The sequence below is a fragment of the Equus caballus genome, chromosome 28, assembly GCF_041296265.1.
Source record: "Equus caballus isolate H_3958 breed thoroughbred chromosome 28, TB-T2T, whole genome shotgun sequence".
NCBI classification, from domain to species: Eukaryota; Metazoa; Chordata; class Mammalia; order Perissodactyla; family Equidae; genus Equus; species Equus caballus.
Window position 1 is genome coordinate 21,443,566 of NC_091711.1, and position 144,179 is coordinate 21,587,744.

At 38.7% G+C, this 144,179-nt stretch overlaps 1 long non-coding RNA gene across 2 annotated transcripts; it reads right to left on the reverse strand.

The window, feature by feature from the left end:
- Positions 1–27,539: 27,539 nt before the first annotated feature.
- On the reverse strand, positions 27,540–98,044 carry LOC111771087 (uncharacterized). Of its 2 annotated transcripts, none has more exons than XR_002804716.2 (6): positions 97,823–98,044; positions 85,283–85,383; positions 34,259–34,367; positions 30,287–30,396; positions 29,531–29,701; positions 27,540–28,769 (listed from the first exon to the last, which is right to left on the reverse strand). It is a non-coding gene; the product is annotated as an uncharacterized lncRNA (long non-coding RNA). The 2 variants fall into 2 exon arrangements; XR_011433485.1 differs by lacking the exon at positions 27,540–28,769 and adding an exon at positions 50,269–50,339 and having other exon boundaries at positions 29,576–29,701.
- Positions 98,045–144,179: the final 46,135 nt, after the last annotated feature.

The following is a 144,179-nucleotide window of genomic DNA, read 5'->3' on the forward strand; positions in this document are numbered from 1 at the left end:
TTTTACATATTTTGACTTAATTCTTTCAACTACCTTATGAGGTAAGTGCTATTACTACCTCCATTTTATGGGTCAGGAAACAGAGGCACAGACAGTTTAAATAACCCGCCCAGGGTCACACAGAGGAACATGGCAGACCTAGAATTTGAATTTTAGGCAGTCTGGTTTTACAGTGTGTGCTTTTCACCATTATGCAACGCTATGAATTGATTTCATCTTTATTTTGCAGGCAATCAGGAGCCATTTGGCTCTTGGGCTTAGTTTTACTAAGTTGGTTCCCTCACCTATAAAGTAAGGATAGTAATAAAAATACCTACCTCAGAAGGTTGTAGTGAGGATTAAATAAGATAATATATGGGAAAGTATTTGAAAAGTTATAATGTGTCCCATGGCACTATTGATGTTATAGTCTAGTAGTAAATATAAAGCAAGTATTCAAATAAACAAAAGCTTAAAGTAGTCACTATTTACCAATGGGCACACCCTTGCTGACTTTATCAGCCAAGCATCAGCCTTGATTAAATGGATGAAAAAAAATTAGAGAAGGAAGAGCAGATTTGAGTGAAAGGGGTTAATAACGATCATGATGGTGATGCTGCTGAGGAAACTATGATTCATGTAACAAATATTGTTGAGTGACTATTCTGATATCAGGCACTTTAGATTCTAAAGTCTTTGCCCTTATGTGCTTGCAGTCTATGATCATTAAGATTTGTTGCATACTTCATGTTTCATTAAAGGCTCTCAAAATCTTTATTCCTTAGGTCTTATCATCCCTTTAAAAATCTGGATGGGAGGTGAAATTATTCCTCTTTTCTAGATGAGGAGTTTGAGGCTTAGAGAGCTTGAATGACTTCTCCAATGTCACACAAGTGGAACGTAGAAGAGTCAGGACTCAAACCCGGATCTCGTGCTGTCCAGAACAGCATTCTTTCTGCAAGAACAGGCTGCCTCATGTCATAATAATAATAATTGAGCACTTAGTGTAAGCCTGACAGTGTTCTAGGGTTTCACATAAATTAGCTCATTCAATCCTTACAACACTCCCTTGCAGAATATATCCTACGTTGCTTCTGTGAAATCACAGGCTGTGTGTTAAGGTAAAGTGATGTCTTTTGACACACATTGGTAGACTTTTCTTTGCCTGATAATGCCTCTAAGGACATTCAATTCTATGATTAATGAATCTGCACATTTGAGATGAGGAAGCTGGTTTGATAGTAACAGTGGGAGAAAATAGTCCTTCATTCCAAGGGAGAAGAAAGGTTAGCACTGTCTACGGGTTGAAATCCTCTTCTGAAAACTGTAGCTCTGTGTTCCTTGTGTAGCCGTAGTAGTCTGTCCGGATTCCTGCAGAGTGAATCTCATGGCTAAGTCTGCCTCTTTACTCTGCTGCTTTCACAATCGAGATGTGAGAAAGCTGAGATGGCTCCCTACCCTGATATACTACCCTGGGTCAAGGCTAGAACATAAATAGCAGAAAATGGAACGAGTGACTGATAACGCCCAGCTGGAAACCTGAAACCTGGTACCCTTTGACCTTGTTATTGGTAAATGTTCTTTTTTAGAAACAGAAAGATTGTTCAAAGGGAACAGTGAGAACTGATAATTGATAACAATTAAACAGTAATAAAGAGAATGCAAATTAAAAAATAAACTCTGGGACATTTATATGAGGTCTTCCTGGGGGCGAAGGTCACAGCTTGTATTTAATAGCAATGATTTTCCAAAAGTACTTAATAGAAAAGAGAAACTATTGAGATATTTGATCTCTTTCTCATTCTAACTCCCCAACCCCATAACCTTAGGACCTCAGCCATGGAATGCACACCTCGAATCAGGTGGCTCAGACTGGCACCTCTTCTTCTGCCAAGAAAGAATTGAGAAGTGCATACTCATACACCCAGCAAAATGCTGTGCTTTGAGTTTGGGGAATCAATACCTTGTTTCTTTTGAATGGAACATTCTATCCTCATTTCTCGAGGCTTTGTGTGTGTGTGTGTGTGTGTGCGTGTTTTCACATGTGTGCTTTTTTGGTGGTGGAGAACGTAAGGGAGGAATATGGATCGGGGTAGGGAAGAGGCTAGTTGTCCAAGTCAGGGGTAAATTTTTATCTTCTTGATTCTATTATTCAATTTATTTAATATCTCCAAGGGCAGAATTTTCCTTCTCTCTAGCAGTGTTCCTGAGAAATCAAAGCAAGCAATTAATCACATTTAAAAAATGTTCAAATTTATTAACATTGGAGGAGAGAGGATGGAAAATAAAGAGAACACTTTCCTCATTAAACAGGAAACCTTTCCTTTGAAGTTTTTGAAAAAGTGCTTCCCATGAATAAGCTATCCCAGCTGGGTTGGACATTGAGATATTTATTTAAAAAATTAAGATGGCTAATTCAGACATTTGACATCATTATTAAAGTGATAACTCTGGAGCCAAAATGATGTTGAATACTCAAAGTAGATTTTAGTTAAAAAGAAAAAAACTTCAAATACCCTGAAAATATATTTTATCGGAAGGAAGAAACCCTAAGCAAATTAATCAAGTGAAAGAACTTATAAATGCACTTCTGTTTATTCTGTAGTAAATAATCAGTAATAAGCTATTAAAACATAGTAGTTTTCCCTGGGCCTCTGTATATGCTAAAGATTTACCATCATTTTCTCTTCTCTTCTCTCCTGACTTAATTATAAAGAATAGTAATGTGGTTGTTACCTTTGGCTTCCTGACATCTTCTCCACCCTCCCACATTATGTGGCGTTAGTGCAATTTGAATTCAGCTCCAAGGTGGACTCTGGTTTGCTGATCCAATCATAGAATCTTCCTCCCTTTGCTAGTCACTGCTCTAAGAACCCAGGGCTAAGCCAATCATCTCATGACTTTCCTCTGGAGCCAGGTATTGGTTCAGTGTTGAACTTGTGAGCTCCTTTGACCCAATCAGATTAAGGAAGGAATTTTGTTCCATGATTGAGAAAGTGGCACACTTTGTTTCTCCCTACAAGTGAAAAAGAGAGCATGTAGCCTTATTTTTCATTGGAAATTATCTGTCAGTCAGGAAGTTGGAGAGAAGGAAAGAGTCTAGGTCCTTGATCACACCATTGACTTCTTTAATTAACCTCCTGTGATGTCTGCTCTACACTGGACATCCACTTATTTGAACCAACAAGTTTCCTTACCAGCTTTCAGCTTACTTGTTTCTAAAAATGCTCCGACATATATAAATAATGCAAATCTTCCTCTCTTGATGATGGACATAGTGAATCTAAAGAGGAACTTAAAATTCATGCAACATTTACAATACTTACTGCGACAAACAAGCAAATAAATACAAACTAAAATTTTATTTTAATTTAAAATTTATTTCTTTGCACATATATGATGTCACTCTCAACATCAGAGGGTAGGGACAACATTTAGGTTATCTTTGTGTTCTAATGCCTAACGTGGAAATAGAATAAAGTGGATGGTGCCATCTAAATGGTGTCTCTATCAAAGGTAATTTAACTTATCAATATGATATTTCTCTTTAATTATTTTTATAGCCTGTATCAGCTCAGCAGTTTACAATTTCTTTGGAATTAATGACATTCTATTGCTTGATTTTGAGTACATGAAACTCTCCATGAGCTCACAGCCTAGTGGAGGAGACAGATATAAATAACCATTTATGACATAAAGTAATTGCCATAGAAATAAAATGCTTCCAAGGCCTGGAGGAAGAAGTACCTGGCTTTGACTGCAATGTGGTCTTATCGAGGAATTCTTAAGAGTTGTGTAATAGTTTGCCTGGCACACATGAAGGCCAGGGGAATGAAGAGAGGGCATTCTAGGCAAAAGGAACAGCATGTGCAAATACACAGTTATGTGGAAAATAAATCATGGCATGTTTAGAGGAAGAGATAGGAACCAGTATTTGTTAACCAACTAAATTAAGTTAGGGGCTGAGCAAGGTTAACATATATGATCTTATTTATTTCTCACCACAAACATTTCATATATCAGATTCGAAAGGGCTGAGTGACTTGGCTGTTTTCTACATAGCTAGTAAACAGGGGAGCTAGGATTTGAATCTGGGTTAGTCTTGTGCTAGTATTCAGGCCTTTCTTGCTAAAATGTGATAGCTATTTGAATCTTAGGGCACACATAGGCTGCAGCAGGAGATAGGTTTCAAATTTAGGGAATGTCAGATAGGAGGAAACTTGTTTTCCTTATGAAAGAGTTTGGATCTTATACAGTATGGCGGCATCTAATAGGCAGTTGGAGACACAAGGCTGAAATGATTTAGGTGGTGATAAAAAATTTGGTCATCATCATCTTATTGACTGTATTCATCACATATGCATAGTCAAATCATCCAATGATAACTTTAAGATGTGAAGAGAGAAGGCCAAGACAAAGCTTTGAGGAACACCAATACTTAAGGGGTATTTTTTGGAAAAGAAGCTGGAGAAAGAGATGAGAGGGGGTGCCCAGAGAGCCAGGAGGAAACGAGGAAAGGGTGGTGAGGTGGAAGCCAAAAGAGTTCAGAATTTCAGCCTAGAGGTGGTAGTTAAGAGTATTAAATGCTTCAGGAGAAGATAGCAGTTAATTAAGCTTCAATAATATAGGTTCCGCCATCCCTATCCCTGTTGTAATCTATTAAGTGGTGGGTGGGTGTATTTAAAAGGCAGCTTCTCACTCAAATTTATAAAAACATCCTTACAAGAGTGATCACCCAATAGGAACAAGATATTTCAGGAGGCTTTGATATTTGGAATCCTATTGGGATCTCAAAGTTGGAAACGAGCTCTGAAGTCACCTAGTCTCTACCCTGTATAATGGATGAACTAGTTGTACTTTTATGCTAACACCTGCCCATCCAAGTGTATAGTGAATCCTGATATCACAGAGTTAGAGACCTATAAGACACCTAACTTTTCTTGTTTACATTAATCATTTCCTCTTCCTAACATACCACTGAAAACAACAACAGTGATAAATCACATATTTGTATCACCTTTATGATATTTTGCAGGTTTCAAAGTACTTTCATGAATATTTGTAATTTGACTATCCCTAAAAGCCTGTGAATTAGGCAGAGAAATTAAATGCTCTACTTTATAGATGAGTAAACAAAGGCTTAGTAAGGTTAAGGCAAATTAACCTGAGGTCCTTTAGAGATAGATTAATGAGATCAGAAGAAAAACTCAGCTCTTGTTCCCAGTCTTCGCTCTCTCTCTCATTTTTTTTTTTTTTTTGGTGAAGAAGATTGTCTCTGAGGTAACATCTGTTGCCAATCTTCCTCTTTTTGCTTTAGGAAGATTGTTGCTGAGCTAACATCCGTACCAGTCTTCTTCCGTTTTGTATGTGGGATGCCACCACAGCATGGCTTGGTGAGAAGTGTGTAGGTCCACACCTGGGATCCGAGCTGGCAAATCCTGGGCTGCCGAAGCAGAGCTGGTGAACTCAACCACTATGCCACCAGCCTGGCCCCTCAAGCCCTCTCTTAATCACAGTACCATTAGTGGGTGATTACATAATCTTGAGTACTGATCTCTCTTTTCTTCACTTTTTTTCAGGTAAAGTTTGTTTCTTCAACTCTGTAGTAGTCCTCAAAGACTACATTACAGGTTTGCATTTCTTCTGGCTGAATTTAACAATTAGATGGCCTGTGAGCAATGGTTCTTCCCATGTTGGTTACCCAGCATTTGAACCACATTCCCAGACTTGCAGTGAAGATTAAGAAATAAGTGTTGCTTATTTAAGTGAGTGAGCTCTCCTTTATAGCTGGATGAAATGGTGACATGGTTCTATTTTCATAGCATTTAGATGAGAGATTAAAAAGTCATCTGGGTAATTTAACGACTATAGAAAGTCAGTCTGAATATTTCAGGCCTGTTGGGCAGGTTTTCCTTTTGCTTGAATTCTCCATATAGTTTTCTGTCCAGTCAATTGATGAGAAAGCTGCTGAGCTTGCCCTTTACCATGTGTTGAAAAGAAGGTGCTGCAGAACAGGAAGATCCTATGCCCTACAAATCAAACAACTCGTAAAGAAAAAAAACTCATCCCCAAAGATAGACATGACTTTTATTTTTCTGACTCCGATTTCTTCTATAAGGGCAGTGTTGGAGTTAGATTTCAAGTTTTGACATTTAGGTGCCTAGAGATACATAGAATTCATAATTTAAAAAAGAAAAGCATGCAGAAATGTAACTTCTATGGATAGAAGCCTTCTAATGAACCCATCCCAGTGGAAGTACTTGTAGTTTGCAGGTTGTTTCTGACACTGTGGGTCCTCTGCCCCTGCCCTGTCTATTCTTTTTCTCTTTAGAGGCAATGTTCAAAGGAAAAAGGAATACATCTATGACCAGTTTGTGATGTATCCATCTTATACATAAAGAGATTTGATTTCTCTCCCGAGGTCATGCTATCATGCCCTTATCCCACCGGTCCATCACACACACACAGAGGGAGAGGGGGAGGGAGAGAGAGAGAGATTGAATGAGATTCCCCTGTATACTATGAATAAAAGGAAGGAATTGCTAAAGCTTCTTTTCATTCTCATTGCCTTTACCTTACCCTTTTATGGGTGTGCATGATGAAAGTCACAGCCTTTATTTAGAGAGGAACAAAATGCTTTCCTCCAATTCTGTTTTATCTTAGATTAACTCATAGTCCTTTCCTTGACTCCCGCTTCCCTTTTCTTGTAAACTCAACACCAACAAACATGATCTGCCTGTCATTTTGTTCAAGTTCACCTTTTTTGGTGCCTACCCACAATTTGGTTTCACTGCAGTTAATCTGGATGAGGAAATATCTACAAGCCCACTTGGCAAGACATAAGATTTTCCATTCTTTTAGAAAACTAATGAAAAGGCAATTATTACCTCACACTTTTCTGAGTATTACACAAAGAACTGCTCTGTACTTCCTGAGCAGAATCCTCGGCTACTGCCTTTCATCCTCAGCTGCTCCTCGGCTTCTTGGCCTGATGTCATCTGACCAACTCCAAGACAAGCATGTCTTTGGGTCTTGGGAACTGGCTGCATTTCTAGTTGGGAACAGCCATTGTACAATCAGAAAACATTTGTTGAGTGCTTACTATGTATCAGGAACAGAAGGGTATAGAGATAGATGAGACAATCCTGCTCTTTGCAAAGAGCTCCCTGTCTAGTAGGTGAGACTACCATGTAAATGAATTTGGTAATTTCAATTCGTAAGCCTCTAAAATCCAAAAAAGCTCATGCTAAGTATCGAGATAGAGGAGAAGAATCTGTAACTAGCTTTCGTGGTGGTGGATAGGGAAGACTTTCTGGAGGAATTGAGCTCTGAGCTAGATTTTGGAAGATGGATAGAGATTGTCAGACATAGGAGGAAGACATGGAAGGAAACGAGATTTATAATAAAGGCAAGGGTCAGTTCATTATGGGCCTTTGGGGAACAGGACCATATCTGCAGTTAGAAACATCCTTTTGATGCTGCCTAGATGATGGATTTAAATGCAAGCGCTGGGAACAATTAGATATCTATTTAAATTAGGGGTTGACAAACTACTGCCAGGGCCAAATCTGGTTCATTAAGTATCTGTTTTTGTAAATAAAGTTATATTGGAACAGAACCACACCCATTTGTTTATGTATTCTGTATGGCTGCTTTCATACTACCATGGCAGAGTTGAATAGTAGCAACATAGACTGTATCGCCCACAAAGCCAAAAATCTCTACCATCTGGCCCTTTACAGTAAAAGTATGCTGATTTAAGCAGTGCAAGAGTTAAGGTAATAGGAGATGATGGCTTGAACTAAAGCTGGGGCAGTGAGAATAAAGAGGAGTGGTGGTACAAGAGCTATTTAGGAGGAAGCAAGGACAAGATTTGGTGAGTGACTGGGATGGAGGCAAGGTCAGAGATGTAAGAGACATAGGAGTCTGGGAAGGTTCCTAGTTTCTGGATCTCCACTTAGCACAATTTTAGCACTGTGTCTTCATAAAGATGCAAAAGAGGCTTTGTCTTCAAGGAGCTTCAAGTCCAGTAGAAGAGATAATATGCATAAGGTTGAATGTAATGAGGTCAATATATTTCAGGGGAGAGAATGATGATGTTTAGATGAAAATTTAGTGAAAGCTTAAAGTAAGAGTAGCAGTTTTGAAGAATAGGGAGAATTTAGACCAGAGACAGATAAAAGAAAGGGCCTCCTGGAGAAAGAAGATGCAGGAGAACAGGTAGGGATCTGGACACCACGTGGGGAAAAGACAGGAACACCAGCTTCAGGAGCTTGGCCTTTATTGGACAGGCAGTGAAAATCTGAGAATTTTGAGCTGGAGAAGGATAATATCAGAGCTGTACTTTGGTTACTTTGACAATGAAATTAGAATCATTGAATATGGAAGAGACCCAAAAAAGAAAAGGAAACTAACATTTGTCTTTCAAATCTTAGCTTTGCTGACCCTTTCAGCAAATGTTTATCCTTTCTTTATGTTCCCATTAGACCCCAAGACTCCTGGAATTGAGCACTTATTACTCTGTGTTGTGATTATTTACTTGTCTGTGGAATGTGAGGGGCCAGGGATGTGACACTCTAGGAGGAAGCATATGCAGTGATGGATACCTGTCTGGGTTTGACTTTTATTTGATCTTACCTTCTCTATGCTTTGGTATCTTCATCTGGACATAATAATTGTAACTCCTTCTACAATTAGTAATAGGCGTAACTATTTGTTGTGCTTATTGAATGAGTTAATGGGTGAAAAACACTTAGAACAGTGTCTAGCTAGTAGTGACCATGTCTGGCTGGAAGTGATGGTGAATAAATCAATAAATATTATTGATTATTATTGCTAGTGCTTAGCTCAATGTTTGGAAACTAATAAGAATTTTGTTGAATGAGTACATTTAAAGTGCCTACAATGAGCCAGATACTTTGTATTGGTTATTTTGGACTATCCTCACCACATCCCTGTAAGGAAGATATTCTTTCTAATTTTAGGGAAGATGAAAAAGTTCTGATGGTAAATGGCAGAGCTAGGATGCAGATAGAGACTTACGAAGTCCTGTTTAATAAGGAACTGGTAGGAGAGAGAGAATTTAAAGAGATAAGAGTAATGGATGGACTCAAGCACTGCAGGAGATGGGAGAAGGACTGGATCAAAAGCATGGGTGAAGGTCTTTACTGCTTTCTTGAGACAACACAGAGATGCTATGGAGGGTAAGTATAAGGTGAAAGGGAGGGAAGCAAAACCATTAATTTAGCAGGAGATGGGCAGGGCTGGGATGCCTCCTAAGGGGGCATCAAAGAACATCCCACGTTCCTGAGCTTAGGTGACTAGAGAAATGTGGCTGCCATTTGTAGAAATAGAAATGCACAGATTTGTTTTCTAGGATATGAACTTGAGGGTTTAGTTTTAGATATAAAGAATCTGATGCTCCCAAAACATTGAGCAATAAGTTGAAAATGTGGTCCTGGAACTTGGATGAGAGGCAGGGACTGAGAGAAACCTGTGGAAGTCATCTGTCTGGAGGTGAGGGTCAAAGTCAGGGGCACGATGTCTATGAACAAAGCACAGGGAAAGTCAGTCCCACAGGCTGGTTCTTGACTCAGCCTGGGGAAGGGCTGGCCAACCAGGACCTCATGCCTATTCCCAATACTTATTTGTCGGCTGATTTGTGACATTGGATTTCCTCAATGGTCAATGAAGACATGGCAAGTCACCAGTGTGCATATAGTTCTGTCTCAGGATCTTTCTGTAGGCGTGAAGAGCCGTGGCTGGAAATAGGTAAAGCTCTCTAACACAGGGAAAGAGGAGGCGAGGAGTGAAGGTGGGCCTCACCATGTCAACTTCTTCTTAACCTTTGGTGCTCCCTACAGAGCGCAACCTCTCCTGCTTTTACCAGGCACAGTGCTTTAGAAATGAATTGAATCTGCTTAAAACTACCCCCTAGAGAATCCAATGCAAGTGAACTTATTTGGTCAGAGGGGATCATAAACACATCGTAAAATCTGACGTTTCCAAGAGGGGATTATCCAATAAATAACTGTGGTTATCCCCCGGGGTGCTGGGCATAAGCCTGGTGGAGAGGCAGAGAGGAGAGCTATTTCCTCAGTGAGCTTGGCGTCACTCTGAGAGGGGGAACAGCAGAAGGGCTTTGCAGAGGCTCAAGTAGAACGCCCTGCACTTGTACCTCCACTGCCCTCTGGAAGGGCCATTGCCACTTCGACAGGGCTCCCTCTGCATTGCTGAGCAATGGAATCTGGCTACCAGGAAAAGAATATTAAGATTTCTGTTTCTAAATATGTCACTGGTGAAGCTCCTTTTAAAATATTAATTGTGGCAACGTTGGAAACATATAAAAGGACTGACAATCCTGCTTGTTCAGACCACAGAAGTTTAATTTCAAAATGTGGTTGTGAATTGCTTTTTCCCCCCTTCTGCCTGTAAGCAATAGATTCATCAAAATTCTTTCTTCTGAATAAATGAAGAGCCCCTAATGGTGCCCATTCAGTGTCATTAACGTGGAGGAGGTGAGTGATACAAGAGGGGTCTATATTATTTATGATGAACCATCCATGAGTCAAATGAATTTCAATAAGGCCTTCTAGCTAAGAGGGAGGATCTAAGGGATTCAGAGAGAGGAGGCAATGGAAACCCACTGGAGTGATTGCTAACAGATCCATTCCCTTAGATTTCCAAGATAGGAGGACATCTAGCCTGTTTTCTAAGACTTGGCACATAGTGATCACCACATGGTTGCTCGGTAACTCATGCTGATAAAACCTTTTCTTGCTTACTAAGTCAGTAGTTTATTTCCTCTTTGTAATTTCTGTCTAGTAATCTTAAATATATCAAGAATTGGAAGCATGGGATCTGGTAGTATGAGGAGATTGTAATTTCTTTCAGAGTAGGGACCCTGCCTCATACTTCTTCTTTTTAAGGCCAATATTCATAGTGCCTGGAAAAGCTTGGTGTCTATGAAGATGTGAAGAAAATGATATAGAGCATGCATTCTCAACTAGGGGGATATCACACTCAACTCGGTGAAAATTGGTTTGTAGGGGAAGGGTGAAAATATCTTAGATCTTACCATCTAAGCTTTCCAGGACTCAAACCAAAGCATCTAGTATTTATTCCATGGGGGTGGGGAAACCATTAGGAGAAAACATCTAGAAAGGCTCTGCAGGGGGAGGGAGGCTTTCATTATTATAAAAAGAAAAATTGAGAAGCACTGGTGGCTGTAGAGGGGAGTGCCATGTTTTTTAGAGTGAGAAGGACCTTTCTCGAAGTTTCCACCTACTGACTACCAGCACAGCTCCTCTCCCTAATCCTAAAGTATCTTCATCTGTGAACCTGTGATCATGACATGACAAGGGGAGTAACTTTGTTCAGTTCACTATCTTATACCCTCCACCTAACATAATGACTAGCACAAAGTAAGCTCTTAATAAGAATTTATTGAATGAATACATACAGGAATGAATGATTAATTGAGATGATGACCCTCAAGCTCCTAACTTAGTACTTGGCACATTTTAGGTGCCCAGTAACTGACGGTTGTCTGTCTTCATCCTCTCCTCTCCCACTGCCTTGCACATGCAGACTTCACAGGTGAGGACACGAGTCCTAGACAGGGCAAATAACTTTCCTACTTTCATAGAACAAGTCTGTAACCCTGCTGAGAATTGAAACTCAGCTCCAATTGAGCCTAATTTGATTAATTATTATTATAATTATTTTCCTAGAATACCCACTGAGTTCTCTGGAAAGAACGTTCTTGCATCACTGCAGTATAATCAAGCCATATCTAAACTGATTCTGATTGAGCACCATCTGGATGCACTGAGCACACATTCACATGCCTGGAGCAATAACACAAGTGTTCTGCCCTGCCAATAAGAGGGTGTTGAAATGGCTTTTGGGAGGCATTCTGAGGGGCAGGGGCAAACTGACACATGGCATTCTCTCTAGTGTAACATGCAGACAATTCAGCTAGAAGGGCTGGTGGGCACAACATGATGGTTTGGAAAAGCCAGACATTCAGATGGCAAGGGACTGGGTAATGGGAGGATGCACCACCAGTATTCCACTAAGGGTCTTCCCAGGTTGAGTTTATAAAGCCTGCATTGTTCACCAACATATTCATCCAAGTGTCACAAACCTCTAAGAATTTTCAAGCCATCAACTTCAGCAACAATTCAAGTAGTAAGGTGCAAGTGCTCCTTTTCCCTGCTGAAGGTCCTGCTTCCTTCTCATTGCATCTTAGTATTTAGTTATGCTTTATGCTTTTACATTGTTGAGCTAGTCAATTTTGAGGGCAGAGACTATGTTTTAGACACTTTACATACTCACCCTGTCTTCTTACCTTGCACATGTTACATCCTCAAAAATGCACATTGAAAAAATGAATATATTTTACAACTAAAAGAGGGCAATTCTAACATTTATTGATCACCTTTTATATTCTAGGCACTGTATGGTGCACATTACAGGTATTATTTCATTTAACCTTGACAATCGACTCATAAGTAATTTGCCCAATGCCAAAAAATTATTAAGTGGTTGAGACTGGAGTCAACCAAGGTTATTTCTGACTCCAAAGACTATGCTTATTCAGAAAAAAAATCTTTCAGCAGCCATGAGAATGCACCTCAAAGACTTTCCACTACAGGAAGTGTAATTGACCAAAGAGCCTAGCAGCGCTTACTTAATACCGAGCTGCTGTTGTCAGTTGTACTCTGACAACTATCTCCACTTTTACACCGAGGCCATGCCTCCCACGGGCTGCTTCCAGCCAGTAACTGAGGGCGGCAGGGATAATAATGCAAACTGACTTTGGCTTAAGGACAAAACTTCCTTAGACTGCATGGCAAACCAAGATATTTCCATCCAACCTCCTGCCCAGTGCGTCTCTCTTTCACTGGCGTCAGACTTGCATCATGATCTGATGGCTCTTCCAGCCTCCTCCCACTCCTTCCGGGTTTTTTGTTCACGGCATTTCCCCTATTAAATGCTTGCACATTTAATCCGTTCTTGGCGACTGACTTTTAGAGGATCTGATTAACACAGTTCTAAATACTTTTTCCAGTCCAAGCTCTCGAGATTCATAGCTTAAGTTAGTTTTCACCAAACAGTTTCCCCAAACACTCCAATGCTAGAAGAGAACAAATGTGTGCTTTCTACCCCGATGGTCTGGGATCCACTACCAGTAAGAGATGTATTGGCAGCTCATGCTTCATTCTATAATTGCTTGTCCAATGTCTGTCTTGACTATAACATAACAAGTCCTGTGAAGTCAGGGTCTGTGGCTACCTTTTTCACTGCTGCATGTCCATTGCTAGGATAGCGGCTGGTGCATAGTAGATACTTAATAAATAAAGGCAGAATCAATGGCAAAAAATCCTAACAACTATTTTTCTACTCAATAATGTAGTCATATTTGTTAGATTTCTTTTTAAAGAAAAACTTTCTATCCTCAACAAAATTGAAGCTTAAATGCCATTTTAAATGTAATGTTTAACCTTTAGCACATCGGCACATATCCTGGGAGTAAAAATTTCCCTGTTTGTAAATTATGAATTAACTAATTTGCCCAAAGGTCAACATTAGGAAGAGAAGCTCGACTTTTCAACTCCTAGTTCAAGGTGTTTTCCATTCTATGCACAATGTTCTTTTGTTTTTATCTTTTTCTATTATACTTCATTCTGAGAACTTTTTCTCCCACTTTGCCATTGTAGGCATTTCTATTGTAATTAAATTTACCCAATTTGTTACTTTTCTTTGTATATATTCTGTTCCCTGCTAATTTTATGTAATCCATGACTACTCCAATTCTTACTTTTTATTTTGGAATCATTTGGAAATGTGGGGAGGTAGGACTGTGTCCCATCCCTGACATCATTGGGCATTTTCTCTTGTTTGTCTCTGAATCACTGAACATAGATCTTTACTTGGTCTTTCCTCTGCTGAGGATGGAGTTTTGTTCTTATTAAATTATGGAGAAATGCCTCTTTGTGGTGCAAGTGGGTCATGCTGAGCAGTGGTGTTCAATTACCCTCCCTCCTCCATGCAGATCCGAACACATAGAGATGCTCAAAATGTTCTCACCCTCTCTTAATGGCAGTGAGCTCTATAGTGACAACTCCACTCTTCTAGCTCTGGCTAAAATCCTCCTCAAAGACATACTCGACTGCCTTCATCTCATAACACTCATCCAATCTATCAATAACTCCAGCTGGTTTTACCTTCAAAATGTATCCAGAAACTGATCAATTCTCACTACTTTCATTGCCACCCTCCTGGAGCAAGACCCATCTCCAGCCCGCGTTATTGCAGTAGCCTCCTGATGGGGGTCTCCCTACTCACCCTTGCTCCCTTACAGTCTGTTTTCAGTACTTTCAGAATGGAAGGCAGACCATATCACTCTCCTCCAACCCTCCACGGGCTTCTAAAGGAATCCGGAGTAAAAGTCTGAGTCCTTACAGTAACCTCTGAGGTGCTGTTGAACCTTCAGATCTCATTTCACTTTGCTCCAGCCACTCTGGCTTCCTTGCTGTTTCTCAAAAATGGCAGCCATATCCCAGCCTCAGGGACTTTGCACATACTGCTCTCTTGGCTGAGATGGCTCCTTCTCTAGATATCCGTGTGGCTTGTCTCCTCACTTCCTTCAAGATTCTGCTCAGATAACATTATCTCAGACAAAGCTTCTTTGGCCACCTCTTTAAAATTTTAACCCCCCCCCCCACTCCTGACAATCTTAATCCTTACCTTTGCTTTTGTTTGCCTTCATAAGTGTAAACCTTATGATCACCTGAAAACCCAGGTAGTTTATGTATTTAGTTTTTACAAACTTTTAAATCACTCTCCTCTCACTATAATAAAAGCCCCATGAGGGAAAGAATTTTTTGTTTGATGACTGCTGTAACCTCAGCACCTGGCATGCAGTAGGCCCTCAATAAATACTTATTGAATGAAAGAATGAATGTTCTACGTCCTCATTCATCTTTCCAGTTTTACCTCGAACATGAAACTGTTACCTGCTCTGTGAAACCTTCCCAACAACCATAACCACCCATTTGTCCCCTCCTTTTAAATGAAGCATTTTGGATACACATGTTTTCTAACATTGATCTATGCTATAAGTTTTCCTGGCATTTCTTGTTCTAAACTATGAGCAATTCAAGGCAAGGGATGGTAATTTGTTAATCTCTGTACCCCTAGCATTTAGAGCAATACCTAGCATGTAAGAGTCATTCAATAAATACTTTTTTGTTGAATGAATCAATGAATGAGTGGCCCAAAAGAAACACAGCTATCAGCAAATATATTTGCTACTTCAGGGTGGTAGCTGGGGCACAATTATCATCGCTGTCAGTGATAACAGCAATGATGATAACAGAGTTACTCCTGAGACTGGAATGGAGCATCTCTAAAATTTTCTTGAAAGAAAATATGGTTGAGTTTTAGGTTCTTGGTTTCCATCTCATTGTGGCAAAGGATTAAAGGACTGAAAATTGGGTTTTGTACCACTGGCTAAGATGATTTTCCAGTTAACTGTAAGGCAAAACTGGAAACCTTGATAAAATAGTCAAGATAAGTCAATCATTATCAAGGTTGGTCAAACATAAAGTCATTAACCGTATTCCTGGCTTACCCAGGTCTGATCAGGAAGGCAGTGGATTAGTATGATTAGATTACTCTGGGAAGATTTTTCTTATTTTATTTTCAAAGAGAGGCATTTTGCTAAAGAAACAAAGCTTCGGAGAACTTTTTCTGGTATTTCTCTATTTATAAAACAAGTCCATAGGCCTAGAAAACATATGCAGTGACATATATATTAAATGACTCTTCAAAGCTGCTATTGCATAATAAAGGCCAGGGAGATGAAGTGTTGAGTGTTATGATACCACCCAGAACCTTAGATGATTTGGCTGAGTTGCTACTGTCTACATGGCCATGGAAATGTCACATGTCTATCTGCCAAAGGTTGGCATAAGGCTGGTGCAGTATTTCTGTATAAGTCAGCTTTTGAGGAGAGGGTAAAAAGTGCCATTTTGATTTTTGGGTTTCAACGGGAACACATACTTATTTGATTTTTGCAACTCTGGTACTTGCTAAGTTTCCCCCAAGAGAAACCCAAATCTTTTCCTTTGTGAAAGAGAATCCCCACGGTGGCGTAAGGAAACACCAGAAACCAGTCAGGAAAGGAATTCTGTACTTTAATGGTGACCGACTTTTCCATTCTCTCTTTATTAAAATGTCAGCTTCTGTTGAGCACAGAAAGTGGAAACATGCCACCTCCCTGATGTATGTAACAAAGTGGCCCTGAAAACAAAAGGATGCATTGTGATCTGAAAATATTCCACCAACTTATGAAAGCAAATGATTCCTTGCCAAGGGAATCAGCCATAAATTCAAGAAAACTCTTTGCAGAGTTCAGTGGAGGCATTAAATCTGTGTTTTGCAATAGTAAAATTTGTTGGGGGGGGGGCGTGTTTGTGTATCTATATCTAGACCCTATATAATTATTTGCTTCTTATATCTAAAACAGCAAAAGAGCCAAAGCAATGTAGCAACAAGAAAAATGCCTCCCCAGATGGTGTGTCCATCCATGTGGATAAGTGTCACTGAGAAGACTGAAGCACACCCTGTGCTCTGTGTCCCTCCTGCTGGGCACCCAGCTCTCCAGTGACCCTCGGCTGTCCCTGGTTGGACCTCCTGCTTGTGATGCTGCCTGTTCACCTTGCCGTCTGCAGGCTTCATTTGCTTCAAAGACATGGTTCCTTTTCTGCTTGTTGCAAACCAGTTTGGATGGCCCGGCTGTCGCTTCTCAGCAGTTACCATGCTGTACCTCTGGGCAGCTGCCCACCCGTGTCACAGTTACTCTGCCCCTTCTGTTGGCCATTTGGTCACCCTTTGACACTGGAGTGGAAGTTAGTTCCCTGATTAATGAGAAGTATGGCATGCAGGGTTGCTCGTAAAGTGACTCAGTAAGTTGCGTGTGAATTTTGCATGATATTCTGGCATCACAGTCACAAACTGCATTTATGGGTTAGCTTCTCTAGGGACATAAAAAAGAAAAAGATTCTTTAAAAGCCTCTTTTATAATCTCTCAGCCTTCATACCCATTGTCTATTCCCATCATTCCTATCTTTCTGCCTCCTATTGCTAATCTTGTTAAAAACTCGGTCAAAAGAATACAATCCTCTCCTAAAAATGAACAAAACCAAGAAAAAACCTATCCGTTATTGATTGGACACAGTCTACCCCCCAAGCCTGGCATTCAAGGCTCTGTCCTAGTGTGAGTTATGCAAGGAGCTCCAGTAAGTTTCTATATCTGTGTCAATAAATGATGACAATAACAGCAGTACTAATGTGTGGTTTTAGTGGGCCTTATTAATTGTAAAGAACTTTCACTTTGATGATCATAACAAGCTCATTATTCCCATCCCTCTTATGAGGAAACCAAGCTTTCAGAAACGCTCGCACATATTTGTAAGCCTCGAGCAGCCCTCAGAGCACTTTGTGTGAACATTTGGGAATTCTGGAGAGCACCATTTTGATGTTCATTTGTAATGTTTAAGAACTTTGAACAATAACCCAGAGACTTGAATTATATTATACTAGGCCAAGTTTCTCTATTCTTTTCTCACTCTTGCTAAGTAGATCGAATACTCTGAACTGATGACTTGGGCTTGTCTCACTCACTTGGCAATGGAGACAGACTCAAGGGTGTTCTCTGAGCTTTTCCCTATTTAGACATCTTAAGATGATCATATTATTGCATGTTGAGGATGCTGGAAGCTGTGCCATGGCTCTTGTGCTTTGGTATTTGTAGCCAAAAGCAATTGTTTCAAAATAATCCCAACCAGGAGGTGCTGTTATTATTTTATCATTGTCTTGCTAGAGCCATAAGGGGGTAGGGAGGTGTTTTGGAAATGGATGCAGATGCTGTTGTCACCTTTTCTCGAGAAGAAAGCAAGAAGTGGTTCTATTCTTAAAATTATAGCATAAGGCTGAGCATATCATAAACACTCAATAATTATCTGTGGAATGCTGAAACAAATAGAAGCATTGAAACACTTTCTCTTTGCATTTAGTGGTGACTAGCAGGTATCACTGGAGTCTAGAACGCCTTTGTCATCTTACTGTGCCTAGCAGCAATGCTCTCGGATTCAGAGGATTCCCACTTCCTGGACCCAGAACAAGTTACAAGTTTGGGCATTCTCATCTTCTTAGTTTCCCTGAACTGCTCAGTGCCACATGAACAAAAGAGAATAAAATAATGTGGGGACAGCTGAGTGCTGCCTCAATGACTTCCGAACTTCTATGCCAACTATGTGGCAAACGGAATCATCTTACCAGCAATAAAGAGGGACTACTATCTTTGAACATCTTCCATGTGGCAGGCAGAGGCTAAGCTCCTTTCTTCTTTAGCTCTGAGTCCCCTCCAAACCTAACTGGGCAGGAATGATTATCCCCAATCTACAGACAATAATACTGAGGCCCAGGGAGATTAGGTAGGTTGTTCAAGTTTGCAGAACTACTAAGTGGCAGAACTAGGATTCTAATAAGCTCTGCCTGACAACAGGGCCTCTAAGTTCTCTAACATGTCACTCTGGTTTGTAGTATGGGGATAGAGAGATGAAAATTAAATGGCATATGCTGTATGCATTTGATCTCCTTGACTTCCCTCGATAGGTATAAGAGGTTAGTGTTACTATTCTCGTAGATGGATGAATAAACTGAAGCTTGGAAATCAGAGTAAGTCCTATCTAACTTTCTAGACTAAGGTTTTACTTGGTGATAGTTTCTAAACAACTTTAGATTTCTTCGGCCATAGTGTACCACATGAGTTTTCATAACTTGGTTTGTACATGCATACGAATGTTTTCAATTCTTTGAATCTCAGACAAAGGGGATTTGCCTAGGGTGGGTAAGAGTTGATGAAATGGGAGAAAGTATGGAGTTGGAGGGTGGTTGGTAGGATTCCTTCTTAAGTGTTAATTTGGGCCTCAAAATTTGAATGGGCATTACTGAATGGAAATCACATAGTCTTTTATTTTATTTCTTTATTTTTAATATGCCTTAGGTCTTCTGTATGGGAAAAACAATAGAACAAGACAATATAGGCATGCCTCATTGGAAATAGATTTCCAGCATCTAGGGTTGAGTGCAGAACAACCTGGTGTCTCAGAGATTGTTTTCCACAGAATGAAGTCCACCCTGCTAGAATCAGTACTTGAAAATGGGGCCTTCCCATGGGAGAGGCTGGTTGTACTGTTGTCCAGCTGTTCACAGACGCTTCCACCAAGCAGGGATTCACCCTGAGTCATTAAGTTAATGGCTTGGCTGTCACCTTGTGATTTATCGGTGGAATTGCTCCTCTGAGTGCAGAGTATATAAAAGGATGATCAGCTCATAACTCATGCTGTTGCATAGTGTCAGTGATCATGGATAAGATGAACCCTTCGGAAAACAAGTCGTTAGTAAAATCATAATGCTTTCTGTGCTGTACTACATGCCATGATGCAATCTTGTGGATAGTGTGGCATGAACTATCCGAGTACAATTTAGCCTTTGTAAACAGAAAATGCGGTCATGGAAATCCTGAGAGATTATTTGGGCCGTTGGATTTTGCTTTAGGGCATCTCATGGTCCTTATGTTCAGCATGAATTCCCAGGTTGGGGGTTTAGTTTGGAGTTTAAAAAGCAGATCATGCCTTTTTCTCTTTGCAGTGACATTGGATTATAGACTGACCTCTGAATGTGCCTGAATAAAAGCAACTCAGAATTTGGGAGGATCGTTGGATTATGATAAAGCTTTCAGGATAACTCCAAGCGCCTCTACAGCAGCCAAAGGATTTTCAGGGCCACAGAGACACACAGTAACTGGCTCCAATTCTTTTCTCTCTGGCTTATAGCCTCTGAAGAAGCTTAATAATTAAAGAGGTCCACCATCAGAGAGTTTTTAAGGACTTCCATGTAACTGCTTGTTTTGGCCCCATCTAAATACCTAACAGATTCCAGAGAAAATTAAAAGGGACAATGATCTAAAAAGATTTTTAGGCTAGAGTGTATATAATAATATCCTTGTTGCTTATTTAGAATGCAGGAATTAGACTACAGAGCTATAGATGGATCCATTAGCATGTACTTGCTGGTCAAGATTGTGGCACACCCATCCCTTCATGGAAAGAGACTCACTCATGTTAAGCCACCCACAAATACTTTCCTTGGTTTATTCAGGACTTTTGCCTACATTTACATGTTTTTCTCTTACAGACCACACAGCATGTCTTGCGGGTCAGGACACTTGCGTCCTCCTGGAATGTGCGTCTTCTGTCCAGATTACCCAAGTCTGACCATTTCAATTTCTCAGATGTAATAGAAAAGACTTGCCTGAGAATACAAGTCAGGTTTGATAAAACCATTTTCAAAGGATCCCTCTAAGTCAGGTAGCATTTGAGTATACAATAATTGCTTTAAAATACATTTGCCAAATGGATTGGTAATTATTGCCTATTTGGAGTAATTTTTCCTATTGTGGAGAGGGATAGAATAGTCTGACTAAGCCCAATTCTATTGAAAAGGAGACTCTTTTAACCAACTCCTCTTACTCGGATTTGATGCTTACCTGTACTAAGTAGCCTTCTAAGATGTCCCCAATTATTCCCAAGTCCTGGTGTCCAATCCCTTATGTAATCCCATCCCCTCGAGTATGGGCTGGTCTTCATGACTGGCTTCTAACAAATAGGATATGGCAAAAGTAATGGGATATCACTTCTGAGATTAGGTTATGAAAGTGTGTGACTTCCATGGCATTCTTTGTTCATCTCATTCACTCTGATGAAGCCAGCTGCCACGTTGCAAGCTGCGCTATGGAGAGGCCCATGTGACAAGCAGATGAGGGTGGGAAGCCTTTGGCCAACAGCCAGTAAGTTGTTGAGGCCCTTAGTCAAACAACCTGCAAGACTCTGAATCCTTCCAACAACCACTGAGTGTGCTTGGAAGTGGTTTCTGCCCCAGTTAAACCTTGAGGTGACTGTGAAATCAAAGGTGATAATTTGATTGCAGTCTTGTGAGTGACCCTGAGCACTATTCCTGGTGCAAGAGAGGGATCGATTTCCCCTTAAAGCATGCTTATTGAATGAAGGAGGACCTTATACTTGAACAAAACTCAGGATACTATTATCAGACAAAAAGGAAGTGGATGCAGGGTAGCAAAGCCCAGCAAAGTCCTCTGTAATGGACAATAAGCTCTTTCACATTGGGATGGGAAAGTGTCTGAAGTTCTTTCAGTTTCTTATATTTGGTGCAAGTAGAATGAAAAGTATGGCCTCTAACTATATGCTAATAAAGGAAATGGCTGTTTCTCCTGTTGAACAGCCAACAAGTTTAGTGTACTAAGACAGGGAGGCAGGTGGGTCCATTGGACTGGTGTCTATGAAGGCCCTGGTACCCATACAGGTGCAACCACAAGTCGACATGTGACTTGAGACTTTTACTCTTCTAGGCCTCTGAAGTCAGATAGTTTCTTACTTTAAACTTTTCACCTTCCTCTGAGATAGGTCGGTATACACAGCATAGGTATGGGTTATCTATTATAAGCCTCTGAATATGTAAGAAATTAGAACATTATGCCATTTTGTGAGCAATGAATAACCCAACGGCTGGTAAAAGGAGCCAAAGCTATTATTTCTTCCATGAATGATTGAGACAGGATCATAATTAATCAATAGGAGGGAAGAAATCCTCCACACCAACCCACAGGTGACCTTCAACAGAGAAAATGGGTTTTATACCATAAATAAACTTAATAAGTAAAATGAACAGGAAGTGGCTAATTGTTTTTTTTTTTTAAAAGATCATCTGATTATCTCTTACTGATTATATAAATGCCAGAGAGCAATTTTAAGTATTCTAAAGATAACCAGAATAATTTACAAATGCCTTTATACAGAGTAGCAAAGGAGCGTTGTGCCCAGTGAAAAAGCATGCTGACCTTGCCAAGAGACCTTTCTAAATTAACTTGTGAGAAAGAGCACAGATTCTGTTATACCCTCCTGTCATTGACCAACAGTTAAGAGTTGATAGCTAATTCTTATTTCTGAATAAAAATATTAAGAATACTTTTATAGGAAACATTCAATTAAAACAGAAAAATCTCATTAGAGTGTTACAACTGATCTTAGGTCCTTCATCATGAATTCAGACTCTGGAGTTAGATATTCTGAGATCAGATCCCAGTTCTAGGACTTAAGATCTTGTGGTTTTGGCAAGTCACTGGATGTCTCGAAGCCTTGGTTTACATATCTATAAAATGAGGACTAAGACCACCTACCTGATAGATCTGTTGTGGGAATTAAATTAGGGAATGCCCAAGAAGCCCTCAGTATAATGCCTGGCACTTAAATGTTCAACAGCTGTCATCTCTTAAAGTGAGTCTTTTCTGTTTGCTAGCTTCCAGGTAGGAAATCACATGAAATGTCCTACTTCAGGGATCCATATCATAGATTAACCAGTTTCTCATGACTCACCTTCACCCACTCAATGAACAGAAATACGTATCATCACAGGACTATTTGACCTGGTTTTGTTCACCCTGTCCTCATTATCCCTCACAGAGCTTGACCCATGGTAGGCATGTAATGAGTATTTACTGGTGCCGTAGTCTGGGTAACCGCGCAGCTGCTCTGGTCTGGTGGGTGGTGGCAATAATGCAGCTGGTCCCACTCTGGCTGAGGGGTGGAATGTGTTGTTTTAACTTGTTGCACATTTTCCTTTTTACTGCCTGGAACTTTGACCATGCCTACGTGTTCCCCTCAGTCTTCCCACCTGAGCCAACCCACCCACGTACCTCCGTTATCCATTAACAAACTCTCTTATTTCCTTCAATATCGTGTTTCAAATATGGTCTTAGCATAACCAGAGCAAGTGGGCTTCAACCATTGCTGGAAAACATTTTTATAACTACAAAATAATTCCTGATCTTTCATTTCTTTCTCACCTTTCAAACCAGAGATCTTTACTTGCAGGTGACAAAATTTTACAATTGCATTTTTTCCGCAATTTCTATAGTGAAGGAAAAGAGCTGACATTTCTGAGTACCAGAAATGAGGCAGCATTGCACTAGGTGTTTTAACATAAATTACGCAATTTAGTACTCCTACTAACCTGAGGGATGGAGCAAGTATTAATATTTTTATTTTATAATCCAGGAAACTGTGGTTCAGAGAACCTAAATAAATTGTACAAGGTCACAAACTACTAAGAGCCCAGCCTGGGGTCCCCACAGAGTTCTACAAGGTTCCAAAGTCAGGCTTTTCCACCCAATTCTCTGCCTCCGCTCTATTGTACGCTTTTGATTATTTTCATCACATACTCTAGTCATCTTAAAGCACAGGTCAAATGTTGCACATTCTTTTATGCCCAATGTTTCTGACTTTGTTAAAAATGTTTCTCTTTTTTCGAGTGCAGAGGTTTCACCAGTATTTTAGAAGTAAAATGAATCTCACAAGTCCTCAGGGAGAAACTGCAGTATAAAGTGTAAGAGCACAGCATTTGGAATCAGACAGACATGATTATCAGCCGTGTATTCTCGGGAAACGTACTTCATCTTTCTGAGCCTCAGCTTCTTCGTCTGTAAAATGGGGATTTTAATACCTAACTCAGGGTGGGTTTTGAGATGAAGAGAGGTAATTCCCATAGAGCACTCTGCACGAGATTCTAACAGTATGCTCCTCTCAAGACCCAGGGTTCTGACCCAAGCACTGCATGGCTAGGTTGAGCCATTCTTGAAACACACATGGTCCTCCTGTCTCAACTCCTCAAAGTAATGAAATAGGTACAGTGTGGTGTGAAGACAAGAGAAAAAGTACCCATTCCAAAAGGGTGAGTTTTGGTGCCTAAGTTTTTCAGTAGCTTCTGGATTGCAGATGCCTTCAAAAACTTGAACTTTGTACTTACAAATGTACAAAGACTTGATGCAAAGTGGAAACAATTATCTATAAACATTCTAGCAATCTATGAGGCCAACTAGTTTTACCCAGTTCTAGTTTTCTTCATGCGCCAGCTAATAGAAATGAATATGAGCTCTGCACTAGTTTATCTACTTTATGTCTGTATAGATGTTTGACTTTTAAAATCACAAATGTCAGTAGAAAAATTTCTTGTCTCTTCCATAATAAACAGCAAAGTGCTTCTACAACTCCAATGAAGAGCTATTTTTGAGCAAAGATAAATAAAACAACCTTCTTTATTTAGCATTTGTCTATAGCAAGATAAGAGAGAGAAAAAGAGAGAGCATGCACATTTTTTTTTAAAACAGTCTATCCATTTATCATGAATTTCTTTCTCTCAGCCACTTTATAGGTCCTAAATTTGGAGGCACAGAGTTTAGACAAAAAACAAATTTTTCTACAAAAAAGACTATACCGTCTCCTATTTGTCTAACTTTGGAAGAAGATGAAAATCTCTTAGCAGGTGATACCCACAGGCTGAGTACATGTGGTTCGGGCTTTTAGAAGTGGCTTAAACTTCTTGCGCAAATGAAACTGATTCTCTGGAATGTGCCTCTCTCTTAGCCACACATCCTGGCTTGGGAAACTCCTACTCAGCTTTCAAAACACAGCTGAAATATCACCTCCTCTTTGGCTCTTCGGTGGACCATGCGGTAGATCAACTTCCAGGACAGTTGCTTGATGGGTCCCCAGCCTCCCGTAGCATCTAATGCAGCTCCTCTCACGCTCCCTGCCATTCCTAGTGGATGGTGAGCTATTTGAAGGCAGCCATTCTATTCAGTCCTTGTTCCCAGCAAATAGCCCAGGCATTGGAATATGCTTGTTTTATATACTTCACTGAAGGAATAATTGAAATATTCACTGATCTAGTTATCTTCTGTTTTAGCTTTTTGTTCTTTATTTTAGTTATTGGTTATTTCAGTTATTTGCTCATGATTCTGCTATTTGGGCAGGGCTTGGTGGGGCAGCTCTTTCTGTCTCGTGATTTGGCTAGGACAGCTTTGCTAGGGCTGGAAGATCCCAGGTGGCCTCAGCTGAAACAGAATAAAAGGTGGAGGTCTAGGTGGTTCTCTTTCTCTCACATCCTCTGGGGCTTCTCTCCATGTGGCCTCTCTTTAGTGGAGGAATTGATTTGTTACACGGAGGCTCAGGATTCAAGAGGGTGACAGTGGAAGATGCCAGCCTTCTTAAAGTCAAAACTCTCACTTTTATCTCCATTCTACTGTTCAGACAAGTCATAAGGCCAGACCAGATTCAAGGGGAGAGGGAAATCAATTGAGAAGGAATGGAAGGAATTGTTGGTGACCATTTTTGCAGACAATACACCACATTCTACGCTTGCTACCTCAGACCTAAGAGCTCTGCTGAGGACTAGAAGCTACTCTCTTGTCCCTAAATTATCTCTTTGTTATATACTGAATTCTTGCGGAAAACTTTAGAAATCCTATTTTGCATTAGCTTTTTTTCTTTGTGTGTGTGTGTTATTGTGGTTATTTGAATTTTCTCTGAAAATCTCCTGTAACAAGATTTCCAGGTTAAGCTTGTTTCTGAGAAGAGAAAATAATAACTGACTTGATTTTATGAGTATTCTCTTACACGTATATCCTCAGACTTTTGGCAGTAGTCAGATTGTGAGAAGTCATATAAAATAAAGTATTCTTTAAATTGGGGTCCAAAATGAAGGTTCTCTTTAAAAGTAAAAGGAGCATCTATAATACTAATTATAGGTACGACATCATATTCACCTATATTTCATTTTTGCCATTATATACACTGTCTTTTCCTCCCAAAGTAGTTATGATACCCTTTTCTTTTAAAGAAAAGTTATTTTGTAATTTCCTTTTTTTAACAAAATGCAAGCTACATAAAAATTAAGATGAAAGATAAAAGAAAACAATTGCACAATTACTCAAGTGCCACCTTAAGCTATTTGTTTTCCAAAGCTTGTTAAAAAGATGATTTCTTTAAAAGTAGAGGAAACTACAGGGTACATATAGTATTAGGGTTGGAAGAGAAAGGCCCCATCATCATCTTGCCCAACATCTTCATTCTGTTGATGAGGGATGACTCTGGAAGTTACATAATGCAATATATGAAAAGTCAAGAAAAACTATTACTTAGAGAAATGTGTTAAGATGAAAAGCCACAGAAACCCATCTTTGAAGTGTTATTTAACTTTGCATGTTACCAGTACCCTGGAGAAAAATGGGAAGATACATATATGAAGGCAATTAAAATCCTTGTAGTTAAATAAATACCTTTAGCAAGAGAGCCTTAAAATTCTGGTTCCCTTTACCCTTGAATAATAGCTAGATAAGGAGTCACTGTTTTAAATGCAAATTTTAATTTGGAAATGTTCACAATTTGTAAAAGTTACTCCATATTTGAAACCTAGAATGCCATTTGTTGATTTCAAACATACTGTTCATGTACACAACAGAACATGTATGCGTGTGTAACTGGCCACTCACTAGCTTCATACAGAACTTACTCTTTGATTCATTCACTCAACAAATGCTTATTGAGTTCCACTGATGTACCCAGTAACATTCTAGTCACTGGGGATACAGCAGTGAACAAAATAGATAGTCCCCTTGCTTGTATTGAGAATTTATATTCTAATGGGAGGCTTAGTATTTCTTACTTTGGAACGAAGCCTGAGTGAATGCTAAATATTCAATAACTTTACCATCTCTAAGGGTTGGTGCTGTGGAATAGGAAAATACTTAACCACTTTGTGAATTTGTCTTATACTTTCCTCATCAAACTATAACACTTCTAATTTACTAGCACTTTCTTTTCAAGGAACCAACGTTACAAAAATTTCATTAGACTAATTATAAATGTTGTTATCATCAATATTTATCATTAGTCCAGCAGAATTAATCCTAATATTAGAATGGTATAGAGAATTTTAGCATAGCACAGGAAAGAACTTGCAAACTCATGTTGGGCATCTCTGCCCCCTTTCTAAAAATATATTCATTCTTCAGGTTTCCCTCAGTAGTTTACTTATACTTTTATCACAACATTCATTCATTCAATTGTTGTCTGTGTATCTGTATTCATCATTAGATAGTGGTCTCTTCGAAAGTAGGACTATGCCCTATTCACTCCTTTATATCCATAACATCAACCTAAGTCATTCAGCAAATGTTTAAACAGTTGATATCTTATTTAAGAAATGATTCTATCAAAGATCATTGCACCTTGCAAATGCCTTGTGAGGCAGATAGTGTAGGTATAATTTGCATTTTATAGACAAGAACCTGAAATCACTGGAGGTTATTTATTATATGCTCAAAGCCACAGTGGAAGCGTTCTTGGACAAAGAACTTGAATTTACATCCTATGACTCCAAGTCCAGTGTTCTTTCTCTGAAACCACGTTACTTCACTGCATACATCTGTATATCTCATTGTCAGGGGTGTGTTTTTGTCACCACTCCCCATATTCCTATTTTTGTTTTCTTGCATCTCTTCTACTTGCTTAACCTTGAATGGACTCTTTAGCCTTTACCCTGATTCAGTAGCCATAGAGGAAGGGAGGCTAGAGGAGATAAATTGCTCTATTATTCTTCTTTAAATGTTAGTCACCAGTTTTTCTTTGGCTTGCAAACCTTTGATAAGTCTTAGGCAGTAGAGTCCCCTAAAAGAGTTCCAAGGTGAAGATTGTCTTATTCTAGCTTGAGCTTTGTGATATTTTTCATTATGTAATGACTGAGTAATTTTGAGTGAGGGGAGAGCACACTTAGAAGATCACAAAGCTGGCAACACGGACGAAGAGAAGAAAAGTTATAGGGATATTAATTAGGGGACAATTATAAGACAGGAACAAATAAACACAAGTTCTGACATGCTACATTGACTTACATTAAAAAGTGCAGAGAAAAAGGTAATCAAGAAGGAGGGAGATTGAGAAAAAACAGTGCACATGAGATAAGGAGATTTTTAGTTTTCATGGAGTAAGATCAAAGTGTAGTTCTTAGACCATCTCAGGTTCTGGTTGTCAAATCATGGTGGCATCCAAATATCTGATTTACTGACTCAAACTCTTGGAGTGGGGCCCAAGAAGACGCACTGTGTCTTCAGGTGATTCTCATATACACTAAAGTGTGAGAACCAATAGACAAAAGCATTTTTTGAAATATTATGTGCATATAAACTACCTGGGATCTTGTTAATATACAGATTCTGATTCAACGGGTCTAGAGTGGGACCTGAACGTGTGAGTTTTTAACACGCTCCCAGGTGATGCCAATGCTACTGGTCTGTGGACCACAATTTGAGTAGCAAGTTATTAGATATTGTGGTAGCCGCTGTGATATGTGTGCTATGGAAGGTGAGATGGAAAAAGTGGATTTTAAGAAGTTTCACTGTGATTTATAACAGAATTCTCCTTTGGCAGCTCATCAGGAAAATTTGATAGAGACTTCAAATACTTTTCAATGTTTTTGTGGGTGGGACTCTCCTTTGGACTGGCCAAGAGGCAGCTTGGTTCTATGCAATTTCAGTTGCAAAATTCTGGGTGTGAGACCAAGGAACTCCATGTCTTTCTGATGAAGCCTTCTGCCCTGCCTTTTCTTGCTTCAAATAGTTTGGAAAAAAATGTAAATGGATTTTTTTGTGTAGCTCATCATCCAGGCTAGTTTTTTAATGCTCATATGTTTTATTCCTGCCAATTAAGAGCAACAGCTGTCTTGCAGGGATGGTGGTCGTTAGGAAGTGACACAGCTGTAGGATTTAGATGAGATAACAGTTGTACAGCCAAGATCAGGCATCGCTGGAATGCAAAATGCCATAAGCCTGATTTATACCACATATCTAAGGAGGAAAAACTTAAACTAAAATCAACTAAAATAACAACTCACCCAATAGGGAAAACAAAACAAAATATCAACCCAGAGATGTTTAGCCCCAAAGTCAAGTTTTCTCAGACTATTTTAAAAACAAGATTAGGACTAAAAATTGACCTAGAGAGATTCCAATTATCTCAGTTGTCTACAGTGCCTGGAGTTATGAATTTGTGTATAAGATTTAAATATTTATGCAAAATCCACCCTCTTCTTGCTCAATACAATTTGACGTTTTCAAATCCCTAGGCCATATTGTGTGACAAGGAGGATGAACTTGCTGAACACAAAAACAACGGTCAGTGACTAATATTTGGAAAGTGGTATTATCATAGTAAAAACATTACTTAACCAATGTAATAACTCAGCAACTCAATGGACTCTATATCGTTATTTTCTTCTTTTTTAACGTGAGGGTGGAACCATCATTGTATTTGGCATATTTCAAAAGGAATATAACGGTAATAATACAATTAATCATTACAATTAAATTCTGCTACCTAATGTTCCCTATACACGTCCCAAGATTTTTCAGACTTCTGCATCTGTCTTAATGCTCTTCCTCTTGGAATACATCCTTTTTCTCATCCCAGAACACCTAAATTCTACTCATCTTTTACAAACCATATCACATACAAATTCTCCATAAAGTCTTTTAGAATCCTCTCAACTGAAATTAATATATTCCTACCTTGAATTCCCATCACAGTTTAGCTGTCCATGTCTTATGCCACCTATATATTTCTTTTTGGAATTACAGTTACTTAAGCCCATGGTTTATCTTCTTTAATCCATAAATCCTTTGAAGCCAAGATCCATGTCTGCCTTGTGTTGGAACCTATTTTGTTCTATTGAATAAGGGCTGAATAAGAAAAAGAGTGTTGGTTGAGCAAACTCCCTTTGAGGTTCTGGGAGGGGAGCACACTTATGAATTCAGTTTTGATCATAGAAAAGGGACTGTAATTTAAGATAGATGCACAAGAAAGGGGGACAGAAGATGGGAAATCTTGCCCAGTCAGGAAGATCAGATAAATTAACCCAGACCATGAATGGGCTGACTGTTGTTGTAGTCTGGTCATATGCATGGGCTGGATGCTAAGCTTATTACTTCAGAGTTACTTAAATTTCTTAAGGGAGGGCACTGGGAGAAAATATTGCACAAAATGTTGGGTTTATACATGGAGGCACAGTATTTGTATTGTTACTGTTCCTGTGCCAATGCATAGTACCTATATTGCTAGTGCCAATTTTGCCAGGTTTGTTTGTCATTTGGCTGATCTTGAAATAGTCTAGTACATGTCTTTAGTAGGAATAGAAGTCATCTAGCTAGAATAGGTTGTTGCCACTCACCAAATGTAACACACACATTGTAGTTATAATACAATGTACAATATGCTAAGGGATATAAAGAATTAGTATGTGATTTAAGAGAGTAAAAAAGGAGTACCTTTGGCTGTGATGATGAAAGGGAACTCCATTCATTCATTCATTCATTCATTTAGTAGATAGTATTTGAGTTCCTGTATTTTAAGTCCTTTCCCTCTTGGAGTTTATGGTCTGGTTGGGAAAATATATATTAATCGATATAATCACAAAATAACTGTAAAACCACATCTATGATAATAATTTATGACATTATTGATGTACAGTATTTGACATATTATCTAGGACCTACTGAGAAAATGTTTAATAAATATCAGCTCTTCTAATGATTCATTTTTTATCTAAAGGAAATAGTGTTACAAAAGGTGTTCAAGCATGGAAATGAGAATGATCGGAGATATGTTTTCTAATGCTTAATCAGGAATTAATTTATCAGACTTGGAGCAGAAAGTGACCTGAATTGGAGAATTTCTCCCCTTTCAAATCCATACTACACATATCACAAACTAGGGCATCTGTAGTGGGAAGGGAGAGGTGGAAACATGTGTTAGACATGTACGGAAGCAGAGTTGACGTAGAATAACTAATCTGAAAGAGTGCAAAGGGATACAGAGATTTGGAGGATGGGAGGCCATGAAGATGGTGGTGATGTTGAAATAACTTGGGCACTTTTCACTAGGAGCAGGTTCATGAGGGGGATGATGGAGTACATTTGGACTCATTGAAGTTGAGATGTTGAGATTCCCGGTGGAGGCTTTCAGAAAGTGGGTTATTTTGGGGAGCCACTTGCGTAGAGTTATATTTAAAAGTCTTGGGGTCTATGAAATTACCTTTGAAGGACCACAGAAGAAAGGCAAGGAAAATTTAGGGATTCTTTTGGGGAGGAAAAAATGTCTGAGGAAGAGAAAGGAGTCCAGAAAGGTAGAACCATGAATGTGCAGGGTTCATGCAGCCATGGAAGACAAGGATTCTAAAGGACAGCAGTTTCAAATTACTGGGAAAGCTTGAAGTGAATGACAGCTGAGAGGGCTGTTGGATTTGGCCGTAGGAGATCATTGACAACCATCACAAAGACAACTGTAAAAAGTTGTATGGGGATGGCCAGGTTATCAGAGCCTGAGAAATACTCAGGATCTGGAAGGCAGTAAGCATGGACTTCTCTGAAGAGAAGTCGGGTGGCAAAATTAAAGAGCAAGGCAACAAAATCATTCAGGCTGAGGGAGTAGTAAAAGTGAAGCAAAGTTTTCTTAGAATGTAGGAGAGCTGAGCTAGGATCTGCATTGAAGGCCTGCAGGTGTTTTGCATGCTTTGGTTCTAGTCTTTGGCTAGATTAAATAATCTGAATTGGTGAGTTAACGAGATGAAATTGGAGCAGATACATTCTAATACGAACTGAAGCTGGTGCTATTCCGATTGGTTGTAGAAAATGATATAGTTACACTTCTAAGTTATCAAAACTGGCTGTAGAAAGGCAGACCTGTAGTGGTGGCTGTAGACCTGGCTATAGACATCTAGTGGTGGTCCATTCTACCTGCTAGTGATGGTACACCTTGGCCAGAAAGGTAATGCTCATGCTGGGCTCCTGGCAGTGGTAGTGAACAGAATAATAAAGAATTTTAATATTACACTGGCATTCTAGAGTGTCAATCTGATTATATCGCTATGAATGAACCCACAGATATGTGCCTTTCTAATTTTGATATGATGACATGAGAATTACTGACTCCCACTTCCGGTTGGAGCTGAAAGCAATATTCTCCAAGGCTGGGAGGATGTGTATTACATATGAGTGAATGTATGTGTGTAGTTATATATAAATATATATACACACATATAATAGCTACTAGTTATTGAATGCTACTGGGTTGAAGGCATGATAAAGGATGGCTTAGAAATATCATCTATAATCATCATCTCTGACTTACAAGATAGAGAACATTATCCTGCTTTTATAAATGAAGAAACTGGAATTTTAGAAGTTAAGTACATCGTCCAAAGTCACATAGCTAATGGGGAATTGCAGATGGGATGCAAACCCAGATCTGCCCTTCGCACTCTTTCACCTTTTTGGATGTATAAACAGGGGACAGACATAGGGATGGGGTATATTTTATAAGGGAGATGAGAAAGCTATTATTGGAAATTGTGTCCTGAATTGCATTGAATTCATGGAGCGACCTAGTTTTTCTTCATCTTTTATGGAACTTGTTGTTGCAGAAAGTTGATGTGGAAGAGACCTGAGGGAACTTCATGTCTGGAAACTGAGGCTAGAGATTTGTTCAACATCACCCAGACTGTTCATGGCTGAGTCCAGACCACAACAGGTCTGCCTTCAGGTCCTCAGTCTACTCTCCTGGATCTACCTTAAAATATAGGAAGAAACGCAAATTTGTAGATTTCTCAGTGATTTGCTTCCATCATTGAAAGGCTTCCTAGCATTCTGGGCAGAATCTCCTTGTAAACTTCAGTTGCCTTGAACTCATGTGGATTTTATTATGCTAAAGAGTTTTCTCAGTAGATTTCTGCCTATTATGTTTTGACTGATATTTCATTTTTCTTTTACAAACTGCACAATATAAGGGCTCTAAGGTGTATGGTGTAAAGGTAGTTATTACAATAAACAATGATGGCATGTCAAAGAGATTTATATTGGCAATTTAATTGGAAATGCTATTAGCATAAAACATTCCTCTTGATATGGGTTTTATGTTCCCCTTAAATAAGAGAGAGTAAACTTCTACACATTATTGTCAGCATCATACAAATTATAATAGATACTGCAATTTTTTATGCATGTTATTTTATTTAGGTAGCACTAGTGGTGATAATCCTTAGGGTAGTTTGTGTTTATCTAGAATAAAGTCTCAAAGCTTCTCAAAAAAGTTTCGGCTCCTTCTGAAAAGTGGCATTGGTCTGCTATTATATAAGGCACGATTGCTCCTTTCATTGTGGCTAAACTTTAGAAATAGATGCTGCAGAGATAAAATACCACCTGGGATATTTCTCCCTTAAAGCAGGACAGTAATTGTAACAGTCTTGGTGCTTTTGTAGGTTTATTTTAAACATTCCTAAAAAAAGTAGGGTTTGTAATTTTCCTTCAGATTACAAGCTGACATTTGAAAAAAAAAAAAAAGTAGCAGGAATGCAGCACTTCTGTGTGGTGGCAGCTGATAATTACCATAGTGTGAGTGGGGCTAGATATAACCCAGGCATTTTAAGAAACATGGCTGATTACAGTGCTTTCAGAGTTCTAACTCCATTTGAGAATTTTGCTTTGTTAGGCAAATTGAACTGTCTTGCTTCACCCATCTCCTCTCACTTCCTTCTGCTTTCCAACCAAGAGCCACCTTTCTGTCTTCAATTGCAAGGCTGTTCCCGGGAACAGCTACGTACAAAACTCAAAAATGAAATGTAGAAAATCTTCTAAAGGAAATCGTATGAAACGGATTCTCACCATGTGTAATGCTTCTGGATAGGCCCACTCTGCAATCACATTTTGTATCATTTAAGATGTTTACAGATTTTTTTTTTTAAGAGAAAGTAAAGAAATTGTTTTGTGGCTAATGTCAAAATAAGAAAATGCCACACTGGCTGGGCTGGGATATGTGCACACCCAGGGAACTTAGAGGGAGCTGTTAATCCAACTGTATGGGAAGAAGTGAGAGAAGGATGGTTCCCCATGAAGGGAAAATTGGAAGACTTCAAACACGTATTTTCAAGCACAGGCCTTAGACATACATAGTTTACTCTTTAAATTAATTGTACAGTTTAGTTGCCCAGTTCTGATGGCTGGTACAAAAACAAATGTGTGCATGGTGTGTATGTGGGTATACCTATGAGACAGAGAGAAAGAGAGAAAGACACATACTCACACACTTAAAGAGACGTTTCTGAGCACCTTTGGTCTGAAAATCAGTTGAAGATTCAAATTCACAAGAATGCAGGTTATAGTAACTGCTATTGCAGTGGAAGACTATTATTCAAGAATCATATTTTACATCACACATAAGAGTTATTATTTGTTCTAAGTAATTACCTATTTCTAGGAGTTGAGCCCAAGAAATGCTCCAAACCTCTCCTTCTGAGGATGTCTGAAAACACTTGCAATCTGGGACAAATCCAGGTTATTTGAAGTCCAAGGTCCTCTTAAAGAAAAAGAGTATCAAATTATGAACAGAAAGTTAGATCAGTCACCTTGGAAAGAGCCTTGAGGGGCACTGAAGTTGAACTTCATTAGTGTCACGGTAAACCATCTCCACTTGGGAAATGGTCTAGTTTATACAAGACCAAGGTGGAAACACACCCACATTTGATGATCCAGTGTTCCTTTCAGGGTCACCATAATATTCAGGGCAGAGTCTCCCTTGCCTTTATTGGCCACTTTCCTTCAAAGACAATCTTTTATCCCACCATGTCTGCCTCTATTAATTTCTACCCTCTCTCCTACCTAACTCATATAGATGGGACCCTGCTTCGTACCTCTATATCTGCTTCTCGAACCCTACATCTTCAATAAATTTACATTGTCCTGTGTTAATATAGCATTACCTTAGTGTTGTGGGCTGAACTGTGTCTCCCTAAATTCATATGTTGAAGCCATAACCCTCAACACTTCAGAATGTAATCGTATTTGGAGATAGGACGTTTAAGAGGGTGACTAAGTTAAAATGAGGCTGTTAGGGTGGGCCTAATCCACTTTGTCTGGTGAATTTATAAGAAGAGAAAATTTGGACACATTAAAGTGACACAAGGGGTGCACATGCAGAGAGGGATGACCATGTGAAGAGGCAGCAAGAAGGCGGTCATCTCCAAACCAAAACGAGAGGGCTCACAGGAAACCAACCTTACCAGCACCTTGATCTTAGACTTCTATCCTCCAGGTCTGTGAGAAAATGCATTTCTGTAGTTCAAGCTACCTCATCTGTGGTATTTTGTTACGGTAGCCTTAGCAGATTAATGTAGCTAGCTAGAATTTATCAAATAAACTGTCACTAACATCCTCCTTACCTCAATATGCTTAATAACACAGCAGAAGCTAAGTGACTATAGGCGCATCAAATATATTGGTCGAATGAAAGAACAAATGCTTGCATGCATGCCTGTATGCAATCAGAGCAGAGTTCAACGTGAATTTATGATGAAAAAGCATTCTCCTACTTTCTTCCTTAGGACAATGCCAACTAAAAGGAAAGAGTGTAGTGGCACAGGAAATCTATGTTTTAGAAGGTCTTGGTGATGACCAAATATATATGTTTTCATTGATTCCTTAAATGGCAGGAATTTAGAGAAATAAGAAGAGTCCAAAGCATTGAAATCATGACAGACATTCTTTTTCTGATGAAAGTAGCATCTACAAGCTTCAAGGCATACTTTTTACACGGTATTGTCCAGTGACCTGGCTATTTACCACAGGCCTCAGAGGTTGCTGTCTGAAATTATGAAAACTCCTTGAATGTAACAACCTACATGTAGGATCTTTATGAAGAAACTCTAGGAAAACTGGTTTAAGCAACCTACATCGCATGGGACATGGGACTAATCTGTGTCAGGAAGCCAATTTATTAATTGTAATCAGTTATAAATTACTATCCCTGTGAGTATGACAATTCAGGAGAAGTAATTTTGGTGTATGTGCTTCTTTGGTGAAAGCATGTTAGGAGTAAAGGGAAATAGTTGTTCTTAAGCGAGAGTTCTGTCTAGCCAGAGGTGCCTTCTGATGAATTGGTCTTCTATTTTCGAGAGAAATTTCATTTGTATTTGGAAACTGTTCATCCATTCATCTATTGTGCGATTTACTCATTTTATAAGTATTATTTACTGAGCCTCTACTATGGGCCAAACATTGTGCTAGGCATTAGAAATACGATGATGAACAACACTGCCATTATCGCTGTGCCTATAGAACTTCTATTTTAATTGTCATAGCTTAACTAGTAAATTGCATTTACTTTTCCCATTGATTAACAACCTTTCTCTTTCCTTTGACTCAGGAGTCCTGCTCGTTACTTTCTGTAGTGCTTATTTCTATAAATGTTTATCAAAATATTGTATACATCTAATAAAACCCTTTTTGGAAGAATAGTTCAAGTTTTCCATAAAAGCTTAAGGCATTCCAAATTCAAGACCTTGTGGCCCATACTCTAAAGCCCTGGGCATCATAACACAAATCAAAGTGACAGAAAAATGAATCTGAAATCTATCTTCGAATAAACACATTTATTTCATAGTTGGTCAAGGCGCAATTAAATATTGAGATCTATGTATTTTTCCCCTCATGTTGGAAGGAGTCTACTGGACTAACTCTCTAAAAGCAGAAAAAATTCTAAGCTCTAGGGGTTTCCATGATCAATATTTGAACTTATGCTTTATCTCTCTATTTACATCAAATTAAGTGAAATTTGTGCTTGCCTAAACTCTATGCATCTATGTCAAAGACACCTTTTCTCTTCTCATGACTTCCTTGCCAACTAGTGACTAAGATTACCAAGATTGAATTTACTAAGATTGAATTATCTGACTTTGACCAGTCACAGTCCTACTTCTTGATATTCACACACATATAAAATCATTGGCTAGTCTATGATATTAGAAGAAAAGAAAAGAACACATCTAATTTCAAGGCACTTCATATCTTCTGGGTTGAGTCTATAGATTTTTGTCCAAGGAGTGAGCTTGTAAAAGAACTGCCTGAGGTGGAAATGTATGAAGGCAAAGATCTACAGAAGCAGCGCTTTATCTAACCACATCACCTCTCAGAAGCCATGACCTCTGTGAATTGGATAAAGTGGGCTGTATGGCAGAATAGCCTGAAGGGTACAAAAACTAGACATCTGAAGAGACTTTCTTGTTTCAAGGATATACCTAACCTACTTTAAAAATATTCCTTTAATGGGGAGTTTAAAGGAAGTTCCTTCCTATTATGAGGTCAATGATTCCCTAGTTACATCTTCCCTTTGTCATTTTTGGTGACTTAAAATGGAATATTGTGTTATTGTCTCTAAAAAGAAGCTTTTTCCTTTGGTTTGCAAATAAATTAAATATTTCAAGAAGGCCAATTCCCTGCTTTTAAATACTACCTACATATAATTTCTTATTAGAGGCTGAACTAAGATTTAAAAATGCTACCATGATGCACATAAATACTATCGGCAAAGCTTTTATGGTTACTGATGACACTATAAAAATACACCTTCATTTTAAGAACTCTAGAAGATTGTACATCTGCATAGCTTCAGAGTTCCATGCTTTGTGGGGGAAGAACTGATGGGGAGGATGAGATCATTATCTACTTCTATCCTGGTTTAAATTTGTGAGAAGACTGATTAGAAGGACTTTTCCTCACTGTAGTTTTACTATACACGGTTTTATTACCATCATAAGTTCATTAGACACACAACTGTCCTTGTAAAGGAATTTTCAAAATAATCATTGTTTAATCATATATATTTGCTGCAATGTACCTCTCTTCAAACACTTAGGGGATGAACATTTTATATTGGTTTTAAATTTTATTGGTTAAATAGCCATGGAAGACATGCACAGATAAAATCATTTCGAGGGCCTTTGGTCTCTTGATTTTTAAAGTGCTTTAATCACATGGTTGGAAGAGCCCTAGCCCAGGGAATTGTGGAACTGGGTTCTACATTTCACCCGGGCTACTTGCTTGCTGCGTGGTGTGATTATGACCAAGCCACTGGACTTCTCAGAACCTTAGTCTCCTGTCTGCAAAACGAGAACATGGCACTTCTGTCTTTGCTCTTGAAACTCATCCAAATCTACAAGTCTATGACTTTCTTTGAGAGAGTACTAAGACACACAATTGCATACCATATGTGATTTTATTTCTCCTTCAGCACAATGAAGCACCTTCTGGACAGTGATTTTGCTGCATTAGTTTCTGAGGATTTTTAGTACTTTCATAGGGTATAATCAGAGTTTCAGAAGGTTCCATACATCTATGCTGAAAGAGATTAGGCTCAAGAGGACATAGTCTTTGGCTCATCATCCTTTACTGATTTAGCTTACTGAAATGCAAAAGAATGAGCTTCCATGCAGATTTATGTGAAACCATCTATGGAGGGACGGAAATTCATTCAAAATTTGATTATACTTAGTCTCAACCTTAATCTAGCTCTTGAGGGTAGGGCAGGGAGCAGCACTGCTTGGTTTTAATCTATCTATTTGCTTCTACCTGTCTTTATAAACAAAATTCAACATACTACTTATGAGAACATTTGAATACTGCACTTAAGATGATTATTTCCCTCTATTTGTTTATGCATTTTGTGCTATTTCTAGGTACTTAAAATATATCCATTAAAAAAACAGCAATAGCAAAGATCATTTTCTTGGAGTTTATATTCTAGTGAGGAAGCAGGGGAGGCTGACAATTAATAGGTGTAAGAAAAATTAAATAATGTAGTACGTAATCCTATATCACATATAATATAGTATGGGACAAATGCAATGGGAAAAACAAGAAAAAGAAAAAAGTAGAAGAGGATTAAGGGGATTAGGGTGCTGGGGAGGTACTTTGAAATTTTAAGTAGGTTTTGCAGGTAGGTTGCATAGAGATGACGTTTGAACTTGAAGTAAGCAAGAGAGTGAGCTATGTAGGTATTTAGAGGAAAAATGTCCCAAACAGAGGGAACAGGAAATTTAAAAACTCTTAAGTTGCACAGTGCCTGGAGTGTCAAGATATGTCAAGGAGGCTTGAGCAACTATGGCAGAAGGAACAAAGAAGAGGCAAGGGGAAGATCATGCAGGGCATTAGCTGAACGTTTCCCATTTGCTTCTCCAGATCTGTTCTTTTCTCCTCTTCACCCTGTTTGGTGTGCCAGAAGGCAGACATGGATGGACTATATTAACAAGTCCCTTTGTCCACCAGCTTCCAATGGGGTTTAACGACTGTGAGTTATAGGCCGGAGGAAAGTGAGGCCAGGAAATTTCGTCCCCTGGCTTCCTCCCTGCTGGGTTGTTGCTTGTTGACTTTATACTTTCACCAAAGGCCACATTTCCTGTCAGACAGCCCTCTCCATGAAGTCATTCCCCTGGGCTCACATAATTGCTTTCTCCTCCTGCCCCATTGGGACTAAGGATGCTAACAGCTCTCCACTGTGGCTAGCCTCAAGGTAGTGCACCATCTATAATTGATTTTTTTCATGCTCACCCTTACTTTTGTAAATAGTCTCTTTCTTTATTAAACTCCCATCAATTAGCAGTTTAATTTTGCCACCTATTTTCCTTCTGGGACCCTGATAAAGGTGTTGTGGACCATTATAAGGATATTTCCATTTATTCTGAGAGAGATGGGGAGAGATACAGAAGAATGACTTATATTCTAAAAGAATCAGTTGAGCTGCTGTGCAGAAAATAGTCCGTAAGAGGTCAAGGCTGAAGCTGGGCGAGCAGTCAGGAGGCTATGCTGTAATCCAGGGGAGACACATTGTATTTGCATCCAGCTAGGGAGGCCAGCTATTCTGAATCAATACTCAATCTCAGATGCATCTCACAAGCCCTGATAAGAAACCATAAACTTTCACCATGGCCTGAAATCCTAGATGGCTTATAAGAAGCAATTTCTCCAGGTCAGCTCCAGTTCTGTTGAAACAACTCTTGTGTATTACTAGTAGGATAATTAGTGATTGTAAATAGAATTAAGTACCTGTCACTTATTAAATGGCATTCTATTTTTCTTCACAGGTCATTTGCTCTCTACTTCAAAAATAAAATGTATTTTTTAAACATTTTTTATTGTTCTTTTTAAAAAATTTTATTTTCTTGTGGTAAGAACACAATATGAGATCTATCTTTTTAACAAATTTTTAAATAAAATACATTATTATTGAATATAGGTACAATGTTGTACAGCAGATTCTAGAGTTTTTTCATCTTGCTTAATTGAAAGTTGATGCCCGTTGATTAGTGACTCCCTATTTCCTCCTCCTCCCAGCTCCTGGCAACCACCATTCCACTCTTTAATTCTATGAATTTGACTATTTTGAATATCTCATATAAGTGGAATGTAGCACTAATCTTTCTGTGACTGGCTTATTTCATTTAGCACAATGTCTTGAAGTTTCATCCATGTTGATATGTATTGCAGAATTTCTTTCTTTTTTGAAGGCTGAATATTATTCCATTGTATGTATATACCACATTTTCTTTATCCATTCATCTGTCAATGGATATTTAAGTTCTTGTTTCCACATCTTGGCTATCGTAAATACTGCTGCAGTGAACAGGGGAGTGTTAATTCATTTTCCCAACAAATATTTTTGAACGTCTACTATAGTTTTTTCTAGGTGAATGTTTTAAAATTAAGGAGGATGGGATGGCAGTGGGCGGGGGGCAGGTATTACTTGAATATACATCAAATTTCAAACTGAAAAGACCTGTGACAGAAAGATATAGGAGCGTTGAGAGGCTGTAACAAGCATAACTGACCATTTGACAGAATTCCATGGAAGACTTCTCTTGCAAAGCGATATTTGTTTTACAACATATAGAACTATGTTGTACTTATAGTAGTAACAGATACTTTCACGAAGAATAAGAGTTTTCTGATACTTGCTAAAAAAGAATTCTTTTAGTAATTCTTTCTCTTGGTTTATTTGAACATGAATAGAGGCTACTTACCTGGTTTGATCAAAGCAATTGAGGCTGAATATCATCTACTTGCCCATGGTTGAGTTGTGGCCCCGAGGTTAGACTCAGGTGGTGTTCCTCTAACAGACTAGTGTGTAATGAGTTATGCACATGACTTGTTTCCTCCTGGTAAATTGTGTTGGTTCTGAAGGAAGGGGACAGAATTTCCACATATTGAGTATAAACTCTGTTCCAGGCACCATTCCAGGAATTTAATGCAATCACTCTTCTTTTTTTCCTCACAGACAACATCTAGTCTGTCACCACTACCATGAAAAATACATCCCCAATCTGATAACCTCTGCTGTTTCCACTTTAGTTTAACTCTGCATCATCTCAAATGTACACATGTATAATAGTCTTCTAACTCATCTTCCTGTTTCTGCTCAGGTATCCCCATAATCGATTCTCTACATGGCAGCCAGAGTGAGATTAAAAAGTTAATCAGAGGCTGTCACCTCCTATTCAAGATGCTGGATGGTCATCCCTTGACTTTCCACCCATCTCTGATTGCTCTCAGTCTCTCTCACTGTGATCTGGCCTATTGCCATTCTTGGCAGACTCTATGTATGTTCCTGCCTTGGAGTCTTTGCGCTGGCTGTTGCTTCTGCCTAGCCACACGTATGCTTCACACAGATGATCACATAAGTCACTTCTTATTCAGGTTTCTCCTCCAGTTCTCAGAGAAGCTTTACTGATTGGCTCATTCAAAATACCAAGTTCTCCCCTCAGTCCCTCACCCTTGTGCTCAGACTCCTTGCTCAATTTGATTTTTCTTCATAGCCTTTACCATCTTGAGTGTAAGGCATGTTAATTTGCATAGTTTTCAGAATATAAGTTCTGTGAGGACAGAGACATGTTCTTTGTTTTAGATCATTTCATATTCTCAGAACCAAGCATGCTGTCTGGTACATGACAGTATTCTAGAAATATTTCCAAAGTAACTGACTGACTGAATTGTCTTATTCAAAACTCTTCGCCTGTGATGATCTTCAGAGGTGAGCGCCAGAAATCCAGAACTGCCTCTTAGTACTGTTTGTGCCCATTTTAGTGCCTTGAACATAGTACACATTTAGCAAATATTTCTTGAATGATAAATGAATATAGTCATGAGCATTAGACTCTGAAAATGGAGAGGCAGTACAAGTTTATAAGTAAGTGTGTGGTTTTTGTCGTTAGACCTGGTTGTTTGAATTTTAAATCTGCCGCTTGCTTTGTCAGATTGAGCAAATCACTTAAGTTCTCTGATCCTGGGTTTCCTGACCTTAAAAATTAGGTTAATAAGACTAGCTTCATGGGGAGGGTTGTTGTGAGAATTAAATAAGATGAGGAATGCATGCAGCAGTGGATCTGCATGCGTTATCAATAAAATAGTCCTCCAGCTTGGGGTAAGTGACCTCCTTGGCCCCTTGGGTTTTCTGCAGCAGAGTAGTTATCTCAATCAATATTTTCTATTCGTCTGTTCCCCTAGTAGGTTTTAAGCCTCTAGAGGACAAGGACTTACTTTTATTAATCTTGACTAAACCAGTACATTGCAGAACCAGTACACTGAAGGTCCTCAACGAAGCTGTTTCAAATTGAATAGGACTGAATTAGAGGTGATAGCCCTTATTCCAGAAGAAGAAGAGCACTGTAATGTTGAGCAGCGTCAATTTCAATGAGTCCTTAATAAGTATTGATAAGGCACAGGCACCCACCTACAGACACGTTTGCAAAAATTATTAGCAAGATCCATTCTAGACAAGCTACAAACTTGGGGTCCTAGTTGTGGTGGTGAAGGAGAAGAGCGAATGAGGAGAAGCGAGCAGCACCTGCTGAAGGAGAACCTGCCTGGGTGCAAACCTTGTCCCCTTCTCTGCCACTATTCGCTTTTGCCACAGCCAGCTTCCTAAGACTTCAGTCGGATCTCTTTGATCACTTGCAAGGTAGAGCCAGTTGTATCAGCTGAAGTAGTGGAAATTTCTATTCAGCTTATAAATAGTTGAAGAGCCTGTCTTGGTGAAACGTGAAACGCGCAAATATTCCATTTTCTCTTGGGAGGGAGGATGGGGATTCGGTGTAAGATGCTGTCACGTCAGCTGTGTCAGGGCTGCTGTTCATGAGGGCACACAGCTATAAGTTATTCATGAGAACATAGCAAACAAAGACTTAACCTTAGCAAGTAATGAGCATTCTTCTCCTGAGGCTTGTTCTCCAGCTGGGAGCTGAGGCCTGTAGGGTGACCCTGTCAGAAGCAAAATGGACCTCATATCCTTCAGGGTTGGTATACTTTGCAAATACAAAAATGATGCGCTGAGCAATTCAAGGGCGCTCCAGGGAACTTTATGCTCTCCCTACAGACAAGGGGTGGTTTTCATTCTTCCTTTTCCAAGGGAAGTGGAGAAGATTCTTTCAGTGATGATCACATTTTGGCTGGCTGGATATCAGGTGTTTTTTGTTTATTGTGTTTTTTTCATGGGTTTCTTCTTATTATCTTTTGCTCATATATTCATGTCTTTATAATTAAAAGATCTGAGAGAAGAGAAATTTCTCATAGTGTTATTTAGTTCTTTTATGTACAGTTATGATTATTCATAGACAATGTCATTTCACAGAATGAATGAGGATTTGTAGGAAGGAGTCCTTTCTCCTTTTTGGCCTTTGTCTTGCAGGGGCTCTGGAGCCTTCAGAGTGGATAGTGGAAAAAATGTATTGATTTTGGAATCAGATGAAAGTTCAAATTCTATGTCTTCCCTGAGACCATAGGCAGGTGACCTAACTTCTCTGAGCTCTATGTTGGGGGAAACTAAACCTTGAAACATTCTTACTAATGACAAGGCATGCTCAAAGCTTCCATCACTGTCCCTTTGTACATCAGGTGTTCAACAAATGTTAATTCCTTTTCTTTTCCAACTTTTCTCAGAAACAGTACTCGCCTCCTCAGTATCGACTTATTTGTATATTGTTATCTAAGTTTTCTGATTCCCCTTCAGGTTATACCCACTACTCTTAGGATAAAGTTCAAACTCTTTAGCATGGCCCTCCTTAGGTCTCTTGTGCCCTGCTGTAGCCCTCATTCAGTGGCCAGTTACTTCCTTTTGGCCCAATCTTCTCATTAAATCTGGCTAACTCATTCCTCAAAATGTACCTTAGCTGTCACTTATATATGTGCCTGTTCTGACCACCAAGTTTGACTTCTGTGTTCCAGTGGCACCTGTCACCTCCTCTCTGATAGCTCTGACTGCATTGTGTTGGATTTTTCTGTATCTCCCATTAGACTGTAAGCTTCAGGCACTCACCGTAGTGACTAGCACATACTGAGTGATCAGTGAATAAGTGTTTAATGGAGAGATGAAGGACTACGTGTGAACAAGGGATCCCTTAATTTGAAAATAGTTAAAAATGAAGAATTTTTGACAATACCTAGGGTGTATCTGGATCGATCATTAAAGTTTTACTTTTTGTTTGGTAAAGAAAGTTGATAGTTTATGTGTATTGTAGGTAGGAATACAGACTCTGGACCTTGATTACCTGGGTTTAAATCCTGGCTGTGCCACTGACTGCGGTGTGATCTTGGGTTAGTTACTCAATCTGTCTGTGGCTCAGATTTCTCACTTGTAAAGTTCGGACAATATGATTCTTATTTTACGGTTGTTACAAAAATTAAATGAGTTTTTGCATGTAATGAGCTTATAATAATAAAGTTTTGCATTGTAATGAGTTTGTGTCATGGTTTTTGTATTTGTGTCTAATGCGTGTTTTAAAATAATAGACACAATGCATTGTGTAGCTGCAGTTTTCTGAAAAAGTCAGTCTTTTAAGGAATGGTTTTTCAGATCCCCAATAAATTTTTTCTTTAAATTTCAAAATAAAAAAACAATTTCTAAAAGATTGACTTTGACACAATGCATCATGTCTATCATGTTAAAACGTTCATTAGACGCAAATACCAAAACCATGAAACAAGCTCATTACAAGTGTTATAAGCTCATTACATGCAAAAATTCATTTAATTTTTATAACAACCCCTGAAATAGGAATTATACCAGCACATAGCACACTGTAAAGATTAAAGATTAAAAAACGATAAAAGCAATCTTACAATTAGGTGCGAAGGACCAGGTGTGGACTCAGAATAGGGCAGGGTGCCCACGATGAGAGGCATAGTAAGATTGAAAGCATCTTATTATCCTTCAGAAGCTGACAAAACTGAAGAATTAATGTCTCTATAAAAAGGAATATCACGGGAACTTCTCCTCCTTCTCTCCCTCCTGTGTAGAGTGGGTGAGTTTAGTGACAGACTGTTTTGGAAGGAGCTAGAAATATCAGTTTAAAAAATGCTTGGCAACCACTTCAGAATGATTATCTGACTTTGGCAGAAAGGGAGAATACTGAGGTATTCCTCTTACCCAAATTTAGAAATGTCACAGAGATATAATGAATCATCCCTCAGAGGCTTTAAAAACATTTTTCCCATTAAAGAGTTGCCTATTGCCTACCACGCTGGCAATTCTGAACTTCAGGATGACCCACCAACCCCACGGAAGCTACCGCCTTTTGAGAATGATGGGATCTGCTTCAGTCTAATTCTTTTGCCACACGTGGGTGGACTCTTCTACCCTATGGATTAGTCTAAGTCAATCAAGTTAACCTCATCCCTCTTATCAGCCATGAGCTCAGACATGGCCAGTGCAAAACAAGGAAAGGGATTTTGAAGAAAGAACTCAGTCTTTCTCCCCTACTGTCTCTGAACAACAAGCATATTGCTCTGATTGCAGCTGGCAGCCATTCCCAGAAAGGGCTACCAGTCCTAGGATGAACCAATGCTATGACTGGCAGCTTGGAGAGATGCGAGGACGTGAGTCCCTGATGACCTCATTGAGCCCCTGCAACCTGCCCTAACTCTGTACTTCCTCTTTTGCCTTACACTAAATTTCCTTATCGTTAAGCTAGTTTAATTTGGGTTTCTGTTATTTGCAGCCAAAAAAACATTCTAACCAAATGCACTCATGACAATTTCTCCACTCTGTCTCCTAAGCAATTATTTGTGTTGGTGTGGATGGCCCTATTAGGTTGCACATAACTTGAGGGCTGTTGCCATATCCCATCCATTTTTTATTTCTTTCAAAAAACACTTAACATAATGTCCTACAAATAGTCACAATTTCACTACTTGTTTCTATATAACAAAGCATACACACTGACAGCCTTTGGCCCCATTTAACAGCATTGAAGCCCCATTAAAGAACAGAGTTTGCTTTTTTGATGCATAATCATAAAATCCAATGCTTGGAAGAAGTGAATAAATGACTGGTGTTTCAGTATCTTTTTATGTTGCTCGTGCAATAGTTGGATATAAAAAATCTTATTACAAATTAAACTATTTAATTATGTTTTCATAAGATGCAACCACGTACACTCCCCCTGGTTTTCCCTCTATCAGGACTAATTTCAGGCAGTCTGTTTACAGAGTGAAGATGAATTTTATTGGTGACAAATGCACTTCTGCATTAACAAATTAACTGTGCTCTCAAAGGAGAAAAAACAAACTCGAAGAAAATTGGGTTGTCTGTTCTTGAAATCTAAAAAAGGACTTCTTTCCTCAGGGGACAGTCCATATTTTCATAATCACATAGAAAGGAAAACATGTGCCTCTTGGGTATAACATTAAAATAAATTAATTTTGCTGCCTTATTTATGATGGCTAATGGCAAACTGGGAGTGTTTATTTCTAGATTCCTCTTCTCATAAAACCAGGTTTTTCTATGACCTCCGTCTCACTAAAGATGAATAGCTGTGTCAACTTATAGGGGATGAAGAATGTGATCTCTGTTCCTCTATTTTCGGCTTATTATTAATAGATGAGTGGTCATAGGGACTAACAGGACCCTAAAGCCTCAGAATCTTGGCTTCATGTCACTGGAATATCATCTTCTGCTTTTCTCTCTGCTGTTCTTGTGATGTAAAAAGTCTTGTATTGGAAACATGCTGCCTTGTTATCAGACCCTAAAGACAGCTTCTATCATTCTCCTCTGTCTAGCCCAACTTGTGGTTAGTTTTTACCCCTGCCTTCTCCTAACATACACCAGGTTTTCCTTCATCTGGTCTTCCATGATCAGCCTCTGTCTGCATACTCATTCTCCCGAAATACTAGAAAATTCACTCAGTCATGTATATTTCTTTGGCATTCTCCATATCTGGTGTGGAGAGGCGCCGATCTATCACAGATATGGGTTAACTATATACAGTAGCTTACAGTAAGATGAGATCCCCGTTATTTTTTACTGCAGGGTGTTATAATTTTAAATACTTGACTTTCATGATGTTCAAAGTATTGAAGAGATACGAATGACCTCTGCAATTAACATAGGAGTCACTGACAGATTCTGAAAAATAGCAGTCTTCCCTGGAATTTCACCAGCTGAAAATCTTATCTTAAAGAGAAATGTTGTAGTCATTGATGGAGACCCTAATATTTCCTCACAAAAGAAAGAAGCTCTTATAAATAGTTGTGATGTGATCACAAGTAGATTTGCACAAGTCTGGGAATATTTTGAGGGTCCATAAATGTGGTTGTTACTTTTGTGCTCTCTGATTTTTTCATAAAGTTGTTAACAGTGATGCCATTTAGCTAAGAAGTAATACTATCCAAGCGTGTTTTATAAATCGCTACATGCCCACTCACTTAGGATAGATAATTCTTCCTAATAGGTTGGTTGCAGAATACAGGTTTTTTGTTTTTTTTTTAAGTTTGCTTGTGTTTTTTAGTCTACTTAATTGCATTGGACTTATTTGAGGAATAATCCTTATTTGCAAGACAGAGCTAAACCTGAGCAAACCAGAATAATCACCCTTACCAGAGAGACTAGGAACAAAATATTAAACTGAGCTTCCTTTTGGAAATGAAACTCCCTAATTTCTTGTCAGTTAGAGACTGGTTGAGCTGCAGCCCAAATGATGGATTCTTTTGCCTTGTCCTACCATGGGGCAGAGGTAAGTGGCCAAATATGGGAAATGAGAATCACAGGGAAGAAATTGAAATCTGCAGGGACCCCTAAGCAAGTGGAGGGAGATGCGTCATCTAATCTGAAAGAATTCTTCACATTACAAGGACGAAGTATTCTTTAGTGAAAATGCTAACGTTTTTTGGAGCCATTTTTCTGAACTTCAGGTTAAATTTTAAATCAAGATTAAGAGGAAGTTGTCTTTTCACAGTTTATTTCTGCCCCCTAACCTGTTCCTGTTAGTTTTAAACACGATTAACCATTTGACATGACTACCCAAATGATAGACTGTTTGTATTAAACACATATTACAATTTATTTTCCCGTATATAATTAGGAATAATCATTGCTGCCAGAATGTAAAATGACACGTCAACGATAAGTAGAGATAATAGCAGCTGCATGCAAGAAAAGGCGTAGCAAACACCTGACGCTTATAATTATCTCTCTCTCCCCACCCCTTGTATTTATGTCATGATGCATCTTAGCGCCTTAGGTAGTCATTAAAACCATATACATCTTCTACTAGGACTTACTGCAAATACATAGGGATCCCACGGGTGCATGGATTTTCAATATTGCAAAAGGTTAATAATTTGGAATGCATTTTACCGAAACAAGATTTTTTGGGGGGAAGCTTGAATTATGCATCATCCTTATATTTTTTTGTGCATTCAACAGGGTACCCACTCTGTGCTGAATACAGTGCTAGTCACTTTGGAGGAAACACAAAGCAAAGAAGCACCACCTCCCCTCAAGAGACTTCCAATCTCCCCAAGTGGTGCAGACAAGACAAAACAGATGAAGCAAGAAGAAATTATATCATATCCATCAAATTTTGCTCAAGTTGTAGAGTCTGGAGAGCATAAATGTAAGAATTTGGAGAGAAGAGATCAGGAGAGATGTGTAGAGGAAGTAACTTGAGCTTAATTTTTATGGTTAAGGTTATTTGTATAGGTTTCGATAGAGTTAGGTGTCAGAGATGTTTCCCATGACAGGTGTTTCATGATTTAGTCTTAATTAGATTATTTTTCTATCATCTGAGCTATATTGCATTCTCTCCTTTAGCCAGTTTTATCTAACATATATAAATAATCGCATTTAGCTTGAGAGAGAGATTCAAAAGAAATGAAGTATGCTCCCCAAACTGATCTAGCTGAGCAACAGAATACAGATTTGTCAAGCTACTAGATAACAAATACAGGGTAAAGGTCTTCGCTTTTGTCTCTATTTTAACTCCATGGGTAGGTGGACCATATAGCTCTAACCTTCCTAACATTTTCTATGCTCATAACTCAGAAAGTCCTCACAGTAGACCAAACAGGTTTTGGGCAATCCAAAACTTTTACTGTATTCGATTTAGGGAAAAGTTTGGCAGGTAAGTTTGTCAGAGTTTTGCTTTCAAAACTTTCAAGCCATAGATTGACTCACTTAAAATGTTCTGCAGGCTATATTTTAATTCATGTAAAGACAGAAATTTTTGCAAAGGTCTATGAATATTATCTTTTATATTTGATATTAAACATTATTTCATGCTTGTTGGCTGATTATTTACTTCTCTCTACAAGACTCAAATTGAGCACTTAAGTCAATGACTTTATTGAGTTATTTATGAAAAATAACTTAATCCAGTCCTGCCTACACTATAGCTAAAGGCAAGGTTTAATTTTAGTGACTTAACATGCTTTATGACTGATTGTTCTGACTTGTGTAAGGATAATAAATTCCCCAAAGAGACATGGTAATTAGAAAACAGTGATCCTGGTTTTTTCTTTAAGCTATCTGTGATCTTTGAGGCCTTTTTGGCACTGTTCTTTGTGAGAGCAGTTGCCTCCAAGGTCCCTGTTCACTCGGATATCACACAGTAGTGAGGCCTCAAAAGGGTAGACTCCACAGTTCAGGGTGGACAAAATTATCTCTGTGAGAGCAGCAGATACTGGCATATACTCTTTTCTAACTTGGTGGAGCTATAATACATGTCTTCTTGTGATTCTGCAAGGGAGCAATCTGAAAGGAGGACTCAGAACATAAACCCTAGGAGAGGTCCATCACCGGATCATTTTTATGCCTTGGCACAAAAGTTTTCATGGTTCCCATGACTTCATAACCACAGTTATGTCGTCCAGATGTACCATGAGAATCAAACAAAAAATACGGATTTTATTTTAGGCTCCTGTGTAATCACATCACTTAGACTTACTGCGTAGCTTGGTGTCACCACTCACTCATATAAATACTCTTACAGGAAATAAAATATTGAGCTAATTAATTAAATTATTATTGATTCAAGTCAACAAGTAACATAATATTACTGCCAGGATATTAAGTATTACGAGCAACATGCAGATGAAAAAAGAAAATCCTAACCTCAAAAAGGATTTAAAATCGAGTAGGAGGTATTAGGACAAGTACTTACCCAACGCCAATCAAAAAGAGGAGAGCTATTTGGTTTGAAGGTGTGATAAGGTCCATGAAGAAGGTAAAACTCTAGAAGAGAGAGAAAAAATAGAGAGAAAGAATGAAAGAGTGAGAGAGATAGATCACTTCTGAGTTGAAAACATCAGAAAAGGCTTCACAAAGAAGGTAGAACCAGAAATGGAATAGAAAGGGTAAGCAAAGCAAACGATGTGATCTTCTGATTTTGCAATCAACTTTTAATTTTCTTTCTTTATTTTTTTTGTCTATAAAGCTCCATTCCTAGGAATGGTTTCATTTAAAAAAGAATCTTAGAGGCTGATAAATTATCGATTGTTCTATGTAGTAATAGCATCCACTATTTTGCAGATCACTAAGTATAGAAACGTGATACAGATTTTAATACTGTGAATATTCAGCTACACTTGACACTGATCACACTCTAAGAGAGAGATGAAGGGAAGTCTGTGTATATTGCCCATTTGGCTTTTATAATTACAACTTCTTATATTGGTTATTGTCATTGAATCCTTCCATGCTGGAGTTGGGCTGATATTGATGCCCTTTCCGTAGAATGATAGCATTACAAGTCTTGGAAAGATCTTATAAGTCATCTTGTACACCCCTTTCCCTTATATTGTAGATGTCCAAACCAAAACCCAGAGAGAGGCAAGGGTCTTATCTTCAGCAGGAGAACTCATGTTAACTCAATTTTGTAGAGCTCAGTTTCCTAGAACTCATTCTACTGGGCATAAGATAAGACACCTTCTTCACATGGTTTAATTTAACTGGGTGTCTCAGTTATGCAAACGTATAGTATCTGCAGTAATTGTAGTAATTTTGTAGCTTTCTATTTTGACTTATTTTGTTTTTCATAAAACCACTGGGAATCAATAAATACATTTCTCAAACAACAGTGTCAATGACATTGTGACATTGGTCTTTATTTCCTGTTAATGGATTTAGAGATATATAGTTTTGCATAACGCAGTTAAGATTAAATTCATCTTGAGAAATTTCAGAAAAGCCTAGTGTAGACATAAAAAATATGTTTCAAATTTCTGAGAAGTCTTTCTATTTGAAGACATATACACACAGAGCTTATCGTTACTTTCCTTGTTTATTTAGGTCTATATATTTACTACAATGATGCAAGTTAAATAGAATAAATTATAGGAGTAATCTCATTTTATGATTTTACTCCCTATTTTAAGGTATACTTATTCTCGTTTAGTGTTTTACCTAAATGTGTGGCCACATGTATAACTTGTCTCACATTGCACTTTGACTCAAACTATCTGTCAATAAATTTACTTGAATCCTGAATCTGTTGGGAAAAAAAATGATTGTAGATAGCATTATAGGTTACTGAGTTTAGACCAATTCAACTTTTGAGGCTGCTTTATGATATATTGTATAAACAGAAAAAAGAAGTAGAAGGTCACTTTCTTGTAAAAAATAAGTAATGCCTTCCTTCATAAAAACTTTTTTTTTTATTGCAGTTATCTTAACTTCATTAAAAAACTCACAGGCAGAATTACAGGGCACTGAGTTTAACCGGGGAAGACATTGGAGTAACCTTTGTGCCTTGTAAAGACACATTGATTGGAGCCAACTCTACCCTTTGACTCAATAATCAAAATCTTGGTATTTGATCAGAAGTAAGTAATCCGACAAAGAAAACATATGTGTATGCAAAGTTATTTCTTATGTCTTCATGTATAAGTGTGCATAATTAGAAGAAATAAAGTTAATATCCAACAATATGGAATTAGTTTAGTAATTTACAGCATGTCCCCTTAGCCACATAGGATGTGAAGCTGAGTGACTCCAAAATTTTTTCTCCAGTGTTTCTATTATAATATTTCAACAAGAAATGTGACAAAGTGTAAAAATAATCTGAAAAATATACATGCCAGTTTTGAACAGAATTATTAGTTTTGATATTCCACATTACATCAGACTCCAAATGCATAAACTGCTTTGTTTTACTTAAAAATCAAAATAAACAAAAGTTTTGATTTCAAAACTAAACAAAATAAAGAAATTTAAGCACTATCTTTTCAAAGAAATGTCCAAATATCACCATTAAAATAACGGTATTATATAAAGTTGTAAACCATATCACAAACCTAGGTTACAGCATTTCTATCATGTTGCAAAAATGCCTTTTTCATTTCCAGTAATTCCTCATTGCATGTCAAGGCTCCCTACTCATTGAAATAGTGGCATTCGCTGCTTCGGAAGGAGGGCAGACGCAACTACTGGGGACAAAGTTGTCCTCATTTGGCTCCAAATTTCATCTCCTTTTTGAAGTCTACAGCAGACGCAATACTCTAAAAGCCACAATATTTTTATGAGCCACTTGGGAAAGAAAGAGATTTCATTGAAATTCAAAAATTTGACTTGGTAAATCAAGAGCAAAGCCTGGCAAAGGGAAATGCTGAGTTTATACCCGGAATCAGAGACTACGGAGGACTCACACTGCCTTAGGGTCAGCTTTCCTTCCTGCAGGGAAATCAAAGAACTTTGAATCTTTGTCAGGCTTAATTAAAGGAAGAGCTGAGGAGGATTTTCAAAGGAGAACTTGAGTGTGGATGCTGGAGAGGGTCCTGCTCCTTGTCCGCCTGCAATTAAAGTCTGGAGTGGGAAACTAGGACCCCTAGATGGGCTAAAGTTTCTGAAAGAAGAAGGGACTGATGATGTCTTGCTTCCTGTCTGGAATTCTGGAAGGAGACACTTCCCGGGCTCTATATGTGTGTGGGACTGCCTTGGTAAATGGAAGTGGTGGTGCGATGCTTCAGAGAGCGGTCTGACTCACCCCCTTCCCCCACCTTACCCTCAAATGCCTTCCTCCCTGGATGCATCAAGGAAATCTGAAACATTGTCTGTGCCTGAGAGAATATGAAATGGAGTGGAGAACTGTGAGCCCTCTTTCTACCTGGCGTCAGCAGGGTGCTGAGAGGGTGGACCCTATAGTGGAGGCTCAGTCGAGGGACTCTCAGAGAATGAACAGTTCCAGCAAGTGCTGAGGAGACAGCGAGACAGTGGAGCTCCCTGAGCAGAGCTTGACAGACACTTGACCTGGAGACAGAGGCCCATGACTGTCAGGAAACACTAGATCTGGATGTGGCAGAAACAGGCTAACACCCAAGACAGGAAGATGAGGTATGCAGACTAGGACAGAGGAGGTCTCTCAGACCAGAAGCCCCTGCCTTTAAACCAGGATGTTGCACGAGCCCTGAGAACGTTCATCGCTCCTAGGAGAGACAAGAAGAACTGGGGGTGGCGGGGGTTAGAGAGAGGAACAATTGCTAAGAGACTCAATTGAAAATGAAGAATCTCTTTGAGCTGTAGTATAAGACCAAAAACAAACAAACAAATAGAAGGAAAGAAAGGAAGAAAGAAAGAAAGAAAGAAAATAGAAGAATATGTTTCCCATAATGAGCAGAAAAGTGGGCTTAAGGCCCAGGTTATTTTTAACTGTAAGAAATAAAGAAGTTTCTGTTTCTGCACAGCTGTGTTTTTGTGCCTCAAGAAATAAAGTTGTGGTTAAAGTTGGGGGGTGGGGGTGCGTGTGTATACTTATCCAAGTCTCAAAGTTAGGGATTCCCTGGCCTCAGGAAACACACTGCAGCTTAGGCTGGATGGACCAGTGGTAAGGATGCAGGGGGAGGAGATTCAGAGGCCTGGAGAAAGAGAGAGCTCGGCAGGATGGATATGACATGGCTGGTAATCTCAGATTCACTTTTTACCCAGACAAGGTTGCAGCTCTGGAAACCAGGGAACTGCTGACAATTTGTATAATCTGAAGTAAATCAGGCTCCATTTGATGTAGGGGAGAAACTAACCTGTTTAAATAAACTGGGGCCAGGATGTAGGAATTCAGGAGATTAAAAATATTACAAACGATGGTACTTAATGTATATTGCCTTATGGGTTATTTTTATGTTCATTTCCTACAAAAGTCAGGAACACAATTCATCAGCCTCTGGACATATGTACAGAAGGAAATGTTGCAGCTGATTAAGAGTAAAAGAAACATGGTTTCAAGGGTGCTCTGCATTGGATGGGGATACTAGAGCGAGAAGTATGGGATACAACACAGTATTGCAAAAACAGCGGAAAATTTGGAGTTGAATGCATCTGAGTTTAAATCCTGGGACTTCTGTTTGCTTGCTTCGTGTGACATTGAGTGGGTCAGTTTCCTCATCTGCACATTGGAGACAATCACACTTACATTGCTGGGTTTTTGGAAGTGTTAGGATGATGTGCGTAAAGCATGTAACTCCTTCTCGGGCACCTTCTGGTGGGTGCTTGGTAAATGGTAGGGATCAGCAGAAAGAGATATATTCATTTTGGAGGGGACTGTTTTTCTATTGTATTTTTGTTTCCTTTGTTTTCACCCATTGTATAGGTTTCTGTGACTGCTGTAAGAAATGATCACAAATTTGGTAGCTTAAAAAAATCGAATTTATTCTCTCACAGTTCTGGAGGCCAGAAGTCTGAAACCAAGATGTCGGCCCCCCCTTCAGAGGCTCTAGGGGTGGAATCTATTCCTAAATTCTTCCAGTGTCAAGCAGCTGTCAGCATTCCTCGGCTTGTGGCCACATCTCTCTCTGCTCCATCTTCACATCACCTTCTCCGGTATGCATCTGTGTTTAATTTTCATCTGCCTCTCTCTTATAGGGGTCCACGTGGTTGCATTTAGGGCTAACCCAGGATAAACCCCTCCTCTCAAGATCCTAATTTAATCACATCCATTGCCATGCAAGGTGATATTAACAGGTCCCAGGGATCAGGAAGTGAATATATATTTGAGGAACTATTTTTTCCGCCAACCATACCTGTCTAAATTTGGTGCTGTTGTCAGAATGCTTGTGTTCCCTCAAAATTCATACGTTGAAATCCTAATGCCTATAGCGATAGTATTAGGAGATAGGGACTTTGAGAAGTGCTTAAGTCATGAATGTGGAGCGGTCATAAATGGGATTAGTCTTCTTGCAAAAGAGACCCCACAGAGATCCCTTGCCCCTTGCCCCGTGTGGGGAGACAACGAGAAGTCTGCGACCCGGAAGACCTGCAGAACTGTGAGACACAAATTTCTGTTGTTTGTAAGCCACCGAGTCTGAGATATTTTATTACAGCAGCGTGAATGGACTAAGACATCTTGTAAGAAACTTTTATAAAAACTAAAGCCTAACAAGTAAGATTTCAGAAACAATTTTGACTTTGCTTTGAAGTGGTCTGAGGAAAGAGTGTGTATGGGAACAGGAGATCCGGTTGCCAGACTTAGGGAAAAGAAAACCCAAAAGATGAGCACCTGAAGTAAAGCATCAGCATTTGGAAAAGCGAGAAGGGGATTTGGAATAAAGATGGTATCTTTAAAAAATGCAGTATTACTTACTTTCCAAATTTTTCCAACACATTTAACTCTAAAGCGAATCCCTAGAAATCAAATCCTATTTTGCTACTGATTTCTACTATGTAATTGGAACTACACATCTGTGGAAAATCTCTGTCATCTGAACTGAAACTTTTTTCGAAAAGGTTTACAGCCTCGCCTATTCCCTTAGCGTTGTATCCGTTTAGATGCTAGCGTTCCAAACGCCGCAGTCTTCTCTTACTCTACGCATCTACAATTTCCCCTGAATTGTAGGAGTATCCTCTTGACAGGGGAGTCACTGAACTGTGTATTTGCAGCTTCTTTGATTATCATCTACAGCTAATATTTAAATAAGACCTTTGGACTTAAGTGACTTATAAAACATATTTTCCTTCTGTTTATCATTCTGTTTGTATTTCTAAATTTAAAGTGAAGGATGTATACACAACTAGTAAAATGATGCTTTATTTTGTGTGTAGTGAGATTTTTGCCTCCAAGGAAATAATTTTACACATATTCTTAAATTAGAAACTTACTCCTTTTTGGTCTTGGTATCAGCAATACTTGTGCTTTTCTGTATCGCTTAGTTCTTTAAATCTCATGGACACTATGGATTGTGTAAAGGATCAGATTTCCTTTTATGTCGATCATTTAAGTTTATTGCCTGCTTAAAAGAGTGTAATGAAAATTTGGCGTATATTTTCACAATAATTTTTCTTTGGCTGCATTTTATATCACTACTTTGTGTGTGTCTGTTGTGAGTTAAATTGTGTTACCCCAAAAGATATGTTAAAGTCTTAACCTTTGATGCCTGTGACTTTATTTGGAAATAGGGTCTTTGAAGTGTAATCAAGTTAAGATGAAGTCATGCTGGATTAGAGTGAGCCCTAATCCAATGACTAGAGTCCTTATGAAAAGAGGGAAATTTGGATGTAGAAACATACATCCAAAGAGAACTCTATGTGAGAATGGAGGCAGAGATTGAAGCGATGTGTCTGTAAATTGCAAGGAATGGCAAGGATTGCTGACAACCACCAGAAACTGGGCAGGGGCAAAGAAGGATCCACCCACAGAGCCTTCAATGAGACCCGGCTCTGCTGACACTTTGGTTTTGGATTTCTAGACTCTAGTACTGTGTGACAATCAATTTCTATTGTTTTAAGTCTTCCAGTGTGTGGCAATTTGTTATAGTATCCCTAAAAAACTAATACAGATTTTGGTACCAGGAAGCTGGATGCTACTGCAACAAATCCCAAAAAATGTGGAAGTGGCTTTGGAATTCAATAATGAGTAGAGGCTAGAGGATTTTGAGGTTCATGATAGAAAATGCCTAGATTGACTTGAAGAGATGAGTGGTAGAAATATAGACCTTAAAGGAGATTCTGTTGAGTATTCAGAAGGAAGTGAAGGGGGCAATAGAGAAAGCTTTTATCACCTTAGAGAATGTATACGTTGTCATGAACAGAGTGTTGCTAGAGCTGAATGTTAAAGGTTCTGATAAGACTTTAGAAAGAAATTATGAACATGTTCTTGGAAACTGGAAGAAAGGTGATCCTTTTCATGAAGTGGTAGAAACGTGACTCAATTATGCTCTGTTGTTGGGTGGCAAGCAGAATCTATAACTGATGAACCTGGATATTTAGCTGTGGAGACTTCCAAACAAAGCGTGGAGGGCGTGGCTTGGTTTCTCCTTGCTGCTTATAGTAAAATTCAAAAGGAAAGACATAAATTGAGGAAGAAGCTGTTAAGCAAGAAGGAATTGAAAATTGATGATTAGAAAGATTCTCAGCTTATCCAGATAGTGTGTTCTTGAAACAGAACAAAGAGTAGGGCTAGACAAATTTTCCATGAAGAGATCAGGTGTGTAACTCATGGATATAATCAACCATCTCAGCAGAAGCCAGGAATAGAGATGCAGTTATCTGGGAAGGCTCTATGAGAATCCTCATGACGTCTGCTGAAGACTGAGAGGGTTTTTGAGAATTTTATACCAGCTTAAACCCTGCCAAGCTGGACTGAAAGGGACAAAGATGGAACAAAATGAAGAATGACTCTGAAGCCAGAAGCCTGGATGCAGAGGCCACAGAGAGTGGGACAGCCATCCTTGAGGGCCCAAAGGACAGAACTCAGAGCCACAGAGGATCATTCCTAGGATTTTAAAACCTAGTGGAATTTGCCCTGCTGTGTTGTGAACTTGTTTTGGACCTTTATTCCTCCCAGTTTTTCACTTTTAGAAAGAGAATGTCTATTCTGTGTCTGTTCTATCATTGTGTTTTGGAAGCAGATAATTGTTTTCTTGTTTCATGGGTCTGCGGGCAGAGGAAGATTTTGTCTCAGGATAGACCATACCCAGAGTCTCACCCATACCTGATTTAGATGACGAGATTTGGAACCTTTTTGAATAGGTGGCATTTAGATGAGATTTTTGGATTTAGAGGTAATGTGAGAATGGACTAATTAAGACCTTTGTGGATGTTGAGATAGGCTGAAAATATTTTGAACACAGGAAAGACATAAATTTTGGGAGGTCAGAGGCAGACTGTACTAGATTGAATAGTGTCCCTCAAAAATTCATGTCTATTGGTAACCTGTTAACTTAATTTGGCAATAGGGCCTTTGCAGATGTAATCAAGTTAAAGTAAGCTCATTCTGGATTAAGATGGGCCCTAAATCCAACATGACTGGTGTCCTTATAAGAAGAGGAGAGGACAGAGAGACATAAAGACACAGAGGAAGGACCACCATTGAAGATAGAGGTGGAGATTGCAGTGATGCATCTACAAGCCAAGGAATGCCAAAGATTGTAGTCAACTGCCGGAAGGTGGGAAGAGTCAAAGAAGGATTATTTCCTAAAGTCTTCAGAGGGATCATGACTCTAGGATACTTTGATTTCACACTTTTAACTTCTTATATCTATGAGAGGATAAATTTCTGTTGTTTAAGCCACATAGTGTGTGGTAACTTGTTATTGTAGTTTTAGGAAATTAATCCAATGTCTCTAAATTTGAGTGTGTGCCTGTGTGTAACATGTATGTGTATGTGTGACTGTGCACATGAGAGAATTTATCACCAATTTCAAATTTCTGCCATCTCATATAACTTTTTTTTTTTAAAGATTTTTTTATTTTTTCCTTTTTCTCCCCAAAGCCCCCCGGTACATAGTTGTATATTCTTTGTTGTGGGTCCTTCTAGTTGTGACATGTGGGAAGCTGCCTCACCGTGGTTTGATGAGCAGTGTCATGTCCGCGCCCAGGATTCGAACCAACGAAACACTGGGCCGCCTGCAGCGGAGCGCGCGAACTTAACCGCTCGGCCACGGGGCCAGCCCCCATCTCATTTAACTTTTGTTTAAAAAAGTGAAATTATTAGATAAATAAATAAATATTCGACTCATATACTAAGATGATATCTCCTTGTTCAAGGTAGTTTTTGGAATCTATCCTCTTTGGATAAAAATGTAATTCATTATATTGCTTCTAAGACAATGACCCAGGATAGATTTTCTTAACCTATGCATTCTCCTGACTCTGTCAATGGTAAACCTGATGACATTTTGCAGGAAGCTGCCTCAAAATTCTCAGCAAGACTTAACATGATTAGGGAGCAAATGACTTCTGGGCTTGAAAGACCAGAGATTCCCTTTGTGTGGGTGTCTTATTAAGATGAAATGCATCTGGGGTTTGCTAAGAGATGGGTCAAGCCAGCACACATCCAAGTTTGTCCCTCCATGGCATCTGCCCTATTTAATGTGGTCACATAAAGCCTCTGGGTGAGACAGCAAGCAGATGCACTGGAGACATTTCCTAAGACAGAAACAGATGAGTGGCAAAGGCATTTTCCCTTCTCATTTCCATTTTATGCATTTCAGGGTTTGGCAGGGGTGAGCTCTGCTTTCATGTAGATGATAATGCAATGCTGTAAAGGAATCAAATCAAGCAAGATTCTCTCTTAGCTGTAGACTGGCTTCCTGTTATTTTCTTGAATGTTTTCTTTTACTTTTGAAAACAGACAACAGCAAACCTTTAAAGCAGGGAGACAGATTTTAAGCTTGCTCTCCTTATTCAGATCAATTTGGAACCAGGTCCCGCCTCCCATCTCTTCTAATTTTGATGTACATTCTCCATTGGCCACTGGCCAGAGCAGAATTCAGGAAATGATAAATACTCATTTATTCCCAGACACAGCAGTTTGTGCTGAGATGGGAGACTACATTTACAGTCATTAAGCCTATTGCATGTTTTGTGTGCTTATTAATATCAGCCAGGGTTAATGTTGGTGTCAACTGCACTAGGGATGGTTAACTTTTGCTAGCCTTGGAAACAAGCTTTTTGTTCTTAGTGGCTTTCCTGCTCAATGGTCCACACTTGCTTTCTTCAACCTTCAGCAATGGTTTACAACCTGAGTGTCAAATTAAGTTGAACTAATCTGGTTTAACACCAACTGGTCATGGCCAGATATCACATAGCTGAGAAACATTTTATAGCTGATATGACAGATATCAGAGAAACCCAGCAATACTTAGAAGAAAACCTTTAGAAGAGGAAAACAGCTTGTTTATTCTAGTGCTCAAGGAGAAAAGTGTCTCTGATTTTTAAAATTCTGAGTGTCTCTTGGCAAATAGGTCAATTAAGCAGCGCAGTGTTCTTTTTCTCCTTTTTTTGAAAAATGTAATGACCACTCAATGTTTTTCTTACCCTGTCACTGGACAATTGGGTTGATCATCAAGTTGAAGTTGGTGGAAGAAAGGCAAACATGAGAGTTCTCAATATCTTGCTATGTTTTGGTGCATCTGGCACTCTGAACTAGCCTCAATCAGATATCACATAGCTGAGAAACATCTTACATTCTTGTATTTGATGTACACTGAAAGCATCCGAAGCAATGAGTTAGCATAAATACAGCACGCCTTGGCAAAAGCATGGCCACGATTGATATGGTGTCCCCCACGGACACCTGCCCCTGAAATCAGGCCCACGACTCTTCAAAGGACAGCCCCTCCCCCACAAATATGTCCCTTTATTTATTCAGTTTTAAAATAAAGATCGATGAAAGAAAAAAGAAAGCACAATTACTTTGGTTTGGGCAAATACACAGCTATGCTATTAAGTTGAAATTACATAGGTAAAAGGCACACTGACTAAATTATCATTTAATGGTTTATAATAAAAAGAGATGCTTGTTTATTTTCAAAATAGAATCTAGAAAAGGGAATGCAAGGTATGTGAATGTGACATGAAAGCATAGACAGATATTTTGCTGGATTAAGCGAGACGAAGCACTGGAAAAATTAGATGATTCCAAGCAATGTATAAATATACAACTTATACATGAAAACCAGCCCTCATACCTGGAAACATAAAATGTCTTTAATCTAGCAAATTTATGTTTACTACAAAGAAGATTAGGTCTTGTTTCTCCTTATATTGGTTCCCTTTTGAAAATTATAGAGATCGTTTATTTATTCTTTCGTGTTCTTTAAGCTCAGTGACACTATTAACCAAAGGGGGTATTCATCTAAACCAGAAGAACAAAAGGGACCAAACCTTTAGGCAGAAATGATGGAAACAGAGGAAAGGGAGACACTTCATGGACAAATTATTGTGAACTGTAAATTACACTTTTTTTTCCTTTTAGACAGATGCTTATTACAGTATTTCCAAATGGTACCAGAGGATTGCTAAGATGCAATGTAGTCCTAAAAATAATTCAGCATGTTGATTCTATGGTACATTTCATGCTATCAGACATCTGATACAAAGCATGGTGTTCAAAAGTGGAAACAATTCATAAAATATTGCATGTTTTTAAGGTAGAATATTTTAGTGGGTAAGTGCAGCAGCTTTGGAGTCAGCTTGAGTTTGGAGACAACTTGAGTTTGGAGACAACTTGAGTTTGAAACACGCTGCTATTCAATAGCTGTGATCTGGAGTATTTACTTAAGCATACAAATTTTTAGTTTCATCACCTATAAAATTAGGATAATAGTAAACCTATCACATGAAATTGTTGGGGAGACTAAATGGAAGAATGCATGTAAAGCCTAAAACAATCTCTAGCACATTCTAATGGCTCAATGAATGCTAGCTAGTATTTGTGTTGTTGTGTCTACTTAAACACTAATTTTCAAATGAGCCACACAGAGCTTGAACACCATTTGGGAACTGAGCCACGATGCAGATGAAATCATCAAGGATTTGTTCGTGTTGTTTGCTTGGAATGGGAAAATGACGTCTAACATTAGCCTGTCCATTACGTGAGCTAGATACTATCTGTGTTGACCCTTGGCACATTTGATACCTCTTTCTTTACTGGAGCTGGAAATCTGAGAGTTATACATTTCCCAGTCTCCTTTGTCAGCAGGATTCTGAATTTGTATTAAGGTCCATCAATGAGATACATTTTGTAAGATTTGGAAGGCAGAAGAAAGGCAGAGGTGTGTTGACGTGGCTCATACAAACTCAAAGATACCAATTGTGCACATCTCTTCCCAGCTCCGCATTCAGTAGCTTTAAATCAGCCATGGAAGGAGTATTTACACCACAGAAGTTGGCAAATACTACAAATCAGCACTTTATTCCTCTCCAGTGAGCCAACTGTTAGATATTTCTAGCACACCACTGGGTAGAAACCATGTTATTAATTTACTAGTATTGGCAGACAGAGAACTGGGCATTGATAGAAGTGAGGTTTTGCAGTGATCTCTGGATGTCCTTCTGCTTATCATCACCTGTCTCAGTGTTGTAGACGTCTGTGACTACTGGGGGCAGTTAAGTGGAATTCCTCATCTGGGTTACAGTAGCAGTTTTCTGATTGTTTGAATCCAGTGGTAAACCTGAGCTAGTGGTAGCCTTTTCTGGCCTTTCCCCTTCCAACAGTTTTGTAAGCACCAAATTCTTGTTAAATTTATTCTTGCCTAAAATACCTAGAATACTTTCTCTTTTCCAGATGAAACTCCGATAATGACATAAATATGGAAGATAGGTTCAGTTACCTTGAAGGAATCATGCCTACTTAAAAATTAATAAAGGTTTTGAGAACATCAGTGATAACAAACTTTGAGTATATCTATGAGGATGCCATCACTGAATTTACCTGAGTGTGAAGACAGGCTCAATGGAACAAGGGAAACAAGCAAACTTAGAAAAAGTACTTGTAGGGAATTTAAACTCGAAGACTTTGGCATTTACAGGTTTTAGAAAATTTTAAATCAAAGAATAGAAAAACCTCTGAGGACTTTGAGTGAGGAAGTTTTCTTTTTGCTTTTCTGAAGTCAAAAAGAATAAACCTAACTTTTTTGAATTTGAATAAAACTGACTTTTTCTGATTGCCTTTGAATCAACCTAACTTATTATAGAGCTAAACTTATGTATCAGTATATGATCCAGATTTGCATATTAAATGAATATTTAGTGAAAATCTATGTTGACTTTTGTGATTGTCTTTTAGGGGAATATAAAGATAAAAAGATATACTCCTTGCTCTTAAAGAAATTGTAAAAGAAATCCTCAAATATGATGAAAGCTAGGAAGTTATAAATTTCTTACCAAAGAATCAGGTGAAGAGTTATGCAAATGCTAATGTAAGAAGGAATTTCTTCCAAGTGAGTAATTTAATATTCCTTATTTAGTTTCAGGCTGAAGCATGAATCAATTTTAAAGTACTAAGTGGAAGTGAGCACTGAGGTTGTTGGATGGGATGATAGTGTGGTAGAAAAGCGTGGTAAAAATTGAGAAGAAGGAAAGTAAGTATTCATTCCATAATTATTTCTTAAGTGCATGCTACGTGCCAACCTTCCAAATAGAAATAGTGTCTTTGCAGATATAGTTAGTTAAGGATCTCGAGATGAAATCATCCTAGGTTTAAGATGTCCTTATAAGTAGGGAAAGAGACACAGAGAGACACAAAGAAGAAGGCCATGAGAAGATGGAGGCAGAGATTAGAGTAATGCTGCCACAAGGCAAGGAACACCAGGAACTACCGGAAACTGAAGGAGGCAAGAAAGGATTCTCTCTTAGAGACTTTGGAGGGAGCGTGGTGCTGCCAGCACCTTGATTTCGGTCTTCTGCCCTCTAGAATTGTGACAGAGGAAATTGTGACCTGGGCTAGGCTTATGGCAGTAGGCATATAGAGAAGTGGACTTTGATTTGAGATATGCACTGATAATAATAATAATAATAATAATAATAATCATACTATTTCCAGTAACACATAAAAATTGCTGAATACTTACTATGTGTTGGGTGTCATATTTGCACAATTTCATTTCATTCTCAATAGTCACTATTTATATCTCTATTTTCAAGAAAGGTGACACTGAAGCTCAGAAATCTTAAGCAGTTTGCTCAAGATCATGCAGCAATAAATTGCAGAGCCAGGACTGACACTGTTCTTTGAACTTCTGTGCTGAATATTTTATAATATACCACTGGTGACTAAGAAGTAAAGATAATGCTTAGCTGGATGGTGGTGTCATTTGACAGGATGAGGCACAAAGAGGAAGGAACAAGCTTGTGAGAGAAGATCATGCATTTGGTTCTAGATATGTTGATTTTGAGATGTCTCTGGGGCCTATATGTGGAATGCCTGGAAAGAGAGAGAGAGAAAGAGAGATAATGAGCGGGGTTGGGAATATAGACTTGGGAGTCAACAGTATGAAAATGTGAAGTAAAAACGATGGGATTCAAGGGGATGGTTTAGAGAAATGGGTAAAATGAATTACTCAGGATATGTTCCTGGGAATGTTGAGATTTAAGAGCTTGCCAAAGACAGAGGAGCCAAAAAAGGAACTAATAAGGAGCTGTTAGACAAATGAAGATTCTTGAGTATGTTTAAATGCTTATTGGAAGAAGACCGTAGGAGTGGGAGTGGTGACAATTTGGGAAAGAGGGAATACAATAGAACAAATGTTTTGGGAGTCCTGGAGGAGATGTCATCCAAAACATGAATGCAGGGATTAGGATTAAATAGGAAACACCACATTCATTTCAATAGGAAGTGCAAAGAAAGAAAAGACAGCAGATGAGTAAGTTTGGAGGTTTGATGGCAAGAAGTTTGATTACCTGTATTTTCTCTGGAACATAAGATGCAAGGTTGCCCAACAAATCAGAGATTTGAGAAGAGTCGAGTGTGTTTGGAACTGCTATTGTGCTGAGCATGAACTATAACTATACAAGTACAGCACTTATGGACCTCTGGAACTACGCAACAACCTCTGGGTGGCATCAATATGCCAAGTGAGGGAGATGCACTGAAATTAAAGTGGCAGCAATTTTCCCAGTTGGGTGATTTTCTCCAACCATACTCAGCAGATTGGGCATTGGATTCACCGTGACTGGTGCTTTCCTAGGTGAGTACTACAAAAGGACAAGGCAATGAAGAGAGAACTAAGAATGTTGGCAAGAGAGAGAGCAAAGTAAAAGCCAGAGCAACGGGGAAATGAATGGAGAAGTGAGTAAGAAGAATAGAAGTCCAGAATTTTGGGTTCTATCCCAAATCTACCATTAGCTAGTTGGATCATGTTGAGAACATCTCTTAAATTCTTTGGGCTTCAGCTTTCCTTTTCTGTGAAGTGAAGATTTGGACCAATCTCTAAGGTTTATTACAGCCTAGAAATTATGTGAGTCTGTGACGATTACAGGAAGTAGTAAAGCAGGAAAGAGGGGAGGGGAAAGGTCAAGGTGGTCTGTGAATTTACATAGAAGATATGAGACTTTCAACTGAATGCATTTATCCCAACAGAGATGTCTACATAAACCAAAATACATTGCTAAGCTTCAGAAAAACCCGGTATTTTAATCAGAATTCTACTAGAAAATACAGAAATCTTGGCAACTCTTTGGTTGTTTCCTATAGTAAGATAATTTTTATGTTCAGGAGTCTACATGAGATTTATGAGGACAGCAGAATATGGACATGTCCATCATAGTGGAAAGAGATTAAATAGAGGATGAAACTGAAACTGTGAAACCCCTCCCTTACTCAGCTACACCCACACAAGAAATGACACCACCTCACTTTAGGGGTGGATAGTGAATAATTTGGCAGAATGCTAGTAATCCCATATTGGCTGTGTAATTTATAATTCCTTTTTTAAAGCTGCTCATATCCTAATTTAAGCTGGTTAAAATGAATGAAAAGCCATTTGAGATTAAAAGCTGAAAGCTTTTAAAAGCTAACTTTGGAGACTTAGAGCACTTTTCTATGACCACCATCTACCATTGTGAAATTAAGTGAACTCTTATAAAAAATAGAGATAGGGACCAAAGCTAAGGTTTACAAGGAATTTCTTCACCTGCTTTTGTATGATTTTGTCTTAAGTTTTAACAGCATTTTGGAAAAGACCCTGAGCCCAGTCATCCTTCAGTTGGGATCTTTAGCACAAATAGCCCCATTGCAAGATCGATACACATGTTAATGGATCTGGTGGTACCTTTTGGTATAAAACATACTCCTATGTAACACAATGCAACAGAAATGACCTCAATACATTATGACTCACTCCAGGAAGACGCTATAAGGAAATAAAATGAAAAAGAAACAAAATTCAAGTGTGAAGTTAAAGAAAGATTTTTCTATGTGAAAGATAGATGACGGTATTATTAATAGTGAAGGGTAAAAGCTGAAACATTTGAATGTTCAGCTAAACATCCCTAAATTTCTCCTTTTAGTGTGGATAGAAATAACTACTCAAGGTATTTCCATAATCTCAGTTTCAACTTCAGCCAGGAATCAGGGAGGAAAAAAGCCCTTCTTGAGCAGTTTATAAATTAAAATAAAGATGACAAAAAGTCAGATTCAGATTAAATGGGAAAGGCTGGTGGTTCAGAGCAGTAGTTTCATCTCCCTAAGACAGAAATACATAGGCTACAGCCAGAAAACCCTAAGTATTTATTATATATATATATATATATATGGTGAGAAATAACTAGTGCTCAGACTTACTCAACACACGTTGATCCACGATCAATTAAACTTTAGCAATCCACACTCATTATTAATAAGTTCAAAACGGTCACGTTTTCTGATCACTGATAGCTGGAATCTAAAGGAAATGATGTATGCCACTTGTTATACAAGCTCTTCTTGACTATCTTCCAGGGCTTTGGTGAGCTAAGACAGAAAAATATAGCTCCAGTTCTGCTGAGTTGTTCCCAAGGACTATAATTATATTTTATAGTATTTAGCTCAACCAAATCATTTTTCATTTTAAGTATAATGTAGCAACAATACCTTGAGACCTTTGAATTTTTCCCCAAATATTACTGTTGTGTCACATATGTCCTAAAGCCTCACCTGTACCCCCCAAAAAGCCCAATAATATGCTCTTCCTGTAATGTAGCTCTGAGAAGGAGCTGTCTTGGTAGAATTTCCACCTTAGAAATTATATTTTTGTCTTTATGAAAGAAGGCAACATTTTGGACTAGAAAGACCATTGAGTCTTTAGTATACCTGGCTTCCAGTTTTGGCTTTATCTATTTTTCCTGCGTGACCTTGAGGGAACTCATAAAACTTCTCTGGACCTCATTGGCTTCTATGTGAAATGAAGGATGGATTTCCAGCCTCTGTAAGAAGCCAGTGTTAACATTCTATGATTCTGTGAACACACAGACAACTGAAAATGCAGATGTTACTTATCAGCATATACTGTCCTTTCCTATTAAATAGATCTATGAAAGTAGTAGAAGTTACAACTATTGGCTTCTGCTTTTAATTTTATTTTGTTATTTTTTAACAATATCTCTGACAGTTTTGGATGACTTAATTCAGGAAAGGGTAGAGAGAGAAAATAAAGAGAAAATAAATTAGTTTCAAATGGATGAATAGAAGAATGAAAGAGTCATTAAAAACAAAATTTAGACTTGGAGAAAAGCATTTGCATGATCTAGATAAAATATAAAATGTTAAAAAAAATTCTAAAGGAAGAAAAGATGTAGGGTACAAATTTGGTGAGAGAAGTACGATTAAAAATACCATCTAGGAAGCTGTTGTCTTTTACTTTGAGTAGAAGGTATGCATATATGCATGCATGTATGTATATCTATGTGTGTATATGTGTGTGTGTATACATACATACACATAATACATTTGTAATATATATGCATACACATCAATATATAAATACAGTCTCTTTAATGTGTACACACACTGTGACCATGAAAAATAAGGGGAGGTAATCAAAGACTCCTTTGTCTCCCGTCACCTGCAGTTGAATTACCCATGGTAGATGATAACTGGCTTCTTCAAACAAATCTACAGATGTCATCAGAGATTGGGCATGGGATTTGGTGCTAAGGTATGGTTATGCTAATTATGCTAATTTGCTTTCCACTGTCCTGGACTTATTGAGGTGTGCCATCTTACATGGCAAGAACCAAGTCTTACTAGGGGGAATCTCTGTGATTCAGATGATTATGGCCTCTCTAGCAGAAGAGAACGGTGAATTGTAGATCCTTAGGTTAGCAGCTGAGAAGAGCTTGTGATACCTTACTCTTTGTTCTGGAGCAAGAAGAGAATGACCAGACCAGGTAGTCACTGGGTCTGCTGACTGCCAGTTGCAGCATAAGCAATATGAAGAATGACCTAAATGTGTAGAGTACACTTTACAAACTATAAAATATGATCGTATTTTAAGTTTCACAATAGCAAGAATAAAAGAACTTGAGATAGATTAGTGATACTGGAAGGATGGTAGTTCCAGATGGCAATATGGTGGGCCAAAGTTGTCATGGTTGACCAGGCATCCAGGTTAAGACTGACTCTAAACGATGAACGACTTAGACCAGTTTGATTTTAGGTGAGGATTCAGAGTTTCTGGACACTATATTTTTTATTGTTCAGAGGAGAATTAAAGCTTCCATTGGGAACTTTGCTGATGGTGTTTGCAAACAGGAGTACAAAAACGTTCTAGTCATTTATTCATTCATTTATTTATTAACTCATTTATCTTAACTTTGCATCACATATGACACTAAGGCAATCGATGGTCTGAAAATGTGGTTTCTACCTTTAGGAGTTTATAATTTAACAAGGAAGTATGTATGTAACCTAATAATGTCAGTTAAATGAGATAAATACTAATAAATACATACACATATAGTATCGTGTAATACGTGTATGCCAATGTATGGTGTGTATACATGTATTACATACACGTGCACACACATACACAAAGAGTCATGGGTGTACTGACTAACTGAGGGTACTGTAATTGTATCTGGGGTAAAGGCTTCAGATGGGTGAAGGCAAGGTATGTTTGAGGGCAGAAAGGAAGTCAGTGTGGCTGAAGCAGAGTCTCCAAGTTAGGGGGAGAGCTGGAGGAGATAAAGTCAGAGAAGTGTTCACACGAGGGAGCTCTGCTGGCTTTCCCACAAGACTTTGGCTTCTATGCTGAGGGAAATGGGCAGCCACTGCAAGATTGCATGTAAGGTCAGAATTAACCACTTAGCTTAATGAGAGGTTCCCCTTTAAAATCACAAGTCTTGAGCTCCAAACCACTAGCCTGAGCTGATGATATTCTATGAAGATAAAACAAAACATTTTCCCCCGTGTATTCCCTTTCTCTCAGGTATCACTGAATTTCTTGGGTTCTGGGTTCTAGAATCATGCTTTTGCCTGTGTTAATGCTCTAGAGGCTGGGGATTGGCATGTCTGTTGTTTTGTGGATGTGGGAACAGTGCTGTAGAAATCTTGCTTCTGGCGGGAAAGCCTGTGGTTACAGTTTGGGGCCGTTTGGCCAGCTTTGGGCCATATCCTCCAATAGAGCTTACCAAGAATAAAGGGAATATTTTGATTTCCACTTGACTGGCACCTCCACCTCTCTCTCAATTGGTTCCAAAATGGAGGAAAAAGAGGGGTGTTGTTTTTAACTCTTACACTCAATAAATGCTCCATTTGTTTCCATCCCAGTGCCAAGGTGTTGCAGCTGGAGACTAGGGAGCAGAAAGAGGGAAAGAGAGGAAGAGAGAATGAGAGTCTGGGAGAGGAACAGTAGTATCTTTAAAGAAGAATGCAATTGTAATAAATCATTATGGTCACGATTATATTTAAGAACATTTTCAAAAATGCATTATCTCTCTGCTCCTCAGTTGCCCCTCTTTCAGCCCTCAGAGAACTAGGGCAGCAATCAATTAGATATTCCTGAACGTGCTCTCCAATATGGCCAAATGGGATCGAGTCAACTGAAATGAAATTGTTAAAGGCAACAAGTAGATGTGGCAAATTGGTGTTGGGTGACTTGGTTTTCAGTGAAATGGCCATTTGGTGGATTGGTCCTTTGGCAAACTGGTTTAAAACAAATTGATCCTTGGCAATTTGACCTAAAATCAAATGATAAATGGATCCTCAATGTAAGAACCATGACAAGTGTCATCCAGCCTCCACTTGAACAACCAGTAATGAGAAATACATTGCAATACAAGACAATCCAAAACATATGTTTTCAAATACTTGCATTATATACGTCTCCTCATTTTGCACTAAAATTTGTCCACTGGTTCTTATGCAGCCCTGAAGAACACAGAATTTTTCTGGTCTGTACCCCATATGCAAGCCTATTAATAAAGGTTAAATGAGCTATTGTGTCTTGCCTAAATTTTCCCCTGCCTGAACAGCTGGAGTTCCTTGAGTTTTCCTTTCTGTGATTTGACTTTTGCATCTCTTCTCCATCTCGGTTGCTCTACCAATATCTCTCTTGAGGAACATGATACAGAATAGAACATAATCCTGGTCTGAATGCTGCTAAGAAGAACATGATCATGACCTTCACTCTGAAAATTTATTGTCCCTGATATTTTGACCAAGCAAACCTTGTGGGATAATCAAAATGCGAGGTTTTATTTTTTTAATCTCCCAATGTCCCTTTAAAATATTTCAGTAGTGAAAGTTCTTTCGTCCCCTCTGGATGAAAAATCTGTCAGGCTCCTGAGTTTTCTACTCACCCTTAGGTAATATAGAGTTCTCTGGCGACTGTAATTCACCAAATACCATCTTAATTTGGTAATTAAAATATCAAGCTTTAGATCTTCATTCAAAGCCTGCCTTCTGGAGAGTGATGTGGTTGGTTGTTTGCCTCCAGCTCACCCCCATCTCTACCAACCCACCAGCCACTGCGTCTGATCTCTTTAGGGTCTACTGATGGGGGGAGGGATGGTGGGAGGAGATAAAGAGGTAAGATGACAGTATATTTCTCATTTGACCGTTATGCCTATAAAATGGCTGGATGCTCTCTAGGTCTGGAAGATGGTGGAGCTTTATTTTTCCATCCTGGGCAAGTTGGTGGATTCTTCAGAGATCTCTTTGCTGGTCCATCAGAAAGTGATACAACCACTTTTTTCAGCTGCTTCTTCAGACGCTGACCTCATTTCATACAGACACTTGATGGAAGGCTCTTATCTTCTGAGTGAAGCCCTCGGGTAAACTCAGATTTTAAATGGTGCACATTTGGTCCCCAGGAAACACTCACTTATTCTTTACCTTTACCAAACTCAAGGAGTACAGGCAAATCCCAGTGCAGCTGCATTTCTCTCCTGACTGCTCTCAGACCTCTCACTTAAAGATCCCCAGGCTCTCTGGCACAACACAGTGTGGTCCCAACTCCATGGGATGCACATGAAGCTCTCTGCAGGTCCCACTGAAGTCTTGCTCTCTTGCCTTGAGGCTAAGGGAGAAGTAAGTGTCCCACCCCTGCTGTGAGTCTGGGACTGGGAGACTCATAGTGCTGAAGCAGCTCTCTCCAAAATATCCCTTCACAAATCTACTCTTAGTTACTACTCCTATATCTTTTTACATCTCTCTTAAGGAGTTTAGAGCCTTCCAACCTGTCCTATGTCACTAAGTTAGAAACTCCCACTCAGTGGTCCAACAGCTCACTTAGGAATCTAACATCTTTCCTATGGGATTGCCGCAGTTGAAACTGCCAGTTTAACCTCTTACTTGTGCTTCTTTAAATGCAGCCTAAGATCAAATTAAATTTTGTTCGCATCCTTATGCCCCTCTATACTTCCTTGAGCAAGTTGCTTCATCTTTCAGTATTCTTGTAACTAAGGGTGTTCAGAAGAAACGATAAAAAAAAACCTGGAAATAATAATACAGAGTAAGCAGGTGTTATATGTTTATTAACTGCATTTTCAAACCTCCTTTCAAGGACTTGAGGGCTTGCATATCATATACAATCTTAAAAAGTTTTTTGAGTAGCTTGCTAGCTCTGAGGAGGTGGAAAGAAAAGGAAGAGAGGGAACTAAAGACAATGAAGGGAATGACCACTGCAGCCTGTGCTCCAAGAGAATCAACAAGCCAGGAAACACCAACTCTAACCCTGACAACACAATTTGAAGGGCTTTGTTTACATCCCTAGGACACCGATTGTTTTCCAAATATGGTCTATACATGTGAAGGACAGAGGGGCACTAAGTCTTAGGAAGTTCATTCAAATGGAAAATGAATTCTTGAATTGAATCCCATAAAAATTATCTTTCCAATCACATGAGGGCATATTCTCATACCCACATAGAATAAAAAAATCTTGAACTGAAATAAAACTCATTACCAAAAGAGAACAAATCCCCAGGAGCCATTTTCCACCAACCTGTTTTTATCTCCTGGAATTCATTCTCCTCCTTTCTTAAGAGATTCCTGTGAAAGCATGACTCAGTTCCTCCAGGAGCTCTTGATGAGTATCTTTGGGACAAATTTCAAAACTGATCTTACACTTTTTAAGACCCCTATTCACGCAGCATTTTCTGACATACTTTCCAGTGTTCTGGTAAGTCAACTGCTCCTTCATCCCCCTTCCCACTCCTCAGATCCTTTTGCTTTACTTTTAGCCCCTCATTATAAAAGCAATACACATTGGTTAGAAAAATAAAATGTAGACAAGCAGAATAATGTAGAGCACACTCATGATTCAGCCAGAGATATCCATTATGAGTGTTTTTCAGAATATTTTTCTAATATCCTTATTAAAATATACATGCTATTAATCTATACATAGGAACCACATTTTAAGTGTTATTATAACCAACTATGTTAACCTAATCCAACAGTTTTTGACCATTTGGATTGTTGCAGATTTCCTTACAACAAAAATGGAAGAGAAGGAATAATTAGCTGTAAATTATTTACATATAAATAGCAAACACATAAGAAACAACTATGCATACTCATTTTGAACAAATTTTCACCTTCACCAAATTATTTTGTTTTCTCTCTTACTTCAAGCTCCTTTCCTAAGTTCAGTTTTAGTTTGTATTCTTCCACATTCATGTTCATTTTACACACACATGCATACACTTTTTTTTTCTTTTTCTAAACAAACAAATACACAGGCACTTGCTTTTTTCACTTAATAATATCTCTTGGACATTATTTCAGATCGATAAATATAGACCTAACCAATCTTTTGAATGGTGGATTGTGAGCTTTGATTTTATTCTGCAAACAATGGAGAACCTAATATTTATTTACTAAGCTAGTGTACTAGATGGACAAACAGATTCATTGATTGCTCATGCTAAGTAGTCTCATAGGAATAACACTTTATTTGTAGATGGAGACATTGCAAAATAACTTAGTGTGGCTGACATTATTCCAAGGCAAGATGTATAACGTGTACAACATCATCTTACACAGCAATGTTGCTGTCTACTTCAAAGTCAAGTACCCAAGACCTAAAAATGACAAGCACTTTTATAAATTATTTTTTCTATAAGTTAACTTTTGGAGAGGATATTAATGAGAAATAATTTTGGAAAGACATGTATTATTGCATGACATTCTTTATGGAATGAGACAGAGAATAAAATTAAATTAATCATAGTATTTAAAGAACTCTAAACCTGAAAATGTTTTAGCTTGAATCTTGTGTGTGTATGTGTGTGTGTGGGTACATGCATGTGTGTGATCTGTGAATTTTTTTGGTAAAAAGACAAAATTGCTATAGTAATTTACCATCGCTTTTTACAAACTGAAAAGTGAGAGCTAAAGAAACACTCAGTATAGTTAGACTTTTCCCTCTTAGAGGCTTCATCCAAAAAAGCCGGATAGTAAAACTCCTGTAATCTATCTATTCAAGCAAGATATCAGAATGTCTTATAAATTAGCAAGTGGCATAGAAGAAATAAATACCAAGAAACTTTTGGGCCACATGGACCTTTTTAATAGTCACAACTAGCAATTTGCCTAAATCATGGTTCTCATCCTAGGGAGATTTTGCCTCCCAGAAAGCATTTAGCAATGTCTGGAGACATCTAAAAAGTATTGTAAAGAGCCAACCCTGATGGCCTAGTGGTTAAAGTTCAGCATGCTCTGCTTCGGTGGCCCATGTTTGGTTCCTGGGCGTGGAGCTACACCACTCATCTGTCAGTAGCCATGCTGTGGTGGTGGCTCACATAGAAGAACTAGAAGGACTTACAAGTGGAATAAATGATGATATACTGGGGCTTTGGTGAGGGGAGAAAAAAAGAGAGAGGAAGATTGGCAACAGATGTTGGATCAGGGCAAATCTTTCCAAGCAAAAAAAAAAAAAGTATCCTAAGAAGTATTATTTCCCTATATTATACATTGGGAAACTGAGCCTTAATGAAGTTAAGTAGTTTACCTAAGATAATATAATAGTACAGCATTGTGTTGCTAAATGATAGAAATACAACCTGAGAAATGCATTGTTAGGCGATATCATCACAGTGCGGATATCACAGAGTATACTTACACAAACCTAGATGGTATAGCCTACTACACACTTAGGCTACATGGTACTAATCTTACAGGATCACCATCATATATGGGGTCCATCATTGACTGAACTGTTATGTGGTACATGACTGTAGTAGATATAGCAAATAGTGTAGTTTGTGTATGCTTATCTCTTTTTAATTTAAAAAAATAGAAGTACAATGGTACATGTTCTTTATTTATAAACAGGGAAGATGGGAATAAAAAGAATGCTATTACTGAAAAAATTCCTCAAATTGCTAAAAATCGTTACGATTTTTATAAGTATATTTTATGTTAAAAAGGATTATGATTCTATAATTGAGGACATCTTATAATTGAGGACAATATGCTAAGTGAAATGATCTTGTCACAAGAAGACAAATGCTGACTGATTCCACTTTTATGAGGTATCTAAAATAGCCAAATTCATGGACTCAAGGAGTACAATGGTGGTTGTCAGGGACTGGAGGAAGAAATGCGAGTTACTAATCAAGGGCCAAAGGTTTCAGTTAAGCAAGATGAATAAATTCTAGAGATCTGCTGTGCAATATTGTGTTTATAGTCAACAATACCATAGTGTCCACTTAAAAATTAATTAGGAGTGTAAATCTCATGTTAAGTATTCTTACCACAATAAAACAAAATTAAAAACAAGCAAACTGTAGAACATTCATGCATGAAACTGAAAAAAATTTTTTTTGACACACGCAACAACATGGGTCAATCACAAATGTATTTTGCTAGCTGGAAGAAGCCAAATCAAAAGCCTATAGACTAAATGATTCCTCTTACGTGACATTCTGGAAAAGGTACAGCTATAATAGAAATTTGGGAATAGACCAGTAGTTGCTGGGAGTTCAGGGTGAGGGGAAGAGTTCACTACAAAGGAAAAGCATGAGTAAATTTTTTGAGTTGATGGAACTATTCTATATCATGATTTTGGTAGTAGATACGTTACTGTTCATTTGTCAAAACTCCAGAATTGTACACCACAAAGAGTGAATTTTACTGTATATAATACACAAAAAATACATTTAAAAATAATTTTAAAAAGTCTTGCATTTTCTGAGTCGTTCAGACCCATACCAGCATCATCAGTTATTAAATGTTTGTTAAATGAGTAATGGATAATGACCCTTCCTGCAGCTTAGTAGCCACTCATGGGACTCAGCACTCAAAGACGAGGGGAGTATGCATCTGAGGAACCTGTTCTGATCAGCCCTCCTTCCACTGAAATGATGACCAAGGCTTTACTCACTTGTCTACACTCCAGGAGGGAGTATAGATAGATACAGTCATAGCAGTGCTATGGGGTGACTCAATCATTGAAGGTAGAGGTCGTACAGGTTTAATTTAACTTTGGTATCACATCCTGTTCCTTATACTTTCATAAATTATTCTTAAACAAAAATATACTCAAGTTAACTATTCTATGTCTGCTGAAGAAGAAAAATCTATACTGACATCATGCAATCTTCTAGATCCTTCCATGAGAAAGTCTTGTAGACATACAGATTATAAAAGTATTCTAAAATGTCATAGAAATCATTCCTTCACGATTAATTCTATGTGTGACAATTTGCTATGTTTCCATTTGACAGATTTACTCCTTTCTCTTGGGTCATGTGGGGTGACTTCCCCATTTTATGATTGCTACAATCAAAAGTTAATCTCAACTTTTTGCTGCTGAAACAAGAAGAAATAATTAGTTTTATTGGAATAAGATAGTAATAATAAAAATGCTGTACTTTCTTTGTAGATAGTATAGTAATAAGAAGAACACTATGTTTTATTTGTAGATGGGGCATTTCCAGCTATACATTTTGACCTTGTGAGGCATTTGTTTTCTGTGGCTAATGATACTGAGTTACCAGGGTTGACTGTATACAAGGGCTTAATAATGGACATTCACTGGTTGGGCGACATGTAGAAATTTTTCCTCACATACTATTAACCATAACGTAAAAACCTTATATGTTTTATAGTTTCCATGGCTGCCAGGCAAATTGTCCTTCAACTCTCAGACTTGAGTTTGTCTGAACATGTGATATAGTAACTATGATTTCGAATAAGCAAGTTGGGCCATAGACAGGAATAGGCACTATTGACTAGTCTTTCGCATGATCGTAAGGTGAAAGAAGTCTGGGATCAGCTACTGTCCAAAGTTGGCAGAAACAGAAGTGAGAAATATGTCAAAGAGACAGGTGCTTTAAGAAACTATACTAAGTTAAAGGGTTTTTTTTTAATGTGGCCTTTGTGACCGCTTCATCAAGTTAAGTTTCAAGTAAGGCCACTTCCTCTTTATTTCTCCAATTAACTTCTTGAGCACTGGTATGGGAGAATTCGGGGAAATTCTCCCACGAGGGCTGGAATCTTATGATGCTCTGCCAAAGAACTTTAATTTCTTATGGGGCTAGAAAATATTAAAATTAAGACTGTTTCGAAAACAAAGTAAGCTGAAATTATTGTCATCTTCCTACAGGATGTTTGAACAACCACACTGAGGGGGAGGAATTTTTTTAACCAATCCTGTTGGCTCTCTGTACCCCTTTCAAAACTTCATCTAGTTTGGAAGATCTGTGTCTTCGTTTAAGGATTTCTCTGAAATTTTCATTTCTGCAAGGTCTAATGGATTAAGCTCTGTGGATATGTCATCTATAAGCAAAAACTTCTGTCCTCTTAGCTTTGATAAAGGTTAAAAAAGAGGGGAACACTATACTCTTTCCAGTTGCTGTAGTGAAAGCCCAGAATTCCTGCCAGGGTTTAGCCATAGGCTGCTGTGTAGGCAGAATCATGGCCCGTGTAGGTGTCTATGTCCTAATCCCTTGGAGCTGTGACTATGTTATATGGCAGAAAGATTTTGCAGATGTGACTAAGATAAAGATCTTGATATGGGGAGATTATCCTGGTGTACCCAATATAATCAGAAGGGTTCTTATGAGAGAAAGAGGGAGACAGGAGAGTGAGAGTAAATGTGACAAGGGAAGCAGAGGTCGGGGTGATGAGATTGTTTCAAGGTGGCCACAAGCCAAGGAATGTAGGCAGCCTCTAAAAGCTGGAAAAGGAAAGGAAATTAATTCTCCCCTAGAGCCTCCAGAAGGAATGTGACTCTACTGACACCTTGGCTTTAGCCTCATGAGACCCATTGCCGACTTCTGACCTCCAGAACTATAAGATGATAAATTTGTGTTATTTTAAGCCACCACGTTTGTGGTAACTTGTTACAGCAGCAATGGGAAACTAATTCAGCAGCAGACATCCTGTCCTGTTCATCTGCTCCCAAAAAAGCAAGAAACACGGTTTAAGACTCGGGACTTCTAGAACAATTAAAATGTTCCAATTTCAAGCACAGCTCTCAAAGCAGTGAGAGTAATATTAAGTATAATTGAGCATTGCATTAATAAGAAATGTGTGTGAAAGCATTTAGCCATTTCTGTTGCTTTAGTCATATAATTTCCATTTATTTGTAATTAGAAAAATCAAAGTTCATATTGTTATAGAGGGAAGGCTCCTCTAATGTTGAGCAGACACGCATCCACCTATCCTTAGTAACAGAAGCGCAGTATTTCCCCTTTGACAATCACCCCACTCTAGTTGTACAGGAATCCCAGAGACTAGTCAGTGCAAAGAAAGTGAGGTAGTCAGTTGTGCTTCTGAAGGTAAGGATGACAAAGCATGGAGAGGAGGATCAGTTCCTTCCTGCCTTTGCTGCTGTCTGCCATATGGTGTCCTGCCAAGACTCATGCACACAGATGAACTATGTTCACTTCATCTTGGTTATGCCTCTGTTGGTCCATGTCCCTGTACAGGTCAAATTGGTATGCCATGCTTGGATGCCAAGGTGGCTGCACATATGTTCACTAATTATTCTTTAAACACATCCTCCAATAAACTACAGCCTAGGTGGCTTTCAGCCTCAGCCACACATCATGCTGCAACTAGCTCTTCCTCAAAAACATCCTATGAGCTGAGCTTAATGCAATAAATGGTTGTCTCCTGTCTTCTTGATGAATTCTCCCTTTGGGGTCAAAGTCACCTCAGCTTTCACTTATAGGTGAGAGCTAAATTCAGATTCAAATCTTGGGACTTGCAAGCCAGGATCTAAGTTCCTTCTTCCCAGAGAACCTTGGACTTCCTGTGCTGGTAGATCTGTTTCCTTATATGGATTGTTGGTGGGTTTCACTGGGGGAACTGTTAGGGCAATTGGGCAATGGATGACCGCTTTACCAACATTTACATATGGGAGATTACTCAAGTCATTATTTTCAGGAGCAAAAAGATGTCTTCCGAGGTATTCTGACTTCCTTTCTGTCAGGAAAGTATCATCTTGCTAAAATGTTTAATCACTGCTTTTCATGGCACTGCATTTCATTTATATCTTAACAGGAACTCTTATATTCACATTGTGTTGAAATCTGACTCAGTAATTTCTTTCCATTAATTCCTGTTTTGCCTTTTAAAGCCTTCCGGATGAGACAAGGAATATGTAATAAATTCTCCTCACACATCCACGATGTAAGTTTACTTCTCTCGTCAAACATAGTGGTCATCTTTCTCTAATCTGGCTATGATAGGATTAAATTCTTCATGGTCATGGTCAATCTCCTCTGGGCATGTGTCAGTGTGTTAATTTAGTCCACATAGGGTTAAAAATGAAAATTCCCTCCCTACTCCTGAACGTCATACCACTGCTAATGCAGCCCAGGGATGAGTTCATTCTTTCAGCAGCAACTTCCCACTGTTAATTCCTGGAGCTCACAGTCCAGTAAAATTCCCCTTGAGGTATTTATGTTGTTGCATAGCCTGTGTCTGAGAACTCATTTTATCCCTATTATATTTCTTCTTCTTATTTTCAGCACAGATTCCTATTTTTTCAACAATGTATTACATATATTTCTGAATTGTTTTCAAATTTGATTGTAATGCTCTCTATTCTCATTAAAATTTTTGAAAGTGGAAGAGACCAAAGATAAAATTTTAGATCTCTCCTCAGCTTGCCACTCCTCTTTTAGTTAGCATTTTTTTGTATTTTACAGTGTACATAGATACCCTTTGTTGACAAAGAATATTAATTTAAGAATCAGATAATCCTAGGTTCAAATCCATGTTTTGCTGTTACAAAAATGTGACCTTGGACAAACTGCCTCACTGCAATTATCTCTGTATCATAGGGATCTTCATTGCCCACATTAGATTTTTGTTCTGGTGTGTGCATGTATATATATATAAGTGTGTATACATATATGCATGTGTATGCTGTGTCTATGTATTTATTTGTGTAAACGTGTTTTTGAGTGTATGTGTGCATATGTGTGACATGTTTACATGCATTTGTGTATGCCTGTGTATATTATGTCTGTAGGTGTGTTGTGTGCATATGCACGTGTTTATGTGTATATGTATGCATGCATGTATGTATATGTGTGCACATGTTTATGTATATTATATGTATGTGTACGTATGTGTATACGTGTGTATTTTTCAGTGCACGTATGCATGTACATGTGTATATATTCTGGAACATATTAGATTGTCAATACACAGTAGATATTATTATAATTAACAAGGTAAACCAATTATAACTACGACCATCACACATAACACTCTACTATATCCAGAGTAGTGCCTCACACAGTACCTGGCATAATGAATAGTCCCCGTCAGCTTCTCTGGTAAATGTATTTCTAAAAGGAAATGATATAATCCCAGCACGAGTTGAACTTCATGAATCTGTACTGGTCCCTAATGATCACCTCTTTGCTTCCGAAGTATTTACCCACCTTTTATACTTTAACATTTTGCTTAGGATCTTTCTAATCTCTTTGGCATATAGTTTAAAGAATTTAACTTCTTTCACCTTTTTGAAAATGGAAACATTTATTTGCCCTTTTCCCATCTGCCAGCAAGACTTCTGTTCCCCTTACCTCTTCAAAGATGACTATTTACAGTTCACTGATATCATCTGAGCCTTCTTTTGGTTTTATGGAATGGAACCAAAATCCTTTGAAGGTATATTTTCTTCAACCTACTTACCTAGCTTGGAATTTAATTCTGCCTCCTAATATTTGCTTTCTCCTTTGTAATCTGACAGTTAACCTTCTCAACCAATGTATTAGTCAGGACTCTCTTCATTACAATACAATAAACCCAATTTAAACTTTCTTATGATAAAAAGGAATACGTTGGCTCACATAGCTGAGGGATTCAGAGGAAAGGCTTGCCTCAGTCATGACTGGATTAAGGGATTCAGAGGAAGTCATCAAGAGCCTAGATTTCTTGCCATATCTGAGCTCTGATTCTTTTTGTGGATGGACTCTCCACATGGTAAAAAAGATAGCTACTGGGTTTGGTACAAATCCAAACGGAAGAGAAATGCTTTCTTTCTCAGAATCCATGTATCAAATCTCATACGGAGGATCTGACTGGATCTACTTGATCATGTGTTCATGGCCATGGCCAGGGCAGGCTGGGCACTGTGGCTTCCAGGCACATTACAACCTCAGGTGATGTGGGACAAAGAAACAGAGGTCTGCTACAGCAGAAAAAAGACTTGAGAAGTTTTGCTTCCTGCCTCTCTTCTGCTGACTTCTCAGTATTGTCCCTAAATCTGTCTATTGCTCCTTTCATACCTTTAGAAAACCTATTTTCATCTTCCTTGGCAATTTTCACAAGCTTTGCTTTATTCCCTTGGTATTAGTTTTCGTTTGTTTGTGGTTCCATGTTGGAACTTCCATTCTTTATAAAGGACACCTTTGAAATGTCTCTGTTTATCTGAGAGCTGATTGAGCTGCCAAATGGTTTCCTGAGCTGCCTCTCACTCACGTTCATGATTAGATTCTCAGAACCGTGTGTTTACAAGCATAGAGTCCTTCTTTGTGTTCCCGGTCTCTGGCCATGAGACTCTGACTGCATCTTCTCTCTGAAACTTGGGAAACCTGTCTTCTTTTAGTTTAGGCAAATATCTAGCTTTGCCCAAGGTCCAAAGCTTTGGCTATCACAGACTGTAAAATGCTCTTACTGGTTTTCCCTCTTTCTTGAGGATTCTATCATTTCCGCTTTGCCAACTAGTATTTTCCTTATTTGCCAGTATCATGTCCTAAACAGTAATTCCCTTCCTCACTTTTTCTGCCTTCTAAAAGATGAAGTTGTCAGTAAGGTGCATTCAATCCTTTACTGTTAGCAGACTGACTTCCTGGAGATATCTAGATAAGATATCCTTCATTGCTCTGTGTCTTGCCTCTGTTTCTGCGCTAGATTTGTGATCCACGTCAGCATGTGATCTACTCTTTCTTTCTGCCTGGAGTGGCTGTTTTAGCAGCCATCAAACCCACCTTATCCCCTCCAATATTGATATCATTTTGATACTCTTTCCTTTTATCTCTACCCATCCCTAATTTTGCGGTTTTCTGAAAGGTATATATCTTCTTGACACAGGGTCCTACTCCCTTTGCACAAGAGTGCATTTCATAAGAGTTGCCACTTGTGAATCTTATTTTGCCAAGATGCAATATCGTCTATGAGAGGTGTTGGTTTCTTGTATGAACATCAAATTATATGCTTGGTATATTGGTAGTCACAGAACTAGGAACCTAAGTGCTATGTCTTACTGCCTCCCGAAGTATTTTCTCCTGTGAATTACTAGGTACATTCAACACTGGTTTCATACTTAGAGTTTTACCTGGGCATTCCCCTTCTTTTTTTTTGTCTTTCACTCTTTTCAATTTAAAATCCTCTAGAACAAATTGACAAGTATCCCAGTGAACACATCCTTCTCTTTAGAAAAATTGATCAAATCTCATTACAACAAATGCAAAGGAAGAATTCTCATTTTTTTTCTTGTTCTATTGGGTATGTGTACTGTCAAATAATACTTAAAAAAAGTGGGCCTATAGATTGGGCTTATAAAATTCCTTCATCTATAATGATTCTTGTAATGGAGACTCATAGTATATTTGAGTTGTGGCTGGTGTTTGGTTTGACTCAATACAACACAATACACTCAAAGCTATTCACATCTACAGAACATGCTCCATATGGGGCTTTTAAAGACTTTCTTCCTTTTTTTTGTTTTTTTAAAGATTTTATTTTTCCTTTTTCTCCCTATATCCCCCCGGTACATAGTTGCATACTTTTAGTTGTGGGTCCTTCTAGTTGAGGCATGTGGGACACCGCCTCAGTGTGGCCCGACGAGCAGTGCCATGCCTGCACCCAGGATTTGAACCAGCGAAACCCTGGGCTGCAGCAGCACAGCACGCAAACTTAACCACTTAGCCACAGGGCTGGCCCCTAAAGACTTTCTTATCCCCAAGGGCTGAAGCAGCATAGCTGGAGAAGTGAAAACTGGCCCAGCAGTAGTAACAGCAGATCTTTTCTGAAGCATGGCCAACAGCTGTGAGGTCTGAGGGCTCACAGATAGAGAACAGGAAGGAGGGTCTCTATCTCTGCCTTCTTTTGTCTCTGTCTCTGGAGTTTGCTCCTGCCTCTGCCCTATCTCTCTCTACTTTTGCTCCACTCACAGACATTTTGTTTGCTTTTACCCGATCTCTGACCTTTGTTGTGAATCCTGGACTTAAATAAATCCTTGGTTTGTGCCTGCCATTGGCCCTGCCCCAGACTCTTCAATCTCAATATCTGCGCTCTCCTTGCAGCCAAGGGTCCTAGGAACAATGGCATTCTGAATTTGATGTAAGTTTTAGAGCAGCATGCCTGAAGACAATCAATGTTAAGTGTTTACCAGTTTCCTTTGCATTTCCTGGGGTGAAGGTGGAGAATAACTGGCATCAAATATTTAGAAAATAATTAAGGGAATCTTAAGCTGCTTTATTTGAGTGCATCTCCCAAAATACAGATAAAATCCATTTCAAGGATCTGACAGACCATAGAGATGAGGGTCCCATGGTAGAGGAACTGGGATTTGCAATGGGTAAGACTCAACCCATAATTTGGCCAAGCTGCCTAACCTTGGATGAGTCACTTATCATCTCTGAGCCTTTGTTTCCTTATCTCTAAGACGAGGATGTCAGTGTCTATTGTGTCAGGTTAGGTCTCTGGCAAACAGACTCCTAGAGGAAGTCAGTGTGCAGGAGCATTAAGGGAGATCCTTGGGATCAACTCCTATGAAGATAAGGGGGATGAAATCAGAATTGGGCAGAGAGTAAAGTCAAGCTGGAGTTATTCTGCACTGATCTGAAATGCCTGAATCTTTATACCTGTCTTAGTCAGCTTGGGCTGCTACCACAAAAATACCATAGACTGGGTGACTTAAAAAACAAAGATTTATTTCTTACAGTTCTGGAGGCTAGGAAGTCCAAGATCAAGGCACCTGCCAATTCAATGTCTGATGAAGGCCCATTTCTTGGTTCTAAGATAGCTGTCTTCTGGCTGTGTGCTCACATGGCAGAAGGGGCAAGGGATCTCTGTGATGCTTCTTTTTTAGGGCACAAATCCCGTTCATGTGGGCTCCGCCATCATGACCTGAGCACCTCGCAAAGGCCCCACTGCCGAATATGATCATACTGGGGATTAGTTTTCAACATATGAATTTTGGGGGACACAAACATTCCATCTATAGCAATACTCTTGCCTTCATGCATCATTGGATGTGAGAAACTTTGGGACGGGTGTGACCAAGTGACCCCTGAAGGGGCTGAAGAATGTCTACTGACAGCACTCTGAGCAGCAGCGAAAAAGTGATTCCTTGAAGGGAGATCTTTGTGTGTTCCTCACCAATTTAATAGGGATCTTCAAGAGAATTTATTTTGTTAACTGTAAAACTTTCTACAAACTGTAATTTTATAATCAATACCATGATCATCAAACATTTATTAAGGGTTCGCTCTGTGGTAGGTACTTGATATGAATAAAAATATTGAGCCCCCTTTTTTTTTCTTAAATGTACCTTGTTTCTTCCTTTAAAATCGATAGTTCTACATCCATTGCAGCAGTCCTTAATCAACCATCAAAGGATCAGGCCACAGTTCACAAGTACATATTTATGGATGCTAACTATGTGCAGGACTTGGGAAAATACATTTTTCTGCCATAAAGTTATTCCTTGGCATTTTAACGCTATAAATGGCGGAATATTTATGGGAATCATTAAGCAGGATAATTGCTAATACGTAATTTTAAATATACTATGACATCATTATAATAACGAAATTTACATATTTTAGTACTTCTTGAAGAACAAAATTAAAAATACCTTTAAGTAAAAACACTTGAAGAATACATAAATAGTAGTACAATAACCAAGCCTCAGGAAAAAAATAAAGGGAAATGCCATTTGATAGGTTTTATTATCAATCATGGAGCCAAAAATAAGTCATACGTAATGGAATTTCATTGTATGGCAGTGGAAATTTCCCCCAGAGTTTTATTAAAAGGTGTAACATAGTTTGAACTCCTCAGTGAGGTCAATGGGCCTCTCCAAGGGCTGAGTTAGCATTTTAAGTAAATACGTTAATTTCTGAGTTCAACAAAGGAAAATGCTACTTTTAGCGCATTTCCAATTTAAAACAATCTTTTTACTCTATTACTTTAAACTAGTCAGTGGAATCCAACCAAATATTTTGATTGGTTATGTTTAAATTTGTATTTCCTCAACAATTTGAGAGCAGTTTGCTTGTTAACTGATCCCAGTAAGAAGATTAAATTACTAGTCCATGAATTAATTAAAAGTGCAGTAGATGTTGATACAGAGCTTAGGATAAATAATAATTGTGCTCATTTTGTATTTTCATTGTGTTCTACGTTTTCAAAAGGATAAACAATGTACTCTCTGGTTACTTTTTAAAATATGTTAGACATAACTATGCATGCAAATGAAGCAAAGAATCGGAAAATACAGAAAATCCATTTTCACACTTCCAGTACCCTCTCTTTAAAAACCACGCAGGAATACAATACTGTATGATCTTACCACTCAAAACCTGAGCCCTGGACCTGTAGAGTTGGCATCTCCTGGTTGCTTCTTAGAAATGAAGGATCTCAGTTCCCACCATAAATTGGCTGAATCAGAACCTGCATTTTAACAAAATCTCCAGGTGATTTACGTGCATATTAAAGTTTGAGAATCATTACTCTACAAATCTTTTGTCTCTAACAAATTAAATTCAATTCCATTTTTTTCTTAAATTATCCAAATGACTGCTTCCTCCCTTTAGTTGTAGGAATAAGTATGAATATAAAGTATTCTGAGGCATAAAACTCAGTACGGAAATGTCAATTGTTAAACTTAATTTCTTTTTTAGTAACTAAGTAATTAAGGTGTAGTTAATTAAGGTATAGGGTAAAGTTAGGAAGCTTCTCTTTGAATAAAAATGCTCAAGCTTTCTAATTATAAAATATGATTAATAAGCCTAATTTTATTTTTGCATATCTTTGACTTTTTCCATCAGAATGTTTTCTTAGAATGTTAAATGGAGGATTCAGGAAGCAAGCAGAGAAAAAATTCCCATCCAATAACATTATTTGACCACTGCTTATATTGAACGATCACCCTATGAACTATTTTCTCATTTCTTTGCATTAGTGAAATTTTGAAACCATGCTGTCCTCCACTTACTGATTTCCAGCAGGTAGGATAAGAGGATTTGCAATCCTGCTCAGTTTATGATTCTCATATTATTGACTTTACTCAGCAAAGAGATGGAATAGGATCTCAAATGGAGTGAATGTTAAGATTAAAGCCCTTCTTATGTCATTTAGAGATTGTGTTCAGATTACAGATATTTGACCTTGAGTCACAGTGGTTGCTTTATTATCTGATCATGGTGCCTCCAATAAGGGGTTGTCCAATGCTTTCAGCACATTACCTGCCTACGTGATTCTAAAGCTTGCTTCAGAAGATCTCTCAGCATGGTTAGAAAAAGGTAAAGAGCTCAAGTAAGCAAGCTATATTTACCAGCAACAAACAGCAGTCCCTAGAAATGTTCTACCCGGCACATTAATCTATAAAGTGATGGCTCTAATTGTATGAGAATAGAACTGATTTGCTATTTAAAAAAATATTTATTAGTTTTATTATGAGCAGGTAATACTCTAATGCTGATAATAATAGAGACTTCTATCACAGTCTTGTTGCAGTCTACACAAATATGTCGGCAAAAATGATAGTATTTCTACACTAAGATAGCTTAGCCAGACTCAAACTCCCCACGGTATATGGTATATTCTGAAATGGGAAACCACAGAAAAGAGAGAATGCCTAGGGCAGCTTGAGCAAGATTGATCGATGAAGTTAGATACGATTTGAGGCCAAAATAAGGAAAGTTTGGTATGACTGCGAAGTCTTATTCAGGTGGTTCAAGTTAGTGAGAATTTCAACCCAAAACACTGAGACTAGGCAATCAATCAAGGACACCAAGATAGGTGGCCGGTAATAAGGAGGCAATAGACAGTAACATTTGAACTTGGAGAATCAAGATTTCTTGCAGGTGCAGTTATATTAACGAAGAGGACAACGCTTAGGTTACACACTCACAGTTAACCCTAAAATTCAGGTTGCTAAATAATGGAGCTTTTACTTTTCTTTGTGGGAGTCTCCCCACACCCATTGCCACCCTGTTTCCTAACACAATGCCTTACATGCCAGAGGTGACTATTATTTATTTGTTAATGAGGGTGAATTTTTAAGAATATTTTAGGAAATGATGACCATAACGTGACCTCAGATAAGGGCATAATAATAGATATAACAGATCTGTTACTGAATTCTGTGATAAACTTAAATAAAACAGTAGCCAAGCTTTGGTTGTGCCACTTAAGAGTATATTTGCAGGGGCTGGCCCCGTGGCCGAGTGGTTAAGTTCGCGCGCTCCGCTGCAGGCGGCCCAGTGTTTCGTCGGTTTGAATCCTGGGCGCGGACATGGCACTGCTCGTCAGACCACGCTGAGGCAGCGTCCCACATGCCACAACTAGAGGAACCCACAACGAAGAATACACAGCTATGTACCGGGGGGCTTTGGGGAGAAAAAGGAAAAAATAAAATCTTAAAAAAAAAAAAGAATTTAAAAAAAAAATAAAAAGAGTATATTTGCAGATCCCAGGTTCTCTCTCTTTTTCTCTTTCAAACACAGTTGAGAAACGCTTGCAGCTCTGGCAAAAAGACATAAGGCAAATGCAGATCAGAGACACATCTAGGTATTATATTTTCTTAGCCACTGATATGGAACGAGGCATCATAATAGAGAGCAGTTGGCTGTCTTACAGAAATAGAAAACGATTTGATATATTTTTTGGTCACCATTCAATGACAATATTTTTAGATGTTTTCCATATCACCAAAGCACTTCTATCTTAACAACATTGTATGATAATGGACTTAGACAACAGAGTTCAAATTATTATAATAAGGTCACACCAGATTCATCTGGGCTATGAAAGTCAGGACGTAAAAATAGACTGGTCTTAATATGTGACTCACCCTCAAGAGAGTATGTGCTTCTACAGTGGCAGTAATTGATCTGCCCGGATCCATTTCTACTCTCTTGTCTAGCAGCAGTCCCTGGTGGTGTGCTCATGTTCACTGGGCATTTGTGACAGGCAGCGTCTGACTTACAGACAGTACTTGGGGAGGGAAGGAGCAGTTACAAGGCCTATTTTAACAGGTATGGAATGACTGGTGAGATTATTGAAATCGAGGAGAATCTTAAATACAGATCATACCTTTATTAATATACAGGCAATGAGAGTGATCGTTACTAGGATAATAATTCCATAAAGAAATATGGGGTTGCCATTGCAGAACTTTGGAAACTAAGTAAATGGCTTATCTGATATATTATTATGGATTGCAAATATATTATCAGTTGCAAAGTTATTAGTTAAGTGTAACAACTAGCCCAGGTGACATATGAGTCTGCCATAATAGAGAGAAAAAAGAATAAAGTCTTCCACAACATTAGTGGAAAGGGGGAGCAAAGTGCTAAAAGGAGCAAGTGTTGAGTCAAAAAAATAAAAAGAGATGACATGAAGAGGATAAGACATAAATGGCAATTGGGAGAATCTAAATTAAAGTTGATATTTGTCTACCTTAAAACTTGGTTGATTTATTACTTAGGAGCCATTTGGTTTTTTTTTTGTTTTTTACAAAGTTGAAGTACCTCAGTCATTCATTCAGAGTCTATGGGTAAAGATAAGATGAAATAGAAGCTGTTCCATGTCTCTCAGACTGAGGTGAGGGTGGAAAATGAAGAGTTTATCCAGAGTCAACATTAGTTGAGCAAATTGTTGTTCTATTAGAACTCTGTGTAAGAAGGCATTTTATAAAAATTTGAGAAAAGATTTTCTCTACTCTGACAGTCCAAGTGGGAACTAAAAGCATGCATGCATGTTCTCTCTATAGAACACTAAGCCAGTGCAAATAGGTCCAATTGGAATTATATTTAGGTTAGGCCACTAAGAAGTGAACCTCTAAGAAGACTGTCACTGATATTTGAAATGACATTTATGGCCAAGTTGGCTCACTGTCCTTCAAAGATTCACGCTTCCCTTCTTTAATACGGCATTGTCGGTAGGATGCACCTGCCTAGTCAGGAGCTACAACTAGGTGAAGCCTTGTGTCTGCTTCCCACTAATGGAAGGCAGGCAGAAGTGACATCTTTCTCTTCTCCACCTTCTCTTTCACCATCTATTGCTGAAAGCAAGAGATTTCCAGGCCTCAGAAGATGGTGTGGCCATGAGATGGTAGGAGCCTGGGGCCATGAATCACTGCATGGAAAGCCACCTCTCTAACTCCTGCATTGAACTATTCATGAGCAAGGAGATCATTTCTATGGTGTTAAACTACTAAAATTTTCTGGACTGTTTATTATAGCAGCCTTTGTATCATTTGTGTTGTCACTGACTAATTACCCCAAGGAATTCAAGGGAGCTTTCAGAAGCATTTAACTGTTTTTCCAAATTGTTTTTTTTGTTAAGAGATGCAACCAACAAACACCCTGAACCAGACGGAACCCCGCTGCAAGAGCAGCACCATTGCAGATGAACTGAGAGTTGCCACCTGAGCCTGTGCAAGTGGATGCCCATATCTCCCTTTTGAATATTCATTCCCCACCTGAAATAAGAGGTGCCTGCTTCCCTGTGTTCGGGGACTGCCATGACTTTGGAAACAATTCCACATGGCCTCCTATTTGCTGCAAATAAATGCTACTTTGTGTGAAAACTACTTCCAGTCGAGAGTCTGATTTTAACTCGCTAGGAGGTGAACTCACTTTTGGTTCAGTAACACAGTGTGACTTCCAGATTTAGTTATTTCTCTTTGCATTCAAATCGTCAGGAAAAATAAAGATTACTTGGAACCATAGGATTAGGTGATCAATTTTCTTGGGTTTTCCAGTTGAGCATGATGGCATGGCTCCAAAAGTGGAGCCACTTTAGTCCCTAAAAAGTGGAGCTGCCTTTTTACATAACATTCCTTTCTCCAACAACCTTGTTTGTTTACATTTTTCTCACTAAACCTTATCTTTGTCCTTAGTAACCCACACAGATTTCCAAACCTCTGCTAAAGACTGGTGGGTTTGACTTCTAGGCTAATTTTATCAGTTTCTCATTTTCAAGTTTTATGTAAATTCACAAACCAACCAAAGGACTTTTACCTCCTTAAACTAACCCTTATTGAAAACCTAAGTGCCCATCAATGGATGAATGGATAAAGAAAATGTAGTGTATATATACACAATGGACTCAACCAGAAAAAAGAGATGAAATCGTGCCATTTGCAACATGGATGGACCTCGAGGGTATTATGTTAAGTGAAACAACTCAGATAGAGAAAGACAATTACCATATGAATTCATTTATATGTGAAAGATAAACACACACACATATATAGAGAACAGAACAGTGGTTACCAGAGGAGCAGAGGGTCAGGGAAAGGGGAAAGGGGTAAAGGGGCACACGTGTATGGTGAGGGGTGGCAACTACGCTTTTGGTGGGAACATGATGCGGTCTATACAGAAATCGAAAGATAGTGATGTGCAACTGAAATATATATATAATATTATAAACTGATGTGACCTCAGTAAAATAAATTTAAAAAAAAGAGAATCTTCAGAATCGAGTATTCTTGATAGAAGTTATGCCAAAAAGCTCCCATTGAATTCTTTTGTTTTAAAGTTTCTAGGCCTTTTCTGCCTGTCTTCTCCCATGTGCCCCTTCTTGTCTGCTGCTCTCCTCCGTTTTCCTTCTTAAATCATTTGGGGATTGCTTCCCGTTTGGTTTCCTCACCAGACAGCTGTGGTAGAACTTGCACATCACTTTTTTGGTGGGCGTTCATCTCAGTTGTGATTTTCCCCGTGTGCGGAACCTCCAGGCTCTGACTATGGGAAGATTTAGAAGGTCTGAAATGTTCTCTGTCTCTTTGTTTGGACTTTCCCTCCTCTTTTTTAAATTGCAAAGCATATAGGCTACCTGCTTAGTAAAAGGCACCTTGGAAACAGGTTAAAGACAGCATGATAGTGGATTTAGCAAGAACTAATAGTGCTTTCTAAACAGCTTTTAAAGTAACTAATGGGCAAAACTGAATGAGACACAAATATCATTCCCAGCCTGTCTGGTGAGGCAGGCGCCCCTTTGCAACATGGCTTAATCTTTTCAAATTTGAGAATATGTGTATCAAATAATCTAGTCTTAGGTTCAACATGTTTTATTTTTTTGATTATAATAGAGGCTTAGTGAAAAACTGGGAAAATACCCAAAAACGTATAACAAAGAAAATACAAAAAAAATACACATTTGGCCCAATAAATCAGAGATATTTACATTTTGGTGAGTTTTTTCTCCATATATATGAGTGTTTTCTTTTCTGGTTTAATTCTGTTTATTTAAAATTGTTAATAATATAGATAACAACATTTAAAAACATAAACAATATAAAAACAAATCCAATACAAAGAGAAAGTTCCTCTTCACTTTGCCCAGCCCTACCTCCCTGTTCAAAGTAAACACTGTTTCTGATTTAAAGGAACCTTCCAGACATGTGTTTTTGCATTTAGGTGTATTTGTTCACGCATATACTTTCAAATATTTTATATATCTATATATTTGCAATATATACATATACATATATACGTATATGCACACATATATACACATGCATATATACACTTGTATGTGTAGATATATTTGACATATATAGGATATTTTTATATATGGATACATATGTCTGTGTTGTATTTTTATATTTAACATATTGAGAGAATTTTCCTATGTAATGAAAACATAATGTTCTTCATATAGTTGTTTCATAATTCATTAAGTTATGACATCTTGGTAGGACAATGTTTAAATATTTTAAAATTATAATTAACTCTGCTATGGACATTTTTGTACATGTATCTTTGCATATTTATCTGTTTAAAACAGATTTATAAATTAAAATAGGTATATCTAAGGGTATAAACTGTTTCATGGTTCATGATATAAATATTAGTTTCCCTTTGTTTAATCAAATATATCCCCCAAATACATACGTCTTTAAGATTTCTTGATTTTACAAGTGTAGAAGTCAGAACAGAGAAGGAAATTCCCTGCTTGTCCTTCATTCTTAGAATTTATGTACTGGAAAGCCACATGAGTCAGAGATGTCATGGAACAGTGGTTCCCAAACTTTGCTGCTCATTGCAATCACCCGGGGAATCATTAAAAAATATTGATGCTTGGCTCCCACTCACCAGATATTCTATTTGATTGGGATGGGTTCAACCTGGGCAGTGGGGTTTTAAAAAGCTCTCCAGGTGGTTCTACTGTACAGCAAAGTTCGAGAACCACTGTCAGGGAGCATTTAGCTGTTGTAAGATACCTAGACACATGTGGCCGAGAGGTCACATGAAGGTCACTAGTCAGATTTCTGTGCTTGTTATTTAGAGGAAAAAGTATTTCTTTTGGTAGTGAAAACATTGCTGATAGTATTCAATACCATTAATCACCTTGACTCTCAAACAAAGTAAATCCAACTAGAAAAATAGGATCAACCTAACCTAATGCTGTAATACTCTCAAGCATTAGATTTGTGAAAGCATCCTTCCCCAGTGACTGTTGGAGTGTTTGGAAAAAGGCCTCCCCTTTTTGCAAATTGATTTTTGTCTTGGCTGCACTGTTTGCTTGTTTAAGCATTAATGACTTGATTTGGAAACAAATAGCTTCCTGTATGGCCCGGATTAAGAAGAGTTATCTTTACCCCTGCCAGAAATTGAGTACAAATGCTAGCATGTAAACAGTGCATCCCCCGACATTTTTTTACACCCAAACAACTAAGGTGACACACATGGCTTAAGGGCTAAAAGAAACAGGAGAGCTGTAATGCAGTTACACTCAGAAGTGCTAAATTTCCCTTGGGACCACGAGGAAAGCTTCCTGTTCTTTGTAGATTGGCCTCTTATTGGAATACATTTGCCCACAGTTAATCCTCAAAGTAATTAAATGGAAGGAAGCGATTAAATCGCCAAGAAGAAAATGACTGATGTATCTGAGGGATTCAGGCAGAGTAAGATTTTCATTATTGTTAGTTAGGCATACACAGTAGTTAAGGAGGCATTTTCCAGTTAACCTAGACTACTGGATATCTGTGTTTGTATGTGTGTGTGTGTAAGCAAACAGAGTTGAAATATAAAACAAATCTCTACTTTGATTAAGAATAGGAATTTTTAAAGTCACAGATTCTTTGGTAGAATTATGGTAGATAAGCATTTTATGTAGTACTCTGCCAGTGTAGTAAAGCAGGATTATATTTCCTCCCCAATTTCTTACAAATGAAAACATGTTTAATTGATCTGGGCTGAGAATGGAACTCAGAGATCCTAATCCTTCTTTGGTAAATGTTAGTTTTATTATGCTACTTCCATTCTTAGCGAACTCATAAAACCTTGCTAATCTTACTATTTTCTTATCCTGCAAACCTGGGCAAGTTGCTTGACCTTTCTGAATCTCAGTAAAATAAAGGGATTGGGCTGCACGATCTTTAGGTTCCTTGTAGCTCTAACAAGTTGTAGGTCTAAGAAAAAACATACAAAAACACAACCAGAAAGCACACGTGAAATGCTTACAATTCAAGATATCATCAAAATAAATATGAGCGGAAAATAAAAGATGCATAATAGAATATTTTACATACACATCTGTAACTTTCACAGAATAAGATTATACGTTCTTCAAGAGCTTTGTGCTGTGAGCAGAAACACAAACCAATGTGAACTAGAATCTTCTAAAGATATCCATTTTTCTGTGCTTCTCTGCATTTTTCAATGATTTCACGCATTGAAAATGCATTTCATTTCCAGGATTCAATGCATTTAAATGAGGTAGTTCTAAACAGCGACCAAAAATTGTCCTTTTAAAGTAATGGTCTATATTTATAAATAACTTTAAGACAGATGCACAAAATTAGATAATGAGTCTTGTCTTGGAGGCAAGAAGGAAATGAAGTGCCTCCTCTTTGGACATGTAGTGCATTAGCCCTTCTAGGCCATCTGTGTATCGTTAGGAACTTCTTTCTTTTAATGCTCTGGAAAAATTAGAATGGTTCTCTCAGTGTAAAATGATCTGATTATCCCATGGCTGGCTTGGTCACTTTGGCTGAGTTAAATATCAGGGTAGACTGTCGTATACTTGGCTATGATGGTTGGTAAGATGTGGGCGGACAGAATTATTCAATTGGCTAGAATACGGTTGGCTTTGTATGCATATATTTAATTTTAATAAATGCTAACTGAGCTTCCATTGTGGTCCATACTCCACACCCGGGGCACAGAGATCTGTGACCCCAAATCCCCATTTTCTAGCAACCAAAGGTCAGATTAGGGTTTAAGAGAAATATACAGACTATAACACAGTGTTATATTCTACTAGGATTAAAGACAAATTGCTCTGGGACAACAGAGGAGGAAGAAACTAATTTTGACCTAAGATATTGGATGGGATAAAGTTGTGGATAACTTCACAAAAAAATATACTTAAGCAGAATCTTGAAGGATATATCAGGTGTTTTAATCATCAGTGATGAGCAAAGGCAAAGGCAGGGTGTGAATATGCATGGCATGTCTGGGAAATGGCGAGCAGTCCAGAGGCCTGGACCATACATGTAGGATGGATGAATGTGATGAGTGTTGGAGTCAATTGGCACAGAAAAGCATGTTGGAGCCAGACTTTGAAGGACCTTGACTTTGTTGCCAGGGAAGTTGCTGGAAAGGGTAGTGAGAGTATGCATTGGCTGCTATTAGCTGCCCTGAGTATTACATGAAAGAGATGAGATAAAGCAAGAATTGGCTGATTTTCAAGCAGAGATAGAAGGAAATGGAGAATACCCAGAGGGGCTTCCTCAGGTGGCTGCTATCAGTTGGCAGGTTGGCTGGTGGCTGGGCCCAGCTGTGATGGCTAAATTGACTAGGTGTCTCTATCCTTGTTGTCTTTCATCCTCAAGGAGACTAGACTAGGGGTTTTCCCAGCATGATGGTCTTGAGGTTCCAAGAGGTTGACAGGAAGCTGTAAGAACTCTTGAGACATTGCTAGAAAGTAGTGCAACATTATTTCTGCTGCATTCTATTCACCAAAGCAAATCAGATAGTCTGACCAGAATCAGGGGGCAGGGAAATAGATTCCATCTTTTTGATGAGAGGAGCTTCAAACAATTTGTGACTATTTTTTATCTTACAGAAGCCCCTACAAAAGTGTTTGAAATGTGTATAGTAAGTGCTCAATAAATGATTGTTGAATGCATGCATGAATGGAGAGAGTGAGTTGGAGCTCTGAAAAAGAAGGATAAAATATTGGCACAGCTGCTGTTGGGAATAGGAAAGGGACCCAATCATGGGTAAGGAAAAGAATTGCTGAGCAGCACTGATGGTCCAGCTGAGCTTGAATATCATAAATTTGCTTTAGAGCCAATTTTCTCCAACTGCTTTTGGTAGCTTGGGAGAAAGCCCACAGAAACAGATGGTTGGGTTGATCCAGGTTAGGGACTGGCACTCTGCGAACTAGCAGTAGTGGGAGATCAAGGCTGCCCATCTTGGTTCTGTGCCTCCGCAGCTTTCGGCTCATTCAGGGGCTGGTCTCTAGCACTCTGTGGAATATTCTGTATCCTAAATGTCCTCACTCGGTCCTCTGTGTGATACCCAGCCTCCACATTTGAATTCCAAGGTAATTCAGATGAGGCTGTGACCTATGTGATTCAGGCCCAGAGTAAAGCACGGATACACACACACAGATATACACATTCACAAGCATGCACACAGTGAGGAACTCCATTTGTATTCCTTGGAGATTCCAAGGCATAAATGGGATCCAACTGTTGTATTTTCTTTCCTTTGCAATTCTCCTATATCCTGAGGGAGCCTCCTATTTTCAACTTCCACTCCTCCCTCTGTCACTCCAGCTCTCAAGGGGAGCTGTCCTATTCATATTCCTCCTCCTACTTTCTCCCAGCTCTTGATTGAGTCAATTCATTCCTTTCCTTCTCTTAGATCACTAACCTTTTCTTTCATTCTGTATCAGACAAGTTTAGGAACAGATCTGACAGAGTCAGGCTTGTTTCCAAAGGCGGAGATGAGAGTCAGAAGGGGGAAGTTGACCTCATAACTACAGGGTCCTTTGAAGCAGCTGAAAGGCTCTGAAGATGGTGACTACTTCCATATTAACATATTTTCTAGAGTTCTATCTGTCAGATTAAGTTTACCTTCCTTCATTATACTTGATATTTGGGACCTCGTTTTACTTTCTTGTTTTTCCTTGTCCACATTGAGTCACCAGTTTCTCTTTGTTACGTGGCTCATAGTCATTATCTCTTTTGTCCAGGGTTTCTAGTCTAAGTCAAACTTCTGCCTCCATCTGTCCTCCCCTCTTTCCTAATCAGTAGCCCCAAACAGGAGAGAAACAGCCAGGAAGGAGCAAGTAAAGGGAAAAATCAATGAAGAGGCTGGTGCTTGGAGATAAGACACTGAATCAGAGGAGGTCAAGGAATTAGAGGCTTAAATGATTTTTCAATGTGGGTAGTGGATTTGCCTAAGATGATGGTTGGCGACTACAGGAAGAGAAAAACCATGAAGCACGTTTTAATATCCTCAAAGAATGCTGGGAGTGCACTGGATATTAGTAGATGGTGGATGGAGTGGCTAAGAGAGTAATCTCAGTGGATGGAGGGTTTCAAGGAAGCAATAAAGGTGACAGAACAAGGCATGGAAACAGCTGTGGGGAAGAAGGAGATTGCGCGCTCTGCCTCTCTGACTTTAGAGGCAAGTGGATACAGTGCAGCAGGACCCCGCCCTGGGAGGATTAGAGGGAAGTGATAGAATCTGCAAACTGAGTTGAACTGGAGCCAGTATTCTGGACAAAAGATTGCCCCCTTAATTTCTAAGTCGCCACTGCTCATAGCCAACTGCAGCGCTCCTCAGGCATTGTGCTGTCTCTGAGGGCAGTCTTGGAAATCTCAGAGTTGGTACTTTTAGACTGCAGATTTCAGGATAACGTTAAGAAGATATATTATTCTCAATTCTAAGAAAGTTACTTGAGGCATTTTGTCACTCCACAGGGACTTTTTTAGTATAGTTCTTTAATTCATTCTTTTATGAAATAATGATTGACCAGGAACAGAACTGCATGCTGGGGATATAAGGAGGAATAAAATAAGATTCTTTACGTAATAAGACCTTTTGGATCTTATTAGGGTAAAAGGCAAACAAATGGGTAATTAAAAATAAAGTGTAAGTCATATGATAGAGGTAAGCACGGGGTACTATGGGAACACAGAGGAGGGGACTCTAACCAGAGTTGGGGGCATGAGATGGGTCTAAGAGGACTGCAAAGGAGGGGATGTTCAAGCTTGAAGAGGGTGTGTGTGTAAGGGAGGAGGGGAGCTGAGGTCCTGGGACAAGCGGGAGCACATTAGTAAAATTCACTGTATTTCAACTCCACTTCATCCTGGGTAGTCATAGCCTAAATATTTGAATCAAGTTTAACTGAATCTCCAGTGTGACAAGACTTTCCATTCTTTACTTTCAGAAGGGAAGTACAGCCAAGTCCAAGTTCACATTTTGGCAAATGATCCTGTGTAAACTGTGCTGCTCTGTGAGCTAACCCTCTCCAAGGCCAGGAGGACACTTGTGCTATTGACTCGATTTGATCACAAGACAGCTCGAAGGAAACCAGTATCAACATACCTCTCTTTGGGCAGTCAAAAATAGCTTTTCCATTTTCTTTATTTGAACGGGTCTTTGTTTTAAATCTCAGGACAGGCCAGTTTGAGTATTTTCTGGTTATTATGTGAATCATTAAAATGTCTCAGAAACACAGAAATGATTGGTTCACCTCTCTGTTTTAGTGCTAACCACACATGGACAGCAAATAATAACAGCATTGTATGGTAGACATTTTTTGGGGAAAATAAAGAACAGAAGAGGACATTTGGCTGGTCATGAGGCTCTGATCAACTTTGATCACTAAGAAGATAATTTGTTTGATTTCCACTTACATTACTGAGATGGCAAGACTGTTCTTCCCCTATTCAGACTTCCAGAAGGCATCGTGTTGCTTGCAGGGGGTAGCTCTGCTTGTGCTGGGTTATTTATGGCTCCTGAAAATAGAGAGCAGGAGATAGCAAACCTTTTATCTGATATTCACTATAATTTGGGCAATTGCAGAGCAGTTTCAGTTCTTAGTCTACATCATTTGGTGGAACACTGGAGTTGCATTTGTGACATCACAACTACTTAAAAAGAATGAAAGAGGGAAAATGGATAAGAATTTGATACTGAACCAGTTTTTCAGTTGTTAGGGTTTCCTTTTTAAAGATAAAGATACAACATTCAACTTTCGAAAGAAAGTATTTTATCTTTCACAGGCTTGGTTAGGTGGGGAGGAGAGAATTCTGGTTGAAATTGACAGACAGAAAAGCAAGGAATTTTAACAAAAAGTCTAGATACTTTCATCTTAGGCAAATACGAGTCAAAGCAGTTCTGCCCACTAGAAACTGCTGCAGTAATCATTTCCTTTGGGCCTTAAAAAATGACTGTTGACATTAACTTCTTGGAGTACCTACAAAAGAGTGCCAACCTCTCAGAAGAACTATAATATTATTAGTTAGGCAAGGAAGAAGTTGTAATACAATAACTTTATAGGTTTCACTAAAATCTGTAGTGTTTATTTCATGAGCCAATCAATATTTAATAAGCACCTACTGTGTGCTTCCTTGTTAGGAGCAGAGGATAGAGCTATGAATAGGAATAAAGTACCTATTCATGGAAATCTGAATCTAGCAGGGAGAGAGATAGCGCTCCAATGATGAATCAATGACGATTATGAACAAAAACTATAAAGAATAAGTACATAGAGGTAAGAGCATGTGCAACAGGGTAAAGGAACAGTAGGGGAAGGAGGGTGAGAAATAAGAGCACCCAAGTAAAGATGTCTGTATATGCAAAGGGCCTGGGGTAGGAAGGGATTTAGCTCTTTGGAAGACTGAATAAGACCTTGTGTGGCTAGAGAAAGGAAGACAGGAGGAGAGTGGCACAAAGTAATTTTGGAGGGATAGGAAGGGGCTAAATCATGCTGGGGATCATGGACTTGATAGAAAGGAAAGGGGAGTGTTTGAGAAGCTTTAAGCAGGGGAATGACATGATAAACAGTGTAACTTAATGGAATTTTAATAAGGTATACTAATGTTGATTATGGAAGTAATTTTCCTTTAGAGCTCTTGTTTTCTAGTGAAGACATACTTTTTCAATTTAATTTTTATTCATTTGTTTTGCAAAGTCAAGGAGATAATTTGTATTTAATTGAAGGAGCACATTCTTCTTAGCTTGAAGTCATTGTGATGGGTAAGAATTTATAAAAAGCAAATTTTCTGCTGGATTTAGTTATCTGTCATATTGGAGTTTAGAAGTGGCAGATCTTTTACCAGTGACCAAATACCAAATACCAGAAATGGAAACAGAGAAATGTTTAATTAAAAAAGTGATGAGGCCAGCCTGGTGGCGTAGAGGTTGAGTGCATGTGCTCCGCTTCAGCAGTAGGGCATTTGCCAGTTTGGATCCTGGGTGTGGATCTAGCACTGCTTATCAAGGCATGCTGTGGCAGGCACCTCACATACAAAATAGAGGAAGATGGGCACAGATGTTAGCTCAGGGCCAATCTTCCTCAGAAAAAAGAGGATTGGTGGTGGATGTTAGTTCAGGGCTAATCTTCCTCAAGAAAAAAAAAAAAGAAGTGATATAGGGGCTGACCCAGTGGTGTAGTAGTTAGATTTGCATTCCCCACTTTGACAGCCTGGGGTTTGCGGGTTTGGATCCCTGGTGCCACAAACCTACACACTGCTCATCAAGCCATGCTGTGGCGGCATCCCCCATACAAGAGAGGAAGATTGGCATGGCTGTTAGCTCAGGGACAATCTTCCTCAGCACAAAAAAGAAAGAAAGAAAGAAAGTGATATGCAGCTGTGATTAAACTGAGGTGAATATCATAATGTGCCTGCAAAAACCTAAAAAACCCAAAAAGCACGTATTACAAATTTTTCAGTTCTACAGAAGTGAAATTTCCAAAGGAGATAATGCTATCTGAGCACCTTGTTCAGTTCAATAGAGATGAGGAGTCAATGCCCTGAGACAGGGAGGTCCCACAGAAAGGGGCTCCATACTAGATCAGACATAGGCAGTCCAAACTTGAATATAGATGAAGGGCTTTCCAGCTGGTAGTAACCCCAAAGTCCAGATTTTCTAGGGCATTTTTGTTACAAATATTCTTTTGAATGTTAGGTACACTGATGCTTTTTAGACAATCACAGGACTCACTCTTGTTTGAAGAAATATGGCCATTATGTCTAGTGGCATCAGGAATTCTTCTTTTGTCTCTGCCATCACGAGCTAGAATCTCCTCTCTTCTTCTGTCTCATCCTGAAAACCTGAACTCTAATCCTTGGAAACCCAATTCATGAATTAAATGTCCCATACAACTTACCTTTATTTTTTTTTCTCTCTTCGAAGATGACTCTTTTTAGTCTTTTAATCCTTCTAAGTCCATCTATACAAATTCATAAATGCCTAAGATTGTGTTTAAGAGATCAAAAATATAAAAAAGATGAAAACCAGCTCACAGGTTGAAGGCATTTCAGTCCTAGTTTTCTTAATATTACTACAGGTTAAATGTCTTAGAAAATATCAATCATGCCATGAACCTAATTTGGGCTGCAAAAGAAGAGGAGAAACACATTAAGCTATGTTTCATTTTGTGATGAGCCAGGGAAGAAATGTCACTCCTGAGGTGCAATAGGCTGGACAACCCCCAAAGCACTAGGAGAAAATGGTGATGAGAGTGATCTAACAGCTACCGTTTTAGAAAGCCTATTTTGTACCATCCCTGTGCTAAGTGTTCTACACACATTGTCTGATTTAATCTTCCCAACAAATGTGTAAGGATTTATTAATATCTAGTCTTATATAGGAGATGAAGAAACTGAGGCTTTAGAGAAGTTAAAGCAACATTTGTAAAGTCATTCCATTAGTAAATGGAAGAACCAAAATTCTATGCCCGTCTAGCCTGACTCCAGAGTCTATTCGGTGAACCACTAGCTATCAAGGTGAATAATCTACGGCCAAGAAATGTCCCTGGAGGTTGCATGAGTGTCCTGACTCCTTGAGGCATCTTATCTATTCTATTCTACCCTATTTCTTCACCCTCTGTCCCCTTTCACTGAAGCTGAGCTTGCTTTGGTTTGAAAAAACACAATGGCTTACTATAGTGTCTTTGGCAGGGCCTGTGGTCCTAGAGCTTAGTGAGCTGAGTATGCAAATAAAACATGCAACATCCTCCTGAGACACAAGTCTAAGCAATGCTGCTCAGAGAGCCAACAACGTAAAATGGTTCCTGGCCCTGGACACGGAGGAAAGCAGCTTTTCGACAAGGCTCTTGGGCAGACATGAGATGGGGAAGCACTGCACTCGCAGCCATCTCTCCCAGGGGCAGTCATCAATCATCCCTTTGGTAGAGTGCGTCAAGGGCTCATGTGCATCAGATGTCCTAGCCAGGAAGTGGCACTGAATTCAACATGAACAAGACAGAGCTTAAAAGTTGTTTCTACAAGGACCAGGAACTTTAAAACGGTTTTGATGTTAGGTTCTATTGTTCAATGAACTGATATCTGTGAAGGGCCTCTCGATGCTTGAACAGCCAGGATCTCTGTAATCAAGTGCTCCTCTTCCCACCAATCACTGAGGGTAAGAGGTAATTTCTTAAGACCAAAAGCTCTTAGTTTCAAATTAAGACTACGTCCGTGTATGTATGCAGTAGAACAGGATATAACAAAAGTGTTGGTTCCTTTCCCTCCTCCAGAGCTCGTGAAACCCGCCTGCCATCATCAGCGGCAATGCCAGGGTTTGGGAGAGCTTCTGGCTGACCTGCTGTTCAGCTGGCCTCCACCCTTCCCCCAACCACCAGGACATTTAAGCAAAACAACCTGCTTTTGCCCGAATGACCCAGGTAACAACCTACTTTAGCTTGAACTGCTTAGATATTTCAGCTAAAAATGGCTTGTTTCCATGAGTCACCTGGATAATTGCCTTACTCTGCTGGCCCACTTAGCGGGGTGGGGCAGCAGGTGTGAAGTGCGAGTGTCAGTAAGGACCTCATTGTTTTCAACTCTACAGAGAGCACGGTGACAGTTTTTCATTGCCTGGAGAAGTACATCTTAGATTCACTTTCAGCCCTTGAAAGATAGATCATCTATGTCATATGATAAAAAAATCCCCCTTCTTTCTTTGTAGAACAATTGCGTGTGTGTGTGTGTGTGTGTGTAACTTTGTGGTTTTGAAGAACCAATAACTCAGCAAGTACTTAAATATTTACTGGCCAAGCACTGTGGAGGATATAAAGGAAGAGAAAGACAAGATTTCTTCCTCAAGATGTGGCTGCTTAGGGAGATGGGTTCCTATGAACCATCAGAAAGTGTTTACATGTTTACTGTCGACCTGTTGGAAGTGTAATCAGAGCTAGAGAAGGAAAAATCAGAGTTGGAGAAGGTCAAAATTGTTCGAGAAATCCCTAGGAGGGTTAGCCTTGATTACTTGAAGTATAGGTAGATTTGTCTTTTTCTTTCTATTTTTTTTGGTGAGGAAGATTGTCACTGAGCTAACATCTGTGTCAGTCTTCCTCTATTTTATATGTGGGATGCTTCACAGTATGGCTTGATGAGCGATGTGTAGATCTGCACCCAGGATCCAAACCTGTGAACCCCAGGTCCCCGAAACGGAGTGCACAAACTTAACCACTATGTCACCAGACCGGCCCCAGTCTCTCTTTTCTTTTGTTTTTTTTGCAAATGTATTATAGTGCTTACTTTTACAAAATGTAGCCTGTTATTCCAGGATGGCGCCACTGAAGAGAGAGAGCTGTCTGTCTTATTTAAAAGGTAACTTGGGTTCATGGTTCTACAAAGGAAAGACAGTAGACAGCTTTGGCTATAAAAACACTTGAAGTATTAAGAAAAAATTCCACTATATACTTTACTTTTATGACTGAGTTTTCAGATGCTTTTAAGAACACAAAATAAATAGAAAACACATAGAGGAAAAACACTCCTGCCTCATGTGGAATTGTCAATGTTGAAAAACTAAATCTTGTATGATTTTTCTTGAAAATTCATTTATATGGAAAAAAGATATTTAGTGACTTAGCTTTAATTTTCAATTTTGGTTCTTATATTTTGATGCGATGATATAAGGAAACAAAACAAAGTAACATTTTCTGGTCTTTTTCCCCCTAAAGATTTAAAAATTAAGTGGTGGGACTAAGTTTTTTTTTTTTTAAATAGAGATCTGAACTTTGATGTAAGAGCTTGCTATTTCTATGCTTACACAGTTTAAATTCTCTGGCATAGAACTTTTGGGCTTGAGATAAATGTCATGAACATGATTTTGAAGGTCAGGCTGGTGAACCACCAAAAATGTCTGATGGCACCAAGAGGGAATACTTACATCGGGCTCGTGGCGTCGTGCTCTCTGCTGTGATGCAGTCAGGTTGAATAAGTGGAGCAGTGTGAACTGAACCTTGATAGAACTTGGCATTTCACCCCAGAGGCCTCTATGCCTCTTTTTATCCTCCATTCCCTCCTGCCTCCCACCATGTGGGCAGAACAACCCTAAAGATCCACCGACTTTCTGCAGGCACAGCTGGCCTGGTTTCCCTGTAATACCTGTTTATACATGAATCAACCCAAAATTAACTTTGGGGACAGCAGGCTATTCCTGCCCTTGTGAATTCAAGTATGAAATGCACAAGAATATGTGATCAACCGGACTTCTTGGTAAAAGGGTTGTTCTGTTGAGTTAGATCTCTGGTTAAGAGCAAGTTCAATGATTGTATTTTGTTTCAACCCTTGTTATTGAAGGGGCGTTCTAAAATGTGTTAGCTTTCTTGTCATTGGAAGTACGTTTATTAAATGCTGCTTGAGCTTTCTTGACAATTCTGATCTTACAGTGTCCTTGGATCATCATTCCAGATATCAGTAATCAAAAGATAGTAGCATAAATGTGGAAGGAAAGCCAGACTAGTTGCTGAGGGCGAGGGTTGAGGCAAATGGGAAGGGATGGCATGGACAGAGAACAGTGTAGTTTTATTTAATTAGGATTATACTTCAGGGCAATTTCTTGATAACTGGCCACAAGGCTTTCAACAACATACCCTGTTATCCTTTAATCTAGATTTTAATAGAAAACCCTAAAGAATTTGTCATAGTTTCGCATGAGATCACCTCTTTAAAAAAGTAGGATACTTCTGTTACTAAACTAACTTTGATAAAAGGAAAACACATTTAAACTAGGTGAAAAGAGTCCAGAAAATGATGATGAAATCATCTTAATGTCGCATCTGGGGCATATAGAGCATTTTCCGAAAAGTAGAAAATACCCCCGTTTTTTAAAGCCACATTTTGTTGGGTGCCGGCAGAAAAGATTAAGGAATCTGCAGTCTGAGCTACCCTCTTGGCACTAACCTTTGCTTTGTAGGTTGAAAGAAGCATTAAAATAAACAATGCTGCTGAACTGTGCTCTTTTATTGGACAGAAATGGTAGCTTCAGGGAACAGCAAAATGGACGCAGGGCATTCTTAAGAGATTGCTTGGAAATCCAGATATATGTCAGACTATTAGAATAATTAAACCTCCAGTGAATCTGGGAGAAAAAAAGGAAAGGTTTTGTTTGCACTTCTTGAAGCATGGTGCATAACTCTATACAGAGCTTTAAATGCCATTCAGCAAGGGACCCCAAAGTGTCCATCATGCGCGAACACTGAGATGGAATGCATTTTTTAAAAAATTGAGATACCTGTCTGTGTCCTCTGTAACACAACCATTCCTTTGGCCGGTTAATTATAGGAAACAGCCCCTACCTTTTCTGAATGGCATGCTTTCTTTAAAGACGCTGAAAGTCATTTGAAGCTACTAAGATTTAGAGCATTCTATACCTCAATCAAGTGCAGGTTGTCAACACGGAGTTCATACAGAGATAAAGAACTAGAAGGATAAAGAGAAGTAGTGTGACAGAAGAGGCATAGCATTGATGCTGGAGACAGACAGACCTGAGATGGGAAATTAGGTCTGCCACTTTCTCACTGTGCCGCCTTGGGCCAGTTATATAGTTTTAGTGAATGTCGGTTTTCTTCCCATGTAAAATGGGGTTAATGGGGGTTGTTGTAATGACTAAATTCTATCTATATCATTATCTGTATATTTGCAGCTCTATATCTATTTTAAAATACCTAGTACAGTATTAGTACCCAATATTTCTGTTAATTTTTTTTACGTGTTCTTTTTTTATTGAGGTATAACTGACAAATAAAACTGTAAGATATTTACAGCGTACCACATGATGATTTCATACGCATATGCATTCTGAAAAGATTCTCCCCCATGGAGGTACTTAACATATTTTTTTTTTTGGTAAGAACATTTCAGTTCTACTCTCTTAGAAATTTCAGTTATACTATACAGTGTCATCAACTGTAGTCACCATGTTATATATTAGATCCTCAGATCTTATTCATCTTATAACTGAAAGTCTGTATCCTTTTACCAGCCTCTCTCTCTTTCCCCCACCTCTAATCACTTTTCCACTCTCTGTTTCCAGAAGTTCAACTTTTTTTTCTCTAGACTCTACATATAAGCTATACCATACAGTATTTATCTTTCTGTCTGGTTTATTTCACTTAACATAATGCCCTCCTGTTTCATCCATATTGTTGCAAATGGTAGAATTTCCTGCTTTCTTAAAGCTGAATAATATTCCATTGTGTATACATACCACATTCTTTTTTCCATTCATCTGTCGACTAACACTTAGGTTGTTTCCATATCTCTGCTATTGTGAATAATGCTGAGACGAACATGGGAGTATAGGTATCTCTTTAAGATAATTGTTTCTTTCCTTTGGATTATTTCTCTTAATTTTAAGATTATAGATTACAACACTTCTGTTATACAGATGAAGGAATCAAGTTTCCAAAAGACTATCTGATCTGTCAGGGGTAGATTAATAAATTGTGACATTCATTCACTCAGTTACCAATTCAGCCATCAGTCCATGAATATGGGACATGCTTGCTGAGATTGCTACAGCATGAAGGATAGATAGAAGCAAGACATTATTGACATCTTCCCACTCCAAGTCCAAAGTATTTTCACCAAATTCTCAATAATAAAAATTCTCTACAGCTGAGGAAAAAAGGAAAAGAAATTTTTTTTTACAATTTAGTTAGAAATGAAAGGTGAAGAATTTTCTGATAGCATATTCTGATAAGATAGGAGCCAGTCAGAACAGTTATTTGTTGAGAAAGTGGAATTTGGATAAAAAGCTCTGAGAATGTAAGACATGAAGTCAGGAAAATGTGAATAATAAAATTAGGGAGCAGGTTGTAGTCGCAAAAGTTTATCATGCTTTGCCTTATATATGTGGTACTCCAGAAAAGATGCTACAACTTGGGTTCAGGTCATGAATATTTATTGAGTTTTCCCATGTTCCAGGGGCTCCAACCATGCCTGGTGGTGGTGGAGAGGGCAAAGAGACAAAGTGGTAACAAGAAACATAGAAGGAGCAGCAAAAGCAGAACAGACACAGGCTACGATGTGGAGGAGCTTATAATTTAGTTGGGATAATAAAACATTTGCAAACGTAAATTGAGAACATTTCCAAAGTAACTGGTTAAGTGCAAATTGATAAGTATTAGATATGAAGGGGTTTGATAATCTGGGAGGTAATAAGCATTGAATCTCGCCAGTTCATTTGTCCATTTGTGCTGAGAAAGTCACTGAGGTTTCTAGAGTTCAGTCAACTCATTTACGAATGGGTAATAAGTGGCCAAGTTTTCATCACTTTTATGGCTTGAGACACACCTTTCAAAATACTACGTCTAAGTTCTACGGTGATCACTTGTTATCTCACTCTCACCTTCAGTTCCCAACATGTGCACATGCATGTACACACACACATCATATTTGAATGTCACGTGATGAAAGGAACAACCATATGAACCAACAGGTGAGTTATTGCAACCTTACGTTGAATTCCAATGGGAATTACAGATTCTTCAATTTCCCTTTGCTTCTCCCTTCTGCCATCACGTAGAGAATAAGCTAGGGTCTTCTGCTGAGGAGTTGCCAATATGTAGCAAAACAGGAGGGAAGGAACACTAATAAAGAATTTTTCCAATATTAGTTTTGTTAAAGAGCTGGTGTGATTAGAGGCAATGATTAGACTGAACTCTTGTAGGTAAAATACAGCATTCTGAGCCGTGTTTAGCCGTTCTTTTAAACATACAACAAATATGGATGGACATACCCAAATCCCATTTTGCTTTATAAGGTGGTCATTAGGATTAGCAAACTACTTGTGAAGAGGGCCTCCTGCAATAGGTGGAGATGTGAATTGCTCAGAACAATTTCCTTTTGAGATTGCCAGTTCTACTTTGAGACTAGGCTTATTAACACAAACATCCAAGCTGTACCTTGGAGGCCCCTTGAGGTTTACCTGTCTTCAGCTATTTATTAGTTATTTTGTCATGAACTAGTAACATGTCAGGAACATAGAAGAAATTGTGTTGCTTTCCTGTTAAGATAGAAAAGCAAATTCTGTTAAATTTAAAGACATAGGTATGAGAGTTATTTCTCTTGGATTGAGTATTTCCTTTAACATAGTCAAAGAACAGGTGGGTTAGTGATGCTGAAAACATCATGTATGTGTGTGTGTCTCTAATTAGTTTTCTCATCATCTCCTACTTTTTCCTAAGGAACGCTCTCCCTCTCCCCCTCACTCCAGTGTCACTGCACCATTTTCCCTGGAACAGAAACATAGGCAGACCCATAAAACATCACTAATTTCTCACTTCTGTCAAAAACTGATCATTCTTTTGCCTGAGCTGAATAGTTACTTATTTTAGATGCTTTGTCCACTAGTTCTAGAATGTGGGAAAATTATTCAACCTCTTTCTTCCCTTGGTTTTCTTGTCTGTTGACAGAGAGAGTTAGGTTAGATAATATTTAAGCAGGCTCAGCAATCTATGCTTGCACAAAATGATGAATTTTGAATCCGCTCCTTTCAATGTGTCATAAACAACGTGGGAGTAGATAGCTATGAGGGTGCCCATTAAGGTACCGTGTCCACCATAATTATGTCCCTTGGCCTGTCATCACTGTAGTTGATTGGCAGAGGGCAGGTATTCAAGTTTCTTTCCATGTTCCTTTGGCTTTCAACCCTGGATATCCAGAAATGTGATCAGCATAGACTGTCTTAAATCTGGAAAATCTGATTGTCACTCTTGCGGGTAGTGGAGTGAGAGAACCTTCTGCCAATAGTATTAATCTGTGAATCTGGATAGGCAGGCACTATTATTAGAATTGTTGTAGGATAAAAAACATCTGTGTCTTCTAACAGTATTGTAGTGGGTAATGGTTATTTTGAAAACTGCCCAAAGTCACACAGCTGGTAAGTGTAAGAACCAGTGCTGGCCCCCAGGCCTGTGACGTTAACACTTTCTGAAGCCTTCTATGACTTCATCGTGGAAATCATCACGCTCTTCTCTATGTTCCCGTGGCATTTTATTCTTACTGCTAGCACAGCACTTAGGACATTACATTGATTTTTGCACGCTAAGCCCCAAGGATGATGCCTGGCAAAGAGTACCTACTCAAAAAACAGTTTGTCAACTGAATATTGAATGCGTATATATGTGTCTACCTAATGCAAGGGGCTATAAGCTCCTTAAAGAATGAACTAGATCTTATATATTGTTATCTCTAGGTCTTCGAACAGTGCCTGATACTTGGTTAGTACTCAATAAATATTTGTTGAATTGAACTAGATTCTTACCAACTGTGGTTCTGGGCTAACCATTTCTCATCACTCTTTATCACCTCCTTCCTTTTCCTTCTATGGCCTTTCTACTTCTCCCTTTCCTTCCTCTTCTCCTCTCTCTATCTTCCTTTTCCATTTTCTGCCCTTTTGCTTTAATGATTTTTATGCATTTTCTTTCCTATGCCTCTTCTATTTGCTTGTTATCCTGAGGGGTTAGTGAAAATGTCTGCAGACAGATCTCACAGTAGCAAGTTATAAAGTGGCTATGAGGTGGGCTAAGCTATGCTTTATGCCAGGTTCACCCATTTTGTATATGTATAGTGTTGCTTATGAAGCAAGGGGTATAATGGCTTACCACCCTGGGCCGAAGTGATGAGGAACATGGTTGACTCCTTAATGCCTTCGACGTTTAATTCCTGGCTGAGAAGGTGACATTCATGGGAAACATTCAAAACACCAGATGCTTTTTATTAGTGATTCAGCATTAATGCCTGTGACTAAGGTATAAACATTCCAAAGTCCAGGTCGCCTTCAGACTCATTTTGTATGAATAGGCCCCATGGACGGTTGTGGCTATTTTTTAACTAGTGAGATTATATTTGATTATGCCTAAAAGCCCAATTATTGTTTTATTGGAACTAAAAGAGCCTGAGTTTTTTTATGAACAATTCTATCTCATCATTATGGAGTTGAATATGGTGCCATGGCATGGCCCTCAAGCCTGCAGTAAATTTGAAAATATAACAATTGTGCAAGTGCTGCGCTCCTCTCACCTTGTCTGGTCTCTTCTTCAGTTCTTAAAGCCAGAATTTTTGTTTTCTCTTTCTCTCTCCCATGGGCTCAATCAGTTCCCCTGAAGGCATTAATTTATTGTATTTCTAATTATAAATTCACGTGGATTTCTGTCTCACTTATCTCTAGCTTATCTGCTCTCTTTTTCCATTCTCTTCTTTGGATGCTCCACTAAATATAGAAAATGTTGTATTGGTCTTAGCAGAACCTTTGTTATTACCAGGTCCCAGCTTTTACTTCTCTCTCCTTAAATATCCAACTCCATTTCATAGCTGCATCAATTTAACTGCTCTCTGAAACCCTATGTTACAGGAATCTTCGGGAAGGAAAAAAGTATATAGGCTACATACTAATTCTAGTAATAATAAGCATCACAATTTTACAAAATTTTTACTGCAATGGCTTATGTATTATCTAAGATCACTGACTGGAATTGACTTTAAGTTCTTCCCATCTTCTCTAATTCATTACATAAGGTAGCGCTGGAGTGATTAGCTCATGCACTTACTGGATTCCAATAGTGAACTTATCATAATATTGGAAGATTTTGGATTTTGATTATTCATTAATATACATCAAGATTCTAACTATTGACAAGATAAAATCTCCATAATTAATGATGCTTAGGCCATAAATTCCCTTACCCATTTTTGAATCCTTTGGAAATATTCATTTTAACAGAAATTTCTTTCTTTAGGACTGAAGAATATTTGACTAGGAAAGGACCTCAGGAATATTCTAGTTTTAGTTCTTTGATTTATTGATAACAGCCTGAGTGGAAAAATCATATATATATTTAAAGTTATCTAGTGGTTTAGTAGCAGCGTAGCTCTCAATTTTGGCTACACAATAGAGTTGTTTGGAAAGCTTAAAAAAATGCTTATATCTGAGCCTTATCCCAGAGAATTAATTTAATTGGTCTGGGGTGGGCCTGGACATTAGGATTTAAAAAACATCTTTGTATGTGATTCTAATGGGCAGTAGCCTAGGGGTTGAGCGCTTAGGATTGGAAGGCAGAAATATTTCACTTACATATCCAATCTAAGCCTCATGTTAGTCATCTTTAAGATGGGGTAATAAGACATCTACCTTACAGCTTTATAGTAATAGTTGAATGACATAATTCATCTAGAGGGCTAACCACATGACTGGTACATAGGCAGTGTTCCAGTTTACGGTTATAGCACCTAGTGCCCAGCTCACCTGACTTCTAGGTTGGTGTCCTTTTGTACTGCTTCCACAAGTCTTTCTGATCCTTTCCTTTCTGACTTGATGGTCACCTGCTTCCTTCACTCCATTCCTTGGCTTCATTTCCTTTGCTTTTAGAGCTGTGGAGCCAAAAATGTGACAGGCCTTTCCATTTCTGCACAGTGTAAACGTGCTTTCGTTTTCTAAAGCTTCTGGTCAGAATCTCGTGTTCAGAGGTACTTTCTGTACCTTCCAAGACCCTGAGATGTACTTGCATGTTTTTGTATGGCTAATTTCATTTCTTGCAGTGATATATTAGAAATCTTCTTGCATCCCCCTCTGCTATCACTCTTGGACTAGAGTAGGTCTTTATGCTGCATGTTGTTGTCACTCTGAATACCCTCTATGACGACCCTTTATATTGTTGCTGATTTGATTATCTGTCTTTATCACTACACTGTTCCCCCAAGACAGGGTCAATGCAGATTCTGCTCACCATTAGATTCTTGAAGATTATTACAATGCCTATCACATAGGAGACATGCATCAACTACTTGAAACATGTGGAAATAAGTTGTAAAATGCTAAGAACTGTGGTTGCATCATTTTTTTTTTTTTTTGGTAGCAGTCTTAGCTGGAAAAAATAATGAGTGGAAGATCTTGCTAGCTGCCTTTGGACCACAAACAGAGAAGTCCCTATTACTGTAAAAATGTTTGACTAATATACTCCGCAGAGACTAGGGAACTGGTGTGCCGGAGACATGCGGAGTGACACACACTCAAATTCTATTTTTGCTATTACAAAATAGCTGGCTCTAGTCTGTGTCACTAAGGAGTCCAGTCTTTGCCTTTCTCTGTGCATTTCTAAGAGAATCTCTACCCGAAGCAATAGGTAGAAAGTTCTTCTATGTTGAAGACAATATCTATCATTCTTGGCCCTATTGCTAGGGAGAGCATGATTAGGTAGAGTTGTTATTCCTAACTCGCTAACGTAAATGAAGTCCAAATGCTGTGGGGTTCAGTCATGCAACTTTTAAGGGGCTTTTGGACTTAATCTTTTGTTTTTGGAGAGACACACATTTGTCATTTACCAACCTCAGCTCTAATTCATACCTGGCAAATGCATAGATGACACTTTGTTTTACTTTATTAAAACTTTGAGAAGGAAATGGCAATACAATGAATTTTAAAATAAAATAGACCCAGGAGAAAAATTGTAAAGGGATAAAAATGTTTCAAATAGCAATGAGGGAGATGATTAGAGTAATAATCCCTCTGGAATTAAAAGAAAAGTCTTGTCTATTAATAAGATGTTGTGTTAGAAAGCCTTGGAGTGCTGAATTATTTGTGGTATAATCTCATTGAAGTGGAGCTGGAAATCTCTATGTATTTACCTTTTCTGCTTTTAAAAACATTTGTGTTTATCTCAGTTTAATAATATTCTTTAGGCTACTGTTGGTGAACTAAGAATAAACTGTATTGTCCAACACTCGGTGGTAATGAATTTGCTTTTGCCCTAGTGAAAAATGGAAGGGAAGAATGTGCTTAATTTCATCCACAAAACATTTTTCCTATGAAAATACTCATATAATAGAAACTAGAGGATAGGTGGGGCTCTGTTCTGTTCTTATTCTGCCAGGATTTCATTAGGTTTAGACTTAACTTTCATTTCCCTTGATTGCTTTTAAGAAGTGTAAAATTACTTTGAAGACATTCAGTGAAAATAAGCCTCCTTAAGAGATGTATTTAAAAGTGCAAGACAATGATATTCAATAACTTAGTGAACCCAGAAGCATTTTATGGTATATATTAGTTGGGATAGGCTAGGTTATGCTGCAGTGACAAACAACCTTCAAATATCACTCACTTATAAAACAAATGTTTATTGCTATCCACTGACTGGTGTCTGTTCTCGCAACATTGTTGTGCTCTCTTGGTGATTCAGTCTCTCCTCTGGAACATTGCCGTTTACTGTGGGAGAGGCAAAAGAGCACGTGGTGATGTGCACAGTGTCTCAAAATTTCTGCTTAGAAATGACATTCACAACGTCTACTCACTGGCCAAAGAAGATCCCATGGCCAAACTTGATTTTATTAGGATGGGACAGTGCCATCCTAATAGTAACTGACACGAGTGTGGAAATACATTTTTGTAAATAGCCCCAAGACCTCAGGTACCCATAAGAGTCTCACTCACTGTCACTTCCAAATCTAATAGCAAATGTAATTATTAAAATATATTTCTTAGTCCTTACGTTGTGCTAATCTAGAAGGCCTGGATTTGTAAGTGTTCATAAGGCTTGCCTATTCAACTAGCATGTGGCATCTTGCCGGACTATGTCTTCAGGGCACTGATGACGCCTATTTATAGTGCAATCGTGAAAGTGTGACAGAGTGCGGCTGCAACCGGAAAACCCAGGAAGAAATGAGCCAGCAGAATTGGTAGATGGATATCTTGAGTCAGCTTTAGCAAACAGATTATGAAAGAGATGAATTTCGTATGGTGGAAGAGAATAGGACATTTTATAAATAAAGATCCAAATTGACTGGATATAATTTCTAACTGTGAAATCCACAAAATTTCTGACAGTCAGGAAAAGAGAAGTCAGATTTATTGAAATACTGTGCTAAATTGGAGTTTGCTATTTCTCTTAAAAATTGACATTGCCCCTCCCCATTCATCCCTCCTCATGCCACTGTACATCCTTTCCACCCTCTTTCCAGGAAGCATTTAAAGTTTTTCAGCAGTCTGCAACCAGTAATCCTGCTTCTATTATTAGGGTTTTAAATCCTGGCTTCAAAGGTACTCAGGCAGTAGACTGTGAAGACTGTGGGAGTGTGGAGGCTTAGCCCTGGGCAGCTGTATGACAAGCAGTCTATTCACACTAGATGAGAGTGAGGAGACTGAGATGTATAATTCATTTCACATACATTTCTCTTGTAGACCCCTCCTTGAATGTAAAGGGGAGAACGTTATTTCCGTCCCCCGCACTCCCACCCCCAACTCCTGCATTCTACCCGTCTCTTTGATTTCTGCTCTTGAGGAGGAGAGAGAGCCACCACCGCATGCTGGGATCCTGAAGTGGTGTTGAATTTGGTCCATTCTAACCAATGGCATTGCTGGGACTTTGCTTACACTGCATCATGATCCAGCCACTCCCCTGATGCATCAGTCATATAGGCATCGCACCCACACCTAGTGGGTGGGAGAATGACTGCCACATCCTGTAGCACCTTGGGAAAAGTTCCCAGTTGCTTGACACACCAGAGTGCAATGACTCAGGTGAGACACTTCCACTTTATCAGCAACCTTCAAAGGCCTAACTGTAGTTCTCTGACTTTTGGCTTTTGGTGTCAAAATGGAAGGCACTATACTTTGACTGGTTGAAAGGTAAACCCTCTGTTGGGTATAGAATTTGCTGTATATCTGATTTAAATTCACACCAATCCTCTCTTGGATTTCTTCCCTTCCTGGGTACTGATTTCATAAGGAGGACAAGTGAGCTTAATTATGTCCTGTTAAAGGAGACTCTGGGTTATGTACCTATATTCAGTAATATCGAATTGTTCTCTATTTAATTTATTTAAAGGAGCAAATTAGCCAGTATATGCACATTTTTTGGCACTAAAACTTCATCAAGTGACTAGAACAGAACACATTCATGTAGCTTCAGGTAGTGATGGCTGAAAGATAAATTCATTCATAAACAAAGAGGCTAAAATGAAGACAATCATGAAAACAAATGGCCAGACTGTACAATGTGGGTAATATGGCTTATTTGTAATTAGGAGAAATGTTAAGCTTAAATACTCTAAAACCCCATCGATCATCACACTTTTCACAGTGTTATAAAAGTATGTTTTTTTAATACAGGTATGTTTAGTTGTCTTTATCTCTTACCAGAATATAGGCTCATGAAGGCGTACATTTTTTATTAATATTTTTATCCTAATTATTATCACTGTGCCATCTGCAATAAACATTTGATGAGGGAATACTCCTCCTAAAAATACTCTTCTGGGGAAAGACACACAGTCTTGGATGTATGCTTAGTCTTTGAAATTTCTGGCTTATATCCCAGTGTGAAATAATATTTTAAAGCCAATTCATCAGAAATTGTATTCGTTCAGTTATATTACTAAACATTTAGACCTCAAGATCATAAGCCTCTCCCCACATAATATTTTCACTTCAGGAGAAAATCCTATTCTACATTAAAGACAAAATCTTAGATAAAAATGTGATCCTAATAGAAACCTACACAAAATTTTAATATAATTAGAAATATTTCTATACTCTGACAAATGGCCTGCTTATTTGAAATGACATTTGGTGATGAAAATAGCTAACATTTAGGGAGTGCTTCTTATGAGTCAGGGATTATTCCACATTTTAACTTATTTAATCATCAAAATATCTCCATTATGTAGTTACTGTAATATTCTTACTTTACAAATGAGAAAGCTGAAGCAAGCAGAGACGGATTAATTTGACTATGGTCTCACAGCTGGTGATTGGCAGGTTAGGAATTAAAATCCAGCAGTGTGAATACACTACCTCCTCATTATTACGTTATTCTAGAACAATCAAAGAAACGCAGGCAAATCTTTGATGCTCATTAAATATTAGTCACCTTTGATTTCCCTCATTAACATTTGAATTTAGATTTTTGAGGGTTAGGATACTGAAATATTAGGTTTGGACCTCAGATAAGAACATAGATAAAAACGCATGCCACCTTTTCAACTTTCTGAGGCAAAGTTCTTAGGGAAAGGTGACATTGGGTGTGTCTTTGTGATTAGAGAGGCCATTGAACATCATTTCATTGTGCACATGTCTGCATGAACACCAACATGGTGAAGTCCTGACACATAAATAGGGACATTGGAAGGTGATAGTCTACGGTTCAAAATGACAGCTTGGTTTGTACCTTGACTTAACTACGAACTCTGACTCAAGTTTTCCCAATTTGTTGAACAAAAGGGCTCTTTTTTCATGATCAAAATATTTTAGGAACCTCACGTATGATAATAATTGAGTTTTTAGATTATCTATGTATTAAAATCTACAAAATCACATAATTTCTGTAATTTCTATAAAAAGTTAACTACTAATTTTTGGACGTCAAAATGATTATGGGTCAAAAACCTGATCTTTTAGGATCTCTAAAAGGAAAACTGAAAACCTTGGGTGTTGTGTTTGGGGTACGGGGAATTCAATACTGGGGCCATTTAGGTGCTGCCAATTTCCAGAGTGGCCACTAGAGCATGTGGTTGAAGTACAGAAAAACACTGGAAGGGAAAGGGGTGGATTCAGGTCTTGTGGGGCCTGAAGCTTACCCCATTGGTGCAGGATCCTCTTTGAAAAACAGAATGCAAATGATAAAGTAGCTCCTACAGCCTTGGACAGGGCCTATGCAAATGAGAGGGAACTCTAAAGCTTTGGCTTTATCAGCTTCAAGGCAAATTCACCCGTAGGGATTAAAAGCTTGGAAATAAGTGTCATTGAAGATGACAAAATCATCTATCATGTTTCCAGTCCTTGAAGTAGAAAGGCAGCCGGGGACCACGTGCCTTCAGTGAATGAGGGGGAATGAATGAGTGGTTCTCTACATGGAAAGAACTAGGAAGGCAAAGAGGACAGCAGCAGCTAATGTCTACATTGTGCTTAGTATATGTCAGACACTATTCTAAGCCCTTTATTAATTTATTTAACCTTCATAATAGACAATGAGCAGGTACTTATATTTTACAGATCAGGAAAAAGTATAGAAAGGAGATTTAGTAACTTGTCCATGACCACACAGCTAGGAAATGGTTGAGCAGGGCTTTGAACCCTACTCTTCAGGCTCTGAGTGCACATTTTTAACAACCATACATGCCGACCATAGTATAAACTGAATGGACAAGCATTTAAGAAAGAGAATAATGACCATGAAGTTAGAGGACTAAGCTTCTGCAGATTGCAATGGGGAACAAGAGGGATATTGTCTTAAAATATGTTAGAGTGAAAAGAAGAGCAATCTCCTTAGTCCGCTCTCTGATTTCCACACTACCTCACAGCACAGATTGGAACTTATTTATTTATTTGTTTTGGTTTCTCATGGACAAAGTTGCTTTTCACTTACTTTGCTTTAGTGAGAGAAAAACTGGAGAATCGCCTTGGACGTCCTTAGATGGGTTAATAATTTTTGAGGCAGTGGAAACTTTTCCTATTTTCCCAAGATAGAAGTGCAGGGGATGTAGATTTTCCTGGAATGTAAATATTGTGTCTACAATTAGTAGGACAGGAAGGCAGATCTATTGTTGGAAAAGTGAATAATGATTTTACACTTTCTGTGTTTTTTTAGGGGATCTTGAGATGGGGAGATTTTCCTGGATCATTCGACTAGGCTCTAAATGCCATCATACATATCCTTCTAAGAGAGAATGAGAGATTTGACACACACATACGGAACAGGAAGAAGCAATGTGACCACAGAGGCAGATATTGAGAGTGAAGCCACTGCAAGCCAAATGCTGGCAGCCACCAGAAGCTGGAAATAGCAAGGGGATAAATTTTCTCTTAGAGCCTCTGCAGGCAGCACGATCCTGCCCACAGACACCTTGATTTCAGTCCAGTGAAACAGATTTCTGATTTCTGGCCTCCAGAGCCATGAGAGAATAAGGTTCTATTGTTTTAAGCCCCTGAGTTGTTGGTAATTTGTTACAGCAGCCACAGGAAACTAATACAGCATTTCTATTGAAGGGGCAGCTTGGAGGGAGGGCGTCATTCTCCTGGGGTATCCATGGAGGCCTGATTAGGGACCTGAATCTGCAGGGATTTGCCCTATCTATCAGACTGCTAGGACTACTTGTCCATAGCCTTATCTATCCAGTTTATACAGGTACTTGTCCGTAGCTATACTGTGTGACAAAAAAAGAAGTAAATCAATCAAACCCCTTGCTCTGACTGCTTGGGTGTGGAAGTTGGGCCATCTTGTCTTGACTGTAATTGTATGATCTTGGAAAAATTACCTAATCTCTCTATGCTTCCCCCAATCATACAAACGGAAAGTGAGGAGATATGGAACCAACTTGGCCCCAGAGTCTGGGGTCTTTCATGCCATGCTATGCTGGCTCTCTGGTGAGCTTCCTGTCAGTACAACAGGTGAAAGCTTGGGTTGGTGAATCAGGAACTAAAGATTATATGGCTTATTTACACTCCAAGTTTATGGAGACATTCACAAGTGTTCCATTTGTAATTCTAATTTTGACTCAAGTGGCAAAAACAATTCCCTCAAAAAGATTATTTATGTGTTGGAGGTCGAATGACGCTATGAATTTTTTCTTTAGTGTCCTGCCCTGCCTTTCATTTTCCATTACAAATGAATTTTCAGAGATACTCTGTTTTCCTTCTTAAATTTCTCTGTAAGTTAGTCAAAGGAGCCTGTTGAAAGAGCTCCCTTGGCTAGCAATTAACATCAATTGTGACTCAAAGTAAGACTTTAATCCTGGACTGAGGCACTGGTTTTCAGTTTTAACTTGCCCTACCTGCCACTCACCTGAATGTTCTTTCTGGAGGTCAGTTAGCCTCCTTTTAATTATTTCTGTTTCCATTAATGTTACAAAATAGAAACTTACTGATCTGTCTGGTGGGCATTTTGGTTTGTACAAATTTAGATTTGGGAATTCATTTGGATGAAATAACGTGCTGGCTAAAACTCAAGGCAAACGTTTTGCTGATGCTTGAACCTTAGGACCAAAAAAGTTTACGCTCCCTGCTTTCCCTAGGGAGTAGGGATTGAGAAAACCACAGAAAACAGCTATTCTTGGAAATCCTGCTACCAGGCAAATGCCACAGGGTGAGGGCCCAGAGAAGCTTGTTTCTCTTCCCGTAGCCAGAGGCTCAGCTAGTTCTGACAGGAACTGCTTGGTCAGGTTTTAGAATCCTTGAGGCTGATTGAGAAGGCAAGGAGGAGGCTGGGCAAAGAGGAAGGTGATGGGAATGGCTCTTGGAACTCAATCTCAGAATAGCCTCCCAGTTTAGGTCTTCTCTCGAACTTTGCTGACCTCCTGGAACCCTTTTCACATTTCATGCTTGGTTATGCTTCTTGAGTACGTTTTTCTACCTGGAAATATGGAGATCATTTGAAGAATAATATCTGTCCTGAAGTTTCTACTTGGAACAGACTCTAGTAGTTTGGAATTAAAGACACTATTTTATCTCAGTTCGCTTAGGATCTGGGATAAAAATTGAAGAGTTATGATTTACCTGATAATACTGAAAATGTGAAAGAAGTGTTCGTGTGATTCTCAATAAGTACATTGAACATCTATCCTTCAGAGCCCAGGGTGATACAATGGCGATTTTAATTGTCTTTGCCCTATCTCACACTGATGTTACAGAGCAGCTCTGTGTTCTGATTAAGAAAAACTGCCGTTCACTAAGACGCTATATTTGCTCTTCAATGAGTCATACTAAAAGTGTCAGGTTCTTATGCGGCGTGAGGAAAGGGGATCAAAGTGAAAATCATGGTCACAAAATGTGCCATTTCTGATAATGTAGAGCGAGACAAAAAGATCAAGTATGTAAGTTCAAGCCTCTTTTGGAGTGGAGCTGCTCTTAGCAGGTCAGCAGATTGCTGGAGAATGAACATTGATTTTCCCAGGCAGAGGAGTAAGTTGTAGACGGTGGAGTGTCTACTCTTGAAAAACTTCTCCAACATATTAGGCACAGATGGGCTAGCCTTTAGTATCCTATATACAGCATAATATACACACACATGGCCAAGGCACATTCTCCTTAGCCATTTGTCTTTGAATCACCACTTCCCAACTCCAATATCTTATGTTTTAGAAATGTTTCGATTACATCATAATATAATGTCCTCACTCAATACATATTTAAAATTTTTCTTTTAGCATACTCTAGTAGTTTAGCATTTCCCTTGATTGCTCTCCAAAGTGGACAAGTTTTTCAAAGGCTTTGGTGTGGAGCTCCAGTGGATGGGAAAACGCTAAAGTGCTTTAGATACTAAGGGTCTGGACAGAGGGGATGCAAAAGAGGAGGGGAGAGCATTGACGGAGCTATCCCTTCAGCCTAGGAAGGTAGGAGATTGGGGGGTGGGTATAAAACAGATTTGGAGAAAAAGGAAAAAATAAGTTGAAAGCCAAGCCGAGTAGAAACTTGTAAGAAAAGGAACCACATCCAAGCATCTCAAGATCAGTAACCTGAGTGGGAAGAAGACCAGGAATAGGTGAATGGATTTAAGTAGCAAAGGTATAATTAAATAGTAACGGTAGAATGGATAAGGGTGGGAAAATGAATGAAATAATATGTTATACATATCAGTGTGCTGCAGGTGGGCATTGTCGAATATTTAATGCTATGTGAGCTTTACGGGATATTATACTGAAAGCATGTGGTATTGTAACCAACTGGAAGTAAAAAAGAAAAACAATCAGAAGGGAATAATGATGGTTTTTGGTAAGTTTCTTTTTGAAGTAAAGATACTATGATCAGGTTTATGAAATAAGAGAAGACCTCTGTGCTAATTGTACCGGAGGTTTATGACTTCACATTGTATGATGGGGAAATCTGAAAAAAAGTACCATGACTAGCTACTTATTCTCTGTTCCAGGAAATTCCTGAAAAATCAGGGGGCACAAATTGCTCAAAGAGGTGAAAGAATTTTCCATAATCCAAGGAGGAGGAGGAAGAGGAAGTGTGGGAGTAATTACAGAATTAAGATCACTGAAAGAGGAGGCTGTCCTTAAGGGTGGAACCGTTGGTTGGTAAATTTTTTATAGGGAAAACTTTTAAGTGGTTGCCAATAGCCAACCTTCAGGATGTGAAGTGCTTTGTGGGAATCATATACCTGCTGGCAGGCAGGGCCTGGGGGAAATACTACTCTCAGATTCATCTCAACCCACTCACACTGTACTTGGAGCCCTTTACTGCTCCAGATCAGGGAGGAGTTACATAGGATCCCTGATTATCCTTAGTCCCTAAATCTGGGTCCTGAGGGTTAGAGAGAAGGAGACAGGCAGGAATTTTGATACCTTTAAGTCAAGTAGTTTAATACACAAAGGGAGGAGCATAAAAAGAGGAGTTGAAGACTGGAAGGACAAACCCGGGGCTAGGAAAATACCTGACCCTTCTGTCACCCAGAGTCACTACTTGACTAAATGATAGAGAGCAATTACAGTAAGTGCTCAATTTAATCACTTTGCATCCACACACAGACCCATGGGGCTTCTCTTACATATTTCATCACACAATGTAATTCTCTGCCTTACAGAAATATATGTTTCCTACAAGGATCTGTAGGTGGTTTTCTGACTCAATTTCTGGACAGTTAAGCTCATTGTTCCACATTTCTCCTGTTTGCTTTTAAAAAGGGGCAAGGCTAGATCCAGTTTTGTGTGCTATAGGAAGTTTGTTTTATCTGTTTTGCAAATCAAGAGTACACCTTTATGGGATTATAAGTTATGGGGAAGTAATTCCCTCCAACTCCTACCCTTGGTGATCGCCTTCCAGTGAGTAAAACCTAAGGTCATTTGATTGTAAAAAAAAATCTTAATCCAGGCTTTTATTGCTCTTGTATTCAGTGGCTTCATTTTGTGACTGGCTCCAGATTGTGCCCTTTTCTCATCCCACATCAGGCTAATTTGCAAATTCGCACAATTGGCCCAAAGGAGAGAATAATTGATGACTCAGTACAAACCCATCACCACTCCTGGAAAATATAATTCATGAATGCATTCCTTATTCAAATTTAGCAGCAGTTTATAGGGAGGAGATCAGCATATTATCTGAGAAAAGATTCCTGCCACATTTTGTTTAAAAATCTGTTTCATTATTTCACAGTCACACTTCAGTAGGCCAGGCTATAATAGCTTCTGCTTGGCCCTTGAAATGACTCCTTTGCTTCTGCTTTATAGAGAATCAGAATGAATTATTCACAAATACTTGTGAGCATTAAGAAGAAATGGCCTAATTCTTGAATAAAGCCAATGTTACCTTCTTAGTCATACCTGAAGGAAGAGCCTATACTCATTCCTTTCCCGGAAACCTTTTCCCAACCTTCTCTCCTCCCAGTTCATCCAGTCAAACCTTCTCATCCTTAAGTTTCAACTGAGATGTAACTTTATCTGGAAAGGTTGATCCTATTTCATTCTATAGAATTCCGTGCTCGTCCTCCCCCATCAGACTTTCCATACTGCCTTGTAATTATCTGATTACTTATCTGCACCTTTATAAGTTACAGGGAAACAGTTCCTATTTCATCTTCATTTCCCAATCTAATGCTTAAAAATAGTAGGTGGTCTAAGGAAATCTTGAACAAACAATAGACATCATTTAGAATCAACTGTATGCCACATACTGTTCTAAACGTTTTACACATATGAAATCATTTAAACTTTACGATAACTCCATGAGGTATGTACCATTAATATTCCCATTTTACAGATAGGAAAAACTAAGGTACGGTGAGGTTGCATGATGTCTCCTAGCTGATAAATGGTAGAGCAGGGTCAAGTCTCAAAAGAAAAGCATACAGAGTAGGCAAAAAGTAGCAGATGTGCACTACATATTCAACAGAATATATTATGGATTATTCAAATGATCTTATAATCAAGATTTGGAGATCTTGAAAGGCATGTGCATATGAAATGCTCGTTAATACATTCTACTTCACAAACTGGATGTTTAGATTGGTATTTGAAATTTATGCATTAACACATTTATATATAAAGTCCTTCAAATTCAATATTTTTAATGCAAAAAAAGCAAATCAAACAAATCATTTCCTCCCCAGTTCAGGCCCAAATCAGCAGTCATAAACCCTAAAGTGTTAAGTTATGTTATTTTTGAGAACTGATGTGACATGTCCCAGATTTCAAAAGCAGATGCTGCAGAGGACCAAATGAATGTTTGAATAAAAATCCCTATATAGGACATAAACACTAAGGAAGAAGGGGGAGGGGCACAGCCATCCGATTAGAATCAGATCTGGACTACTGCCACCTAGTGATTTGAGTCAACCATCTGCCCCCATACACTCACAGAAACACTCATTAGAATAAATGTTTGCTACGGCTTTATTTGCCCCCAAATATCCTAGTAACAAATTGTTCCTGCAATATTTTAAGGCCACCCACCCGTATTTTAAAAAATAATAATAGCAGTAAAGAGGAAGACAGATGGGTAGGATTGAGCAAGTAGGGGCAAGAGGGGAGGACAAAGAGGAAACCTCAATGTAAGGCAGATGCACCAGAACAGTTGTGTTAATGAGATGGAGGGAAGTGAAGAGAAGACTAAAAGCAGTGGGAATTAAAAACGACAGCTAATAAGAGAAAACGAAAAAAGTGATACAAAGATAAGACAGAGTGAAGAAGAAAAGAGTTTTGCAAAACCAAGAAATAGAAAACAATAAAACTTTGAACTACTTGTGAAATTGTAAAATCACCAAAAATAAAAAGACAGAGGGGGGCTGGCCCCGTGGCCTAGTGGTTAAGTTCGCGCGCTCCGCTGCCGGCGGCCCAGTGTTTCGTTGGTTCAAATCCTGGGCGCGGACATGGCACTGCTCATCAAACCATGCTGAGGCAGCGTTCCACATGCCACAACTAGAAGGACCCACAACGAAGAATATACAATTATGTACTGGGGGGCTTTGGGGAGAAAAAGGAAAAAAAAATAAAAAAAAAATCTTTTAAAAAAAAAAAAGACAGAGGGAAAATACCAATAGAGAAGAAGAAAGAATGGCAGATGAAAGGAAATGGATGAACTAAGAGATTAGTCTTGGAGTAGGGGTTTGGGTTTCTTTTTTTTAAATAATAAAATCAGAATGTCATATTATTTATTCAGGAAAATGAGGAAAGGTTAGAATTTTTTAAAATTTAATATAATTGGGGATATCCACCATCCTCTGTGTGCAACTAATTTCCCTTGTCATTTTTCCCCTTTATGCAATACCAATGGTCATTTTTTGATATATATGTGTATATATTGCTTCAATAAAATAGTTTTAATTAGCTCTGCTCCCTTGAGATGCTTTTTTTTCTTTTTGAGGAAGATTAGCCCTGAGTTAACATCTGCCGCCAATCTTCCTCTTTTCTTTTTGCTGAGGATGACTGGCCCTGAGCTAACATCCATGCCCATCTTCCTCTACTTTATCTGTGGGACACCTGCCACAGCATGGGTTGACAAGCAGTGCATAGGTCCATACCTGGGATCAGAACCGGTGAACCCTGGGCCACTGGAGCAGAACGTGCAAACTTAACCGCTGCACCACCAGGCCTGCCCACCTTGAGATGCTTTTGAAGTTGCACCTGGAATTATGTGGATGTAGTGTGTCCCAAACTGAATATTTATTTAGAGAATTTATCACAGCATTCTTTGTAACCGTATTGAGAAACACACCTTAGGGAAGTGTATTCAGGTGGTTATTGATATTCAACTATCCTCATAATTCAAACCAGGGTCCTCAAGATATCAAACAATAACAAAAGCCAGCAGCAGCAATAGTAATACCTAACATGCATCTCATTTCATGTTTTAAAAAGCACTTTAACATACATGATGTTCTTTTATTCCCTGAACAATGGTGTTTGGCAGACAGGGCTGGTTTCATTAGTCCATTTGATAGATGTGACATTTGAGCTCTGAGGTATATATGAACTTCCCCAAGGCACTCAGCTAGTGAGCACCTTGTCATCTGGCTCTAACTCTGGCAAATATCTTTTCACCAATAATCTTCCTATTGTCTTTGAGAGAAGGAAGAGCTGTCTTTTCTTTGTCCCAAAGTCTAATAATAGAGGTGAAGTTTGAAAATGGTGTGGACAAAGCTTGGAAGGAGTTGTCACTACCTCTCTTCTGAATGAGAATTCCTTTGGAGCGGGTTTGTTTGCCTCTCCCCAAGTGACTTCATACATTTTAAAATTTTCTGGCCAGGTTGTGAAGGAATTTACTGCAATGTTTTTACCTCCAAGGCTTTCCAACCTCTTCTACTGCTGCTTCTTCCATTTGCGGATTCTGATGTGCATCGCCATGCTGAGAGTATTACTTCCTTTGGTGATATACACGAATGCACATATAAACTAAAAAAATCAAGCATTTCCGTCCTTTTGACTGCCTCATCTGTGCAAAGTGCTGTACAGAGCCCTACAGGATGGAGAAAGATAGGCGGGATACTGCCTCTGCTTTCAAGAAGCTTTCTATTTATAAGTAATATAGAGTATTGGAATTGTACTTTAGAAAGACATCCATTCACTTATCTGTTCAATAAACAATTATCTGGTGTCAATTATGTATCAGGCCCTATGTCTATAACACCACCCTACTCTCACGAACCTTATAGTTTGGAGGAGTATGCCATGAATATTACTTTTGCTCCTACACTATGGCAGCTACCCATAATCGCCTATGGAGAATTCTAACTATTTCTCAGACTTAACTTTTTTCTGTTTAAGATAAAAGCAGTCTTGTAGCAGCCCCTTTGATTGGTGTACATCTCTGCAACTTCTACATTAGAAATCTAGGACATATACTTCTGGTTTTCAAAAAGGTGTCTAGCTTGGCTTCTAGCAACTTGTTTCCAACCTGAACTGGAAAAAAATGACCTACTTCATCAGATTTACCTAAAATGGAAGGAAACAGTAATGTAAATTTGTAGGCAAATATCCGGCCAGTTCAACTTGATTTTCATGGTCTCAATGGCTCTTAAAGAGCTGCATGAGGTTTAGTCCAGGGCTCAAACTTTGTAGATCAGAAAACTGTTGTGTAGATGGAAGGTGAGGGGAGAGGCAAAGAGGCAAATTAGGAGGACTTTTCAGCAATCCAGGGAAGAGTAATTGACTCTCCCTGGTTGGCAGCTGGGAAATCTGAGAAAGAAGGAGATAGAAACAAAAGAGATTATGGAAGAAAAATCTGCAGTAATTGGAACTGACTGTGAGAAGCAAAACAGAGGACATGAGACTAGTCTGAGAGCTTTGAGCCTGGTACCATTACCAGAAACGTAGACTGCAGAATGAGGAGTTATTGGAGAAGAAATTATGGGAAGATAGGAACTACATTGCTATAGGACACAACAACTTAAAAATAATAGAAATAACTCAGCAGGACGTTCAGGCTGAATCTAAGCAGGAATTGGGACTACAGGGCCAGGGACTCTACTCTCTGCCCCTCTGAGGGCCATGGGTATGCCTTGATAAGCATGTGGGCTTTTTGAGGATTTTACTTGGAAAAGAGAAATGGAGGAATAAGAAAAGAGAAATGGAGAAATAACATAGTATTGTTATTAATGTGACTTTTTTTGTACTTTAGGTTGATGAGGCCTGGAGACATCTGAGATGTAGATCACAAGAGCTTCTGAAAATTCAACTATTAAATCAACACAATGTATCAGAATAGAGATATAAAAAATGGATTCCCGGACCAATAGAACTGAGACGTAACTTCACATATCTAAGGAAAGAGGTTAATTAAAAAAAGAGATTGATCATCTGTGGAAGCCTGGAGGGGGGACCAATAACCTTCAATTACTGAGCACTTACCAAATGTGAGGAATTGTGCTAAATATTTTATATAATTATCTAATTAATCCTTACAACAGTCTCCAAAAGTAGGTAAAGATATCCATTTTTTTTTTTTCAAACCCAAATCTCTTACTCTTAATTACTGTGCAAGGAAGAGGAAGTATTAGTCAACATATTTCAAGTATTATGGCCCCATGATCAAAATTACCTGTATGAAGATGGACATGTTAGCGCATCTGGGCCTGGATACACTAAATATTGAATCATCTGACTATGGCCCCTCGTTCTGATTCTGTGGTCACAAAGCAACTTTATGAATCTAATGTGGCTTCTCATGTAGGTCTTCCAGCCCTAGACTGGCTAGCAACTCTTCTATATACTACAGTGTTTGTATCTGTCTTGGAAAATTATTTGGTGTATAGACATTGACCTTGTGAATGTGAGAGATGATTCCACCTGGTAGCAGAAACTCAATCTTATTCTGTTTAAAAAAATCAGGGAATACACTGAGGACAAAGATAATGTCACTCTATGAGAACTTTGGGAAGGCATCTAAATGATGTTTTTATTGATTTATTTGCTTGTCCATTTGTTATTCTGCGTGACTGCTGTGTGGCAGATGCTGTGTGAATTATTGGAAATATAGTGCAATGATAAGACAGATATCCTTCTTGTCCTCAAGACCTAGAATACTAGTAGGAAACACAAACATTGAACAAATCATCGTGCAATTAAAACAAGTAAAACTTCTACAATGGTAAATCCTCTGAAGGACTTCAGGGTAAAATGAAGGTGAGCAATGAGTGACCTTACCTGATATGGGGAGTCAGAGAGTTTCCCTGTTGAGATTTCTCTGAATTGCACTTTGAATACAAATTCTTTTCTTAGACTTCATTAGATTTTTGGAGATGTTGAGTTTTTAATTTATGGGATAGCCAATTAAAAATGATCAGCAAGTGGTCTAAAATATGTTCCTGGAAGTTGGAAGGAGAGAGAGAACTCAGTGTGGTCATGTGGCTAGTTCTGACCAATGAAATAGAGAAGAATTGTTGCAGGGAACCTCTGGTAAGTATCCTTAAAAGAGAAGAAGCATTTCTTTCTTACTCTCTTCATTCACCTGTTTCCTTGGAATGCTGGTGGGATGCTTGGGGGTCCAGTAAACATGTTGAACCCTACAAGCTGGTGGCCACATCCTAGGTGGCCACAGCCTAAGTATTATAAGGAACTTGAAGAAGCCCTACATCTTTTCCCTATTTTCTCCATCCTAAGTGAGGAAGTTAGCTTTGGATAAAAGGCAGGGCATTGAAGGAAAATTTGAGGTGTGGGTAATTGTGAAATATTAAGGAAAATAATGACAGCCGTTCCTCTATTTTTCTGACTAAATAATGACGATATTTCCTGTCTTCCTTGATTGCAGGAAAAATAATAGAGACCATAAACAATAGCTTTAATCTTGCTCTGCAACTTATTATTAAGTTTTTGAAAGTAAGGTTTCCACTTTTTTCATCTTTTTATTTCTCCATTGTGTCTAGTAAAGGTCGTGTCAGATGGTCCAAACTCATGTCTATTCTACATGATCATGGCTCCTGGGCCATAGCTGAATGGGCCGTGGCGGAGTACCTAAGCCAAGTTGGTGCAAACTTATTGGTCCTTTCAGAGTGCAGTCATATTGGCCCTTTCAGGATCTTGGAATTGGGACTTAGAGATGTCCAATATTTGAATGAGTATACTTGAGAGGTATAGGGCAATCACCGTCCTGTAGAAAAGTGAAGACAACAGATCTGGAGAGAGAGAGAATGGTAAAGCAGCCATGCAGAAGAAAGATCATATGGTCCTGGAGATGGAGAGGGGGAGAGAGATAGAGGTAGATTGAGAAAGGGCTGGGAGGAGAGAGAGAGAATGAGAAACTGACAAAGTAACTGCTCTGCTTTCTGACAGCTTTCCCGATCTGGCTCCAGGCCCTTCTAAGACCTGCCTGCACTTCCAGACAGCCCCACTTGGATATTCTGAGGAGTCTCTGCAACTTGCATGACAAAAAACATCTTTACCCAGGATAATTATCCCCTGCAGTTCCACAGAGACCTTCTAAGGGAAAACAATAAGCCCACTTAGCCCAATCTCAGAATGGTCTCATTTTAGTTTTGTGACAGTTGATAGCCATCCAGAGGAGTGTTTAGATGATTCTAGGGGAGACCTAGAGATGTGGGTCTGTGCACACAGTTGGAAATAGAAGTCTGGTGCTTGAGTATGTGCTTGGGGTGGATTTAGAGGTGATGACGGGAGTGGTGAAAGAGGATAAGATGGTCAATTCCTCATTTTCCCAAGCTTGAACACCGAAACAATCAAAGCACTGTGAAAGGAAGAGAAAAAAATAGGCACATTCCTAACTTTAAAATAATTATAAGCTGGGCAGGGAGAAGTAAAACACACACATGCACACCTAGGATAGAACACAGGGCAGTAATGTAAGAGCTAAATGAGTGTTATAGATTATAAGCATTATGAGATTCGAAGGAGCAGCTATTAGCGCTGGGCTATTGTTTCCAGGTGTTCAGGAGGTCAGGTTTGATGTAGGCTGGGGAGGACAATTTGGCGTTCCTAATGCAAAGTGCAGCGACGTGAGGTCAGCTTTTCCACTGAGTAGTTATGCGATCGTGAGCAGCCACTTCACGTTTCCACCTCCGCTGCAGTTTCCTCCTCTATAAAATGAGGGCTTTGTATTAGATTCATTAATTCATCCAGAACATCCATTTTAAGTGCCCACTGTAAGGCACAGAAGTAGGAATATCAAATAAATAAAAGACTTTGGTCTTTGTTCTCAAGGAATTTACAGCCTAGGAGGGGAGATTAAAATGAAAGCAAATAACAGTCTTTTAAAAAGATGATCCCTATAACCTAGCTATGAACAAAGGACTGTGGGAGGCACCTAAGCCGCCTACAGGTAAGGAAACACTCCGCTTGTTTGGATGAACAGGAGTTGTTAGGTGAATTAGGTAATGATAGAACCTTCCAGAGAGGGAAGAATTGCATAGATCTCTGCTAATGTCTCCTGTAGCATGAACACTTTGTATTTCTTTGCTTCTGCCTTTTTTGGAGGAGGAGGAGGAAGGGAGTGAACAAATGTAAGGTGGGAATCGGTATGAATTAATGAAGAAAAGATAGAAGGAAGGAACTTCCTGGGCTTCTTAGAACCGCTAATATGTATTCAACGTGAATACCACGATGGAGAACACACAAGGAAGCAGATAATCAAAAGCTTTGCTTTGTCTATACTTCTGTCATACACAAGGTCTTAAAGATGCTGCAGATGTGGTACAAGAAGATTTGAATCCCTTATAGACATTTAGGACTCCCATCCAGAGGCAGTGTGTGTACTTCTTAAGAACTTGGACTCTGAAGATGGATCACCCACGTTCACATCCCAACTTCCTAGTTGTAAGAGCCTAAAAATGTTAAACTATTTTGGCCTTAAGTCTCCTCATCTGTAAAATGGAAATAATAACAACAGCTACTTCCTGCTGTAAGAATTAAGCGGCTTAAACATATCAAGTGCTTAGAACCAGCTCGGCACGTAAAAGCATCAAAGTATTAGCTATTATTACCTGTTATTCCATAAAGTGTCCACCCCTGAGGATGAGGTGAGGTATTGATAACGTACCTCCTTGGCGAGTAACCTGATGATGGTTCCCTGTCCATGGCCTTCAGTGGGCCTTCTGTGGGGATGACTTAGAATGAATTCTTTCAGTCCTGATACAAAGTATGTTAAATAAGGCCCTATTCTCCACTGTGAATCATGTGGGAAAAAAAAAAAAGCCAGGCAGTACAATAATTCCAAAGCAATGCAGTAAATTTTAATATCAAATAGATGCTTGGGAGTTTAGTGGAGGCAGACATTAGTTCTGGCTGGAACATCCAGGGAATACTTCCTGGGTGGCATCGGAAGTGGACAGTGACAGACATCACTTCAGGGAATCGAGTCGGGATCTGCCTCAGCTGGTTTGCTCACTCCCTCTGCATTCATAAGCCTTTCTTCCTCCCCCTCCCCCTGTGCTTTTAGAGCAAAATCTGAGCCAGCCGACCCAGGATGCTGGAGGAGAGTCAAGGCTGGGAAAGTACCGTGGACTGTGTTAGCAATCAACAGAAAAGATATTTTTAAACAAAAGCAGTTTTCCAAGCTTCCCTGAAAAGAAACAAAAGGCTTTTCTAAAATGAATCCTGGTTAGAAACTGTTTTTCTTGTTCTACGACTTTTATGTCACTTGGACCACAAGTGGGCACTTAGAGATGGTTATTTTCCTGTCGACATCACTGCATGGATACTTCTTAGAACGACATAACAGTGTTCATGCTCAATCTTCGCACCACTCACCCTCCAATGACAGTGACTTTCAAAAACAATAAAGATATCTCCGCTCGGTCTCGCTGTCTCTTGATTATACTGCAGGCACAACCTGTGTGGGGAAACAATCTCCTGGATCATACTGAAGGTTCGCACAGATGGAACATTAGTGGGAGGAGTTGCCAGCTACTTCCCTGCCAACTTGTTAGTGCTGGAGACATTATCCTCTTGTTTTGCCAGTTTAATAGAGGATCAGTTGTAAAGATTCTCTGTAGACTCAGCAACATAATTATTATCTATGGTCTCTGCATTAACTGTGAGAAAACATCATGGTCTGAATCTGCCTAATTTCAAATGCCAAGCTGTGCCCACATTCAGCCCACAACGGAACCTTAAAACTCAATATACTCTTAGTGTTGCTACTGCTGTCATCATGGCGGGTGTTAAGTATACGTTTGTTCAGGCCATGATGCTTAACCCTCGCTGTCCTGCTTCTGTATTTAAGGGTTACTTCCTCTGTTCCCTGGACCCTTTCCAGCACCAGCATCCTTGCAATTCAAAATTATTAAAAAGGTAAAAATCTGTGTCACATTTAGTTCTGGTACTCAGTCCAGAAGTGTGAAGCCCCTGCAAATTTGGAAAACAAACTCCTTAACAGATGGGCCACATAAAGTTTACAACATGTGCAGTGTGGGAGGTAGTATGGCTCTGGGCGAGAAACAGAAGACTGGAAATTTGGGAGCTCAGAGTTTTTTAATTTGATCTTGTTTTTTGCTTGTAGGCAGATCACATAAGCCTATAGCCTTCATTTGTCTCATATGAACTCATGTCTTTAACCTTATAAGTGAGTGAGTAATAAGAAATCAGGCAAGTGTTTTTCCTACTATGACACAGCATCAAAATGCTTATTGTTACTATTAGGATTATGTGCAGCTGGTACTTGCTTGTTACCAAAATGTAGCTGCAGAATCTAGAAACATCCACAATGTAATTTTAGACTGAAAAGATATTTCTCTTTCACTGAGGACAGGTGTATAACTGGTGAGCTATCATTACTGCAGGAAAGGATGTTGCCAGCCTTGGACAAATCATTGGCAAATGATTGGATTCTGATTTCCAAAGCTGAATCTGCAATGTGCCTTTTAAGTGGCCTTTAGAAATCTGAGATGTTAGAAATTTTTAGAACCAAATTATTATGATATGAATTTGATAATAGTCAAATAACAAAGGTTCTCAAAGATAGATAATCATCAGTTTTATTCAGGGAAACTATTCAAAAATATAAATGTCTAAGACCAACATAAGCACTGCTGATTGGGGATTTCTAGAAGTAGAGCTAAGAAATCTATATTTTGAAAAAGTTTCTAAATGATTCCAATGACAAGCCATACTTGAGATCTGTCACAATTCATAAAAGTATATGAATCAATAACAAAGTTTTTGACTAAATCAAGGTTGACCGAAATTCCTCAGCCAAAGAGAAATACAGGAATTGTCACTTAAGAATTCAGAGGATTGGCTTAGGAGAAGATGAAAGAGGGAGACATGAATGTCAAGAAGAGGAATCCATGGTTCAGCCACAAGGGGAAATAAAGAGGAGTCATTGAGAGAAATAGTCTTGAAGGTGAAGGTAGAACAAGAAATTTAGCAGTATAAGTAGACAAAGATCTCTTCAGAGAGTCAAAATGTATGTGCCATCTCTCTTATAGAACTTCTTACATTTTCCTTCTGGTTTTGTACTGTCTCCCCTTTCTAATCCCTTTTCCGGTCTGAATTTAGAGTGTTCTTTTAAGAATTCAAATTTGAACATGAGACTGCCCTGTTTAAAGCACTCCAATACCACTCATATTTCTCTCAGGATCAAATACAAAACAGTGTCCTGAATAAGCTGATTTTGGCATCCCTCTACAGCCAAACTTTGCTCCTTTCATCTGATTGCTGACTACTTTGTAGACATACTGAGCTTTTGTCATTCTCGGGACACACCAAATGCCTTCCCATCTTGGGGCCTTTACACATACTGTCCTTTTCCTGGAAAAGTCTCCCCCTGTTTTCTCCTTCCTCTCTCACACCACCACGATTTACCTGGCAGATTTCTGGTCATCCTTTACATCACAAATGACAGGTCACTTACTCAGGGAGGACTCCTCTGACTGTCTAGTCTAAATTAGGTCCCCTCATTATACTGGCATGGCACCCTATATTTTCTTGATAGCACTAACCATATTTTTTTTTTTTTTAAAGATTTTTTTATTTTTTCCTTTTTCTCCCCAAAGCCCCCCGGTACATAGTTGTGTATTCTTCGTTGTGGGTTCTTCTAGTTGTGGCATGTGGGACGCTGCCTCAGCGTGGTCTGATGAGCAGTGCCATGTCCGCGCCCAGGATTCGAACTAACGAAACACTGGGCCGCCTGCAGCGGAGCGTGCGAACTTAACCACTCGGCCACGGGGCCAGCCCCAGCACTAACCATATTTTATAACTTTATATTTACTTGCTTGACTATATAAATTTTATAATAGAGAGAGAGCTTTGTAATGGCAGTCTGTTTTATTCATCCTTATGTATATGGTGTCTACCATGGTGCCTAGAACATAGTATGTGCTCAAAAAAGAATTGTTGAAGTAATGAATGAGTGCATCACAGATGTTCAGAGACCCAAGAAATTAAGACAAAGAAAGAAAGATGATTTTCCTCGTTAAAACTTTTAGTGTGCCATACATACTGTGCCACACAACTATCTAATGGTAATATTCTAAGAGCTATTGGGAACACGAAGATGAATCACATGATTGGAAAAGAAAGATATATAGGCAAAAGTGTATAAAATTGGCATAATGCAGTGAGTTTTATGACAGAGGCACAATATCCGGAAGAAGTAACTAACTTTGGTTCATAGATCCAGGCAAAGACTGGCCAGTGGGGGTACATTTAAACTGGATCTGAGAGCCATATAGGATTTCAGTAGTAGAACATGGCAAACATAGAAGTTTCTGTCTTAGATCACAGCCTCCTTCTGTTAAACTGATTTCCTCTCTATTCTGCCAGGCAAGACCTTGGTTAGGGGAAAACAAAATAAACCAGGTGTCTGCTTCAGCCCACCAACCACAGTTGATTGGATTTGAGTTGATATCCTGATCCAAGATGGTCAATAAATTTCTCTCTCCCTGAGATTTGTACTTGAGACTTCAAACTTCCTGGCAGTTAGTGGCAGGTGTGGCCCTGTTAGGGCACGTTAACTGAGAGTTTAAGATGACTATATTACTATTTTGCCACGTTCATAGAGGGGCAGGAAAGCCTGGCCTGGGTGTAGAAAAGACAACTGAAGAATACATGAGAGGTAGAGATTGAAAGAAAAGAAAGGGAGAGAGTGAGGGAGAGAAAAAGAGAGAGAGAGAGAGAGACTGACTTTTATGGTTTTTTATGATTCTCCAATTCCATTTCCAATGCCTTGTGAGACCCCCACTTTATTTCCTTTAATTAATCTCTAGTTAATGTGTTTTTCTTATTACAACTATAGAGAACCTTAATGAAGACAGATGAATAGGTGGGGAAGGAATTACAAGCAGGAGAAAATGATGAGTCAAGCTGTAGAAGAGAACATAGGACATGTGGAGACAGGATCCCCATGTTTTCCTATTTTAATGATCCCTTTTTGAATACCAAAAAGATGAATATGCTATTGATAAAAATCTGGTGACAAACTACAAATTACGAAAAAGTAAAAATTTAAATATAAAATAGTGGTGAACTATTTTTCCTAGGTAGGAATCAGCATGTGGAGAAAGAACTGGAATTGAAGTCATACATGTCAACTGGGTTGCAGTCTTTGCTTTGCCACCAACGAGTTACATAATGCTTGATAAGTTACATGATGTCTCTAGGCCTTGGCTGACAAAGGACAAAACTGTGTGAGATCTACGGGGCTATCAAACTCGAAGAAAGTAATGGATAGCAACCAAAAGCATTTTCATTCTCTGGCAATTTCTAGTTTCTCTACTTTCTTTTATACCCTGAAATTCACCATTTGTTGAGTGCTTGCTCCAATTTCAGGTCTCGTTTTAGGAGCTGTAATACCAAGATGCATAAATCATGGTGCCTGTCCTTGAAAATATCACAGAAAGAAATAAATTGTATAAGAGAGTCATGGACATAAATCATGATACGGAAAGATGTCTGCTACAATGATATGGACAACAGTCTAAAGACTTGTTTAATTTTGCTTGAGATCGGGATGTGATGGTGGGAAAAGGCTTTAGAAAGGAGGTAGTGTTTGAACTGGACCATAGAAGAGGGGTTTTCCATACTGAGAAAATGGTAAGGGCATGCTCCAGTTATCAAGCTTTGCCTTGTGGGTCCAAACTTACCCTTGATTGCCTACAACAATGGAAATTCATAACTTCTTTGCCAGATGGAGGAACACTAAGCTTTGTCAGCAGTGGGTGTTGGAGACACATTGCATGAGGAAAAGGACTTTGCATCCTAGTTCCAGGGTGCTTGCTGAACAGGTGCTCTCACGGCTTCCCCAGCTTTTGGCTTCTGTAGTGCAGGCAGCTTCTCCAGCACCCGGTTCTTGCAATGCACAGCAGCCAGCAGCCCCTCAGAAGCCACAGCACTCAATAACCAGCAGCTGCCCCCAGCAACTTCCTTGGGTAAATTCATAGCAAAGTGCCTCTGGCGAGACACCTCCCCAGGAACAGCTCCCCTGGCAAGTTCCAGAGAGTGAATTTCCAGCAAATTCCTCCAGTGTGGCACTATGTTGACTTCTCTGCCATCAATGAACCATGGTCATGCCCTCTCCAGTGAGGTCTAGATCAGTCTTGGGAGGAAGCACCTTGTAGCTGCTATTCCTATATTCTTTTGAGTTCACTTTACTTCTTTCCAGCTCATCCTTCGTCCCTCAAATCCCCCCTTATAGTTAATAATTCTTTAGATTAAACTTCCCCTGTTCAAATTTGTCTTTCTTGATGGGACCTTTCCTGATACAAGGCAAAAGCAGACAGGCTTCAGAAGATCCATCACATTAGGAAAGTGAACAGAGCAGTCCTAGTGAAGTGCAGTTGGTGGGTGGAAAAGCAGGACAAGCTCCTGAGTAGGTCGTCTTGGGCTGGAGAATGTAGAGGTGTGAATAAGAATTCAGGCTGGGAATGACAGGTTTGCGTCTGTGTTTTAGAAAAAGTAACTGAAACCAGCATGGAGGATGAATTATTGTAGAGAGCAGAGACTGGAGGCAAGGTCATAGTTTTTTTTGGGTGGGGGTGTTATTACAAACCAGGAAACACAAGTAGGGCCTGAATTAAAGCCCTGACCAGGACAGACAGAGAGAGAAGGAAGAACCCAAAGCGGGTAGAATTGACCAAACTGATGACCATTGTGATAGAAAGATGGAGGATAATTTTTTCTTGCTGACTTTCTAGATTTGAGGTTTCCAGTTTGGATGACTGAAGAGATGGGGATTTCATAACTGAGATAGCAAACTAATATGACCAACACGTTTGGGGTAACATGGAAGAAATGTTTGTTTGTATGTTTTGGGGTATGTTGGTTTTAAAGAGATTGCTGTATTTGAGATGAGCCAACAACAATGGGTATTACTCTGTCTGCTTCAAAGACACTGAACAACAGGTTCTCTGTTCTGCTAAGCTGAGTAGTTATTCATCCAATTTCTAAAAGTTCGAAAGATTTAAGTGAGGTTTTTGCCCCTGAACTATATATATTCTTTGAATATATTTCCCCCATGCATTCTCTGCTTTGGATTGCTTCATAGAGTTTTTGGAATTTCTTCTTGAAACATCTTACAGATGATAAACCCCTAAAATAGACGAGGCAGTGAATATTTTACTATTTTTTAACATTTATATTTTAGTAGTGCAGAATAAAAATGAGAAGCTCAGTGAATAAAGGTCAGGACTAATACCACTTTTCAGCTAACTACTCAGCCTTTGGATATCGTCTCACATCATCTCAATGAACAGTTCTCTTGGGTGTATTAATTCTGCTAGATACCTGTATTTCCCGAAGCCTGTGTTCCTTCCCTCAGTACTTTGTCTGGGAATGATTGGAAGCATGGTAGCCTTCAAGGGATCAAAGACCCAGAGCAAAACACTCAGAAAGAACAATGTGTGTGCACAGACTGCGGCAGAGAATGAGGAACGCGATGCTTGCTGGAGCTCACAAACCCACTCGTGCTGCCAGGGTGCTGGAAGCTGCACATTCCCCAAGGTGGGCAGCTGACAGGCAACTGAAGAAACCTTTAAACACTGGCTTAGGATATTAACATCAGCAGTTATGGAATTGCAAGCCAGCAGCTGCCTCTGGAACATACCAACGTGGGGTGCCTGAAGTTTCATTAGAAAGCCATTGTCTGTGATACATCAGGAATTTATAAGCGTGTGGCTTGCGGTACTTGAATGTGATTTAACTTCAGAAAAGTAACCAATAATAAGCTTTAGGAGAATAGCTTAAACAATGCTTGCCTCCTTTTCTATTATTTATTTAGCTGCTTAATTGCTGAGCTCTTTAATTCTTATAAAAAGCACACGTGCACGTACACACACACTGAATTGGAAAAAAATCCCAAATTTTGAAGTGGTAATTATTAAAGACAGGAAAAGATTCACTCTCCTGTAATGAGGTGAGCACAATCCTGACGTGTACTGTTTTCACTCTGCAAAATAGAATGAACGCAAATGACTATAATGTACTTGAGTGCACTGTTCATCACTAGGGGAATGGTGTGTTACTAGTCTGATTACTTTTTTCTCCGTTCTGTATGTGCAATCAATTCTGCCTGTGTGTTTGTGACTAAAAGTGGGGTTCTATGAAATTTTCTGGTAGCCAAACCAATACATTTTAAGACTATTTTAAAAAAAAAGAATGCATAGGATGGTTTGAGGTAAGCTTTTTTTCACCATTCCTCTTCTTTTAGAGTTGAATTGCTGAAGGCCACACCTGGAATTCCAATGAGAGGAATTTAAGGAAGAATTCAAAGCAGGCCCATCTTACGTAGGTTGTCCATTCATGAAGAACTACTTTCTTGTTTTATTTTGACAGTTTTGATTTCTTGATCTGCGATACCAAGACATTTTTGTTATTCCCTCACTCTTTCTTCTGGAGGACGTTTATCTGTTAGATTGAGGGTCTCCAGCATCTTTGCCCCATCCCAATATACCTCAGTTTTTTGGGGGGTAATTACCCACCCTCGACTTGAATAACTTTTATAGAATGGTAAATCCAGATACAACCCACTTAATCCCCTTGGAAATCCAAAGGCCAAGATTTTTTCTCTGATTCCCTGATACAGCCAGCGATGGGAAAATGATTTAACCTTGCCCAACTGGAAGCTTTTTTCCAGGATTGTGAATGCCAAGCAGGGATACAGGGACACAAAAAGTGTTTGACGTATACTCATCTCAGTGGCAATGTACAGGCCAGACTACTCTTACTATGTGACATTTTACGTTTTTCCTGCTGCCTTGTCTCCCAGAACTGCTCAGGTCCCACCCATATCCAAGTCTAATCTTCTTAGAATTGTCACATGTTTATATAGTCCAAAGCAACATGTGTACTAGGTATCATTGTGGCATAACAAATATCCTTGAAACTCAGCAGCTTAAAATGACAACCCTTTATTATCTCTGTATCTGTGGGTCAGGAATCGGAGCAAGTGTATTTGCTCCCTAGGGCTGCCGTAACAAAATACCACAAACTGAGTGTGTTAAAACAACAGGGATTTATTCTCTCACACTTCTGGAGGCTAGGAGCTCAAGATCAAGGTGTCAGCAGGGCCAACGTTCCTCTAAAGCCTAGAGAGGAATCCTTCCTCGTTTCCTCCTGGATTCTGGTGGTTTGCTGACCATCTCCAGCATTCCTCGGCTTGCAGCTGCGTAACTCTAGGCTCTGTCTCCATCATCACATGGCATTCTCCCCATAGGTCTCTGCCTTCACACGACCATCTTTTTATAAGGACACCAGTCATATTGGAGTAGAGTACAGCACAACTTATTCCAGCATAACCTCAGCTTAACTAATTATATCTGCAATGACCCTATTTCTAAATAAGGTCACATTTTGAGAAATTGGGGGTTAGGACTTCAGTTTTTTTGCAGGGAACATAATTCATCCCATCACAGCAAGCAGGTGAGAAAATGAAGGAGTGCACCCAAGACGGAAGCCACAGTCTTCATGTAACCTAGTGTCAGGACCGAAATCCTATCACCTCAGCTGCATTGTATTTACTAGACTCAGGATGGTAGATTCAGCCCACACTTAGGGGAGGGGACGACAGGCGCTTGAATACCAGAGGTGAAGACCACTGGAAGCCATCTCAGAGCCTGCCTACACATATTGTTTGGTTTTCATTATTTTTGAGTTTTATAAAAATGTTATTTTACTGTATACATCTTTTGAGATTTGAGTTTTCTTCATTTTTTGAGGAAGATTAGCCCTGAGCTAACATCTGCTGCCCCTCCTCCCTCTTTTGCTGAGGAAGACTGGCCCTGAGCTAAAATCCGTGCCCATCTTCCTCTACTTTATATGTGGGGTGCCTGCCACAGCATGGCTTGACAAGTGATGTGTGGGTCTGCACCTGGGATCCGAACCGGTGAACCCCGGGCAGTTGAAGTAGAACGTGTGCACTTAACCGCTGCACCACCAGGCTGGCCCTGATGCTTGAGGTTTTCTTCATTCAATATTACATTTCTAAGATTCATCTTTATTTTATGTATAATTATAATTAACTAATTATAAATATTTATTTATTCATCTAGTTCTCTACTGATAGACATTTGAATTTTTCCAATATTCTGAAAATTTTTGTTCTTAACAACATTCTTAACATTAGCATAATTACTTACTAACTTCATCCTTTGCATATAAAGCTGTATCAAAACTAGTGAAGTTCAAGATTTCTTTACAGTTCTATTTGTCCATAGAATTGATTCTATCAAGGATTTTCAGTTAAAATACTGTGTTCACAAGTCAAAAAATAGTTCTTCTCTCTATGTGGTTATGACATGCACTTGTTAGATAGTTAAGTTACTTATTTCCATTTGTTTTTAGTTTTCAGGGTTTGCTTTTGTTCTTTTTCGTTTATATTATTTTTGGAAGATGTCAACATTTTTGTCGTTCTAAAATAGGATTATACAGCAAAGTACATTAAGAGAAGTTTTCTCTCCTTTGTGATTTCTCACCTTTATTCCCTCTTGCCCTTAGATGTAGCTGTTTTAGTTTGGGGTTTTCCTAGTACGAAATCCTCATGCAAATATAAGCAAACACACAAACGCATGCCCAGAGAAAACCCTATCCCCTCATTTTCTTGCAAAAAAGGTAGCATACTATATATACTGTTCTGCATCTGGATTTTTGCTTTTATCACTTGATAATACACTGTGAAGATCGTGTCCTATCAGGAAATAAAGAATGTCTACATTGCTTTTTATAGCAGATGTACTATAGTTTATACAGCCAGTTCTCTATTGATAGACGTTTGGGTTGTTTTCAATATTCTGCTATTATAAATAATGCCACAATCAATAATTGTGTGTATAAAGGTTTTTCTTTCTTGCTTTCTTTTTTTGTAAGGATTGTTGAATGAAAGGGCATGGTGAAATATTACCAACTATATTATCAAATTCTCCTTCACAGGGGTTCTACCATTTTACATTCATATCAGAAATAGATGACAGTGACTGTTTTCCCATGGCCAACCCAGATGTTGTGAAACATAGTTTTTTGCCAATCTGATGGTTACAAATGGAACTCAGACACAGTTTAATTTGTATTTTTCTGTCATGAGTTGACCACCTTTTCAGATGTTTGAGTCATTTTCACTTTTTCTTTGAACTCCCATATCTTTTTCCCGTATTTCTATCAGGTTATTCATTTCTTTCCTCTTCACTTTTAGGAGATTTTTTATATGGGTCACACTTTGTGACACAAGTTATGGATAGCTCTTCATCAAGTAATTATTTTGGTTTTGCTTTGTTTATAGTATTTTTTTCCTCTTCAAGGGCAATAAAAATAACTTGTAGATTTTTTCATGCATCTGTTTTTGCTTCTAGGTTTGAATTATTGTTAGGAAGATTTTCTCTAATCTTGGGTTATAGAAGAAATGGCTTATCTTCTTCTTCAGGAACTTGTATGTTTTGTCTCTTTTTTTCCCAACTTTTGTAATTCAAATCCATTTGAAATTAATTTTAGTGTTTGGGATGAAATATGGATCTAAATTCATCTTTTTCCCCCCAAACATTATCTAGTTGATTACTTTTTTTTTATTGTCATTACATTCCTCTCCCTAAGAGGTCAGAATACACACACACACACACACACACAGGCACTAATCCCATTAGACTAAGGTTCCAACTTCATGACTCTATCTAACCCTTACCCTCCCAAATGAGTGTGTGCGTGTATACATAATATTTCTATCTTTTAGTAGCTATGTCAAAATGTTATCATGCAGTTTCAAATAATGAATTATATCAGAGTAAAATCCACATACAGAAAATTACACAAATCATAACATTGAATGTTTTGTTTTGTTTTTTTGTGAGGAAGATTGTCCCTGAGCTAACATCTGTGCCAATCTTCCTCTATTTTATGTGGGATGCCACCACATCGTGGCTCGAGTGGTGCCAAAGTCCGCACCTGGGATCTGAACCTGCGGACCCCAGGCTGTTGAAACAGAGGGCACAAACTTAACCATTATACCACTGGGCCGGCCCCTGAATGAGTTTTTTAATTGCTCCAAATCATTGCCAACCATTAGTATTGTCAGTCTATTAAATTTTCACATTTTTGTGGAGTTTAGTAGTATTTCTTTGTACTCTTAACTTACATTTCCTTGATGCCAAATGAGATGGAGTAACTTTTCCTGTGTTTATTATTCTGGAAAGCACTTTTGTGAAAGCGTCTTCCTGATTTCTAGGTGTTTCCTTCTTTTAAAATCATACTTTGGATATCAGTTTGCTGTTGGTTACATGTATTGCAAATGTTTTCTCACACACTTTGTTGTTTGTGTTTTTATCCAGTGGTGTCTTTTGATAAGGTTTCTAATTATAATGAAATCAAATTTCTCAATCTTATCATTTATGGCAAGTGCTTCTTGTGTTCTGTGTAAGAAATGTTTGTTGGCTCCAAAATGCAGATATTAAATCTTCAGATGAATAAAAACAGAGAGGCTTCACTACCAACGACTTTCTTAAAGAAATTTAAAGAATATAAATTCAGAAAGATTGAAAAACAAGCCCAGAATGACAGCTAGAAATGCAAGAATAAATGATGAGCAAATAAAATGGGTAATATGTATTTAACCTTAACAAACATTGCTATATAAAACATGAATAATCTCTAGTTTGTAAGATTAAAACAAAAACAAAAACAAAAACCTACAGTGATGAAAACAATATCTTGTAAATATATAGGGAATTGATTAGCTTTAAAGTATTCTAAGACCTTTACATTGTGTAGCACAGGGCTCAAAATACTATTTGACTTTTGACTTTGTTGAATTAAATACCCATGGTTTAAAAAAAAAGGCCAAATGGTAATATGTGAGTCTCAACAATTTTCAAAGTTCTAAAAGGAAATAAAGTATTTTCTCTAACCACAGTGGAAGATTTTGGAATCAAGTAGTACACTTTTAAATAACCCATTGGGCAAAGAGGAAATCACAGTGGAATATTTTGAGCTGGGGAAATGAAAATATGACATCAGAACATGAGGGATACAGCTTAGAGGAAAACTTATAGCTCTGAATGCGGATATAAGAGGAAAAGAAAAGCCCAAACAAATTATGTAGGCATCGTTTAGCAAATCAGGAAAAGAACAAAAAAATAATTTCCCTCCTCATGAAAAACAAAAGAAAGAAAATAATAAAGATAGAAGTATAAACCAATAAAATAAAAAGCAAACGTATGTTAGAGAGTACAAAAAAGAAAATATTTGATTCATTGAAAAGATTCATAAAATTGCAAAACCCAAACAAGACTTAAAAAGTAGGCACAGATAACCATGATCAGTTATAAAAAACGAACACTACAGATTCTCTGGGCTGCCCCGTGGCTGAGTAGTTAAAGTTCTGCATGCCTGGCTTCAGCAGCCCAGGTTTGCAGGTGCAGATCCTGGGCGTGGACATATTCCACTCATCAGCCATCCTGTGGCGGCATCCCACATACAAAGTAGAAGAAGATTGGCACAGATGTTAGCTCAGAGCTAACCTTCCTCAAGCAAAAACTGAGGAGGATTGACAAGGGATGTTAGCTCAGGGCAAATCTTCATCACACATACAAAAAAAGGGAACACTACAGATTCTATAGGCATATACAAAGATAATCAGAAAACGCTTTAATGTGCACATAGTAGGACAACAGATCACATGTGTTTTTGCCACTTTGCATTGAAAGTCACTTTGGAATAAAATCTATTTAAGAAAATGCTTCAATGAGGAGAAAGTAAGAAAATAAGAAAGATTTCCTTGAAAAGATTCTCCTTTGGATAAAGAACAGCTTTCTTCATCCAGCAAATAAGGAAAATGAGTTATTCTACATTGTTGACTTTTCAGAGACATAAAATGGCTGCTTTAGTGCCAAAATTAATATTTTACTTCTATTTTTACTTGAAATATTTCAAAATTGTATTATTCTATTTCACGTCCTCTTTGTTTTCCAAAATTTTGTTATGAAAAATTTGAAATCTACAGCAATGTTGAAAGAATTTTATAAGAATTCAGTACCCACCCCTACACCCACCACAAAGATCCTATAATTCATATTTTATGATAGGAGCTGTAACATATATTGATCCACCTACACCTCCTTCCACCCAACCATTAAGATATCTTCTTTTTGGTTCATGTCAAAGTAAATTGCAGACATCAGTATTCTTTCTATCAAACACATCAGCATACATAGATATCATTACCTACTGTGTAGCTTATTTTTCTTTTGTGCTAAAATTTTTGTACAATAAATGCACAAATCTCAAGCATATGTTTGCTGAGTTTTGACTAATGTATACGCCTATGTAATTTGAACCCATATTGAGTTATAGAATATTATCATTAGTATGAAAGCTCCTTCATGTCTGTTCCTACTTATTCTCTACTCTCACCCACCCAGAGGCAAATTTTCTAAATTTTCTCCACTATATATTACTTACATTTATTGTTATGTATACTACGTTACATTATTACATGTGTTATTTACATTTACTATTTTAGCATTTGTGTTGTACAATCAGTTCGTTAATTTCTGCAGAAAATCCTGCTGAGACTTCACCAAAGAAAACAAATAATCAACAAGTACACGCAAAAGTGCTCTACATTATTATTCATTGGGGAAAAAGAAATTAAAACTACAATGAAATACTCTCATATATCCCCGAAAATGGCTAAAATTAAAAGGTCTGGCAACTCCAAAGGTTGGTGAGATTTTGGAGCAGTTAGAAATCTCATACAACTTTGCTGTAAAATGGTACAAGTTTTAGAAAAAGGTTTCATATAAAACTAAGCACATATAACCTATGACCCAGCAAGTCCGCTCAAAAAAAAAGTGAAATGAAAATATATGTTCACAAAAAGATGTGTCCAAAAGGGTTCACATCAACTTTATTCATGATAGGCATAAGTCTAGAAATAGTCAACGTGTCCATTGACAGCATAATG